This window comes from Phoenix dactylifera, chromosome 2, assembly GCF_051530095.1.
Source record: "Phoenix dactylifera cultivar Ajwa chromosome 2, Ajwa_hap1_PhDact_Kaust_v1.1, whole genome shotgun sequence".
In the NCBI taxonomy this organism is placed as follows: Eukaryota; Viridiplantae; Streptophyta; class Magnoliopsida; order Arecales; family Arecaceae; genus Phoenix; species Phoenix dactylifera.
The window spans coordinates 9,740,647-9,867,500 of NC_143191.1; the positions used below are offsets into that span (position 1 = coordinate 9,740,647).

Here is a 126,854-nt window from a genome sequence, read left to right on the forward strand (position 1 = left end):
GTTGGAGAGGAAGGGAAAATATTCACTTCTAGATTGCGAAAGTTATTGTTTGAACGTAAAATTCTTTGAGAAGGCAGCACGGAAACTAAACTATTAAAGTGTATATGGAAAGACATGATGTATTTGTAATCAAGGTAAAACTACGGAGTATCAGAAACAAATGTACTCTTGCATTATTCAACATAGTCCTCAGATAAAATTTGCTCATCTTAACATTCCATAACGGTAATTGTGGTGGTGCTCCATATTTGTTCATGCCTATTTGTGCTAGTGGTTCTGTTGATACAACACCATGTGCTATCATGCTATGAATGCTAATCAGCTGTTTGACTGTTGAGTTACAGTCTAGTTGGTGGCCTATGCATACAAATATTTAGCCAGGTAGCACCCAGTACGTTGATTCCTTGCACACTTGTTTCATGCAAGCATTTACTTAAACAGTAATGACCTTTATGTAGTTTATAATTGCATCTTTTTTTTTTTTTTTTTGGAAGTAAGTTATTTGACTTCAATTTTGTGGTTTTGATATGAAAATAGGGTGGATTTGATATGATCTGCAGTGGAAGGGACAAAATTGAAACTCCAGAACAGGTGCTTATTGTCTATATGTATCTACAAATACCTCTTGAATAAATGCAGTATCTATTGTGAGCCATTTTTACCCTGTTTATTGATTTTAAATTTTCATTCTTCTCATTTTTTAACTGACTGATGCTCTCTTATGTTCATATGCATCAGTTTAAGCAAGCTGAAGAGACAGCCTTGAAACTTGATTTGGATGGACTTGTTGTGATTGCTGATACTTCTACTCGTAGAGATGATGATGCCGTCGACCCTTGAGACCTCGTAGACTGTTTATTTAGGAATTTGCTATGTATGTTTTTAATATTTTTAAAGTACAATGTAATCAAATATGATAATATGATTAGCTTTTAATAAAAAATTTTGTTTGTGATGTGACTTTTGTGATGGGATAATATTGTGTGTTTGCTGTGCTGGAAAAATTTGTTTTATAAATTTGTATACAGGTTTCACATTTCTTTTTATGATTTTTTTTTAAAAAAAATCTCTATTGCCGACGCTTAAAAGCGTTGGCAATAACATTATCCCGGCACAGGCGCATAAGAAGATTTTAAGCCTTTACCGACGCTTTCAAGCGTCGGTAAAGGTAATCGGATATAAAGCCTTTGCCGACGCTTTAAAGCGTCGGTAAAGGTAAGGTAACGCCGACGCATAAAAGCGTCGGTAATCCCATGCACACCGACGCATAAATCCTTTGCCGACGCTTAAAATCGTCGGATATAAAGCCTTTGCCGACGCTTTAAAGCGTCGGTAAAGGTAAGGTAATGCCGACGCAGGCGAAAAGCGTCGGAACGAAAATTATCCACGCCCACCTGCCCGACAGTTTCGTGACGCTTTTGGACGCGTTGGATTAGAAAGTACTGACGCTTATAAGCGTCGGTAAAAGCTCTAGAAAGCGCCGGAAAATACTATTTCTTTTGTAGTGTAAGAACATTAATGCCAAATGTACCTCATCACTATCTACAAGAACTTGATATCACTAGTTTCATCTTTTGAGAGCATGTTTGCATCAAGTATCAATTAGTCACCAAAAGTTTAAATTTATTGCAATATGGCCTAATCATCTATCTGGACTCTAACACCGTTAATGGTGCATAAAAAAGACAAAAATACCCTTGATTCAAAGTGGTTGTCTTTTTGTCATTGATCTACATGCACAGATATTAAAGTATTCCATCCTTTATAATCCATCCACCTATATAGATCATAAAGCATTCCATTCTCTTTCATTCATCTATCTACATAAATCTCAAAGCATTCCATTATCTATCACTCATTTACCTGCATAGATTTTAAAGTGCTCCATTCTTTGTCATTCATTTGCTAGCATAGATCTTAAATTACTCCAGCCTCAATCATCCATCTACATGCACAGATCTCAAAGAACTCTATTCTTTGTTATCAATCTACCTGCACTAATCCCAAAGCACTATGACTATGTTCTATTTTTCTGCATAGATCTTAAAGAGCTCTGTTCTTTATTATCCATCTATCTACACTAATCTCAAAGTACTATGACTATGATCCAATTTTCCGTACAGATCTCAAAACTCTTTGTTTGTAAAGTATTTGCATGCACAAATCTCAAAGTGCCACATTGTAATGAATTTAAAGTTTTAGTGGCTAATTAATACATTTTAAACTTTTGAGGTCAAAGTGTAAATGGCTCAAACTTGGAGGGGTGCCCTTGATTTTTTCTAAGTTAAATTTCATAACAGTTTTGACATATTAGTAACATAATGGCTTTTCATATAAACTATCACAAGAAACGGGCTTAATGGTTCATGCAAAGGCTATTGACATCTCATGCAAATGAGCTGCTAGGAACAAAAAGAACTTTTTTTTCTTTTTTTGTAGGGATTGCCTCTTCATCCACTGCTTCAATTAACAAGCAATCTATATTTGATATATTTGTGCCAAAACATGAATTCGCATACAGCTGCATCTATGGATGCGCAAATAGAACAGAAACTATGTTTTTCCATCTTCATCGAAATATGTTCAGTATTCTCCTACTCAGTGATTAGAATGATTATTCTCCTACTCGGGATGCTGGCTTCGAAAGCTCCATTCCTAGAACAAACTATGATAAAAAACTTTTGGTCTTGGACATCAATGCACAACAAATTGGCATTGATGGAATGCACAACTTTTGGCATTGGAGGTAATGGAAAGAACCGAAAAGCACTTGGAGACATTGGAAATTTTTTCAGGAAGTTTAGTTACTTCCTAGAACGTCTAATACGTTGCTGCTAAGGAGGTATAAATGATGATCTCTATCATTTTCCCCCTCAATGAACCCATTTTCCTTGTATCATAATGTCTAGTCATGGACTGAATGTTATTATTAAATAAAGATTAATCATTAAATTTCTTGCGTGCATTGAAATTTCATTTCAGGCTGCTTGTGGGATTGTTGATGAACCAAAGGATCTGGTTCAAGATATCGATGCTTTGGATGCTGAAGATCAGTTATCCGTGGTGGGTTATGTAGAAGACAATTTACCTATCTTAGCTGACAAGTGTTTGCTCTTTCTCCATTTAGTTTCTCCATTGGGCACGATAACTGAACCAATTCAACATGTCTGGACACAGGGATTGTGCACAACATTAAGTGAGATTTCATTCCCTGGCAGCAGAGAGTGAGCTGAAGGTGGTTTATAAGAAGTATTCGAGCCCTCAATATGGAGCTGTTGCATTGCATCCTCTTGCAAAGAAACTGCTCGATGAGCCAAAGGCAGCTTCAACATGACTGGGTTGTTCAACAACTGGGTTGGATACTGAGTTATTATTTTTATTTCATTGTGGACTTTGTACCAAGTTTTTGAAGGAGGGGGATGCATAGAGGAAAGGGGGATTGGCTGAAGGCAGATCATCTTGCTGATTATAATGTTTGTTGTGTGCTTTTGGGTTCCTACTCCTTTCTTAGGAGTATTGGCCGCCCATGATATAGAGAAGCTTTGTATTTCAAATGTTTGATGTGTATGGGGAGGAAGATGCACACAATATGTGAGAATAATGGGCTGAAGCCGGCAGTCCCACGTGTATGGGGAGGAAGATGCACACAATATGCGAGAATAATGGGCTGAAGCCGGCAGGGACTGCCGTCTTCAGCCCATGGCGCAAGCCAGAACAGAGGATCACGATCCTCTGCTCCAGTTTTCTTGGGCGAGACGCGAGCGGAGGCACTGAGACCATTTCGGAGCCGCCCCACGGCCGCTTGAGCGGCTGCCGATCACGCTCAACCGCCATGGAAATCACGGCGGTGAGCCGTTCAAAAATGTTTTTCTATAAATCCCCCCTTCCTCTGCCACCGAGCCACCATCTCCAAGCACTCTCCTCCCACTCCTCCCTCCTCCTCCTTCTCAGGTGGTCGGCGTGCCACCCCGGCCAAGCTCCATCCAAAGTTCTCCACGATTGCTCTGTTCCTTTGATTGCTCCCTATTTCGAGCGTTGTCGCCACTAGTCGCCACCGGTTGAGCAGCCGCGGCCGAGGTCCTTTGCCTCCGTCGATTGCCGATGAGCTTCCCTTCCATATTCTTCTCTATTTTTCATTTTGTAAAGTTGTTCTTCTTCCTCTATTCTGGCCCCAAACTAAGACTGTCTCGGTTTTCCTTCCCGCTGGTCGTTTCCCACTTCTGCTGCCTGCCACCGCAGTATCCGCCGCCTCTGTCACCGGTTCCACCGTGCCGGACCTCCGGCCACCCAGGCCTGGCCAATGCCGGACCTTCGAACATCACCTCCCTCTCTTCCTTCTCTTCCCGCTTCGTCCTTGTTTTCTCAACGGGTTGAAGGAACACTCTTGGGCCGTGTCCACCACATTTTGGGCCAAGTGGGAAAAAAATGATGAAGATTCCCTCTATTTATCCAATTGGGCCGTCTCATCTACTTGGGCCGTGTTGGGCCATTTCATCTACTTTGGTTGAGTTTATCCAATTGGGTCGTGTTGGGCTGTTTCATCTGCTTGGGCCGTATTCATCTATTTTGGGCCCTGTTGGTTCGTGCCCATTGTCGGCCAAATTTGGGCCCAGCAGGCCATGCCCATTGTGGGCCAAATTTGGACTCGATTTAATCATTTTGGGCCTTGTTGGGTTGTGTCCATTGTGGGCCGAGTTCAGGCCCTATTCATCCTATTGGGTCGTATCTGTTGTAGGTCGTATACCTATTGGGCCTTGTTCACCCTGTTAGGCCATATCCATTATGGGCCAAGTTCAACCCTATTCACTCTGTTGGGTTGTGTCCATCATGGGCCGAGTTCGGGCCTTATTGTCCTGTTGGGCTGTCTATGGTGGACCGTATTTCTCTTGGGCCCTGTTGGGGCCTATTCATTCATTGCGGGTTGTATCCTTTTGGGCCTTGTTGGGCCCTATGCATCTATTGTGGGCCCTGTTGGGCTCTATATATCCATTGTGGGCAAGTCTGTTCAATTTGGGTCAAAAAAAGAGAGAGAGAAGGAAAACCCTCTTTGTCTCTCTTTAATTGACTTGTGGACTAGATACATTGATTTATGCAGTCGACCCAGGCCAACTTTCTCTTTTTCTATTTTGGTCAAACTGGATTGAATAAGCCAAGCCTCTAATTGGACCTAACTTAGTGGATTCAGCTCGAAACTAAATAGATCAGGCTCAAAAACACAACTTGCCTTAGATCGTCTCTCTTTCTCTCTCTATGCAAGCCCACATTCTGATTAGATCTAGACATCTCCCCAAATGGTCGACCCGAACCACTCAATCCAGGCCCGTGATTAGCATCAGATCAGGACTTGGACCAAGATTCTCTCTCTAAGCTTCTTTCTCTCTCTAAGCCAGACCTAGGAATTTTAGTTCAAATCCCTGGCTTCCTTTTTACTCGGATCTAAGTTGATCCCTAGGTGGACGCACTGCACCGTCTTGATATCCGGACGGTAGACTGGTCCATTACTTTAATCCCAACTAGTTTTGACTACTTTTTGATCTTTACCATTGAATCCTCCTTGCTCGAATTGACCTAGCCAGTCGAGCACAATCACCTGACCAACCTGATATGTTTATAACCAACTCCACTCTCTATTCTTTCAAAAGTGAATCCATACTCGCATCCCCATATAACCAATACCTCAATAGGTAGCTCATTCAACGGAAGATTGGCTTTGAGTCAGTAGCACGCTTGGAATACTTTTTTTCCTTTGTATAGAGTGTGGTCAACCTAGCTGGACTTCCTTAACAACTTCTTGGGCCTTGACTTTGCTAGAAGAACAAGTTGAGGTACAATAGGCTAGATAATAGGCTCACTTCAAGCTGGGATCCTCCGTGGTGCATGCTTTGCACCGCAGAAGACAGTGCATATTTGGAATCTCGAGAATGGATGGCTGCCAGACATCATGCTGGCATGCGAACACAATGGACAATAGCTATCCATTTCTAAGATGGGCGATTTGTCGCCCATGCAAACACATATTGTAGAGGTTTTAAACTCACCCTCTTCATGCTCCGAAATCGGAAGGAGTCAGCTGTGAAACTAGGAGGGAAGAGAGAAATGCTGATTAGACCCGATTTAGAATATGGACTGGGTTTGGATTGGCCCAGATTCCCCATCCAACCCAATCCACTTGTGGCTCCTGCCATGACTTTATTGTGATCAAAGAAATGATGAAGAGGGGTACATGAAGACAGGAATATGACGAGCTCGATCGGAGGCGCATTGTACCTTTTTGGAAGTCCTAATAAACTCCTGTCATAGAGAGACAGGAAACAGGGGCAATAGAAAAGCATGGGAACTCGTTTAACACAAATTAGTAGCTAGATTTTTTTCTGTAGTTTAATTACAATGCAAGAATATATTTATCTCTCCGTTCAGAAATTTCCTGCATGGACTGCTTAATTCAGCAAATTGAGAGTACTGCCACCATTCTAAGTTTGCCGTGGGAAGCCAATTCTTCCTATAATTCAACTTGCACAAGATCTGTCTCACCGTTTGCAAGTGATCTCCACACATAAATGAAGAATGTCACCGAGTATAAAAGGGCAGGTCCTGCTAAGAAGTTGGGTCCAGAACCCAGGGAGAAGGTCATTACCTCCGGCATTTTCCTGTCCAGCAGGAATAAAGGCGCCCGTGCCCATCTCAAGCCACTCCACCCCAGTACGTACCATAAACCTTGTGGCGTAGGCATTCTCGTCCAGGATTTCTGCCTTCGCAGTGATGCTCAGATCAAAAAAGAATGTCCTTCTAACCTCTTTGCAGGAAGCCACAAGACTTAGTAGTTGGTGGCCAAACTGGAAGTCCTCGGACTCCCTTCTGCCCAAGGAGTGAAACATATCTAGCAGCTCAGAATTAGCGAGGCTGAAGTACACTTCGCAGCGGTCGAATTCTGGGAACCAGAGCCTGTTGACTGCTATGGGCGTGCGCCTGTAACGCCGCTCAAGAAATTGGTCGCTCGACCACCACCCCCTGGGGAGTCTGCGTCTGTATGTCTCCCTGACCTTGAAAGCCAGGGCCTCGATGATAGCCCCGGATACGGATTCAGGGTAGAAGAAGTCGCATTGGAGGGCGTCTTCCAGCTTTTGGCGTGTCAGGTAAATGAAGCGGATGAGGCGTTCCAGGTGCAGTTCCTTGGCAGTGCAGTGGTCTTCTGGTTTTGGGTAGTGTGTCTGTCACGCCCCGAGCCCGAGGCGCGGCAGACGCCGCACGCCCGCACGCCCGCACGCCCGCACGGCGGGCCGCACAGGCGTGCAAGGCATCGGATCATATCAAAGCAAATACAGATATTCAAAACTGACATAATTATTTAAATTTATTCAAAAGCAGTCTTACAAAATTTCAAATAACATATGCTTACGTAAGTCAAATACTTTAATCAATCAAACTAAAGGACCAATAACTGAAGGAATCGTCGGAAAATCTAACGCACTCCTCAATCCCGTGAGATCAAGCCTCTGGATCTGAAAAAATGGAGAAAATAGAATAATGAGCTACACTAGCCCAGTAAGCAACAAAATACCCTAGAGTGGGGTCAGAGCATATCAGATCAAAATACAGGATAATGTCTGGAATAAATCATAAATAACATCGTTTTGTTGTTTTCAAAACTTATTATCATTTTTTCAAAAACTCTTATACCAGAATCTCAACATAATAGGCTACGGCCACGTAACCCAGTGGCATGGGTTGCACAAGGTGCCAAACACCACTATTATTAAGCACCGGTGGTACGGTGTCCAAATACCACTATTCTAATCACCGGTGGTACGGTGTCGAAATCGGTTCCTCACAGATACAAGTCGACAGGTCCAACGTATAATCCCCATTGGCGGGGCCAGAACAGAACAGAACAGATCATAGCCATGCTGAGAATGCATATATATATATAAAAATATATTTCATGGATTTCAGAGCATATAACATGATTTTCAAATAAAATTTAACTTGTCTGACCCATTTTACTGAATGCAAAACATATATCAAAACATAATCAGTTTATTAAATAATTCAGAAATCACACTTGAAGTATTAAGTTACTTACATCTTCTCGCTTGATTCCTACTTCAGATAGACGGATCAGGTTCACCTGTTTAAATTTAATTAATTCCTTATTAATTTCAGAGCTAAGCAAAATCCAAAAATAATACTATTGGTCACGGCCCAACAGGGTCCAGAGTTGGCCCATAATGGGCATGGCCAGATAGGGCCCATATTGGGCACGGTCCAATGGGCCCACATAGACCCAGCTAAATAGGGCCCCCAAGGTTGGCTTCTAATTGGTTTATTTATGCAATAAAATTTATTGCAGGGACTAATACTTAATTACAGGGTACTGTTCTATAATAAACTTTAGTGGAGGGACCAATCAAATATATTTGGGGAGCCTTATGTAATAATCTTTCTTATAGGGACCAAACATAAATTACAGAATATCCTTTTTGTGAAATAATATACTGGCAAGGGCTTATCTACAAAATTTCATTTATTGGCCAAATGGGTTCGGATTCCGGGTTCGGGTTTGGGTTCGAGTTTCGGGTTCGGGTTCGAGCTCCGGGTTCGAGTTCAGAGTTGAACTGGGTTTCGGGTTTGGACTGAGTTTCAGATTTGGACTGGGCCCACAAAAGGGTACGACCCAAATAGGGCCCGGACTAGGCTGAACTAGGCCCGATTTGGGCCCACAAAAGATTATGGCCCATCTGGGCCCAACACTATTGAACTGGGCCCAAGTTGGGCCCACAGTGAACCAGGCCCAAGTTGGCCCAGTTCGGCCCACGATGGGCCTTCATCTTCCCCAAACTCCCCATGGACAGGGGAGATGGGTACCAAGAGAAGGGAGAGGGGAGAGGGGAGAGGGGAGAGGGCTGGCTAGGTGGCCGAAGGCCACCCCTCGGTTGACGGCCAGCCGGCCGCGGAGGCGGCCGGCGGCCGCTGCGACGGCTAACGGGGAGGAGGGCAACCGAGATGATCTCGGTTTGTAGGGGCGAAACAGAGGAGAAATCAAAGGTAAATGGCAACGAAATGAAGAGCCAAAGAAGAGGCCTACCGGTGGACGATGGAGGCGGCGGATCCCGGCCGCAGGTGGCTCAGTTCGGCGGTCAAGTGGCGGCGATGGCGGTGGGGCTCTCCGACAGGAAGAAGATTTCAAAACAGGGGAGACTCGCGACGGGGTTTCGGACAGCGCTCGGCCGGGAGGGCACGCCGGTCACCAAGGAGAGGAGGAGGAGGGAAGGAGGGAAGAGGAGGAGGAGACGGAGGAGAGGGAGGAGGGCTCGGGTGATCTCCGAAGGAGGAGGAACGGGGGTTTTATCACCCCATTTCAACGGCTCTCCGTTGCGGGAATTGCGGCGGAGGCGAAATCAGCGGCCGTGCGTGCGGCCGCGAGGTGGACGCGGGACGACCGCGGTGCAGCCGCGGGATGCCCGCGGCGTCTCTGCGCCCGAAGAAGAAGGAGGGGATCGCAGACGCGATCCCCTGCTACGCCCCTTCCAAAAGAGGCGTTGGGCTGAAGTCGGCTAGGGCTGCCGGCTTCAGCCCAGTATCTCACATTCTCTCCTCCTTAAGAAAATTTCGTCCTCGAAATTTGAGAGATCTAGGCCTTTCAAATTTAGAAATGCTCAGCCTATTGAGTAATACAAATCCAAGTTCTCATTCTCCTCGGTCAAAATCAGTGATAGATAGCTTTAGATCAATTATCAAAACTTTCATATAAACTCGCAAGATTAACACTCGATGATAATTAACATAGATAGCTTTAGATGATAATTTCAGTCTGAGATTAACTAAAATCTCAGACTGAAATTATCATCTTGATGCATGTTCACTCGAGATCGGATCAGGATCGATTCACAATAGGATTGATTAAAATTAGTTGTGTTTGGGATAGAACTTGAAATAAAATGAATTTGATGCTCATATTATGGTAAGGAGCTGATCCCACAATAGATAATGACCAACCTTAGAGTCAAATCATTATATTGCTAAGAATATGATTCGCAAAATGAACATGTACTGATGATCATTAGGTAGCAACGATTTATCTCAAAAATGATTTGCATCAAATCACAAAAGCAAGTCTGGAAAGACAAAGTATTGATACTATGATTCAATATGCCGCAAAGCTTTTAACTTAAACTTATAAATCATAAGATGGAAGCAAATAATGCATGGTTTATTCCGATACTTAACAAATTAGACCATATTTAATCAATAATCAACCAATCTTGGTCATGATATCCTCAAATTTTTCTTAGCATACCCAAAAATAGCAAAGTCTATCCAAGAGATAACATAATCTTATCATGATTGACCTGAGAATCAATAGCATACACCTTCCCTTATTAACAAAATCTTTCATTATTGAACAACATAGTCTTTCATAATAACATGTTACCAAAACACAGTCAATATTTTTGACTAGTTTAAATTGACTCAGTCCATCATACTTTCGCTGCGCAACTCTGATCAATATTCTCCAAAATTTCTTAATGATCCCAGATCATCAACATTTTTTTCTTTTTTTTTTTTTATCCAAGCAAAATTTTATCCTTGCTTTCCAAGTACACTAGGTCATGATTAACCCTTGAGATAGTTGTCGTATTTGTCCCATCGTATAATCAAGTAATCATATTCTAGATCCAAATTTGAACTAGCCAATCCTAGTTTCCCTTGACAATTCCATTATACAAGTTAATATTTATTCTAAGCTTTGTTAATTAAAAGATTCTAGATTAACTTACTCAGGAGCTTACTCAATCATCCCGAATCTTTTCTTTTAGGCTAAACTTATTTGGGCCTCTCATAAAATCCCACTTGCATTTCTCATATGGTGATACAAAATCCACAATCAACTCACAGCCTTGATTAATAAATATTTAACTCACACAAATCTAATAATCTGGTTCAAAGATTTACAAGAAATTCCTCCAAGATATAAGCTCTATGATTTTTCATTGAGATCAATTCCTTAAATAAGTAAAATATTTTTTTATTTGCAATACTGCAAACATTTCGGAATCTTGTAAACTACTAGACTTAGAGAATCTATTCAAAACACCACAAACTCATTAACTATTTCATCCCTTTAATAATAGTTCCCATTTTTTTTTAATATATATATTGCAGATAAAAGAATCTACTAATAACACAATGATATCCATATTGATCAAAATCAGAAACACTATACTTTCCAACGAAATTTTTCATTAACAAGAAAAACCATCAAGAACTTTTCCAAATCAAAGAGGACCTATTTTCGACCAACCCAAAAATATTTTAATACTCTAATATTCTCAAGACGTACTAATTGACTTCCCATCAAAATACCAATCTTAATTGTAAAACGAAAAGATATAAAATTTCAAGTCCCAAGTAGAGCCAAAGAAGAACTCTTGAGTCTCATCCTTAAATATATTTTACTTATATATAACAATTTCATGTTTGATCCGACTACATATTTTAACCTCGAAGAATATCATAAAATCTCTCCTAGTTCAAGCATTAGACAACTTCCTATGAACGAAACTTAACTTGCCACCAAATAATTAACTTCAAACTAGAAGTAATATCCACAATACCTGATATCAAGTTGAACTTCAAAAATAATTACATTGCACGATAATATTCCATGATTAACATTCCTTCACTTAATTTAGTCAAAATCTAATTAATCATAACTTGAAATACAAATTGCTCTACCAAGAATACTCTCGGAATAGCTTATTCACACTTCGGTTACGACCATAATTAGGTTTCATTCTAATTTTAGCATTTCAAAATTATGATAAAATAACTCAAATTTATCAATAACAAAAGCAAATAAATGCCTTCGTCTAATGGCCTAATGTCTACCCATCTCTCAAACTTTCCGATGAATCCTAAAGATCCTAAAACTTAAGCTCCATCTGACTATTTCAAACACAATCCCTAGGAATCTGAAACCTGAGCTCTGATACCACCAAATCTGTCACGCCCCGAGCCCGAGGCGTGGCAGACGCCGCACGCCCGCACGGCGGGCCGCACAGGCGTGCAAGGCATCGGATCATATCAAAGCAAATACAGATATTCAAAACTGACATAATTATTTAAATTTATTCAAAAGCAGTCTTACAAAATTTCAAATAACATATGCTTACGTAAGTCAAATACTTTAATCAATCAAACTAAAGGACCAATAACTGAAGGAATCGTCGGAAAATCTAACGCACTCCTCAATCCCGTGAGATCAAGCCTCTGGATCTGAAAAAATGGAGAAAATAGAATAATGAGCTACACTAGCCCAGTAAGCAACAAAATACCCTAGAGTGGGGTCAGAGCATATCAGATCAAAATACAGGATAATGTCTGGAATAAATCATAAATAACATCGTTTTGTTGTTTTCAAAACTTATTATCATTTTTTCAAAAACTCTTATACCAGAATCTCAACATAATAGGCTACGGCCACGTAACCCAGTGGCATGGGTTGCACAAGGTGCCAAACACCACTATTATTAAGCACCGGTGGTACGGTGTCCAAATACCACTATTCTAATCACCGGTGGTACGGTGTCGAAATCGGTTCCTCACAGATACAAGTCGACAGGTCCAACGTATAATCCCCATTGGCGGGGCCAGAACAGAACAGAACAGATCATAGCCATGCTGAGAATGCATATATATATAAAAATATATTTCATGGATTTCAGAGCATATAACATGATTTTCAAATAAAATTTAACTTGTCTGACCCATTTTACTGAATGCAAAACATATATCAAAACATAATCAGTTTATTAAATAATTCAGAAATCACACTTGAAGTATTAAGTTATTTTCATCTTCTCGCTTGATTCCTACTTCAGATAGACGGATCAGGTTTACCTGTTTAAATTTAATTAATTCCTTATTAATTTCAGAGCTAAGCAAAATCCAAAAATAATACTATTGGTCACGGCCCAACAGGGTCCAGAGTTGGCCCATAATGGGCATGGCCAGATAGGGCCCATATTGGGCACGGTCCAATGGGCCCACATAGACCCAGCTAAATAGGGCCCCCAAGGTTGGCTTCTAATTGGTTTATTTATGCAATAAAATTTATTGCAGGGACTAATACTTAATTACAGGGTACTGTTCTATAATAAACTTTAGTGGAGGGACCAATCAAATATATTTGGGGAGCCTTATGTAATAATCTTTCTTATAGGGACCAAACATAAATTACAGAATATCCTTTTTGTGAAATAATATACTGGCAAGGGCTTATCTACAAAATTTCATTTATTGGCCAAATGGGTTCGGATTCCGGGTTCGGGTTTGGGTTCGGGTTTCGGGTTCGGGTTCGAGCTCCGGGTTCGAGTTCAGAGTTGAACTGGGTTTCGGGTTTGGACTGAGTTTCAGATTTGGACTGGGCCCACAAAAGGGTACGACCCAAATAGGGCCCGGACTAGGCTGAACTAGGCCCGATTTGGGCCCACAAAAGATTATGGCCCATCTGGGCCCAACACTATTGAACTGGGCCCAAGTTGGGCCCACAGTGAACCAGGCCCAAGTTGGCCCAGTTCGGCCCACGATGGGCCTTCATCTTCCCCAAACTCCCCATGGACAGGGGAGATGGGTACCAAGAGAAGGGAGAGGGGAGAGGGGAGAGGGCTGGCTAGGTGGCCGAAGGCCACCCCTCGGTTGACGGCCAGCCGGCCGCGGAGGCGGCCGGCGGCCGCTGCGACGGCTAACGGGGAGGAGGGCAACCGAGATGATCTCGGTTTGTAGGGGCGAAACAGAGGAGAAATCAAAGGTAAATGGCAACGAAATGAAGAGCCAAAGAAGAGGCCTACCGGTGGACGATGGAGGCGGCGGATCCCGGCCGCAGGTGGCTCAGTTCGGCGGTCAAGTGGCGGCGATGGCGGTGGGGCTCTCCGACAGGAAGAAGATTTCAAAACAGGGGAGACTCGCGACGGGGTTTCGGACAGCGCTCGGCCGGGAGGGCACGCCGGTCACCAAGGAGAGGAGGAGGAGGGAAGGAGGGAAGAGGAGGAGGAGACGGAGGAGAGGGAGGAGGGCTCGGGTGATCTCCGAAGGAGGAGGAACGGGGGTTTTATCACCCCATTTCAACGGCTCTCCGTTGCGGGAATTGCGGCGGAGGCGAAATCAGCGGCCGTGCGTGCGGCCGCGAGGTGGACGCGGGACGACCGCGGTGCAGCCGCGGGATGCCCGCGGCGTCTCTGCGCCCGAAGAAGAAGGAGGGGATCGCAGACGCGATCCCCTGCTACGCCCCTTCCAAAAGAGGCGTTGGGCTGAAGTCGGCTAGGGCTGCCGGCTTCAGCCCAGTATCTCACAGTGTCTGAGCCCAACACAGTACAAAATCATACACAACATCTTCTGATTCAACCTTAAGATAGTCCATGCAGAAGAGTGCCTTAATTCGAGAAAATGGTTGCCGAAGAAGTTCGTTCTTAATGCTGCTCGGTAGAATCAAAAGTTTTATTAGTCCCTTGAAAGCAAAGATTTATCCCGAACTATCAGGCGAACTGATAAGGAGTTACCTCATTATATCACTGTCAGTTTGAGTAACGTAAGTCATTGCTTCCGCAGCTAGAAACTCTCTCACATTGACCCATTGCACCTTATGACAAAGCTCGAAGCAAGAGAATGGTGAGTTCAGCTTGTACACTAGCTGGTATGTGCATTGGATAGCACATGAAAGAACCTGGAACTCGTCTGAGGTCATCAGCAGATCGACAATTTCTTCGTAAGAAGGTGGTGGCATGCTGGAAAAATATATGAACTCCAGAAGCGCGACTAAGGCATGCTCCTCTGTTCCGTCAAACCATATTCAAATTATCACTCGGATTGCAGGGTGGACTTTGTCACCTTAAAGTAAAAAAAATACTTCAGCACATACCAGATGCTTCAATTTGAATGGTTAGAGGTTCCTCTTGTGATCCTGTCTTCATTTGATTGAATAACTTCGAAAGAGAGCAATAGGCGTTTGAGTGAATTAAACAATATAATGAGGAATTAAGCTTATATCAGATTCTACCTTGAAGAAGAGATAGCTTTCCCGGGATAAAAGTTCAGAATTCACATAAATGACTTCTTCCACAGAATCATCTCCAGAAGTAGAAAAATCTACACCCCTTAACCGCCTCGAAATATAAGTACCACTCCGAGCCCCAATCCCTGCGGTAACACAGCGTGCAACAGTTATTCTATTGAGGGATGAAACTGCACATCTGCATTCTCTTTCCCACAAAGTCTACAAAAGTCTGAAATCTACAGCTAATTTAGGCATCTTAATTCATATTTGGCAATAGCATATGGATGATGACAGCATAACTTGAAGCAGGGTAGACAACAAGTATTAAGGCAGCAATCTAAAATTTGCCAAACTGTTAGACATCACAATACAGTATATGATGAAATTTAGGCATCTAAACCCGTTAGATATGGTTTTCTTTTCCTTTTGACAATAACAAGTCAGCAGTTCAAAACGCATGCTCAAACTTGGCCTTTTGCTGATGAACCAAAGTTCCAAGTTACAGCAACTATGAACATGCCGATATGATCTTATAGACATCAACTTAGAGAAGTGCCAATATCTTTGCCTAAACGTTTTTCCTCTTTTTCCTGTTACTTCAACTAACTTCTTGCTTCTTAGCTTATTTTATATTTCACAATATTTAGTCATTTAATTAGCCTTTATCCAAATATTGCCATAATCATGAAAACTGTTCAATGATCATATTGGTCCATTTGAATTATTTCTTTCGGTATTAAACAACGATATGAAATGAATTGCTTTTTATCCCAGATAAATCTTAAACAAGCAAAAAGAATACACACACACTCAAAACAATAGATTTGGCAGAATGACCATATAGCTAAAATATCTAATACTATATAATTTTCCAAAATAATTCTCAAAATTCAGGTATCATTCCTTGTTAACCTTCTGCTTCTTCTTGCTGTCTGCATAATTACCAGATCCATTTTCCTACAAATATAACTTCTTCAAACCAAGAAAGGGAAAAGGAAAGCAGCCAGTAATTTCTCAAAGAAATGACTAGTCAAGAGGATTATAGTTATACTGAATATCTTTACATAATAAAACTAATCTAGTTAATCATCCACTGCTGAAAAAGGGAAGAAAAGAAAGAATAATTGGAATGAAGGAACAAGAAACGAATGACGGAATGGTCATAAAACTGAAATATTAATTGGGTTCAAATATTGCAGATAAATCTCAAGATTAAAGCAAGCTTTCTTAAGTCTTGTTTTATTCTTTTATACTATTAACATATCTTCCACACACAATTTCCTATTGATATAGATTCCTTTCAAATGAGAAAAGAAAAAGATACTGAAGATACTGATGAAAAGGAGAATTCATCTAAGGAGAAGCAGTCCTCTATCTTCTTGGGAGCAGAGAAAAACTATAGTGCATCATGAAGATGATGTGAAAGGCGCATTTCAAACTGTTGAGAGAAAGGGAACACAATCTTTCAGGAATGCAAATCCTCATCGTATTCACGAACAGAATGAAAGAATACAGATCAAGAAAGAATGAAACATTCACCATTATTGAAATCAACCAATATCTCTGCTTCGGACTTCCGAGAATCTTCTGTGCCGATGTGCTCCCCGTCATCAGGTTGCGGCTTCGAAACAATCCACACTCTGAGGGGTTTGTCTGGAGGATGGATGACTTCCCTTTTCTTGAAATGACTCAGGGCCTTCCTTCCATCTCCTTCGATCTTCTCCTTGGGTGACTCCATAGATTCTAGGTACGAGAGAGAGAGAGAGAGAGTGGAGATCTCACTGATTTTATCTAACCCTGATTCTGAAGCAGAATCCAAGAAGTAGCTGAGAGAGTGAAGGAAGGAGAAGGGGGAAAGAAAGATGGAAAGCCTGCCAAGATGAGGGAGAAAACGGCTATTGACACCCAGGAGATGACCGTTGCAACAGCTACGAGGGGCACGGTTGTATCTTTCGCGCGAAAGAAGGATTCACCTTCCTTCGTGCGAATCTACCGTTGGATCATTTAGCCTTGGCGCTCCTCGCAATTTTTATTTGAAGAAAGCAGTCTAAAGCAGTGTACAAACTCCCCAAATAGCATCGCCAAAATTTCCATGTTGCTACCTAAGAAACTTAAATTTCCTTCTGGTTTTGACTATTTGGTAATCTTCCTTGGTGACCATATCAATTTTCCTCAAAAATTCTTTATTGTCTTTATTTTTTTAGGGAAAGGGTAGAACAGATAGCTTCCAAATTGCAAGCTTCTTATGGTAAGCCTAGTGATCATTCCTTCTCAAAAAGTTTGGATCATGATAGAAATTTCAAACTCCTTTTTCATAGTAATTCCAATTCATATTTATGATATATATTTTTTTAATTTACTGAGATTCTTCAACCTAGTTAAGCAAGAAAGTCTTGAGGTAGTAGCAATGTGAGGAACTTGAGGAAGCATGTGTGACCAATCACATCATCAAAAGGACAGGTAGCAGATATGGGAAGATATGAATGCAAAATCAGAGAGAGGAGACAGGCTATCTGGATGAGGAGCTGATTTGGTATTTGGTTCATGAATATCGGGTTCAGTTCAACTAGCAAATGAGGCTGTGTAGCTTTCTAGCATCCAATGGAAACAATTCAGCTAGGATTTGATGATGTGTGGGTTCGGCCGGATCGCCTTCTCCCAATCCGCTCCAAAATTCCTAGTCATCCTTCCATCATTGTTTCTTTCACCATTGGAGGAGGATAAGCAATCGAAATGGGAGGTTTGTTCGACAATATAGTTGATTACGATCTTCACTGAGTGTGTAAGGATCTACTATGACTTCTGCTATCTCTGGAATGTTGGAGAGGTTTTCAGAGAAGAATATTGCATCAAATCCAGTCAGATCTCACATAGAAGGCTCCTCGATCTACTAGCTCAGCTGGGGATGTCAAAACCTAAAAGGATAACAGCGACTACAACAGCTATCCAATAGAATAACGAAAGGTTGAGAATTGTAGAATAGAATATATATTTGCGGAGATGATGGAATATGCGTCCTTTTAACTAGTCCTAGTGACTGATGGTCAATAAGAATCCATCACTACGGATGTGTCATTCTATCACGAGAGATTGGAAGACTTCATGGTTCGGATAAGAGATGAAGAATTTGTTGGCAAAGAATTGCCTGGTGGTCCAAGAAGGCAAGAACCAATCTTTCTTGCCCTGTGCATCAAGGTGGCGGATATATCATCAATCTTTATTGGTCGGCCGAAGGATTCAGTGAGCGCCACCGGGCCCAAATAAGAAGAACGCCTATTATCTCCTCTGTGAATTGCTGCAAGGATTTAGTGCGAGGTTTGTGGTTGGGCATGATGATTGAGTGGGAGGATTGTTGAGTTTGCATGATTGGCAAGGGAAGGTAGTTTTAAGCTGGAAGCGAGATGAGTTGTTTGAATGGATTAGTGTAGTCTTGCATGGTTTTATAGAGTGGCCGAAGTTGAGGCACCAGAAACAAGGAATGGGATTTTAGCAGTTGGGTTTGAGATGCCTTGAGCTACCATAGCGGAAGCAGGCACCAGTTTTAAGGGCCTCGCTCGTGAAGAGGAGGGGAGGTTTCTTAGAGCAGGTAATAGGATGGTATGGAGTGTGCGAGGAGCAGCAAATGTTAGAGAAACATGGATGATTCCTTGAATGGATGTGCATTTCTTTCAGTAGATTTTCCATTTGTTTTCGGAACGAGGGGTATGGGTCAAGGGAGACCGTGCGATAGTGCTTCCACCAGGGTCGGCCACGTGACATAGCCTCATATACCTTAAGACAAGGCTCGAGAGGATATGCAAGGCCTAAGATGAATCATATCCACATAATACCAACAAATATAATCAAATTAATCCAATAAAACTACTAACCTCAAATAATCAACTAATTTAATTATAAAATTTCCGATGTCATCGATATCGGCAAAATAAAAGAGATAACTAGCTAACTAATTACTAGCTGTACAAATTCTATGTCCCTCCCATTCAAAACTATACCTTCTTTGACTCTAAAACCGCAGTAAGAATTCTAAATCGCTGCACCATAAGAATCTCAGTAAGAATCCCAAACTACTGCACTATAAGTAATAAAAAAATAATTAAATAAATAATACCAGATAAAATGAATACCATATCAATACTCGGAGAGCTTATGCACATAAGCCCATCTTATCAAATAAGCATATATACACACACACACACACACACATATATATATATATATATTTGTATATATATATCTCAAATTTAATCAATTATTCAACAATAGTTTCTTATGTCATGTCATCTATTCTCATTAACTTGATTTCTAGATTTCATAACACTATTTTTTTGACTTTGGACTAACCAACAGATTATGACCTAGAATAGGACTACTAAACAAAATCCTATGCGTAAGCTCGTTGAGGTTATCCTACGCATAAGCCTGTAGAAGTTATCTCCCGCATAAGCTCGTGGTGGCTATCTCACGCATAAGCCCGTGGAGGTTATACCATGCATAAGCTCGTTGAGGCTATCCCATGATGTAGTTAATTCAAACTATATCTTTTCTACCTGATTTATATCTTACTCTTATCAAACCATAACTTACTCTAGTGATCCTAAACCTATGCTCTAATACCACTTCTATCATGCCCTAAACCTGTCATTCGGGTCGGCCATGTGACACCTTAGGACAAGGCCCAAGAGAATATGAAAGGCGTAAGTTGAACAATATCCACATAATACTAACAAATTAAATTAAATTAATCGAATAAAACCATTAACCTTAAATAATAACCTAGTTCAATTATAAAGTTTCATATGTCCATCGATATCAGAAAAATAAAAGAGATAACTAGCTAACTAACTACTAGCTGGACAAATTCTACATCTCTTTCATTCGAAACTACACCTTCTATGACCCAGAAAAAAATATAAAGAAGAATAAGACCTTTTCAGCTCAGTAAGAATTCCAAACCGCTGCACTATACGTAATAAGAAAATAATCAAATGAATACCAGATAAAATGAATACCAATTAAATTCATTTTACCAACACATTGTACGTAAGGATTAGGGTGAGGGCCAACACATTGCGCAACAACAAGCATGATTCAAGATCCCTTTTTACCAAGGGTCAACCATAGGTCCATTAAGGAGGCTAGGTAAGACAAGGAGAGGGAGAAGAAAACAAAGAAAGAGAGAGACATAGGGAGATTAGAGAGAGAAAGAGAGGGATGGACTTTCTCTCTCCTTCTCTTCTTCTTCCTTCTATGGAGACCTGATGCCGGACTAATTTTAAAATGAGAGCAGGAGAAGAGGAGAAGAGAAGGAGGAAGAAGGAGAAGGGAGGAGAAGAGAAGAAGAGGAAACGTGGGGAAAGAAGTCTTTTAATTCTGCATTAAAAATCCTAATCAGCTTACAAGTTCCCTTTAAATAGGGCCCCATAAGAACAATTAAAATAAACCCCTTACATAAAATAATTCCCCACAAACAAGCCCTAAAATGAAAATAAGCCCAGAATAAAATAAACCACAAATAAATCCCTAAACACAAATAAACCCAGAAATAACAATAAGCAAATGTGCAAATAAAATGGGGACCTAGCTGATGTCCCCATCAACTCCTCCCGGATGAGAAAAACTCGACCCCGTCGAGTGTAAATCGGGGCGGCTGTCGTACTGCTCCAGAAGATCCGAGTCAAGGCGCTGCAACTCAGCTCGCGAAATCCACGACACATCTGATTCGGGTCGACCTTTCCACCGAACAAGGTAACGTTGGTAGCTTCCTCTCCTGGTAGAGATAACCTGCTCATCTAATATATGTTCTATGTGTTCCCTGCGTGCATGAAACTGGGGAGGTGGAGGCTCACTAGCAGGTGCTAGAGCAGGGTGATCACCAACAGTGGATGTATCAACAAAAGGGTCAGAAGGAATGAATGTTGATTTCTTGTATGGGACTAAATCTTCAATATTAAATGTTGCACTAATCCCATAGTCTTCAGGAAGATCTACAACATACGCATTCGAACTGATTTTCTTTAGGACTTTGAATGGTCCCGCACTACGAGATTGCAACTTTTTGAACGTCCCCGAAGGAAGTCGTTCAGGTCTAATTCTTACCATGACTGAATCACCTACATTTAATTCTTTATAACGGCGGTGCAAATCAGCAAAGGATTTATATTTTAAGTTATTAGAGTGAATAAGTTTGCTGATCTCCTGATGCAATGAATGCAGGTGTGAAGCAAATGATTGTGCAGACTCAGAGACTCTATGTTGATGTGACATGGGAATCAAGTCTATGGGCTGCCTAGGTTTATATTCATTCACCACTTCGAAAGGACTCACGCCTAAGGACCTATTGACCGAACTATTATATGCAAACTCGACGGTCGGTAACACTAAATCCCAGGTCCTAGTATAGGCCGACGAAAATTTTAATTTAGTGCCAATCATGTGTCCAAGAATTTTCCTAAAGGAACTCACGAATCTAACATCTCTATCAGATATAATAGGTGTTGGAAGGTCAGGAGGTCTAACGACTTCATTGAAATAAAGTTTGGCAATTCTAGAATTGTTAGAAGTCCTAGGACATAGGAGAAAAGGAGCCATATCCGAAAAATGGTCCACAACCATAAATATGGAATCGTGCTTGATATAGGTACGAGGAAGTCCCAACACGAAGCCCATATTGACATCTTGCCATGAGATCGTGGCACTCGACATAAAATCGAAGAGGTCGTTCAGCCTAGGGATGGAAAAACGATACTTAACCATAATTTTATTGGGGGTGCGGAGTGTGGGTATAGCACTGGGGCTCAAACTCTCACGAATATACCCTCGAGTGAGGAGTTTGTCAACTTTACATTTCAGTTCGGTGTGGTTGTTTGGGTTGAGCCTATGATGGGAAAGAGTTGGTACGGATGCTCCAGGAATGAGGTCAATGACGTGCTGGAGGTCACACATCGGAGGAAGTGTATCTGGAAGATCCTGAGAGAAAACAGAGTGAAACTCCTCCAACAGGGAAACTACTGCGGGTGGGTGCTCAGGATTCGACTCCACATTGATAACTCTAGCCACAAGGTTAAACACAGGTGATTGGCTGTCGATATCTTTCATTACCTCGTTCGAAGTAATGATGTGAAGTAATTTATCTTTCCGTAGGGTAGCACTCTTTTTTGTAGAGGCGGGCTCTCGGGGAGGCAATGAGTTCAGTACAATTTTCCGACCCTGGAACATAAAGCTACACGAATTCGAACGTCCATGAAGTGTGACGTCCCTATCGTATAACCAAGGTCTCCCTAAAATTACTTGACCTACGTCCATCGGAAGGCAGTCGCACCAGATCTCGTCTTTATAAGATAGGAATTGAATCGGTACAAGGCATCTTTCCGACACCGAGATGGATGTCTTATCTACCCAGGCTACCTTATATGGGTTGGGATGAGGGGTAGATTTCAGGCCGAGGCGGGAAACAACTCCAGACGCAATGGCGTTGATGCAACTCCCGCTATCAAATAGGATTTTGCATGTTTTATCATTGATCTTAAGAAACGTGTAAAATATGGAGGTTCTACGCCAATCTTGTTCGGTCTTGGTTTGAGCTAGAGTATACCGAACCACATGAAGCCTAGGATTTTGGTCATTCCGGTCAGTGGGCTCATTTTGGGGTTCAGACTGGATAAACTCTAACCCGGTCTGTTCGTCTCCAAAGTCTTCTACAAAATCCTCGATGTTTGGTTCATAGACTTCTTCGACACATCCAGTCTCCTGGGTTCCTACTTCAAGTTCAGTCATTAGATAGGTCTTGGCATTACATTGGGACGCGATATGGCCAAACTTTTGGTACCTGAAACATTGTGTTTGGCTTCTAGAACGAGGATTGGGACCTAGTATGCCCTTTTCTTTATCATTTGAAGAGTTCTGGACAGGTATCGGGGATGTCCGAATCGGTGCTTGGCTAGGGCCGGGCTGGTTAGAAGGATTGGGAAGCTGCCTGGGTTGTGGGAGGTAGTTTTGATTAGGTCGGGCTCCTGGGGCCATGGGTCGAGGGTCGGTATGCCTCACTACAGGGGCTTGTAAGAAACTATCTACATCTTGAGCCAACTGGTATGCTTGGCCAAGGGTGGTAATCTCTCGGAGGATTAATTCTTTCTGAATCTCCTGGCGGAGTCCTGCCCGGAACCTAGAAAGAGTAACAGTCTCCTCTTCGATTACACCGCACCTCATGTGAAACTCTTCAAATTGTGCAATGTAATCGGCGACGGTTAAAGTCCCTTGAGTTAGTTTCTGCCACCTATCCATAAGGCGTTGTCGGTAAGAGAATGGCAGATACTTCTCATTCAGTTTCTCTTTCATATCCTCCCAAGTGGTGATGCGTGGAAGCCTCTGGGTCTCACGCCGATGTTCAACGTTATGCCAGTACCAGTGAGCTTGCCCAATAAGCTTCATTTTGGCAAACCGTACTTTTCTATCTTCAGGCATATCGTACCACTCAAAATAGTTATCCATGGCTGCTCTCCAATCAAGGTACACGCTCGGCTCTAATTGACCAGCAAATGTGGGGGCTTCTACTCGCACGGTACGAAGTAGTCGCTCGTCAAGATCGCGCTGGTGATCAGGATGATGTTGGTTCCTAGGGGGATGGGGAAAAGCTGCCGGCGGTGTGGTCAAACCAAACTCGGGGTAAGCTGCGATTGGGGATGATGGTTCCGGAGGCCTAAGGTGTTGTATTTGAGCACGGATCTCACGTTTGAATTCGTCGTTATCAGCTCGTATTGCAGCTAATTGTTCCAGAATATCTTGTATGACTCTGGGGTCCATGGTGGATGAAGGGGTCTGAGAGTCAGTGAGGAGGTACTCTCTACCACTACGGGTGGGCATACAGGAGCTACTCTAATTGGTGATATGATATGCAATACTACTAATGAACCCTAATTGTCCAAAGGTAATGCAGGACAACCTACTGATGCAACCCACTAATGCAACCTACTATGAATTCGGAAATCAGCAATTTTTTCACAAAAATAACTTAAAATTAAATTTTACTAATTTGTACTTTGGTTATTTCAGAATTAAAGTAGAAAATTAGTCACTATAAGAAGTTAGGTTGCAAACACGTTTTACAGTCATACAAAGTCTGAAAGTAATCTGATCTATGGATGTTGATGATGTCCTGACACTAAGGTGTGCTAATTTAATATTTAGATTTAATTGGTAGGTAGGACAGGTGTGGTGAAAAATGTTCTAGGTTTTGCAGTTTGACAAGAAAATAAGTTTCAAAACAGGGCTGTCATGCAAGAGAACTAGAACATATTTAAATAAGCAAGTCCAAGGGAGGAAGAACCTATTACCTGTGGCGGATACAGCCAATCAGAATCAGGTACTCGTGGGCTGGGGCGACGGTCGGGACGCAGTGAGTCGGGTCGTCGGATGGCGTGAATCTGGTCGCGTTACAGCAACTGGGGGCCTGCTGAACCTGTCAACTTTGGGGTATACTGTATGGTGTGGCTAGCGGGCCTGTAAATGAGGAAGGCTTGTGAGTTGATCCTTGAATCAGTGGCGGGCCCTGCAGTCAGTTGGGCCGCAGGTGCTACGGTGGATCGGGAATCAGTGGCGGGCCCTGCAGTCAGTTGGGCCGCAGGTGGCTCAGTGGATCGGGCGCGATGGAGCTCGAGTGAAGGAGAAAACTGGGACCGAAAGGGGAGTGGAGAGAAAAGGGGAAAGGTGGAGGCGGTGGTCTGGTGCAGCGGCAAGCGGAGGTGGGCGTAGCGGCGGGGCGTGGTGGCGTGGCTCAGTGGAGGGAGAGACGATGACAATCGGAGGAAGCGGGCGGACTCGGGTGGTGTGTTAGCTGCCCAACGGCGTCGCAGCTGGTTCGGGCGGCATAGCGGAGGGGTTCAGGCGATGGCGGATCTCGGCGGCGGCAGGAAGCGGCACGGGCGGAGGCGGCGACGGCGCAGCGACACGAGCGGCACGGGCACAGGGGCGGCGCGGGCTCGGGTGACGGAGGAAATGGCGTCGGCGGCAGAAACGGCACGGCAGAGGCGGCGAGGAGGAAACGGCGGAACGGTCGGTGGTGGCGCTGCAGGCGGAGCTCGGCGACGGCGGCGAAGGAGGCGGTGGAAACCCTAGGGTTTCCTCTTCGGCAGAACAGAGGTTAGGTTTTTTTTTTTTTTTTAGGAACACGTGCAGGTCACGTGATCCGAAGGGATTTTTTTTTTTTTTTTTTTTTTGAACCCTAACGGGTTCGGGTTATCGGTTTCGGGTTTCGAAGGAAACCCGCTCCGATAACTGTGAAACTTAGCACGTGCGGATCACGTGCCAAAGTTTTTTTTTTTTTTTTTTTTTTAACTTACCGGATGTGAACCGGGCTATCGGGTTTGGGGTAACGGGTTTAGAACTTACCCGTTACCGTAACTCCTTCTTCAACCTCCCGATCGACTCGGGAGGGCGTTCCGGCCGCTTCGGCGGTGGTTGCGGAGCGGCCGAACTGAACGGCGACGGAGACTCCGTTGTCGGCGGCAACAGGCGGCGGCTGGTCGTGGTGGCGGCCGGAATCTTGCGCGCGGTGGTCGGCGGGTGCGTCGACAGTGCCGAGGGACAAGGTGGCAAACAGATCGACGACGCTCTTCCTCTTTCCGGCAGCGGGAGTCACACGCGGTCCTTCAACGCGCTCCGGTGTCCGTGGTCGACGTACGGCGTAATACTCGTGCGGCCACAGAAATCCCGGAATCCGGCGACGCTCGGCCATACACCGGTGGTGGCACGACGGTGAAGACGCGGCAGAGGTGGTGGTGGCGTCGGTTGCAGGCTCCGGTGGAGGGCCAGAGGTGGCGCTGCAGGGAGGCCTCCGGGGAATCTGATGGAAAGAGGTGGTTGCGGCAGGGAGGGGCACAGTGGAACTGCTCGGCCACAGGGGAGCTTCCTTTTTTTTTTTTTTCTTTTTTTGCTCTGGTGAAAACACAGACCGAGAGAGAGGAAGGTTTGGATGCGGGTGGCTGTCGATCTGGGTCTTCACAGACTCGGCAGTGACCCCTTTTTTTTTTTTTTGAACAGGCTGACAGAGGGAAGGCCCTGTTCTCCTTGAAGCACTGTGAGAACTAATGGGGAAGGAGGGCTGTTGTTGGATCGGGGCTTTGGCAGCAGGGGCAAAACCAACCTGGCTCTGATACCAAGTTGATGCCGGACTAATTTTAAAATGAGAGCAGGAGAAGAGGAGAAGAGAAGGAGGAAGAAGGAGAAGGGAGGAGAAGAGAAGAAGAGGAAACGTGGGGAAAGAAGTCTTTTAATTCTGCATTAAAAATCCTAATCAGCTTACAAGTTCCCTTTAAATAGGGCCCCATAAGAACAATTAAAATAAACCCCTTACATAAAATAATTCCCCACAAACAAGCCCTAAAATGAAAATAAGCCCAGAATAAAATAAACCACAAATAAATCCCTAAACACAAATAAACCCAGAAATAACAATAAGCAAATGTGCAAATAAAATGGGGACCTAGCTGATGTCCCCATCAAGACCTGAATTCTTAACCTCATGAATATAGGAAGAAGGAGGAGGACTCGACTGATCAGGGTGGTCCGGCTAGGCGGTAGCCAGAGGCGGTGGCAGGTGGTAGAGAACGGCTGGCAACGGCCTAGGAAAGGGCCATGCTCGGCCAAAATAGAGATAGAAAGGGAGAGGGGCAGTGCCCCTTGCTACCTCGGTGGCAACCACCATGGCCTAAGAGAGCTTCAACAGGGAAAGGGGACTCGCTAGCAAGGGGTGGAGGAGGTGCTCTTCCGTCGGCAGTGGAGATTTCCAGCGGATCTCGGAGAGAAAAGAGGAGATGGCTCTCGGAACATTGGAAGCAAGCATCTGGGATCAAAAGAGAGAAAGAGGGAGGTTTTCGGCGGTGGCGATTGACTGGGGAGGCACGCCGGCCACCAGAGATGAAGGAGCAAGAAGGGAAGAGGTGGGGATATGAGTTGTGAGGGATCAATCGAAGGGGAGGGGTTTATATAGAGCTGCGGAAGAGAGGGATAAACTCAGACAAATGGTGGCACCGGTGGGTCGTTCACTAGTTGTAACAATCCCTAGCTGCTACTGACCATTCGCATCAGCTCCGTTTCCCTCGGCTGCACCTTAACGGCGGCCGTTCGGGCCACTCGGGCAGAGGTTTGCGATCCCCTATTCCGATTATTCTTTAGTTTTTGCTTGGAGCTTGGGCTGGGCCAAGCTCGGGTCACGCTAGTCAAGTGGACAGGGCCTTGACCAGGCCATCACAGTTACGAAGCCATCTCTAGCCATTGTTGGACACATTTGGGGCGTGGATGTCAAATAGGTGAACCAATCTAGAATAGTGAAAGGCACCTTAACAAAGTGCGGTTTTGTTAGCATGATAGCCAGGGTCGGTCTTCTAGAATGGAACGAAAACATTTGAGGGGGAGATGCGTTGGTTGGCCTTTGGTTTAGGAGTTGGGTGGCAAGGCGTGCGGGAAGACCGGAGGGAGATGCATCTCCATCTACCAACACCTCAGCAGGTAGCTCATACAACCGAAGATTACTAAAGGGTTCCGAAGATGACTTCGAGTCAATAGCACACTTGGAACTCTATTTTTTTTTTTTTTGTATCAGATGTGGTCGCTTCCTTAACTTCTTGGGCCTTGATTTTGCTAGACATTCCTAGCATAGGTTGAGGTAGAATGGGTGGGGTAAACGGTCCACTTCAAGTTGGGATCATCCTTGGTGCAAGCTTTGCATTGCAGAAGGCAGTGCATGTTTGGAACCTCGTGAATGGATGGTAGCTATTGGCATCCACCCCTCAACCTGCAATTTTGACATGCCATCCATGTTTTGCATGTGAATACAACGGCCTACACTCTGGCCAATATTTAAGAACCGGCCAAGTTGGCTTCTTAAATCTCCAGAGATCATGGTATGCCATACCGAGGTATACCGATATAAAAATTGAGAAAATAAATAAGAAAGCTATTTTGGCATAGAGATATACTATACTGATAAGGTACCCGGTACCGATATTACGGATCAATCAAATCCTATTTTGCTTACTATCATCTTATTAAATTAGGTGATTGGTCTACTTGTATTTGTTTTGATTTGCGTTTGGATTATTTTTGAACTGATTTGTTCTGAAAAATCCGATGCATTGTTAATCCAATTTAATTCAAGATGAAGGAAATTGCTTTAGGTTTGGATTCCATTTATTGACCTGATTGAAAATATGGACAGGGTTTGGAATGGCCCATCCCAATTCAACCCGATCCATTTGCGGCTCTCGCCATGACTTTATTGTGCTGAAGAGGGGAACATGAAGACAGGAATACGGCGCGCTCCATTGGAGGCGCATTACACCTTTTTGGTCATAGAGAGAGAGGAAACAGGGGCGACATAAAAGCATGGGAACTCGTTTAACACAACTTAGTAGCTAGATTTCGTTCTGTGGCTTAACTACAATACAAGAATATATTTATCTCTGGGTTCATAAGTTTCCTGCATGGACTGCTTAATTCAGCAAATAGGGAGTACTGCCTCCATTCTACCTTTGCCGTGGGAAGCCATTTCTTCCAAGAATTTAACTGTCATAAGATCTGTCTTTTTCTTTTGCAAGTGATCTCCACGCGTAAGTGGAGAATTCCATCAAGTATGAAAGGGCAGGCCCCGAAAAGAAATTGCGACCAGAACCCAGGGAGCAGGTCATTACCGCCAGAATTTTCTTGTTTAGCAGGAATAAAGGTGCCCGTGCCCACCTCAACAAACTCTCCGCCGTCACCTACTTTTTTCATTGCCATAAACCTAGTGGCATGGACATTCACGTCCAAGATTTCTGCCTTCGAAGTAATGCTCAGATCAAAAGAAAATGTCTTTCCAACCTGTTTGCAGGAAGCCACGAGACTTAGTAGTTGGCGGCCAAACTGGAAGTCCTCGGACTCTCTTCTGCCCCCGGAGTGAAATATGCCAAGCAACTCAGAAATAGCCAGGCTCAAGTACACCTCGCAACGGTCAAATTCCGGGAACCAGAGCCGGTTAACTGCTATGGGCGTGCGCTTGTAACGCCGCTCAAGAAATCGGTTGCTCAAGCACCATCCCGGGGCGAGTCTGCGTCTGTACGTCTCCCAGAACTTGAAAGCCAGGGCCTCGATGACAGCCTCGGATACGGATTCACGGTAGAAGAAGTCGCATTGGAGAGCGTCTTCCAGCTTTTGGCGTGTCAGGTAAGTGAAGCGGATGAGGCGTTCGAGGTGCAGTTCCTTGGCACTGCAGTGGTCTTCCGGTTTTGGGTAGTGGGTCTGAGCCCAACACAGTATGAAATCATACACAGCATCTTCTGATTCAACCTTGAGATAGTTCATGAGGAAGAGTGCCTTAATTCGAGAAAATGGTTGCTGAAGAAGTTCATTCTTGATGCTGCTCAGTAGAATCAGAAGATTTATTAAATGATTTATCCAGAATGATCATGTATAACAATCTGTAAAAAAAAGAGAGAAAAAAAAAAAGGCGAACTGATAGGGAGTTACCTCATTATATCATGGTTTTCCTTTAGTTTTGAATTCCTCATGTCAGTACGGTCTGTTTGAGTGACATAATCCATTGCTTTGGTTTCTAGTAACTCTTTCACCTCGACCCACAGCACCTTAAAACAAAGCTCGAAGCAGGAGAGTGCTGAGTTTAGCTTGTACACTAACTGGTATGTGCATTGGTGAGCACATGAAAGAACCTGGAACTCGTCTGCGGTCATCAGCAAATCTACACATTCTTCATAAGAGGGTGGTGGCATGCTGGAATAAAAAATGAACTCCAGAAGCGCAACGAAGGCGTGTGCCTCTGTTCCATCAAGTCATATTCAAATTATCGCTTGGATTGCAGGGTGGACTTTGTCGCCTTAAAGAACAATAATTTAGCACATACCTGATGCTTCTATTTGAATAGTTAGAGGTTCCTTTAGTAATGCTGTCTTCATTTCATTGAATAACTTCCAAAACAGAGCAATAGGTGGTTGAGTGAATTAAGCAACTTTAACATAGGAACTAAGCTGAAATTTAGCTCATGTTCTACCTTGCGGAACAGATGGCTTTCCTGGGATAGAAGTTTGGAATCAACAGCGATGACTTCTTCCACAGAATCACCTTCAGAATTAGAATAATCCACACCGCTTGACCGCCTCGAAATATAAGTACCACACGGAGCCCCAATCCCTACAGTAACATAGAGTGCAGCCATTATTCGGGTGGAAGTGCAACTCTGTTTCCTCTTTCCCTCGGAATGGAAAGAAGTGCAAATTTACAGCTACTGTCAATCGTTTTAGGCCTCTTATTCATACTTAATATAACTTGAAGCTGGGTAGACAACAAGTATGAATGCAGTGATTCAAAATTTGCCAAACTATGATGCAAAGCATAAGCATGTTTTGCAATGATAAAATGTTACAGATATCACGGTACAGTAATGATGAATTTAGATACCTAAATTCATTAGACATGGTTTTCTTTTTCTCTTTGACAAAAAAATGTCAGATGTGCTTATTAGCCAACAGTTCAAAACACATGATCAAACTTAATTTACTGATGAACCAAAAGTCAATATTCAGCAACTTCAGACATGCTGATATGACTTTTGCAGACAGTAACTTAGAGTTGTCTACATGGAAGTAAGTTCCATCATCTGTGTTCAAAAAGTATTGCAGAAGTCAAGCCACTTTATCTACGCATCTAGGCACAAAGTCAAATATGATAAAAGCTCAGAGGAATCTAGGAATGGCAGCGGATAGAATACTCCCAAAATTTATCCTTCCTGTATCCAAACCGGTTTAAAATTCTACTATCCAAATCTATCCCAAACTCGATTAAAATTTTTTCCAAAAACTCCAATTCCATCCTATTAAAAAAAAGATAAATACGTCGGGTATCCATACCCGCCCGATTAATTTTTTTCAAATGCTTTCTTGAATCTTTTCTGATTCTTCCTTGCTATTAACATATCTTCCATACCCAATTTCCTACAGATACAAATTCTTTTCAAATGAGATAAGAAAAGGATACTGATGGAAATCAGGTAATTCATCCAAGTAAAAGCAGTCCGAAAACAATTTATCAGGAATTGCAAATCCTCATTGAGTTAATTAATAGAAGAAAAAAAACAGAATATATCTCAAGAAAGAATGGAATCTTCACCATTTTTGATGTCATCAAATAACTCTGCTTTGGACTTCAGAGAATCTTCTGTGCCAATGTGTTCCCTTCCATCAGGTTGTGGCTTGGAAACAATTCGCACTCTGAGGGGGTGGTCGGAGGGGTGGATAACTTCCCTTTTCATGAAGCGTCTCAGAGTCTTCCTTCCATATCCTTCGGTCGTCTTCTTGGGTGACTCCATAGATTCCGGGTATTGGGGGAGGGGGGGTGGGCGGGGGCGGGGCGCGAAGGGAGGGATGGAGGGAGGGGGGACGATAGAGAGAGATGGGGAGATCTCGCTAACCCTATCATAACCCAAAACAGAACCCAAGAAGTAGCAGAGGGAGCGAAGGAAGGAGAAGGGAGAAAGAAGGTAAGCCCGCCAAGACGAGGGAAATAACGGCCTTTCGCACGCAAAGAGACGGCCGTTGCAACCGCCGTGAAGGTCGCGGTTGCATTTTTCGCGCGAAGGATCGCGCGAATCCACCGTTGGATCATTTAGCTTTGGTGCTGCTGCCCTTTTTTTTTTTTTTTTTTGGGCTGAAAGAAAAGGGAAAGGGGGGAGAGGAAGGGACAAGCCCACCCCGCCCCCCGTAACAGCCCTCATTGAGCTCCCACCACGTCAGAAGAATATTCGATGTTGACAGAAATGACCGTGTGGCATCCCGGCCGGTTTTACTCATATCCTTCCTACCTGTGGGCCCGGCTCGTTATCCTTCTGGGCTCCGTCATGGTTATCCTCCATGTGAGTACGTCATACCTGGAACCACCGAGGCTACCAGTGGACCAATAAGCCCTCCCAGATCCCGTGTCCGAAATCTTGTTGGAAGGAGGGACTTACTGCTTGCTCCGAACGATCCAGACTGTTATGTTAGAATGTTATGTTCTAATTTTTTGAGGCGGGCTAATTTCCACGCATGGACGATTCGTAGCGGACAGTGCCATCCGGGGGGTTCGGGAGGTTGTACCCCCTGACATCAACACATTTATTTAAAAATTCTTGTCCATGTTGACGCTCGGCAAAAACATTGTAAACAGCTCAGGCATTTCTAGCTGCTCGGCTTGCTGTTGGGTTAGCTCAGGCAGCTGAAGTAGCAGCCTTTCAAAAGAGAAGAATTTTCTCTTTCCTCTAAAGTACTGCAACAGTTGAGTCTGGTTATAGGTACCATCCATTCAAGACCTTGCCATAATTTAATCGGCGCATAATACAAGAAGCATCCGGTCTCCATAATTTAATCGGCGCATGCGCGTTTCGAACTTGGAACCACTTGGTTGGAAGTAAGGTCCAATTTCACTGAGCCACCACCTCAATGGCCTGCTGCCGTTTTTTAGTTGGAAGAACTCTCACTAAAATAGTGCAAACACTCCATATCTAGCATCCCAAATAAGCTAATACCTAAGAAACTTAAATTTCCGCTAGCTTTGACTAATTGGTAATCTACCTTAGAGATAATATCTTTTTTCTTCAAGAATTTTTTATTTTGTTTATTTTCTTTTAGAAGAAAGATGATCTGAGTAAACAAGCCGAGCATGTGGCGAACGGCCGCACATCCATAGAATTTAGTCCCCTGCATATCTTCGCAGGGCCTGCCATTTTTATATATATGCCAGTTATTCCAAACTCAAGCAGTGATGGTAAAAGCAATAATTGATCTAATAATTATTCAAACGAAGTCTACAATCTCAAAAAGTAATGAAAAAAATTTATGCAAATGCTTGATCATATTTATTAATTCAAAACAACCAAAGGTGTCTTCTAGATCTTAGAATCTTCTTCCCAGTTATTCTTCTGCATCCCAAAAAAATAGAAAGAGATAGTGAATTATATAGGCTCATTAAATAACCTTTATCTTTAGCGGGATCAAACATATTATGAATATAATATCAATTTTGAAAGTACAAAATTTTTAATTAAAAAAGTTTACTGATGAATATATGTTACAAGGTATGTCTATCAATATAGATTTTAAAGTGTTTAATACATCTAATTTCCCTAGTGGAGGTCTGGAAGAAAATTTGCTTTAAAATCACATCAAAAATATGTTTCTATCAATATGTGCCAGTGATTTGCTTCGACTGGCTATGCCTGAAAAAAAACTAGATCCTGACTACAACATGTCATCAATTAGCATATATGCTCACCTCACCAGAGGCTCGGAAGAAAACTAAATTTTGAACCCATCTGATCATATAGACTAGATAGCTATCACGCCTCAAACCCAACATCCGGGTTTTGCACGCGATACAACCGCACACTCCTTAGAGTAGAGCCCTAGAGAATATGCAAGGCCTAAAAATATAATACAACCTCAATATCCGTAATTAACAATGATATTAATTAATACCAGACAATAAAGTTGATCCAATTACAAAATTTGATCATCCAACCAAGATCAGTTATGCTCTATCTAATCATTTCCTTCACCTGTGATCTCAACCATAGCCATATACTATCCAACTTGCAACTCTCAAAAAGAGAAAGAGAAAGGGGCTGTAAGCTTTATAGCGTACGACACATCCACACCAACACAATAATAATATAAGTTTGAAAACCACAAGAAATCGTTGCACACATTATAAAATCACAAACCAGCTATCAATAATGCTCAAATAATCAATATAAATATGTCCGCCCAATATCAATAGAAATCCATCCACTCAATAGTGATGTAGCATATAATATCTCATAAATCTTCATTAGTATTTTCAATACTTTTTATTACATTTCTTTTTAACTTGATATGAATCAATTATCTTTTCAATTTTGGGCTAAATCTCGGTCACATTTCCCAGCCTGTAATGGGGCCTGCCGAGGTATCACATTTTCAACCTGTGGCAGGGCTGCTATAGTTTTACATTTCAGCCTTTGATGGGGCCTGATATAGTTTCACATTTTTAGTTTGTGACGAAGCCTGCAAAAGTACCATATTTTTAGCCTATGATGGGGCCTGCCATATTAACGAGATAAGACCAAATTCCTTGTTTATTCAATCCAGTTCACATCCACACATCAATTTTTTTTTCCCAGCTTTAGGCTAACCATAATCACGTTTCCAATCTACGACGGGGCAACCAATATAACATGGTTAGTCCAAAGCACCACGTCCATTAATTCGGAGCCCTCCAGATGATTGTAGCCCTATACAAAATCAGGGTTGATTGTGAAAATAGATTCATATAGAAAGATATATGATGCCAACTAGATAACAACGCCCAATTGTTTGAATCGATCAGCACAACATAATCCAATTCATTTGATCAAGAATTATATATCAATTATGGGTCCAATGGCGGCTGACAACAATCGGGTGGACAACAATCGGGTGCAGGATGGATAGGGTCAACTAGGTAGCAGCGTCCGACGATCCGTGTCGATCCGCTCTGGCCAATCAAGCCAATCAAGTCATGAAATAAGAATCAAACTATGGTTTGGGTAACATAATAGAGATTTATAATGATAGAGTCCACTAGTACTTGACAATGGTTAGGGTAAGACTAGCGCGACAGGTGGTCGCAACGATACTAGTCTAGGACCGTCTACCAGGGTCTATCTGGGTCCATAATGAAAACATCTAGGACCCTCCAGTTGGATCCATAGAACCACATAAAGAGGAAAAAATAAGAAAGAGAAACAATCCAGGTAGAGAGGAACAAGAATGAGAAAACTAAGAGAGAGGAGAGAGAAAGAAGAGAGAGAATACCAAGATAGAGAGAGGTCAACCCAAAAATTTGAAATCCCTCATCGGCCACACAACACCGACTTGGAGCCTTTCCTATGACTACATAACGCCGACCCAACACCAACAACGGTCCGGAGCTCCAGGTTACACAACACTGATCGGGACCCCTCTAAGGGTTGGCCTGATTTTAGAAAATACCTAGTCCTGCCACTAGTCCACTAAAACCTATAGAGAGAGAAAAGTGATAAAGAGAGAGAAATAGAAAGAGAGAGGAACTAGAGAGAGGAGAGAGAAAGAAGAGAGAGAAGACTCTCTTCTTTTTCCTTCAAATAGGGAAAAGCCCGATCTCACCCTCTTCTTCTTAGATCAAGGGGGTAGCTGCCCAAGGTGGTCGAGCTCCGGCCTTCAGCTGTGGCACCAACGGCGATGGTGCTTGGTCGATATGAAGAAGGGAAGAAGCGGAAGAAGGTCATCAAAAAACCAATCAAACTCGGCATGAACCATGGCCAACTCCCTAACCGGCAACCACATGTTCTCAGGGGTTCTAGATGGCAACAAAACCCGACCGAATCTAGCAGCCGATAGTGGCGCAACTCAGAAGAAAGGGTCGCCAAAATAGAGCACTCTATTTTTGGGTGAAATTCTAACAATTTGTCGGCTAAATCCAACATGCTAGCAGCTCTAAAAAAAGAAAAAGAAAGAGGAGGCGTAGGGCAATTACCTCGGTCCGACGAGGTTTCGATGGTTGTTTCCGACGACGAATCAAGGAGGAGGAAGAGGAAGACTTCCATCGGAGTCTTCTTCTCTGCCTGTGCGTTGGGTTGGGCCAGTGGATCGGGCTAGGTCTGGCCACTCCAGGCCGGGCTACAAGCCCCAAGAATTTTTTTTCCTTTTGTTTTGTGTGTGTCTTCAGCCAAATTCCATTGGGCCAGTCGAATGGACCATGTCAATTCGCTTAAAGGGCCGGGTTTGACAATAGCAACATGATTAAATCAACATATTTATCGATGCGATAAAATTTTGTCCATCCTATGTAAATCATTTCATACTTGATCCAATATTTCAAATTATTTTTGTGTAGTGCATATGCGATACTTAATTTAAACAAATTATATGTACAGATAATATCCATAATTTAAATTGCAGATAACAATCATAAATCAGATAATGTGCATGATAAAAAAACTAGGGATAGAGGTAACTTACAATGTTTGCTCACAATTTAGAGCTTTTCTGAAGCATGGATGGTGATCCTAGATTCTTGAACCCATGAAAATCAATATATATATGTGTATATATATATATATATATATACATATATATATATATATATATATATATATATATATATATATATATATATATATATATATATATATACGTATATATATATGTATATATATGTATATATACGTATATATATATGTATATATATGTATATATATGTATATATGTATATATGTGTATATATGTATGTATATGTATATATATGTCTATATATGTATATATGTATATATATATATATATATGTATATATATGTATATGTATATATATGTATATATGTATATATATGTATATGTATATATATGTATATATATATATATATATATATATATATATATATATATATATATATATACATGTATATATATATGTATATATATGTATACATATATGTATACATGTATATATATATGTATACATATATATATATGTATATATATATATATATATACATATAGATATAGATATACATATAGATACATATATACATATATATATATATATATATATATATATATATATATATATATATATCTATATATATATATGTATATATGTATATATATATGTATATATGTATATATATATATATATGTATATATGTATATATATATATATATATATGTATATATGTATATATATATATATATATATATATATATATATATATATATATATATATATATATATATATATATATATATATATATATATTATGGTTGGTGTTTGGATTACATTTTGACCCGATTTAGATCGATATAGGCTCTGCCGGGTTATGCCCGTTCCTAATCCCACCCGATATGCTTACAACTCTAGCCAGGACTTTATTCTGATTGAAGAGGTGCCGGAGAGGGGAATATGATAACAGAAATAGGCGAGCTTCAGAGCTGGTGGCGCATTACACCTTTTTGGACTCGCAGTAAGCTCTTATTCCATTGATTGATACCAGAAATGCATGGGCACTCCTTTAACTAACACAAATCAGTAGCTAGAGGTCTTGTGAAAGCTTTTTGCCTGGAAACCAACTTATATAATCCAGATTATTCACACCCGCTCCATTGGTTGGTGATCCTCATGAATGCCATGCACTGCACTGATCTGATACACAGCCTTTTGATTTTCCCTTGCATCTGCTGGATCTCAAATTTACACCTCCATTTTTCAGGTGTATTCAGTGGTCTATGATCATATATTTATGGTCATGACTAGTCAATCAATCTTTCTTTGGTGTCTCCATGGATTAATACAATCAAAAAAACAAAATATAGTTAAAATGTATTCTAAGTTTAACGGCATATGTTTGATTCCAATTCAAACATATATATGTCTGGATAAAGAAACTTCCTGCACAATCTGATTAATTCAGCAAATTGAAAGCACTGCCACCATTCTACCTTTGCAGTGAGAAAGGCATTTCTTGCAAGTGCTTTACTGGCATAAGATCCGTCTTACCGTCTGCAAGTGATCTCCACGCATAAAAGAAGAATTCCACCGTGTATGAAAGGGCCGGTACCAGTAAGAAGTTGAGGCCAGAACCCAGGTAAGAGGTCATCACAGCCAGCTTTTTCCTCTTTAGAAGGCATAAAGGTGCCCGTTCCCATCTCAACAAAATCCACCAAGTCATCTACTTCTTTCATTGCTAGAAACCTAGTGGCATAGACATTCTTGCCCAAGATTTCTGCCTTCGCAGTAATGCATAGCTCAAAAGAAAATTCGCTTGTGCCAACTTTGCAGGAAGCCACTAGACTGAAAAGTTGGTGGCCGAACTGGAAGTCCTCGGACTCTCTACTGCCTATGGAGTGAAACATGTCCAATAAATCAGACATGGTGAGGCTACAATATACTTCGCAACGGTCGAATTCTGGGTACCAAAGCCTGTTAACTGTTACGGGCGGGCGCTTGTAACGCCGCTCACGTAAGTGGTTGCTCGAGCACCAACCCGGGCCGAGTCCGCGTGTGCATGGGTCCCTGGCCTTCAAAGCCAGGGCCTCGATGACAGCCATGGATGCGGATTCAGGGTGAAAGAAGTCACTCTGCAGGGCCTCTTCCAGCTTTTGGGGTGTCAGGTAATTGAAGCGGATGAGGCGCTCCAGGTGCAGTTCCTTGGCAGCGGAATGGTCCTCTGGTTTTGGGTAGTGGGTCTGTGCCCAATACTGGATAAAATCATAGACAGCATCTTCTGATTCAACTGGGATCCGGTCCATGCGAAAGATTGCCTCGATTCCGGAAAACGGCAGCGGAAGTAGTTCATCTTTCATGCTGGTCAGACGAATCCAAAGTTTTAATTGATTCATAACGATCATTCGGGAAAGCTATAGAAAAAGAAGAGAGTAGCTGATCAGGAGTCACCTCATTATATCACGGTCTTCTTTAAGTTTTGGAAACATCATTCTTTGAGGGTCAGTTTGAGTGACATACTTTATTGCCTCCTTTAATAGCAACTCTTTTACTTGGATCCAGCTTGCTTTATGCGAAAGCTCAAAGCAAGAGAGTGCTGAGTTTAGCGTGTGGACCAGCTGTTCTATGCATTTGTAAGCACATGAAAGAACTTGGAACTCGTCTGAGATCATCAGCAAATCCACAATTTCTTCGTAAGAGGATGCTGAGAGACTGGAAAAATAGATGAACTCCAGAAGCCCGAAGAAGGCTTTTTCCTCTGTTCCATCAAATCATATTCAAACTGTTACACCGAGAGAGAAAAAAAAAAAAACATAAGCGAAATATCACGTGCATGATAATTTAGCACATACCAGATGCTTCAATTTGAATAGTTAGAGGTTCCTCTAGTACTGCTGTCTTCATTTCATTGAATAACTTCAAAATAGAGCAATAGGAAGTTGAGTGATTTAAACAACATAATAAGGAACTAAACTGAAATCTAACTCTGGTTCTCCTACCTTGCGAAACAGATCGCTCTTCCGGGATAAAAGCTTAGAGTTGACATTGATGACTTCGTCCCCAGAACCATCTCCAGTAGTAGAAAAATCTACACCCCTTGACCGTCTAGAAATATAAGTACCTTCAATCCAAAAAGAAAGAAATATAAGTACCACATGGAGCCCAATCCCTACAGTAACAGAGAGCGCAAGCTGTATTGTATTTAGGGGTGACAAAAGTGGAGTGTAGATCTGCCCTCTCTCTCTCTCTCTCTCTGTGAAACTGAAAGAAAGAAGGTGCATATTGCATCTACTGTCCATTGTTTTGGGCTCTTTTTGAAGCAGTCATTTAAAATTTGCCAGATTGTGATAAAAAGCAGAAGCATGTTAAAAATCTAGATACTTAAGTACATTAGATATGCTATCTTTTCCATGTATATGTAAACAGTAGATGTGCTTATGAAGCAAAGTTGCATTGTTGACGAACGAATATTTCTTATTCATCGAATTGTTAAAAAGGATTAACAAAAAAGGATACTGTTCAAGGAATGGTAGACACTCTGAAAACTTTCACCATTTCTGACGTTGTCCGATCCTTCTGCTTCGGGTTTCGGAGACTCTTCTGTGGCGATGCGTTCCTCACCGTGTGGTCGCTTTGAAACTATCTGTACCCTTAGGGCATGGTCTGGGAGATAGAGAAGATCTCTTTCCTTGATGAATGAATTGAATCCTTTGAGAGCGTTGCCTTTTCCATCTGCTTCGGTCTTCTCCTCGGGTGACGCCATATGGAAAACGAATAGAGGGAGGTTTCCTGTCAAAAGAGAAAGATGAGATTTGGTAGGGCTTCGGCAGGAGGTTAGCGTGAGAGAGATCTCAAAAGTAGGAGTTTTATTTACCAAAAACAGGATTTTCCCCGACCATGGAACCTTTGGCCCGGGATATAAGCAATAAGATAAATCATGTTTAAAATTTGATTTAGTTGTCATATAAATCTAGAATTAGTTGCCCACAAAAACTCTTTTTGGTTTTTCCGATCTTATTCGATAACGTAGTTTAACTTCAACTATATCGCTATATCTCTTAGCCTAATTCTGAAGTAGCTCAAGGAGTAGCTCAAAAAAGGTGAAACCAGATTCCGGAAAAGGGGAGATATGGGAAATAACGGTTTCAAGTTTAATTTAAAAAGGAAAAAAATCTTTAAAACTCCCCAAATATGTACTATCCCACATAAGCTAAAAATCCATAATGGTGCAATGAGTCTATTGCAACTTGCAAGAGCTAAATTACTATCCTCCTACAATGCTGCCTATAAAATTTAAATATTTTTTCATGCTTTGACTATTTGGTGATCTTCCTTATTGAACATATTTTGTATTCTAGACATGCACTTCTTTTTAAAGGGCCGATCCAAGTCAAGAATTTACTATTATCTTAATCTTGAACCATCTGACCTTAAATTTCATGACTAAAGGTCTCCTGGGATTGAAAGGATAAATCAATTATCATTAAAAAGGTGGAAGATGTAGTTGATAAAACACATAATATTTTCACAAGTCTCTTTGTGATCTCTAGACCTATCCCAATGCTTAAGAAAGGAAATACGCAAGATGACACCTAACACCTTCCCTTTTTTCTTTTTGTTTGATCAGGAAAAATGATGAGATAAATAGCGGAGTTTTTTTTCAGCTAATGAGCCTGTGGCTCGGTGCTCTCCTAATTAAAGCTCTGCAAGCTCGAAAGAACCCTCACCGGCAGCTAATTTTACCCTAGCTACTAAGAAAAATAAATTAAGGGAGAACGACCCGATAAAGATTTGCATCGAGTACTACATCCCTCAAAGCTTCACCCTAGAGTTGCCTGAGACTTCTGGCTGGTGACATTACATAGGAATGATGAGCTCGTCCTTTATGAAGAAACACTAAAGAAAGGATAAAGACTTTCTATTTCGATCCTTTTTGCCAAGCTCTTATCTTTGCTCTACCATTTGGAAGTAGAGATTTTGCTATCTATAGTGATGCCTCCTTAGAGAGGCTAGGATGTGTTTTGATGCAGCATGGAAAGTTGGTAGCATATACCACCAGATAGCTAAAGTTATATAAGCAAAACTACCCTACCCATGATTCGGAGTTAACTGTAGTAGTGTTTGCCCTAAAGATTTATAGATATTATTTGTATAGTGTTCTATGTGAAATTTTTCTCAAGTACATCTTTACACAAAAAGAACTAAATTTGAAGCATAAGAGGTGGTTAGACTTGATAAAGGATTATAACTTGACCATCAATTACCTCCAAGGCAAGCAAATATAGTGGTAGATGCCTTGAGCAAAAAATTGTCAGGTGGTATAGCAGCTTTGATTATCTTATAGAAGTATATTCTACAAGACTTAAAAATACTAGAAATCGAGGTATGATTGTACAATTTAGAATCTCCTGCTTGCTACTCTAATGATGCAACCTACCTTGATTCAAAGAATCGAAGAATCCCAAGGAGATGATATAGAGCTATAGAGGATAGAAAAAGGGTACAATCTGGTATGGCATCTGAATTGGGAATTTATAAAAATAGGTCTTTAAGATTTGGCAATACCCAAATAATGCAAACTGAAGAAATAAATTTTGTCTGAGGCTAACAACGCTACCTATAAGTACATCCAACAAATACTAAAATGTTCAAGGATTTAAGAGAAAATTTATGATGAAATGGCATAAAAGGGCAAATACCTCAGGTAAAAGCGGTGCACCAATTGCCATCAGGACCATAGCAACCTCTCTTTATGCTAATTTGGAATTTGGAACATATAGCGATGGATCTCATTCCAGGTAAGCAAGGACTCTTAAAAAAATGATGCTATCTGGGTGATTATAGACCAACTGACAAAGTCAGCATATTTCTTGCCCATCAAAGTCGGTTTCTTTATGGAAAGGCTAGTCGAATTGTATATTAACAAAATTATAAGGCTTTATGGTGCTCCAATCTTTTTTATGTTTGATAGGGATACATGATGTCTCTCATTGTTGGATGAGAATGCATCAAGCTAGGAAGGGTAAATTAGAATTCATTATAACCTTTCGCCCTCAGACAAATGGACAGTCAGAAATGACGATTCAAACCTTTCAAAGATACATTGAGGTCATGTGCATTGGATTTGGAGGGATCCTAACATGAGCACTTATCTTTTGTGAATATTCTGTATAACAACAACTATCAAGCTATCATCTAAATGGCTCCCTTTGACACTCTATGTGGAAGAAGATGTTGGACTTATATATGTTGGGATCATATTGGCAAAAGAAAGATACTGAGACTAGAAATTGTTTAGCATATGGTGGGCAAGCTTCAGCCCATCAAAAATTTTAACTCAAAGTTGATAGAAGAGTTATGTTGATAACATAGTTATACTATCAAATGCATTCATAAACCATTCTTCTACCATGTAGCCATAATATAATTCAAAACATCGCTCACAGATATTCATCCTATGATCACTTTATACCTATGATAGGGTCATATTTCATAATCGATAAAGATTCTTCTTTCATATGCTAATTTTATACCCATTGGCAGGGCTGTGTTTCATATGGATGTTAGCTCTGAGTGTCGATTTTTTCAATTCTGGGGATCATACATAACTCTCTAAGAGCCTTTGAGGTATTCATATCCTTTTCTTAAAACATACATATAAATAGACAAAAAACACTAAATGACACGAACAGATTCATATTTCATAATAAAACTATTTTTTAAAAAATATTCATGCAACTATTTTCATAAATAAGAATGATTTTTATTACCTATGTTGATCCATAATTTTAAGTAAAACATGATATCTTCACAAGCAAATCTTATGCAAAGAAGACATAATAATTTAAAAAGTAAATAAGGAGTGTAAGATCTACTTACCTTTTTGTCTTAGACTTTCAAACTTTGTTAAGCGTCTTTGCTAGACCTATTTAAAATATTAACAGCAAAATTAAATTTTATTTGATGACTTTAATGAAATTATAAATAATATGAGAAGACTTGATCGGGTGTATGGTGGTTGCGAGTGGGTTAGGTCTAGACGATTCGTTCAATGAATCGGACTCAATCAGAGCTAAGGTCAATCAACAAGGTTCATCAATAAGAGTTTTAGGGACATTCAATAAAACTGGGGTGATCGGTCCGAGAAGCAGCCAGGGCACTAGGGCTGTTCACAGTCTCTATGCAGAGGTCAGCTCAGGGTCCAGTGGATGGGCAATTGGGACCCTCTTAGGGTTCATAGGTCTTTTAGAGAGAAAAAGAGGGAGATTAGAGAGAAGAGAAGAGAGAGAAAATAAGAGAGAGAAAGAGGAAGGAATGAGTTCTCTCTCTCCTCCTCCTCCTCCTCTTCTTCTTTCTTCTTCTTCTTTCTGGGCAAAATAGATGAGGAAGGAGGCGGCCGGTGATTGACCATGGTGGTGGGGCGGTGGCGGCAGCCGACAGCGGTGGCGGCTGTAGAGAGCGTCCGTCAATGACCAATGGGAACAGCCGTGCTCGGCCAAGATGGAGAAAGAAAGAAAGAGGGGCAGCGCCCCTAGCTGCTTCGGTGGCAGCCAACTCATCCAAAGGGGGCGACGATGGGGGCGTGGAACTCATCGGCGAGGGTTGGAGGCGGTGGATTTTGGCTGAGGAGATGGGTTCTGGCGGATTTTGAGAGAAGAGAGATGATGGTTCTCGCAATAGGGTACTCGGAATAAGAGGGAGATTCGGGAGGTGGCTCTCGGTCAAGGTGGCTCGCCGACCACCAGAGAAGGAGGAGGAAGCTAGGGACGTGAGTGGTGAGGGATCAATCGAAGGGAAGGAATTTATATAGAAGCCACAGGAGAGAGAGATAAACTTGGACAAATGGTGGCACCGACCGGCCATTCATTAGTTGCAATAACCCCTAATGATTGTTAGCCGTGTTAGCACCAGCTCCATAGAGTTTGTGCCAGTCGTGCCTCCCCTGCTATGCCTCTATGGTGGCCATTCCAACTGATCGAGTAGGGAATCACGATCCTCTATTTCAATCTATTTTTTTAAGTTTCAATCAAAGCCGGTTGGACCTACTGACTTTGGTCTAGATTAGGCCCGGTTGGCCTAATTCTTACATTTTTCCCTCCTAAAAAAAAATCATCCTTGAAATTTGACATACCTTAATTCTCAAACAAGTATTTGGTCTTCATATCATCTTCTCCCAAGTAGCCTCTCTCTCTGAGTGATTGCTCCATTGAATCTTTATGCATAAGGCTGCAAATGGGTCGGGTTGACCAGTAATCCAACCCAACCCGACCTGCTTAGATTCGACCCGACCCGACCCATTTTGGAGGACTCGTAGGGCTGGTCAAGTCCTAAAATTATACCCATTTTATTTTTTGAGTCGGGTTTGGGTTTACTGAATTCAAATCCAACCCGACTCGACCCGACCCATTTAAAATTTGGATAATTTTAGGTTTTCAATCCTATGACCCGACCTGATCTGAACTGAATTTGTAAAATTATTTGGGCCTATGGGCTGCTGGTACAAACCGCTTAAAATTTGCTGGCCGTTAGATTGATATCAAATGGCTGATACTGCAACCAATTTAGATAGAAGACTAGAGCAATCTCCCAAATCCAAATCCTCCACTAGCCCACCATTCCCTATTCGTTCCCAAAATACTCCTTCCTCTCCTTATATCTCTCTCCCCCAATTCTTCCCCAATCTCCGCACATAGAGGAACCCTAATCGTAACACTAGCATGGATCTGGTGTCAAGATGTGTCTAAGATCGTGCTCTCATGGTGACGTATCTTCTCCCAGATTGTCCTCGCCCTCGCCCTCATCCTCCCCTCTCCATCCTTAGCCTCGCTCACACCTACGTCTCCCACCTCCTCTTCTCCAAGATCGACCGCAACAAGAATACCCTCGACGATGCCCCCTGGCTCCCCCTCCAAATTCAGCATCCTCTCTTGCCTCTCATCCGAATGGTCCACCTTCCTCCTCTTCAAGGCTACCTACCTCTTTGCCCTCCTCATCCTTTCCATCCTTTCCAACTCCGCTGTCGTCTACTTCGTCGCCTCCATCTACACAGCCAAGGAGCTCTCCCTCCCCAAGGTCCTCTTCGTCGTCCCCAAGGTCTAGTTCCGCCTCATGGTCACCTTCATCTGGGCCTTCCTCCTCCTTGCCTACAACATCGCCTCCCTTTTCGTCATCATCCTCGTCATCCTCCTCCTTGGTCCCATTGCCCTCGACACTGCTGCTGCTATCGACGATGCTCGCCGGTCCCTCGACAGCCGCCCCGTCTACCTAGCCGACTCCACTGCCACCATCCACGGATTTGCTCGGTTTGGCAAGCTCCAAAAAGCCCTCACTTGTTTGGCAAAAATAATACCTAGGATCCAAACCTGTGGCCGACCTAGAGCCGATCCGAACCCGACTCGAACCTAAATTTTTGGGTCAAGTCCGAATTATATAAGAACCTGACCTGACCCAAATGACCCATTGGATCAAAAATTATAGATGTGGATCCGACCCAACCTAGCCCGATCTTTTATTGGGTCATGTCTGAGTCCAAAATTAAAACCCGAGCAAGAAACTGAGTTGGGTCAGGATCACTCATGATCCGACGCAACCCATTTGCATCCCTATTTATACATGTTGTAAGCATATCATGAACACATGCACGTAAATCATCACATACATGTATTCATACATAGCGGAATAATAAATAAATAAATATTTTTTACTAACCACCGGCCATCATTGATAGATCCACAGGCTATTTATAGTGCTAGGTTAGAGACTCGGATCCTTATCTTTAAGGTTTATCTCTAATTAGTTCTATCCATCACAAAAACTACCAGATAAGATAAACTCTGAATAACCTCTAATCAGATTGGATTAAGTCACTATTTAAACGAGGTTTATCTTGATGTGGGATAAGCTTGATCAAGTGGGCACATCAAGTCTCCTAAAATTTGGAGACATGCTAACATTTTCCCACTTGGCCCACGTAGCATAAAGGTGACAAAACTGTATTATGGCCATTAAATTTATCCAATCTTGTATCCTTTATCAAGAAATACCATTACATGAATCATAGCGGTTATATCTTATTATGAAGACATTTTCTTCCATGTATTACAATGTAAGGTATTTATTGATGTGTACTTTATAAGATACATCCATATCTTACTGAATGACTAAATAATAGTCCCTTAGGGTCCATTTTTTATGTATCAAAAGATACCATACATGACAAAGATAAACTTTATGTGCATAACCATAGTCATGTATCAAAGCTGTAAGCATTATTCACATTTATCAAATGAGCTAATAAGTCCCATATGATCCACATGATTAGTGTAAACTTTAGCCGGCAATGCTTTAGTCATGGGATCAGCAATCATCAGCTCAATACTGATCTTCAGATCTTACTTCATCTCTCACAACCAAATACTTTATATCTATGTGCTTATTACGGCTGCCATTTTTGTTATTCTTAGAGAAGAAAACTGTAGCCAAATTATCACAATAGATCTTTATTGGTCTTGATATAAAATCAACGATCGTTAATCCTGCTAGCCTGTGAAGTTGCTTCATAACATGCAACAAATTCTGCTTCTATGGTTGATGAAGTAGTTATAGACTTTCTTGTATCCGAACATCCAGCAAAAACTAAATTTGGATATCCGACAACCTCCAAGAAATCCGTATGTCTATAAGTAAGCTTGAAGTTCTTGGTTCCTTATAAATACCGCAGCACTTTCTTGGCAGTTTTCCAATGTTCCTGCCCTGGATTGCTTTGGTATTTTCTCAACATTCCTACTGTAAATGCAATGTCTAGACGAGTACATACTCGAGCATACATCAAGCTACCAAATACAGAAGCATAAGGTATGCTTTTAGTATGCTCCAGTTCCAAACTATTTTGTGGTGATTGTGTTAAACTGAATTTGTCTCCTTTGACAATGGGTGCTATTGAAGGTGAACAAAACTTTATATTAAATCTTTCTTAAAACTCTTTCAATGTAGGCCCTTTGAGATAATCTCAATATCCTTCGGGATCTATCTCTATGAATCTCTATGCCAATGAGATATAAGGCTTCACCCAAATCATCATCTCAAAGTGTTTGGAAAGAAAATCTTTAGTTTCACGTAGCAAACTTAAATCACTGGTTGCAATTAAAATATCATCCACATATAGGACTAGAAAGATATATTTACTCGCACTGACATTAAGGTATATATACTGATTAACAATGTTCTCCGTAAAACCATATGAAGTAACAATATTGTGAAACTTGATATACCATTGTCGGAAGGCCTGTTTAAGTCCATATATAGATTTCCTTAACTTGCAAGCCAGATGACTATCCTTACATGAAAATTTTTCAGGCTGATCCATGTATACCATTTCCTCAAGATCACCATTCAAGAAAGTCATTTTCACATCCATCTGATGTAGCTCTAAGTCAAGATGAGCTACTAATGCCATGACTATCCTAAAAGAGTCCTTCTTAAAAACTGGAGAGAAGGTCTTATGGAAATCAATTGCTTCCTTTTGAGTAAAATCTTTGGCCACAAGTCTAGCCTTATATCGCTCAACACTACCAGAGGAGTCCTGTTTGGTCTTAAAGACCTATTTACAGCCAATGACTTTTACTCTTTGTGGTAACTCGATGAGATCCCAGACTTAATTTTTAGCCATTAATTCCATCTCTTCCTTCATGGCATCATGTTATAGAGAGGAATGATCCCCTGTCATGGCTTCTAAAAATGAATTAGGATTAACTTGAGGTCCAATATCAAAATCGGATTCTTGAAGGTATACAAGGTAGTCGGTAGATATTGCTAGTCTCCTTATTATTGAGGATCGTCTTGATTCAATAAGAGGTTCTATATGAGTTTATTCCTCAAGGCGTGGTTGCTCCTAAATTAGTTGTTCTTCAATTATATTTTGAACTGGATTTTGAAAAATAACCATATTCCCAATTGATTCTCCACTTGGTTCACCAATTGGTTCATATATTTCCTCAAACGATATGGTTCGAGAAAAAATCACTCCCACTAAACTCATGATCCTCAAGAAATTTAGCATTTCTAGCTTCAACGATTTTAGGTGTGTATGCGGGACAATTGAACTTGAATTCCTTGGAGTTTACAGCATACCTAATAAAGAAACCGCTAACTGTCATGGAGTCTAATTTCTTCATGTGTGGATTATAAATCCTCACCTCAACTGGACAACCCTATATGTGTAAATGTCCTAAACTTGGTTTCCATTCTTTCCACAACTCAAAAGGAGTTTTAGGAACAAGCTTAGATGGAACTTTATTTAGTACATATACAACGGTTTTTAAAGCTTCACTCCATAGCTTGATAGGAATATTCGAATGACTAAGCATGCTCCTTACCATGTCCATCAGCATATATTCCTTCTTTCTGTCACACTATTTTGTTGTGGTGTTTCCGGCATTGAATATTGAGCAAAGGGTGTCACACTATAGAGATATATATATCGAGTATGGTCATCAATGAATGAGATAAAATATCTCTGACCATTCAGACAGGGTGGGGTAAATGGTCCACAAAGATCTGTGTGTATTATCTGTAGAGTCTCAGAACTCTTTTTGGCTCCTTTAGTGGTCTTGTTGGTTTTCTTTTCCTTTATGCCATCCACACAAGCACCAAAGTTGGTAAAATCAAGAATATCTAGTACCCCTTCATTTACTAACCTCTTTATTCTTGCCATTCAGATATGTCCCAATCGCCTATGCCATAATAACGAGGAGTTCTCTTTAATAATATTTCTCTTTATGCCAATTTTTAGGGAGAGAAAAATCCTACATGATATTGGCAATGTGAATTTTGGTACCAGAATCAATTCACCATATATTATAGAAACATTAACAAAATTAGACTCGTAACACACAAGAGATAGTAGATTACCTTTTCTTCTCGAGCCACTTCTATATTTGGTACAATCCTTCTTCATGTGTCCCGTTTTCTTGCAAAAGAAGCATGCAACCTTATTGCCTTCACGCTTGGAAGACACTTTAACATTCTTCCTTTTAAGGACACCTTTTTCTTTATGAGCCTTTCCTTTACCTTGAGATGCCAAATTAGCAACTTCAAGAGTCTCATGTTTTAATCTTTCTTCCTCTTGAAGACACATGGTTAGGAGTTCATTAATTGACCATTTTTCCTTATGTGTGTTATAGAAAATTTTAAAAGGACCATATTCCTTAGAAAGAGAGTTCAAAATGAAATGTACCAAAAATGACTTTGAAATCTCTATCTCTAAACTCTGAGTCAAGCAACAATGTCATGCATCTTCATAATGTATTGACGCACACTTTTAGAACCGTTATGCCTCATGACTGAAAGCCTTTTCATTAGGGTGCTAGCCAATGCCTTATCAGAACTGATAAACTGCTTTTCTATGGCCTTTATGAAATTCTTTGCCTTATGGCAGTCAAGGATCGAACCCCAAATGCCCTTACTGATATAAGACTTAATGAGCATCAAACTTTAGCGATTAGATCGCTCCCACTGCTCACAAGAAGCCTCATCAGTTGGCGAACTTGATTCCGTGGGGACGCGTGGTTCATCTACATGAAGCGCCAAATCAAGGTCCAAACACCCCAAAGTCAACAAAATTTTATCTTTCTAGTTAGAATAATTATCACCACTCAATAATGGAACTCTAGATGATTCAGTACTCAAAAATGTAGTAGGAATAACTGTAATAACCAAGAACATATTATGCTATGAAACATTTTCAAAATTAAAGTAAATTCAAACCTTCCTGTGGGCAAAGGTTGCATTGAATTCACTTTAAACTTTATTAATAAGACTAGTAAATATCACGCTAAAAATAAAAAATTTTCACTATCTGTGGATATAGAAAATTCTCATTTTAGTGATGAATTTACTATCTTATTCCAATTAAGTCAATAAAATAATTATTTTTCTGTGGGCATAATAATTATTTTATTAACCTGATTGTAATGTTAGATACCGTTTAATCATTTAATTTGTCTCACGATACTGAATGTGATCCAAATTACACATCATAATAATTTAGGATGTTGCGGCTACTCCCAAATTATCATGACGCTTTCTTTAAAAAACGGTATCAAAATAAAGCTTTAATTGGATATATACCTTATATGAATTATTATAATTTATCTTAATTATCCAAATAATAACTTTACATGATTTACCTCTTTATGATAAAACTAATGCATTAAGTATGATAATTAATGAATTTTAGATGTTTAGTTGAAAAATTCAGAGAATAATAGCCAGATCAGCTCTAGATCGGTGGTAGAGCACTAGGCTCACTTAAGTACCAGCCTTTCTTAGGCGTATATGCCTTTTTGATAAGCTTTTCTTAGACACTGTTATTCAATAGATAATTTTACTAGATATCAAAGAATTCAAGGCCTTTGGGCAATAAGATTCATCATAAATATCATACTAATAACATTATTTTATCCCATCATTAACCTTGTATAATGACTTTTTTTTGGGTGTGGTCATTATGTATGATACAAGTGTTTAATTTTATGAGATGGTGATAAAAGACCTTTTATTGACTAAATTAAAACATGTAAAAATTTATGGGATGCTTTGGCTCGTCACCACAAATGTGCAAAAATTTAATCATCTTTGTCTTATGTATGTATCACTCTTGACCATGAAAAATGAACAATTTAAATAATCATGATTCATCATAAGAAAGCATCTAAATTGATTATTTATGCAATACAATTCATTACAGGGAGCAATATATAATTATTAGTGTACTATTCTATAATGAAACTTGAGTACGAGGACCAAATAGAGGATCTGTATGTAATAAAACTTACTTCTGGGGATCATATGTAAGTTTCTGAAGACCCTTTTGTGAAATAACGTATGTCAGGGTCTATTAAACATATTCAAGGACCTTTATGTAATACAGATTTCCTCTGGGAATTAAGTATAAATTTAGGAAGCCGCTTTTTTTAATTAACATAGTGCAGGGGGTTAACTGTAAAACTTCCCATTTTTTTAGCCAAACGCCCGAACCCGAAACCTCTTCTCCTTCATCTTCTTCCCCAACCGATCCAAAGAGGGAGAAGAAGAGGGAGCCAAACCGGCGGCGGCGGCCGCCTCCTCCCTCCTCCTCCCATGCGGCCGGAGAGGCCTCCCACGAGCGGCCGCCGGTGTGAGCGCATAGCGCCGCGCCGCTCCCTCCGACGGTGAAGAAGACACGGTGGGAAGAAGACCCCCTTCATCTCCTTTTTTTTTTTTTTATGGTGGCGCGGCCCGTCGGAGATTCATGGCCGCGCCCGGCCAGTGGTCTTTCCGGCCACCGGGAGAGGAGGCCACGACACCTCGGCGGCGGCCGTGGCTTTCTCTCCCCTTTCCCCTTCCGCCGTCGGCCAGGGCAAGCATATCGTGAACACATGCACGTAAATCATCACATACATGTATTCATACACAGTAGAATAATAAATAAATAAATAATTTTTACTAACCTCCGGCTATCGTTGATCACCCACCCACACGAGAGAGAAGAAGAAGATATCTGCGAGAGAAAGAGAGGAGATCCTGAGCTTCCAACTTATGCAGGACTTGAGTGCCTTAGGTGATGGATCCCTAGGCTATTATTTATAGTGCTAGATTAGGGACGATAAGATAAACTCTGAATAACCTCTAATTAGGTTGGATAAAGTCACAATTTAAATGAAATTTATCTTAATATGGGATAAGCTTGATCAGGTGGGCCACATCAAATCTCCTAAAATTAGGAGACATGGTAACAGTAATAACATGTCGTCTTAGAACTTGCTCTTTCACGTCAACGATTCAGATGGCGATCCACGGTTCCAGTACGGTAGCTTTAAATTTCAAAGCCACAATTCTTGGGTTCATGAGTATTAGCAACACCCAATGCATTTTTTTATGGCATGGTTCTCGATAGTTTAGTGTCAAAGTTGATGGATATTTTGACACTTAAGAACATTAATGCCAAATGTACCTCATCGCTATTTACAAGAACTTGATATCACTAATTTCATCTTTTTTTGTTTGCATCAGGTAATCAAATTATGCATTTGCAATGCCCAGAAGATGCATTTGCACAGCTGAGAACAGAATGGACTCCAAATAGAACAAGTCCAGTTAAAATTTAACCCTATCTCTTAAATGTGCAATTCCTTGTCTGATTTGATTTCACTACAAGCATTTAATCTGTCTTGAGACCTTTCCTGCATGGCCTGCTTAATTCAACAAATTCAAAGTAGTCAACCATCATGTCTTGGGCGTGGGAAGCCATCCATTGCTGGAATTGGGCAGTCATATGACTCATCTTGCTGATGGCAAGTTATCTCTATGCATAGGTGAAGAATGCCTCCAAGCAAGAAAGGGCAGTTGCCACTAAGAAGTTGTTCCCATATCCCTGGGAGAAGATCATCGCAGCCGAAAGTTATCTGATTAGCAACAACAAGCGAGCCTCTATCCCTCTCCTGAAACTCCTCTCTATCATCTACTTTCGACATCGCCAGAAACCTAATAACATAGACAATCACATCCGAGCAGTCCCCCTTGGCAGTGACATTCAACCCAAAATAGTGTCTCTCTCTAGTCCATTTGCAGGAAGACACTAGACTGAAGACTTGGTGACCAAACATGAAGTCCTCGGACTCTCTTCTACCCACTGGGTACATCTCTAACAGTTCATTTTCTGTAAGACTAAAATAGACAACACAACGGTCAAATGCTGGTGACTGGAGCCTGCTAACCATTACGGGTGTGCGCTCGTAACACCGCTCAAAAAATTGGCTGTTAGAAAACCCTCCGACGGCAAGTCTGCGGCAGTATGGCCCCCTGACCTTGAAAGCCAGGGCTTGGTTAACAGCCTTGAGTATGGATTCTTGGTCAAAAATGTCGCACTGTAGGGCCTCTTCCAGTTTTTGCCATGTCAGGTAAGGGAAGCGAATGAGGCGTTCAAGGTGCAATTCCTTAGCAGAGCAGCGGTCCTCCGTATTTGGATAATGATTCTGGGCCCAAGCTCGTATAAAATCATAAACAACATCTTCTGATTCCACCTTGAGGGTGTCCACGCAGAAGAGTGCCTCAATTTTATCAAAGGATAGTTGAAGAAGTTCATCCTTGTGGCTAGTCATTGAAATAAATGGTTTTATGAGCTCCTTCTAAGGTAAATTTTGTTGACGATCATTTACAAACGTTAAAAGAAATGTGGAAAAGACTAGCTGATAGTAGTAAGAAGCTACCTCATTATGTCACTGCATATCTTAGATTTCTGCTCCTTTTCTACCTTAATTAGCAATTCTCTTAGATAAAGTTCATGCACTCTAGCAGAAAGCTCGCAGCAAGAAAGTGCCCATTCAATCTTCATCTCCAGCAGTCTGATGCAGACCTCAGCACATGAAAATGCCTGGAACTCATCTGAGATCATCAGCAAATTCACAATCTCTGTATAGGAGGATGGCGACATAGTGGAAAAATATATGAACTCCAGAAGTCCACTGAAGGCTTCTTCTTCTGTTACATCAAATCAAATTCAAAATATCACAACGATGATGGAGCCAACTAAGTAACGTACAAAGAAAGATTCTTTAACACATACCAGATGCTTCAATTTGAATAGTTAGAGATTGTGCTTCTGGTTCGCTCTTCATTTCATTGAAAAGCTTCACATAGAATGGATGAGTGAAGTAGACAAGGCAATACAGTACTAAGCTGAACTTGATTCAATTCTTACCTTGAAAAACATATTGCTTTTCTTGGATAAGATTTTGGAATTTACATTGATTACTTCTTCTGCAGAATCATCTCCATCAGTAGAAAAATGCACACCCTTTGATTTCCTAGAGATGTAATTAACATGTGGAGCCTGATTGCCTACAGAAACATACAATGAATATTAATGTATTTATGTGTGATAAAAATTAGTGCACCTGTCTTTTCTCTGTTTCTCTTAGTAAAAATAAAAAAGCTACTAATGTGGAACTTGTGACTACTTCATTTGTTTTTGCACTATAATTCATATATAATATAGCAGAGACCGTAGTTTAGTTCATAACAGGATGCACTGTTGATTCCAAGTAGGAAATCGGTCGTTTTAAAGTAGTCAAACTATGATATAAAGCATAAGCAAGTTAGTTGGAATGCTAAACTATTGTATAGCCATCAGAGTACATTTGAAGATGAGTTTTAGATACTCAAATATATTAGATATGTTTAATAGCCAAAGATGCTGAAAAACAAACTTCCATCTTATGCAATTTTAAATTTTCATTCATACTATTTTTTTGCTAAAGAAGAAAAGACATCTAATAGAAGGCTATTAGGAAATAAATTCGATAATACAATTTATATGGGCACTAAAACTCAATCCACTTTAGCAATAAAATACATGGCAACCAAGTCAAATGTGCTCGCAACATCACAAAGCTACATGCAATATAAAGTGAGCTCTACGAGAATAGATCCATTTAGAAGAGAAACTAATAGGGTTTTCTATCTTCAATAGACTTACAAGTAGAACTGCGATGCATAAACGAAATGTAGTCATGCAAATATGCACCAATCTAAGTAGAATGAATGCAGCATGGATAATCAGGAAGAAATGAAAGATTGGAATGATGTATGATGGCCCATATGTTTCCCAAGTTCTTCTATCTTTTTCTGAGGGAATACATTCTTCTCTCACTTCCATTACCTTCTTGTTTCATAGCATTCCAGATATTTCACAAGGTTTACTCATTTAGTCTCTCTTCCAATATTGTGATGATTATCACAAAAATTATTCAACGATCATATCCATTCCCTTCAATTATTTCTTTCTTGGTATCTGCACATATACTAGATCCATTACCTTACTGATATAATTCTTTTAAAGCAAAAGAAAGCAACTACTAAATCACTCGAAGAAATAAACACTCAGGAAGCTGACAGCATTATATCAAATGCCTCAAGATTATCCACAACCAACTGAGGAAACCAATCTAGTTAATCTATCCCAAAACAGGCAAAAGAAAGGCGTAATTGAAATAATTGAACAAGAAAAAGATCCACAGAATGGCCAGACTTAAATATTAATGGACTTAAGCTTGGAAAATAAATCACAAAACAAAAGCAAGTTTTCTTGAAAGCTTGTCACTTGTTCCTTTTTATCTGCATGTCTACCACAATCACTTCCTAACTCATACAAATTGTTTCCAATTAAGGAAATGAAAAGAAATGCATCAATCGAATCACCCAAAAAAGAATAGTAATTGAGATATAAGTACTCATCTAAAGAAGAACAGTATGTCTGCTTGGGAACAGATAAAAACTATATAGCCCACCATAAAGATCATATTAAAGGCACATTAGAATCGTTGAAAGATTACTGAAATCAGTGAAATGAAATTGTCAAATCCTCATTGATGTTGGGAGCAGAAGAAATAATCCAGCTTGCAAAGTAGTTCAGATATAAACTCTCACTGTTCTTGATGACACTTGATTCCTCTGCTTCATGCTTCAGAGTATCTCTGTCTGGGATGCCTTCTGTCTTATCAGGTTGCAGAAAATTTGTATCACTATTCTTGATGATACTCAATCTCTCTGCTTCTGACTTCAGAGAATTTTCTGCGGCATTGCCTTCTCCACCATCTGCTTTCAGAAAAATGAAAAAAAAGAAGGCAAAACCTCATTGGGTTCATGAACAAAAGAAGAAAACTATGCAAGAAATGGTAGGAAAATCAAACCATCAACGTTCTCCACAAGACCCGATCCTTCTTCTTCCAGCTTCTGAGTATCTTCTGCCAGGATGCCTTCACTGTCATCACGTTGCAGAGAATTGACATCACCATTCTTAAAGATGCTCGATCCCTCTGCTTCTGTATTCAAAGAACATTCTGCAGCAACGTCTTCTCCACCATCAGCTTGCAGAGAAATGAAAAAAAATAAATCAATAAATTGCCAAAATCTCAACGAATTGAAAAGGTTACAGCCCAAGAAATAGGATGAACACCGAACCCTCACTCACTGTTCCTGAAAACACTCGATCCCTCTGCTTCAAGCTTCACAGCAGCTTCGGCAGCAATATCTTGCCCACCGTCAGCTTTTGCAGAAAAATGATAAAATTTTCAATATATTGTCCTCAAAGAATAGCTGAGTATAAAACGATTTGGGAATAGATTGAAGAATAAAGCTCAAAAAATTGTAGAAAGACCAAATCCTCACCGTTCTTGACAATGCTCGTTTCCTCTTCTTCAGGCTTCGGTGCATCATCTCTGGCCACCCCTTCCCCACCATCAGCTTTCCAAAAAATGATAACAAATCAACGAATTGCCGAATCCTCATTGAATTCATGAATAGAAGAAAGAATGCAGCTCAAGAAATGTTAGAAAGATCAAACCCCACCACTCTTGGTGATAATTGATCCCTCTGCTTCAGGCTCTAAAGGAACATCTGCCGCAATTCTTTCGCCGAGATCAGGTAGTGGTTTCGAAACTATCCTTACAACGAGGTCGTTGTCTGGAGGATGGAGAAAGTGGCGTTTGGTGAGGAACGAATTGAAGCGTTTTAGAGCCTTTCTTGGATCTCTTTGGTTCATTTTCCAGGACAACTCCTGCTCGGATGACCCCATGGATTCCAAGAATGGAGAAAGAAAGATAGGATGTGGAGATCTCAGTAACTAATCCTAATTCTGAAGCAGAGATGGGAAAAGAAAGAAAGGAAGAAGCCCGCCAACATGAGGAAAATAACGGCTTTTTAAAGGAGCTCCCGGATATATCCCCCCAAAGGAAGAACCACTCATTTGCAAAGAACTTTTAAGAGAAGCACTTCTTCACATAATCACATGGCAATTTTCCCTCCCCTCTTTGGAGAGTACGTTAAAACCCTCGTTCATTTATTTGATTGAGGGCATGAAATGCATTTGGCACAAGATATCAAGGATCAGAACCATGCTATCCACTACAGCGGCTTTAAAATCCGTGTTACAACATTTTAAATAAGATAGAGGAGAAAATATCTACATAAAATATATGGTGATTGGGTATATTATCCATGCGTACGTGTAAAGGCCCAGTTTAAAGCGGGCTTGGGCCAGCTGCTTGGGCTGCTCAGCAAGCCCTTCCTCCCTAGTTTCGACAAGGAAAGGGGTGTTTGAGGGCACCTAGAACTCCATCAAGCCTAAGAAATTTCATCTACATAAGGCTCTTTTTCTTCTCTATTGAATCCCATCTCAAATCTCTCGACAGAAGCCGCCCATTCCAAGCTCTTCCTCTGAGTTCTTATTTTGTTTTTCGCCGAAAAGGGGTCGCCGAATCTTCACCAGATTGAGGTAAGGAGTCGAACTTTTTCTTCCTCATGGTTTCTTGGCTTGATGGCCGAGGTCGCCAATTGTTTTGGACCGATGAGCAGCTAGAAAGGCATGAAACAGGGTTGTCCCTACTTCCTTGTCTTTTTCTTGGATTGTTGACCACTGCCGGCCACGGCTCATGCTTGGGACTAATGCCATCGCCGTCGGGTGGAGGAACTGCTGCGGGCCATTGTCCCTCAGCTCTGCCATAGCGGGTTGAGAAGAAGAGGGAGAGAGATGTCTCCACTATTTTAAGTAGAAGAGAAGGCTCTCTCTCTCCTCTTTTCTCTCGCTCTCTAATGTTTTCTCTCTTTATCACTCTTTTTTCTCTCTAGATATTTTAGGACTAGTAAAGAGTCCAGATATCTAGGTAAACCCAGATTGACCAGGTGGATCCTACGAGGGGTCTCGAGCTAGCATTGTACATCCAGAGGTCCGAGTAAACAATGCTAAAAATTAATACAGTTTCATAATTTCATGCCATTAATTGTAGTTGTTGTGGTCACTCGAATGATTAGGGCTAACTTGTAGTGGGACAACCATCTAGGCAAGAAGGTGTTGAGTAGACGACTTTGTCCTCAAATTGCCAGTTACCTTATCTAAGATCTCATATGGACCCACATACCTAAAGTTAAGCTAAACATTCATATAGCAATTATTAGCATGTTGGTGCGGACACCAGTGCCAGGTCAGCCGGTCGCTAAGGATCCAGCCAGCTCAGCGGGTCCCAGCCGATTCAGCCAGCCTGATTTTATTTTAGATTGATTTATTTTAGTTAGATTTATTTTATGTTGATTGGATTTATTTGCATATTGTCATTTTAGGGCCTTTTCGGGATTGTTTTATTTGTAGGGATCTATTTGTTATTTTGTGACCCCATTTATATGGGTTCACCCTCATGTTTAGGTTTTTGATGAATGATGAAAGAAAATTAGCCTTCCTATCTTCTTCTTCCTCTTTCTTTCCCCTCCTCCTCTTCTCCCCCCCTCCTCTTCTTTTTCCTTCCCTCTCCTTCCTGCAGTTGTCCTGCATCAGCTTTGGTATCAGAGCACCTGGTTTTGCCTCTGTTGCCAAAACCCTTTTCTTTTCTGGGCTGCCGTGGGTCAGGCTACGAACGAGAGGAAAAAAAAAAAAAAGAAAAAAGAATCCATGTTCCCGTGGCCATCATCCTCCCAAGGGAAAAGCCCCTAAGACGATTCCCCCACCCCACCCCGCGCACGTCCGACACCTCCAACGCCGTCGCAACCGCTACCGAGAGCACCAACCGCGCGCCCTGCGACCCGACGAAGAGGATCTCCCTGAGCCACCGGCCAACCGTGGCCGTACCCAAGCACGGAAGAGAGGAGGACGCGCTCAGCTCCGCCCGCGTCCCCGTCGCCAGCTGCCACGCTCCATTGCATCTCGGCGTCGCCGTCCGTGGCCAGATCACTCATCGACGCTCCATCGTATCCCACTTCCACACGCTCCCGTGCGTCCCCGGTCGCCGATCTCATCCGGATCCAAGGAAAGGGGCACTGCCACTCCCGAGCGCCCATCGTCCCGATCGTCGTCGCTACCTTCCCCTCTTTGCGATTCTCGACTCCTCGCAGCGATCGCCCGCCTGTGCCCCCATCTCCTTCAACCGCCACCGCACCCCATGCACCGGTTGCTGCGGAAGCAGGTAACCACCTGCAACCTCCTCCCCTCAAAGCCCCACGATGGAGCCGAACCCGTAGTGGGTTCCCGGAGCGGGTGCGCCCGCTAACCCGAACCCAATCGGGTTAAAAAAAAAAAAGAAAAAAGAAAAAAAAAAGAAAGAAAAAAAAAGAAGAAGAAAGAAAAAGAAGAAGAAAAAAAAAAAAAAAGAAGAGTACCTTTCATCTTCCTCCTCTGATCGTCCGCAACTCCACCGCCGCCTCCGCCTCTCCTCCCCCGTTCATACGCCGCTTCCGCCTCCACCGCAGCGCTGCCTCCGACGTCGCCGCTTCCCCTCCGCCCGCACGCAGCGCCGCCCTCTTCCTCTGCCGCCCGCACGCAGCGCCGCCCCCGTGCTGCGACCGCCTCCGCCTCCACCGCAGTGCCACCCCCGTGCTGCGACCGCCTCCGCCTCCACCGCAGTGCCGCCCCCGTGCTGCAACCGCCTCCGCCTCCACCGCAGCGCCGCCCCCTTCCTACGCCACCCACACGCAGCGCCTCCCCCGTGTCACGATTCCCTTAACCCTTCCCTCCTCTTTCTTCCACTGATCGCACCCCCCCTTCCCCTCTGTGGGATCAAGGGTAACCCCATCTCTCCTCCCCTTTCTTCTTCCTTCACGGCCGAACCCACCTCACCTCCCACCCCACCTTCATTTTCTCTCTCGAGCCGATTCTCTCATCGGGCCCGCGCCCGCACCCCCAAAGAATCCACCGGGCCCGACTCTCAGGCCCTAAACACCGGGCCCAATCCGATTTCCTCCTCACAGGCCCAAGCCCGTCGGCCTGCAACGCCACTGCAGAGCCCATTTCGACCTGCCGTGTTGCTGAGATCAACCCCAACTGGAGCCGTTTGACAAGCCTACTTACTGTGCAGCATTTCTGGTCGTCACCCCAACCCAGGTCAGGTTTCTTCCCTTACTACAAATTTTATTTGTTTGTCTAAATTTAGAATTAATTAACTCTTATGTGCTCTATTGATATTGCTTCCTAAAAATTCAACACATCCACTCCAAACAACACCAAAACCCTAGTAGTGGCCTGTCTTTGTTATTAATTGTAGGGCTACCTAATCTTTGGAAGTTCTTTGAGGCTCTGTGCAACCCTGCAACACACTGAAAACTAGTACTATTTGACTGCAACTACTTATCTGAATTTGTTACGTAATTCAAAGCCAATTTCAATTGCTTGAGTTAGCTTCTGATTATATTGAGCATCTACTTTGCAATTTTGAATTCATTTCATGCATTAGGTCTACTTAGGAACCTTTATAGTTGGTCGGATCATACATTTTGTCATTCATTTTATGCATCTACATAGTGGTCGTGTCGCATCTCACCCTGAGTCCCAATTAGGCATGGATTCCAAAATCGAAGCTCTATTAAAAGCTATCCAAGACGCTAACGTTCAAATCCAAAACAACAATGCCCAAATTCATGACCTAACCACAATGTCCACCCAGGTTAATACCCGACTTGATTCAATCGAGGTTTCACTTCAGAGGGTTATTGAATTTAAGAAAACTAGTACCTCCCATTTACCAGGTCTTGAAGGGGATGACACCCTAGAACAACTCCTAGAACAATAAGACTCTGTTCGGCAGGACAATTTTGATAATAGGTCTGTTCCGGGTCACCATTATGCCTACCCTCGCCCTAGAGGACCAGGTCCCTTTCCTAATATTGATAGAGGTTACCGACATAACGTAGAACCCAGAGATCTTCGTGACCCTGATGGAGGCGTAATGAGAGGCATTAGGGTGGAAGCCCCCACTTTTGACGGTCGTCTTGACCCGAAAGTCTTCTCCGATTGGTTACACGAAATGGACCACTTCTTTGAGTGGTACAATCTGTCTGAGAACAAAAAAGTTCGATTCGCTAGAATGAAACTCCTTGGTCGAGCTAAGCTGTTTTGGCAAAACACTGAACAACTATTAGCTAGGAGACATCAACATGAAATAACTGATTGGGTAGAGATGAAAGAGAGACTTAAAGAAAAATACCTGCCTCTGAACTACCAAGACGATCTCCTTAACCGATGGAACACTAAGTCCACATTTGTAAAGCGCCCTGACACACGGAGCACTCCCACGGGTCTTAATTCCTTAGGGTCCAAACCTTCTGTCGGGTCCACTACTCATAGGCCCCCTCCTACTGCCCGTGTCCCAGGCCGAAACACTAATAGCAAGGGAATCCTTGGTGAGCCTCCCAAACCCCATTCCAAAATTCAGTGTTACAAATGTCAAGATTTTGGTCACGTTACCTCCCAATGTGCTAACAAATTTTTCGTTATTGCTCAGCAAGAGCAGGGAGGTGACATAGATGACTTAGAGGAGCAAATCTATGAACCAAACCTCGATGACATTCAGGACATTGAGGAAGAGTGTGATGACAAACCTGAAACCCTAGGATGCACCCACACTACACCTAGCTCGCTTGCACAGTCAGATGGCGAGTCTGACCAGTCTACCATGAGTGTAGTTGGATATGCCCTCGCACAACCCATCGAAACTGATGTTAGGATTTCTGAGCTTGCATATGCACTTACACAACACATTCATAAGTTGTATCAGGAAATCTATAAGGGCATTCATGCATGTACTGCTCAATATAAGATGCAAGCTGATTTTCATGCTAAAGAATTTCAAACTTGGGATTACGTAATGATCTGTTTTAAGGAATTGCAGTCTCTTAGTATTGGACCATTCAGGGTGTTGCACAAGGATGGCACTGACGCCTATGCCATTGACTTTCCATTTGATTTTGGTCATAGCCTTACTCTTAATATTAAAGATTTGGTTGCAATCCCTGATGACTCTTTTGCTGCACACTCTCCTGCGCCCGATGTTTATCCTATTATTGATTCCATGCCATCTTCGTTTCTTTTTATCCTCCATCGAGCACAAAAAGAGTATATTGATTCTATTTTAGCCGAGCAAATAGTTTTTGACAGTGATGGAGGCATCCAGCGTTCTCTGGTTCGTTGGCGTGGACGACCAAAGTCCGGTTATACTTGGATCCAGCACGAGGAGAGACCACTGATTGACCCCGACTTGTTGGAGTACTACCGGGGCTTTACCGAGCCACTTGCGTCGAGGTCGACTTCTTTCCACCCGAGGAGAGTTGGTGCGGACACCAGTGCCAGGTCAACCGGTCGCTAAGGATTCAGCCAGCTCAGCGGGTCCCAGCCGATTCAGCCAGCCTGATTTTATTTTAGATTGATTTATTTTAGTTAGATTTATTTTATGTTGATTGGATTTATTTGCATATTGTCATTTTAGGGCCTTTTCGGGATTGTTTTATTTGTAGGGATCTATTTGTTATTTTGTGACCCCATTTATATGGGTTCACCCTCATGTTTAGGTTTTTGATGAATGATGAAAGAAAATTAGCCTTCCTATCTTCTTCTTCCTCTTTCTTTCCCCTCCTCCTCTTCTCCCCCCTCCTCTTCTTTTTCCTTCCCTCTCCTTCCTGCAGTTGTCCTGCATCGCATGTATAGCAAAGAAGAATATAAGGAGTTATTTAGTACTTGCGACCATCGAGTCGGAAGCCCTAGCATCCCATTGGGTAAAGCGTAGATCCACCCATGGGTGCGAGGCTTCTACTGTGCATCTTGGGGTGCTCGATTTGCTGGGTATCCTTAAGTAGACTCAGGGGCTTGACGCTCCTGTGGGCCTGTGGCTCCTTTCTAAGGACAAACAATAACCTTATGGCCTTGCTGACCATATGTATAATAGGCTCCTCTAGGCCACGTATAATCCTTCTAATAATGAGATCTACCGCATCTATCTAATTTCACCTAAAGGCTGAGCTCTAAAACTTGCACTAGTAGTGGTAGACCTCTTTATTCTTAATTCAATGTCATTATCATGCTAGCCTTGAGAATCATTTGACCAAGCCCTATACTTCACATTTTTCTCTTTTGCAGCTTGAGTATTATTAAGTCCTTTCTCTATCACCGGAGCTTTGTTACGAACCTCTTTATAGGTGGATAGCTCAAATGCAATAACCAATTGTTAGATCCAACCTAAGTTCGTTCTCAAATTTTCTAGCCTGGTCGCCCTCCACTGCTATCAATGTTCGAGCATATGCAAACATTTCTTCGAACTTTGTTGCATCTTGGGCAACTAACATCTTCCCTACTCTAGTCGATCGAACTTCCAGAATTTCTGAAAATGGATACTTTGGAGAAAATACTTCTCATGTCTCTAAATCCTTCCCAAGTGATAGGCGCATCATCCAGTCCTTGATTTCCTTTCTTCATCTTCCAACAATCTGTTGCTCCCCTTTGTAGCACGAAAGTGGCCAAAATGACCTTATTGATACCAACAACGACCTAATACACACCTTCAGATAAATTGATACATAATTTCTAAAACATGATATTCATTAGTACACAATCTTCAACCAGATGATACAGACCTAGCAAATTAATCATCCGGTAACCCAATACACACCTCGAGAGGAAAGAAAAAAAAGCTTCTCAGACGGATGGAGAGAGACTTGATGAGGAAGAAGATGGATGGATGAACAGCCTCAACTCTCCACAATGTATCATGATTTTCTTTATTTTTTTAAAAAAAAGTTGTGAGACGAGCACAAGCTCTGTTAATAAGAAGAGTCCTAACCGAATATAGCCCTTGGGTTTCCACATTAAGATGTAAGCTACAGTAGACATGGCAAAAAAGAAAACTCGCTCTACATAATTTTGTCTGATGCATGCACCAAAAAAGTTTTGTTCCAATAATCACGAATTGCACAGCCAAGCTATTATGTCCCTTCAATTCAATCGGGTGAAGCACGTTATGGATAAAGCTTTTAGACTCATTCAAACACAAGAAACAAGCAGAGATGGATCTCTTAAAAGTGGTTTTATAATTTTGACCTAACCATTCAACTTATTTTTTTTTTTTTTTTGCTGAACCATTCAACTTATTGCAATCCAAAATAAACTATGAAAGATGTCAGCTGTAACTATGTGAAGTTTGTGGCTTTCACCAAGTCCCAACTGTAACATTTTAGTCTATGAAAAACCACATTCTAAACCTAGCACAAATATTAGCAAACAACAAGAGGTTGAGTTCACAAGCCATTTTGCATACATAATCTTTAGAGGAAATCATACATGCATGAGCTTCTGAAAAAAAAAAAAAAAAAAAAAATCGTAAGCAGATGTTACACAAGAATCACAACATTTCAGCACCTTAACCATCCCAGCCCTGCTCAACCTTGTGTGAAGCATCATCTGTTGGCACTCAGTGCATCTAAAGTTAATCAAACTGCTCCCAAAACAAGCTATTTATTATATTCATCATACTCTTACATGGAATTGTAGGCACCATTTCCTCTTTTCTAAAATTCTTTCGACGTCCACTGATGCAGTTGTATAAGAATCCAGTTTTTGGAACAACTTTTTGAAGCTTAGGTTGCTCATTGACTGAATCTGAAGATTAAGAGGTAATCAGTAAAAGCAAAGAAAAACCGTTGCCTATAAGAAATAGAGCATTGCTAAAAAGATATGTCACCTGATTTGCATTCAGTGGTCTTTCCCTTCCTGAATGAGTTTATTGTTCTCCAGCTTCAGTCTTGATATAATGGATATCATCATCACTCAATTGTCCGTCCCCAACTTCTAGCAAATCTGAGTTACCCTCCTGTCACCCTGTTCTTTTTGAGTGGAATTTTGTTTTCAAACCAGACTTTCCTCTAGAAAGGAAAAAAAGCAATTATCTTCCTCCAAATCTGAAAATTGCAATCCTGCGCAATTTTGAATGTTAGAGGATGTGTACAACTTATTGGAACACTTTCCACCCACTACCATGCAGCACCTTTCTAAACAGCATAATGAAGGAGTCGCCTTGCAGAATCTTATTTTTAAAACTGATAAATGTTACAAGTGTCAAAGTATCCAGAAGAACTGGAGATGCTAGCCTTAATAATACCTGACAAAGCATCATGTAAATAATACATTTGGAACCTTCTTTGGATACAACTGAATGAACGCAATGTATAAATTATTGTGCAAACTGTCAGAAAACTACACAATTTTAAGAATTCCTAAACCGAAATGAATTTAGGCTTGATAATAGTTTGCCAGAAGTGACAAGTTCAGACAACAAAATGTTGTCAATTGTCAATGTACAGAAGATATCTACACAAACTTCAGTTAGATTGGCACTTTAACTAGAAGTGTCAAATTGATATGGCATAGATAAGGTTCTAATGTGATGATAACAGGCAGGAGTAACAGAAGCTGTCAAGTGTAATTTATGTATGAGGCATTACGAAACCCAAAAATTTGAGATGTTCTCGTTACCCTCTCATTACTGCACCATAATGTTTTGGTTCCTAGCCATGTCTAATCACCAAATCAGAATCATCAAGAGCAATTAATAATTTGAAAAGACTGACAAAACAAACTAATATTGCAATTTGTTTTTACAAAACCAACATCTTTTCACTTGGTCACTAAATATGTAGCTTGATAAGAATTACATAAGGAAACCTAATGAGAGATCAATCTAATTCAGTTTCCTTAAAGAAGGGAAACTTCACTGGACATCTCTACTATTGAAATGAGAGAAGCTTTTGTGAATGGACTTTTGTTTGTAAATCAGTGCCTTTAAGGGCAATGGAAGCATAATAATGCAATTAAGTAAGAGAGAGAGAGAGAGAGAGAGAACAAATGAACAAGACTCCAATAAATCTATTTCTTGAGATTAAAAAAATCAAAGAAATGGAAATCCAAGAGTCATCAGCCTAGTATCTCTATCTCTAATGAGAAATCTACAAACTTTGTGCTGTCCTAAATATTTCTACAATCAGAAACTCGCAGAAACCATACGCAAATGGTATATAACTTTGGAGATAGTTATACCCCATGTGCTTTATAAGTCGACCAAAAATATCTCATAGCTTATTGCTTCCTTTTCTTTTCCTTTTCCTGTTAATCCAATAAAAACTAAGTGAGCTGTGGGGCTCTGATGATCAGACCTATTTCATGAATCAATCCGGAACTTGCATTGTCATAATTTTCCCTCATAAAGAAGATAGTGGACACAGGCAACTCAATTGTTAAGAAATCACAAATTAGGTCATTTGTCCCAACTAACATAAATCAACAAACTGTTTCTTCTTTCCTTCATTCTTTCTTTTTCGGATGCATGTACTAGAACTTGACAAATAGACTACTGACTATAACAAGTTACTAGTTATAATTCATCTGCTGACTACATAGAAACAAAATGAATAGGTATATAGATTATTGAAATCCTTACAAAAAGGCAGTCAAAACCAAGATATGAGATACGGCTTATACAAAACAGGTAGGAATAGACATACATAAATAATTGTTGTGAATCAGCTTGCCCGCTTTGCAACAGCAACACTGCATCAGTGTACCTGATGGAAGGTTCGATTTTAAAAAGACAGAAACAAAATAATAATTGTATTTCTCCACATTAACAATTGAAACCACATCAAATTGACCACCAATAACTTCAACTACAATGCTTTTAGATTACACTAGATCTAAATGATAATAATTATTGAATATTATAATTTGGTCATTGGCAATCCTTTTTCAACAATTAAGACAAAAATAAACCTTACAGAAAAATATCGGCCTTGCCCATCACCAGTGCCCACCCTCATTAGAATACCAGATTTAAGTATTAATTACACAAATCCTTCTACTCTTATGTAGCTGATCTATTTGAAATGATAATTCTTAAATATGAGTATTTCACACCAAAAGCAACTCTATGACTCTATCATGCATTAAAATCCTTGGCTCTCATTAACAAAAAGCACTTAAAACAAGGAGTTGGAATTAATTTAAATAACTAACCATAGGCTCTGAAACACACTGACCTTGGGTGGAAGCAAGCGCCAATTTCTAACTATGGCATTCCAATGAGTTCTTGTCCAATTCATCAATGTACTCGGTGTTGGGAACATACCCTTGTTATCTTGCTCAAGTTGTTATCTTGCTCTGATTTACAGTAAATCTCTCTCAAACTAAGGTGAGATCAATCACCAGCAACAAAATGATTTGTGCTTCCCTCAACCTCAATATTACTCCACCCAGGTGACAACCCCATGCCCCTATCCTTCATATTGATCCTCACCTTCTCTGCATCCTCCCATCTGCCAGCCCCAGCATACATGTTGGAAAGGAAGATGTAGCTACCTTGATGTTTAGGCTTGAGTTTGAGAAGCTTCTCTGCAGCAAATTCAGCCAATTCAACATTCTTATGAGATTGACAAGCATTAAAAAGAGCACCCCAAACAATAAAGTCTGGTTCAATGGGCATAGCCTCCATGAAAGCAAGGGCTTCATCCAGCCGCCCAGCTCTTCCTAACAGATCCACCATGCAGGTGTAATGCTTCACATTCGGCTCAATCTTGTAATCATATCTCATGCTATCAAATAGCTCAAGCCCTCGCTCCACGTTTCCAGAGTGAGAGCATGCCATTAGCATGGCCAAGTACACCCCTCCATCAGGCTTGACACATGCACATTTCATGTCCTCGAAGCACTGAAGTGCTTGCTTCCAGTTCCCATGGACAGCCCATCCCATTATCATTGCAGTACAAGTAAGAATATCCCTCTCCTCCATATGCTCAAAGACCTGGCTGGCATGGTCAATCTTCCCGCATTTTGAGTACATATCAACAAGAGCTGTTCCTATCACTCCATTTGCCCGAAACCCATTCTTTAGGACATACTCATGGATCCGAATGCCACTCTCCAGAGCCCCCATTCTTGCACAAGCAGAGAGCACCGATGCGATTGTGTAATTGTTAGGCCTCATGCCTGCTTCCAACATCTCATCAAAAGTCCGCAGAGCCCGTGCATTTTCGCCCAGCTGCGAGAAGCCTGCTACCATCGTCGTCCAAGAAACCACATTCCTCTCAGGCATCCAATTGAAAAGCTCGGCCGCCTGCTCCACATTACCTTTTTGTATATACCCATGAATCAAACTGTTCCAAGAAGCCACACTCCTCTCTGGCATTGACTCAAAGAGCTCCCGTGCACCCTCCATATTACCCAACTGGCAACATGCACTGATCGAGACATTCCATAGGAGCACATTAGCAGACTTGTGCCATTCAGGAGTATCATCAAACACCTGGAGCGCGAGGACAGACGAACCAAGCTTGACATACATATCGACGAGGGAGGTGCGGACAAAGGGATCAAGGTCGACGCCAAGCTTGGCGGCGAAGGCATGGAGGGAAGCGCCGACGCTGGGAGCAGGAAGAGAGGCAGCAGATTTGAGGGCAAAAGGGAAGGCGAGGCGGCCCGGGCGGAGGCCGGAGCGAGCCATGAGGGCGAAGTGGGAGAGAGCGGATGAAAAGAGGAAATTTTCGGAGAGGGCGCGGATGAGGGCGTCGAAGAGAGGGGGGGAGGGAGACGGGGGGGAGTGGTGGTGGTGGAAGAAGGAGAGGGCGTAGGACATTGAGCGGAGTGTGGAGCAGGCGGCGACGAGCTGGGCGGCGAGGCGGCCGGTGAGGGGGAGGCGGCGGCGGAGGAGGTGAGCGTGGATTTGTTTGAGGTGGAGAGGAGATTTGGAGGAGTGGACGAGGGAGATGAATTGGAATTCTGAGGGGAGGGGAGGGGGATTGGGCTTCAAGAGGGGAGAGAGGTGGCCCATGGTGACCGTTGGAAGGGAGAAGTGGCCAATGGTGACCTACTCTTTATAAGCACCCGGATGGACGATCTGGATTTAAGGATGTAGATTTTATAAATTATTATTTTTAAGGGTTTTTTTGCATGAATATTTTTAAAAAATTTAAATTTACATAAATATTCTCTTAAAATTTATATTTATTTTTGTACATCATAAAATACTATTTCTTACACAAATGCTCCTAACATAACGATTATTCTAACACCGTTAATAAAAACCATATTTATTTTAATTAAAAATAAAATAGAATTCTAAAATTACTTTTTGTCCATCACCGCGATTGCCACAATATCAAGTGCAATGAAGAAAAGGAAATGGAAAGGGGTTGAATTCATTTACCTCAAGATCTCAACATTCGGAGCAATCAAACTCGAGCTACAATGGCAAAAATTCAACCTTAGTAGAGGTTATTTTGTATTTCTTTTCTATCTTTCTTTTGTGTATGTGATTAAAAAATCTCGTGTGGGATTTTTGGTATAACTGATAGTGTGAAAAATCAGCTTCTTTATAAGGTTTGGTTGTACTCGAGAAATAGCTAGATTGGGGTTGATTGCCATAAAAAATTGACTAAGTTTTGCTAAATTGGAAATTCAACAAGGAATTCCTAAGTGTTGGAACTTGGCGTTAGTTTAGCTGTACTAAAAAAATAGTTTGATTTTGGTTGATTGCTAGAAAAATCAATTAGGTTTAGTTGTGAGTCGGAAAATGATTATTTTATAATTTTGTTCAGAGATTATAATGAAATTCTCAAGAAAAAAGACTTGAAAAATGGACGTAGGAGTTGAGTTTGAGTCCGAACCACTATAAAATCTTTGTGTTTGAGTTGTTTGTATTTCTTCTTATATTATGCATTCATTTATCACTTATTTTGCGGTGAATATTTAAGTTTAAATTAATTTTATTTAATCATTGTTTAAGTTTGTAGAAAATTTTGAAAAATCCAATTCACCCCTCCTTCTTAGGTTGTCATCTTTGGAAACACTTATATAAGCTATTATAAGATGATTATTATATTGATTATTATAATATAATAATTAAGATGATTGGCTTCAAAGAAAACTTTTTTTTAGTAGACCTTTGGCTCCAAAAATTCAGATTGGAGCTTTTTCTTAGTAGATTTTTTTAAGCTCTCGGAGAAATAGAATATACTGTTTAAAAAATTTACCACATACTTTTAATATCACTAAAAGGAGCTTTTGGCCCTCCAAGAAGCACTGTTTGGCCCATCACAAAAAATGCCAGATGAAGCCTAAATATAGATTACTCCTTTCTTTTCTAATAATATATTATCTGGTTCAAGTTCAAGTTATGCTTATAGTGTAATTCTTATAGAGTTGCACCATTTCTTAATTGGGTGTTAGTGTCCCAAATCAATGATTTGAGCCCTTGGATGTGATCTATTATTTTCAAGTTGTATGCGTAAGAAAAGTTATATAATTTAGAGACCTTTAGACAATTTAAATAAAACAAAATAGTTTATATTTTTGACCACTTGATATAAAAATTAGAGGTGTCCAAATTGCATAATTTTTAATGTGTAAGTAATTTAGAAATAGTAGAGCGCATCCAATGGCTTGGATCATTGATGTGGAATCCTCATCATTCAATTCAAAAAAGATGCAAATTTATGAGACTTACACCCAATGTATATGATTCTAATTTTGTAGTATTTATCTATCTATCTATTATATATATATATATATATATATATATATATATATATATATATATATATATATATATATATATATATATATAGTGGAGGCTTGGCTTGCGTTAAGTTCTCTATTTACCATGTGGACGCTAGTAATAGAATATATTACTTTGCTCAATAATCATTAAAATTTATTTGCTTAATATGGAACAGATTTAGCAACACGGTATTAATGTACTTGACTATTATTAACATTTATTGCTTAATATACTAAAAAAAAATTGGTTAGAGTTATTTTATTTGTTATAATTTATTATATTATTATACTGCATTTCAAAACCTATTGGGAAAAGGAAAAAGCTGTACTCACATGCATCCTACAGGGACGGCAATATTGATGTTAATATTAACAATAGGAAAAACTCTTGTGCAGAGTTTTTTATTTACCATGTGGACATTGATAATGATGATAGAGTTTTTTTTGGCCATCATTCAAGTTCAAAAAGAATTTAATTATTTTCGGAAGCTTTTTATGTATTATAATTTATAATTAGGAATGACAATGTATATGATACCTGTAAAATTTGCCCTGCCCATATTTGAACCTATCTAAAATTCTACTACCTGAATACATCCCAAATTCAATTAAAAATTTACTTAGAAATTCTAAGCCCATCCTACCAAAAAATGGTAAATCTATCAGATATCTGAACCCATCAATTAATCTTTATTTAGATTAGGTTATTTGGGTCAAGTTAGAATTACGAGAGGAAGAGAGAGAGAGAGAGAGAGAGAGAGAGAGAGAGAGAGAGAGAGAGAGAGAGAGAGAGAGAGAGTAATATCGAGTAAAAATGGGTATAAATAATTTGGCATCTAAATGCAAATTCATTTGATAACTTAGTGGTAAAGATTGAGGTTAGACCTCCTTGAGGTTTGGAAGTCAATTTCCCTCACAATATATATATTTATAAAATTTTATATAATATATATATATATATATGTATTATATAATCGTAAGATAGCAGGTATTCGAGGACCAAATCCATTCCAAAGCCTAATAATTTTTAATTTTAAATCTCAAACTCTATAGAGTTTTGTTAAAGGTAACTACTTAATGAACAACAAAAATTTAATTATTAAAATTTTCTATTTATTATAATCTATTATATTACTATATTATATTATAAAAATAGCTGAAAAAAAGAGCAAAAACCGTATTCCCCGTATCCCACAAGGCGGTGGCTTGATGACCATTTTTTGGAAAAATATGTAAAAATACTAATAATATTTAAAATATTTTGAAAGATGGTAAATATGAATAATTAATGACTGCCAAGAGCCTGCAAAATGCCCAATAATCCCAAGCTCGACGGCGGTCAGCTTATTCAACGAGCTTAATTTCCATGCCCGGCCCGGCCCGGCCCAGCCACTGGGTTTAACTCTGCAGCGCTTGCATGCCCAAAAAGCTTGGAGCTCGGTCGGGCCGGGCGGGCCGCCGGTCCGTGAACTTTGTCTCAGCGCAGTGAGGGTTATAAGGGTACAACCGTAATTTGCCGCAGCCATGAAAAACCCCGATTCTAACCTCCCTGCTTCGAGATCTTCTTCGCCCGCTGCTCCCATCTCTCTCTCCCCCGCGATCATGGGGACTCTTGGGAGAGCGATCTACGCAGTCGGATTTTGGATTCGAGAGACCGGCCAAGCCATCGATCGCCTCGGCTGCCGCTTCCAGGGCAACTACTACTTCCAAGAGCAGTGTAAGCCTTCTCTCCCTATCTCATTCGCCTCGGCTGCCGCCTCATTTTCATCACATTTGTCCAGGATTTTCTTTCCAATTCTATATAGATGAATTTTTTTTATTGGTTTGTTTGAAAGATCGATCTCCCTCCATAGGCGAACGTTCAAGTACTTTAAATTCTTCCATAGTTGTTCCAGTAGTAAGATTAAGCATCTTGGGACATCTTGTCGAGACTGTCTTTTTATTGTGGTATTCATTGAAATTGTTTAATTTTTCAAGATAATGTTATATAAGGTTTGTTCTATACGCGGTGATGGACATGTTAAAACAATGTATTTTTTTCATTATCTTCATGAAATGCACGATATTGTGGTCACAGCATCTGCTGACTGTACATGTCTATTTAATAGTTGTTTTAGAAATGTATTGATATAACTTTGAATTATTGAGTTGGATTAATATGAGAAATGGACATTGACTCCCACTTGTGTCCTTGTGATGGTAATAGCAAAAGCAAGGTCCAAAAACTTGGTTTCAGTTTTGGCTGGACCAAACAAATTTAAGGGTGAACGAATGTTGCGGTGTCGATAGTTCTCATTCCAACTTCTGCAGTTTTGGCCAAAGGATAATAAAGAGATAAAGAAAAAAGAAACATTTGGAAAGGAATCTGGAAATATGGAGAAGTATTAACCAAGTCATTGAATAAGTTGACATCATATTAACGCTTGCTGTGTTGTTTTACTGGTTTCATGTTGAAACAACTTAAAATCATCATTCAATAACTCAAAAAACTCATTTCATATGATCTCAGTGTTTTATATCATTTTAATATTCAATGACAAATAAATACATAATAATTTCAATTTCTACAAAATTCATGCTTTAGGATAAGCCAAACATTTTGTCAAACATTTACTTCTCTAAATTTCTCCACAACCTAGTACTATATGATTCCAAATCTCCTTAAAAATTTCAAAATTCAAGTTTAATTTTGAAAAGTGCTTTTGAAATCCATGATATAATATGTTTGTGTTTGTATAGATGCACACCTTTATGTGAAGGTGAAAGTTTAAAATTATTCCAGTCAAAATAGGTATGCTTACATATATACACACACAACTACATACATATGTACGTACACATATTTATGCATGCATAATATATATATGCACACATATATTTTAGGGTCAAACTCTAAAATTAACCCAGTTGCAAATAGGTTTTCAATGAAATTGCATTTCGGTTCCAAAGCTTTCTTTGATACTTCCACATTTCTTATTTTCTTTAATGAAATTCAAAGAATATTTTGAATGATGCTTCAACTAAGCCTCAGACCTGCTGATAAACCACTAAATGATACAATCGAGACCATAAAAATTTTCATTCAGTTAGTTGTAAACTTGTTCTAAACCTCTTTGCTAAAGTAATTTGTCAAAGGAAAAAAAAGTTATCCATTTTACCCCTATGAATGCCATCTTCATTCTTTTTATATGAAATACTCCCAAATAACCATTAAGCAGATTTATATCTTTGATCCACAATGCCCTCAAGGTCATAATTCCTGAATCAAATACTTTGCTTTTTTGGTTATTTGTTTTCCTACCTTACTATCTTTCTTCAAATTTGGCTGATTTAAAAAAAGGTGACAGATATGTTCAGCTATGTTCTTTATATCCTCCATATAAATTGATGGGCTAATGTATTAGTTAGCAGTTCATCGGAGTTGACATATTGAAATTGGAGTTTGGATTTGACCGACATTGAAGCTTTAGAGCTATTATTACCTTGTTAAATAAAGAAGTAGGCTCCTATTTTTTTCTTAATTTTGGGTAATTGCTTTCGGGCAACTACCAATTCCGATTCCTTTTTCAAAAAATAAGGTAAGAGCCATGGTAAGGGTAATTGTGTTTCAATCTGTCTTTTGGCTTCTTTTGTAAGATTGAGGTTTTCTATATCCAACCATGTCTTCTTTCCACTTTTTTAACTCTTAAACCACATGGGCAAAGCTCTGCGTATCACTTCATCCAGTAAGAGTTTATACTGCATACTGACCAACTAGACTCTAGGTTTTGTGGTGGGTTGCTATCTTGCATAAATTATCTAGGTAAGGGATTTCTCACCAGTCTATAGTGAGCTGACTTCAGATCAGCGGTCAACCCCTGAAAATTGTCAGCCCTCAATGGATCAACCTATAAATAGGATAAAACTTGCTGTTGTTAACTTGTTACTATTGTTCAAAGCCATGAAGTCAGACTTGAAGCCTTTTTTTTTTTACTTAAGTTTTCTCTGGTATAAGTGAGATGATCAACTATTAATTCAAGGAGACTCCTTAGCTTGGGGCGGTCAATGGGCCTGGCCGTGTGGACTACCCTGATGACCTGGCCCTAGAAAACTCGGGCTCGGGTTCAGATTTTATTTTTGCCTGAAAGCCCGATACGACCCAAAATTAGAGCGGCCTCAATATTTTGTGCTGGGCACAGACTGAGCTTTTAGTTTAGAGTGAATAGGGACCCAACTCGGGCCTTGCCTAGTTCTAATTATTATACACATTTGATTCTAGCCCGAGCTTGGGACTCTTGATTTTGATTTGTGCCAGTCCAGGCTTGAGCTTGAGCTCCAAAGTTTGGGCCTGCTTTGGCCTGACCCGGCCTGACGAGTCCACCGACAGCCCTACCTTGGCTAGCATTTCGGTGCTTTTCCACCATAAGCTAGGTGTTGTTCCACCAAGTAACAATTTGAGAGGGACTGGGCAAGTCCATTGTTGAATTAGCTGAAGAGCAAATCAATATTCAATCCTTTCGTTGAAATATATCATTTGAGAACTAAGAGGACTATAGCAATTAGGTTCACTGTGTACGATAACCGTGAAATGGTGCTGATGTTTCTTAATTTTTGAAGTGATGACTCCAAGTCAACACTTTAGGGTGCCCATAGCAATTAGGTTCACTGTGTACGATAACCATGAATTGGTGCTAATTTTTCTTAGTTTTTGAAGTGATGACTCCAAATCAACACTTTAGGGGTGTCACACATATTGAAATGCTGATGTATGAGCATGTCTAGAGGAGAAATTATGCTAACCATCTTTGTAAGGATGACTTGAGGAATACATATACTAATATCAGTCATTCAAACTTTGATGTTCAGGCTCTAAAAACCATATCGATAGTTTATTTAGTGGTATATCTGTTGTACCTGATTGTTATCAAGACATGTTAAATACCCAACATGGAACCCACTGCCTTTAGTGGGGATAACCAGATTGGGTGAAAACAATTGTTCAAACAGTTAAATCCAGCATTAATCTTTTATCAATTAAGTTTGATAAATTAATTGTTGAGAAAATCAAAATATTTTATATATGTTTTACTATGTCTAAATAAACCCTGTACCCTAATGAACATTATGCCTGTTAGTTATGGGTGTTAGATGTAGTTGCAGAGACCAAGTTATCATTATAATGGAGGGGCCTAAATGCAAACAATTGAATCATCATGACATGCCACATGAAATCTTGATTTCTAAGGAGTTTTTTGTCATGTCATCCTCCCAGATATTTACAACTAATGTATAGGGGTCACATGAAATGTGATTTGTCTAATTCAAATTGTTGATCAATGTGCATCAATTATACCTTGCATTGGGGCCCCAATCTGAACCTACTTGTGCTATCTCATGTGCTTATGAATTTAACTGACTTATTCTAGGACACTTAAATCGACCCGCTTGCCATTGATGTTGAAAGAGACAATCACATTGGCTGCTGACACAGGCAGATAGATGCCTGCCTTAGTATGATGCAATATGCTTAAGTTTAGAGGATGGGAACAATTTATTAAATAGTATTTGAAATTTTGAATATTGTCAGGCTGGTAATTCCTATCATTTTATAATATCCTATATGATATTTAGTGTTTCGTTTTTGGATTGTAACTTTTTTTGTCAGCTGCTTTCTCCTTATTTTTGATGGTTTTTAAGTTTTTCTTATTTGTGGGCAACCTTGACCTATAGGCATGCACCTAATGCCTAAGCAGTAGACAGCTCCCATGCTGCTTGTCTATAGCATACAAGCTTTTCCAAATGTTGATTCGAGTACTAGGTGCTATACGTAAAAACCTTGGCGATGCTTCTTACACCTGTGGAGCATCAAATAAAAGTTGCCTAGCTAAGACTAGGCCTAGTAGTCGAAGTGACAGGCTTGATTACAATGTGAGGAGGAATGAAAATGGCTGGTCACCCTTGTAGGTCAAGTAAGTAATTGAGGTCCCAGCCAAACCCTCGTACTTTATGTTTACCCAACTGCTTCCTGTTTCTTCTGGTGTGGCAAAGTTAGAAATATTAAGTCTTTTGCACATGTGGGTAAAATTAGTCTTGAGGGATTTTGCAAGTGTAATAATTGGAGATTGGATCTGCCATGTTGGGGGACAATGCGACATCACTCATTGTAGGTATAATTGGACATTCAAGGTTATTTTCTTATTTGTATATGTCTTAAAGAAAAAAATTGTGGCAAACCATCATTGCTCTATTTCTTGTTACACTTGCATATTGATGTTATTGTAGTAATGCTGCAGATGTTCCATGGCCTTATAGTTGTTCCCAAAAGACATGCTTTCGTATAGTCGGATCAAAATGCTGGCTTCCTGGATCTTTAGATTGGGAACGTTGAATGTGCTTCAATGAAGAACTATTCTTGGTTTTTGCATCTTTATCTTTCTTTTAACAATGTATTGGAAAAATTTTGTCTCCAGAGATTTATTTTTTACCGGTCTTATTTGTTTTTTTTCATCTCAAGTTTGTTAACTATGTAAATGCATGCCAAGTTGAGCTCATTGTTCTGTTTTTAATTTGCAATTATGTTTTAAGTTTCACTACCTTTCTTTTATCTCTCTTTCCAAATGGGCTATCTATTTAATTTAATATTGTTGCAGCCTGCAAGTATATATCTTATTGTAGATATGCCAATAAGCCTTTTCATTTAAGTTCATTATTATTGATGTCTAATGGATGTTCTTCTTCATAATTGCTATTCTATTCTGAGCTTGCAATCATATATTTAAAACTAATCTGGATCTTGAGTCTGACAAACAAATTGAGTTTTTAGGTCTGGGGCTTTTAACATGTAAAAAGTGTTTATCTTCATTTTATTTCAGTGTCAAGACATCGCACACTTATGAACATATTTGATAAAGTTCCAAATGTTCACAAAGATGCATTTGTAGCTCCAAGTGCATCTGTCATGGGAGATGTTCAAGTGGGACAAGGCTCCTCAATCTGGTATGGATGTGTTTTAAGAGGTATGCTTCTTGTTGAGCAAGTGAATATAATTCAATGATGCTCATCTTATTTTGTATTTTACTTAGCTAGTGTTTGGTGTGTATCCTTAAGATAACAATGTTATTTTACTTCTCTGTACTTTCCTGATGTGCAATATTTCCAAACAAAAACAAGTCTTCTTCACTGCTAGAAAAACTCGTTGATTTCACAAATCCATTTTCATTCTGACTGAACCATTTTTCAGTTTTGCAAGATTGATTCATTTATCCTAGGAAATAAATCCTGTCAGGCATGAGGGAGTTTTTGAAGGGCTGATACATGAAATGTGAGCTGTTGGTTCAGGTTATGCAGTAAAGCTTCGATCTTTCTTCCTTTAGCTTCCTCTTCTTCCCATGGTCCAAAAGCACCGTCACTGGTCGAAGAATCGACTGGAAATTGATGGAAAAGTCTCTTATTTTTGTTGTTTTTCTCTCTTTCTGACCACCATCACTGCCAGTGTTCGTCGGTGAGGGCCTCGGCCCCTTCCTTGCATCGGCTCCGAGCCGGAGCCATATACCTAGCCGCCAGCGAGCGGGCTGGGATCCGAGTACACCGAGCCAAGAAATTTCCCTTCTTGGCCCTATTTTTTTTTGTTTGATTTTGGTCGGCCAGTTGCCGCCGCTGACCGCCCTCCACCTCATGACTCCACTGCCTGTTGCCACCTCACCGGACCACAACTGCGGTAGCCACCAGCTCGTTTTCCGTTCTCTGTTGTTTTGCCAAGAAAGAAGAAGAAAGAAGAAGAAAAGGAGAAGAGAAGGAGAGAGAAAGCCACCCTTCTCTATCTCTCTCTTGTTTTCTCTCTCATTCCTCTCTCTCTACCTTCTCTCTACCTTCTCTCTCTTCTCCCTCTTTCTCTCTCTAGAAGACCTATGGATCTTAGTATAGGGTCCTGTCGACATGTTCTACAAATCAAAGTTGACCTCTTTTTCCAAGTTGACCTCTAAAAAGAGGTCCTAAACTGTCCTGGTGCTTGAAGTCGCCGAACACTGTCACTCGACCATCCGTCTCCTTTTTTTATTATTTTAATTCGATTAAAATCGTCGAATATTATTAATTGCGCGTTTAATGTTTTAAATAGGTTTAGCTGTTGCCTAGCGAAGTTTAACAATCTAAGACATGATGTAACCTTAACACTCCTTATTAGTTTTCAAATTTCTCCTTATTTTTTTGGTATTATGGAAATATGAAAATAGTATTAAATGTTAATAAAATCATATTTTCTTAAAATCAAGGATCAAACATATGATGTTATGAAACTCATGATTTATTGTGAAATAATGGTTCTATGATTATTTTACTACTAAGCACTATTTATGAACTATGAACTCTGTATTTATGAAATTTATTTTTTGTTATGAAAAAAATAATTTCATGATTATTCTACTGCTAAAGGTTTAATTATGGACTACAAAACTTTTTATAGTCTTTTAGCGATTTATTCATGTATGATTTAAGACAATATGATTTAAGAAAATATGACTTAAGAAAATTTATTTTAATAAATGACTATGGGCTCTCAGATAGCTATGTATGACCCTCGCAAACAGGTTATAGTAGCTTGGTATACGGCCCTTCGCCGTACCGGTACCGAACCCCGTACCGGTGCCGCACTAGTATAGGCGTACCGAGTGTCGGTACGGTACGGTATGCGGTACGCCAGGCGTACCGACATTGGTGTACCGATACCGGTACCCATCGATACGGTACGGTACGCTCGGTACCGACCGGTACCGATCGGTACAGCGAACCTTGGGCCCCGCCAATATGGTATAATAGTTGACATGATATTGATTACAGCCCTGTCACGGATATAAGGTGACCTTAATATTTAGTCTGAGAGAATTATTATAAATTATGATATGGCAAAATGACAAACGAATTATGACTTTGTAAAATTAGCATGATTTATGATTTTGTTTATGCATTGGAAACTATATTTATATAATTTGCATGATTTATGCATATGAGCATGATTGATTTATGATTATAATGTTATTATGAAATGTTCTTTTTTTTTATTGTAGTTATCTTCTCTGAATGATTTATTGATGCATGTAAAATTTATGCTTAATCCAGTAAGGTAGTGAAAGATTTACTTAATGAGCTATGTCACTCATATACCTCTATTTTTATTTTTCTCTCTCCAGACGAATAAAATCGATAGGAATGAAGGATGGTCTAGGCTTGCAGTTTGCGCTAGCAAGCTTAACGATTTTGTAGAAGAATTTTAGTATTTTAATTAATTATGAATTTGTAGTTAATGATTTCTGAATATTGAGAATTATGGGTTTGGTATTTATGTTTGGATTTAGATGTTCTGAACCAGTATTGGTTTTATTTAATGAATGATGAAATTGGACTTTTAACTATTATATTTTGTTTGTAATGGATTTGGAAATCTAAATGTAATGTTAGCTTCGTGTTATTGTGGGCTGTATCCCTCGGTAGCACGGCCATGTTATGCTTTAGATCTGGGGCGCGACAGAGTTAATGGTGGGAGGGAAGAATCCTTCTGATTGTGTAATCTAGAGATCATGGGATCCTCACAAAAAATCAAGATCAAGCAAAAATCACCTTTCCTGTGGAATCAGGTTTTCTTGGATTGTGGGCTTTGTGGAGTCCATGAGGCAAGCTTTCTTCCCTGAAAGTCTTCTCTCCCATTGCTGGCCCTCCCCTCCCATCCAGCCAAAGGATTAGTTCATCGAGTGATGATCTATACTCGCATTTTGACGGGCCCTTGATGGCTCAATTGGTCCATGATTTGGCATTTGTTTCTCCAAATGTGATCACCTAGAGCTTGGATTTCCATTATTGTGTTGGAGGACAAGTCTTTCACCAATGGTTTCTCAAATTGTGAAGATTTAAGTTGCAGGTTCTTCAACTCAATGGTATAGAATGCATTGGCAGCCGTGTGGAGGAAAATAGGAAATTTGAATTTGAGTTACTACAGTCTTAGTTGTTAGCCTATATTTATATGAGTATAAAAATTTCATGCAACTGCAAAATAGGTAGCCTTGACCAGAGACAGACACACACAGAGAGAGAGAGAGAGAGAGAGAGTACTTGTGCTCTTCATTTCACCTGTGATATTGATGGATATCCACATAAATTATGGAGATTTGCCATAGCTGGCCTCCTGTAGTAAGCTTGTTTCTTGATAACACCACTCCCATCTCAAATCTCAAAGTTACTGCTCAAGTACAGTGGGTAACTTGGAAAATTGATCTAAATGTGAGCATATGGATCACCTGCACTCTTCTTTCTTGAATTTCTTATTTCAAAAATCAAACATGGTCATAAAGGATTGGATTGGATGGAGAAAGCTTGTTCATTCCTCCCTTACATATGCTTTTCAACTAATGATTTCTCAAAATTGTGATTAAGGATATAATCTGCTAGTACTTGTAACTTGTATTTGGATCATGTCTACTTGGTTTCCATTGCAATTATCAACTCTTCTCTAATATTTTTTTCTTTCCAGGTGATGTTAACAGCATCCGCATTGGATCTGGAACTAATATACAAGATAATTCTCTCGTGCATGTAGCGAAATCTAATGTAAGTGGGAGGGTCTTACGAACCATTATTGGAGATAATGTTACAGTTGGTAAGTAACCTGTTGCCTATTTCCATAACTGTCTTATACCAACTGATCCATCTAAGCTTTCCTAATGTTTTGCATGTTATATCTTCATTTTTTTCTTGTTTGTTTCTTCCTCTAGTTGATATTTGTTGTATTTTTCTGCAAAAAGTTGACGGTGCATGCTCCTTGGAGCCTAAAATCTTCAAATTTGACTCTGATGCATTCATATGTAACAAGAAATAATTAGCATGATATAAATTTAGTGGATTTGAATTTTCTATATTCCAGATTTTCCCGGTGTTGAATTAACATCCAAATTGCCATACTTCATTTAACTAACTTAACTGCTCAGAAGATTCCACATTATGTTTTTGAGCATGGATGACAGGTCATAGTGCTGTCTTACATGGATGCACTGTTGAGGATGAAGCTTTCGTTGGAATTGGGGCAACCCTGCTTGATGGAGTGGTTGTGGAGAAACATGGCATGGTTGCTGCTGGGGCCCTTGTAAGGCAGAATACAAAAATCCCAGGCAGGGAGGTTGTCAACTGTTTCTTCATCAAACTTTCTCCTTTCTTCTGAATAAATTATGTCTCCCCTCTTATAAATGCTAGTGCTTTCGACAAACCATGATATCGGAGTAGCTGTTTTGAATATCATATCTCCCCAGCCTTGCACCGATCAGAAGAGCCCAACTATCAAATATTTGAACGTAGCTATCATCAAAAATATTTGTGCTTAGCTACAGTCTTAATTATTACAGTTACAAATGTAACATTGCTATTCTGATTGATATTCCTTATCAGCAAGTTAGTCCTGATTATTCTACTAGTGGAAACCTTTGGTTGGTGGTGACACATTCTCACATGCTGTTCATATTTACACAAATTTGAGAAGTATTTGATTAATCAGAAATATTTGAAATTTCCAATCTCTATTTCTAAGACCTTAAGCATTTTTTTTCCTTATTCTTAACTGTTCAAATAAACCTGATCGGCACGTAAACAGGTCTTCAAAGATTATTGTTTGTTGAGCTTAGTCTGATAGACTGCCTTCCAGTTTTACTGTAAAATTGTTGGTTAATGGAACTCTTTAAATTATATGACAGGTATGGGGAGGTAATCCAGCAAAGTTCCTGAGGAAGCTTACAGAAGAAGAAATAGCTTTCATTTCCCAATCTGCAACAAACTATTCCAATTTGGCCCAGGTGCATGCTGCAGAGAATGCTAAACCATTTGATGACATTGAGTTTAAGAAGGTATTGCATAAGAAGTTTGCTCGTCGAGATGAGGAGTATGACTCAATGCTTGGAGTGATTCATGAAGTTCCTCCCGAGTTGATTCTTCCTGATGATGTCATGCCAGACAAATCTCCCAAGCCTTCTCACTGATTTCATCCGAGTTAGTTAACCCTCTTCACGAAAATGATGAGTTTAGTAGGAATGTTAACGAGCATGGCACTTTCTTTTTCTTTCTCATTTCATTAAGTTTCTACTCAAGCTCTGTAATAAGACTGACCTTGTACTTTTTGGGTTGTCAGGGCATTTGATCCTTTTTGTGCCCTCACAAAAATTCCTAAAGTTCTCAGATGAAAGCAATATAAATTCTGTTCTCGATTACAAAGTACTTCACTACTGAAATTAGCTGAAATGGAGGAACTGCAGCAACTTACCCTTACAAACTTGGTTACCCTTTTCTCAAATAACACAAGTTTGGTTACCCAGTTAGATCACAAAGGATGAGGGTTGTTCAGCAGAAAATGGTGCAAGGGTGGGGGATGGTGGAGGGGGCTGTTGTGGAGATCTTGTGAGATTTTCCTCATCCACAAAACATCTTGCTAAAATATTGGAATGGATTTATGGAAGCAATTCTTCTTCATGAGAATTTGGAAGTTTGTGCTCATTGTAAATCTATCATGCATTAAGCAGATCTCAAGCAAAACAGAGTGTACGAAGTCTAACAGGCATTGACTTCTCATGGTGGCATTTATTAGAGGATCCACCAAGATGTAATGATCTTTCATCCATGATCTTTAGGGAAGCAACAATTATCCTTAGGACCGGGATTAGAGTTCCCAGATTTATGTCAAGTTGATGAAGAAAGCTGCCAGAAAAACAAAGTACAATATAGAGCAACTCGAGAGAAATGAGGGCCAGAAATCATGAGTGTCAGATTACTATAGTTGGGTTGTTAAAGAGAACCTTCAAAGTTCAAATAGTTCTACGGAGTGAGGGCTGTGCAGAATTACAAAACTGTTCTTAAGTAACCTTGATTTAACTTCGCTGCAGGCTCATTTACCTGTTCTTGATGATTTATCTGAATTACAAGACAGTGCAATAAGTTGGACCTGGAAGATAGCACCAGTGTCTCCTATTTCATACATATGTCTAGTTCTCTCTCATGCAATGAAGATAAATGGTATCTTTCTTTTCACTTGCCGATGTGCAGGGTGCGACTGACATCGAACAATATACAAATTCATTTTCAGATCAGATCAAAGTTAATTTACTAAATAGCATGTTACATCATATTTTTAACTGCTCGCAATTACCTCTCTAGGTATGTTGTTGGGTTAGTTGCATTAGAATCTGCTCTGCATGTGAAGGAAGGAGGGGCCAATGGGTAGAAAAAGAACTACGAAGGCGTAGAGTACCAAGGTATTGGTGTAGTTATATTGGAAATGGAGTCGGAGACCTGTGGTGGAGTTCATTTCTGAGAGTTTGAATTAGAATTGTAGGGATTATAAAAGAGAATCAAGTAGTCCAGGGGTGCTTGGATGGTAGGGGTGGAAGAGGCTATCACAAATTGAGTAAACAAGGCTCTTAGAAAGTATTGTGGAAGTATGAGAATGCTTCATTTCCCTCTTTAGATACCTAAAAAGTTTGTCTTCAGCGAGCAACCTTTTGCCGAAGACAAATCCAATGACATGTAGATTAAGAAATCAGTTACTAGAGGTGAAAATAGATCTAGAAATCAAAAAGGAAGAAGAATGATTATTTTTTTTCCTTTTGGTAGGCAAAGAATGATAAATTAAACCTAAAACAAATTGGTTACAATTTACAACCCGATCTTAAGGCAAATAAAAAGGATGCCTTGATGCTCACAGTGATAGGGATAAAAGGTAATCAAGCTGGGAAAAAAATGGACAAGATCCTAAACACAATCTATTTTCCATCACTAGATGTAATATCACATTTATATCTTCGCAAACCACCAGATTATTTAACTGGTATAAAATTTTATCAAGTTCCTGCAGAAGCCCGATCATCTGGTCCAGCAAGGGTTATCTGGCATAAAGCAAACAAACAGAAGATACAAGAGTAATGAAAAAACAAATAGCAATATATATGTAAATTGGGAATAAATGTTAAAAACATGAGATCAGATAAACTTAAACTAGAAGGAAAACTTAATATGTTGGAATGTCATAATTGTTATTTCTGAATTTTAGTATTACATGATTCAAAATTTAAAATACTTTTATATTTTCTGATTTTATGTAGGGATATCTAGAAGAGATGCATCTCTTGGTGAATAGTAGTTTTTTGACCAAGAGATGCATTCTTTCTTCTTGAGGCAACTCTTTATAAAAGGGTGCGCTCCTTCATTAAAAGAGTCGCCAATCATTCCAAGATTTTGGTCTTGATTTTTCTAAGACTTGGTTGGAGATGATAGGAGAATTTACTTGTCTTGGCTTGACCAAACCTTATCTCTATCTCTAAATGGAGAGAAGAAAATCTGAGGGTGACCAGTCTCTCCATAAATGAAATTTAAATATTCATCTTCATTTATATGGAATGATATTTAAGGGTGATCATAACTCTTTTCTTTCTTCATATTCTATGAGTGACTAAATTTTCTTGGTGGATTTTTAAACTGGCAACTATTTTTTACCCCGGCCATAGTTTCATGTTTTGTTATTTTGTTTGAACCTTGGTATGTTAAGTAAATAATTACCATCTTAACTTGATATGCTTGGTTAACGATTTTTCAGTTAGAAACTATTTATGTTTCTATTCTTCATTGAGTCATGACAATGACTTGACTTAACATTATGGTTGTGAAGTATATTGATAACAGAATGTTCATGATTAGTGTTTTATTGAGAAAATTTTGTACAAGTTATGGAGATTGCATTATTCAATATATGTCTTATCATTCTGATGTTTTAATACTGTAAATACTAAGATAAGATGGTATGTAATCTAATAAAATGTTAAGTAAATCAATGCATTTTATTATTACAAGAAGTATCCATTGATGAGCACATACAATAGCTACTAAAAAACCAAAATATCATATTCATTTTCTGTTCTATTGTAATGATAAACATTTATATTGTGACCATCTGGATTATATCTCATGTAACGAAATGTTAAACTATTAGATTACATTTCACATTTTGCTAAATGTGGAGATTATTTTTTCTCAAAAATGGGGGATTATTTAAATATAGCATGCTACTATTTTAAAGTTGCTATTTTAGAGTTCAATGAGAATGGGAGAAGTCAATACCACTATTACATGCTATTGACTTATAATCATGCAAGATGACAAAATTGAAAATTAACTTGCAAGGAAGCAAGTATAATGAAGGAGGATACTGTGATTTGAAGATATGCATCTTTTGGTGCATAGTAGTTATTCTAGGAAGAGATGCATCCTTTCTTCTTGAGACAACTCTTCATGAAAGGGTGTTTTCCTTCATTAGACGAGTTACATGAAGGGATGTTTCTTAAGCATCACTCTTAGTCAGCATCAAGATACGACTGTCTCGGACCAAACAGTACAGAGTGTACCCTACTGTACCGGTACGATGCAGTATATGATATAGAAGGCATACTAACACTCGGTATACCGTACCAGACTCCATACTAGGAATACCAATACAAAAATAGGATGACACCGATATGGGGTCTAGTACTAAGACGGCATACCTTGGTTCACACCCTTTTGAAATCTATAAATAGGGGATCATAGGGAAGCACCACTAGTGACAATCTACACAAATAGAATGTGAGAGATCTCTAGTATTTTCATCTCCCATTTTATAGTTATATTTTTTGTTATTCCCTTTTTATGTTTAGGCTTAGACTAGTTTGGATTCACCCTTAATTCTTCTTATTGGTGCACATTAAAATGATCACCAAGCAGTTCCTTGTATCTGTGGAGTATACCGCCATTAATTATTTGCACCAACATAAGGCGAAATCTACTCTAAAGAGTGTCCACTATAATGTTCCTTGACATTGTAATATTTGCCTATCTTCTTTCTTTATATTTTATACTAATTATCTTGTCTTTTGTGATCAAAAAGTGGGGTGGTAAACTTGCTCTATTGTCACCTAGATCTCGTTGGCTTAAAACATGGAAACAACCTCCATATGGGGGGTAAGGCTGTGTACATCGACTCCACAGACAAGAGCCTCATGCATTGGGATGCCCTTTGTTTTTCTCTTTTGAGATAGAAAATATGAAATTTTCCAACAAAATAATACCAATGCAATCATGGGTCTAACAATTATGATTAGTAATAATCCTATACTGAATTGGTAGCCGTGCTTAGTTTCATTGTGATTTCTTTTGAGAAATATGATTGACATTTCTCTCAAGTTGAGGGGAGAAATGTCAATCAGCAGACCCAGATCATGTTGGAAGTTTTAATGTGGATTCTAGATAATTTAGATCAATAAATGCCAACTTGCTAAGCTGGTAAAGTCTTTGGTATGTGTACAGAGTGACTTGGGATCGAATCGTGCATTTACTAGGTTTTGGGGGTTAGTGGTACCAGGGGAGGACTGCCCCTAGTTCTATAGCCCATTGTCATCTATCAGGAAAAATTAAAAAAAAAAGAAAACAATGATCTGTAAGTAACTTACATTACAATCAAAAGCAAATCTTCGAGCAAGCATCATTGCTGCATTCCTTTCTCTCTCTGATTGAAAGGCTAACGTGAAGGAAAGGCCTTTCTTAGCTTGCCAAAAAATTGCTTGGGCTGCAGCATTTCCACCACCTCTAGCCCCGCACAGCTGAAGATTAGTGATTTAAGAAGCAGTTAGAGATATCCTGTGTTTCCCTACATGCCTAAAATCATTTCTTGGTACCACAACATTACAACTCACCATTGTCAGTGACATAATAAATCACATTATTATCCTTTTATCTAGAATAATGCTCTAAACTTTTTGCACTAATATTTCAACTCTATCAGATCTGCAGTTTGTAATAAAAAAAGTCACCTATCATATATTTGATTATATGCAATACACCATGTATAATATGCGTGCACAAGCATTGGCCTTGTGAAAGAATATTTCACTCTGCCAGCATGTATGGTAACATGTCAGTCCGCAAGATGCAAATGAAGATGCCGATCCAAAGGCTAACTGAGTCACTATCCAATGAGAAGATACGTCCAAGGCTCTGTAGTCTTCAGCATGTCAGATGCTAGCAGAAGACTAGACCAAAATCAAAAGCTTCTATTTAGCAAGGACTTGATGATGCTGGATTTTGGCTGTTTCTAAGGATGATCCAGGACAACTTTTGCAAACACTTCTGGCTGATCATCCATGAGAAAGACTTGGTATGGAATTTATAAAAGGGGAAAGAATGATGTAACTTCAGAATTTTGAGAACCATTGATGAAATCCTGATTCAGTCCTCTACTTTCTTATATTTTCTTCATGTTGGAGTGTGACACATGAAATCTAAGTATTGAAAATCAAGCTAGCAAGAAAAAATAGAAAATAAAGAGGCAATTCACTTCTCAAGACACCAAACTACCCACTGTCATTAGAACAAATTACTTCCAGAGCAATGTTAAGATGTTAATGGCCTGTCTCAAGATCTAATAAAACCTCCTATCTGCAGTCCTGCCCCACTGTGCTTCTAGCAGCAAGACCAGTGGTGTGATCTCAAAGACTTGCCAAGAGGAAACAGAAAGGAAAAATACTCAAAAGGAGAAAGAACTTTAAGGAAAAACTTCTCTTTTGTATATCAGTGACATGCAAAGGCCAAACAAACAAGTCTATCAGGATAGTCATGTAAGAACTGTCTAATAGCCATGATATGTTCCCAATGCTACCAAGATCTGAAGTAGGTTTGGTGGAGATTGCATTTTGATCAATAATGCAAAAAGCTTCTCAGAACTTGGGAGAGCTTTAACAAATCAAAAAGGAGTTTGACTTCGCTTGAAAAGTTTTTAGGAGATAAAGATCATGAAATCCCAATGCAAATATAAACAAATAAATGATAAGAGTGAGTCTTGGCATGGGCCATCTCACCTAGCCAAGTCTCTCTCCCACTTTAGAAGTGGTAGGGATATTAGTTCCTTCCAATGATTTCAAATTTGAATCTCAAGTAAATAACATCCTGCAGGATATTCAAATTTGAAATAGGTAAAAAATATGAAGTAAAATTGAGCAAAAAAACATGAAGTTCATCAATAATACAATATGCATCAATTAGAGGTATCTTCATGACTTCAAGATTCACGCAGAACACATCATTAACGAGAAAGCAAACTCAAAAAATGTCTTAGGACTAAATAACAAACAGAAAACAGCTACACAATCAATAGTTTTATATGTTTCAGGCTTGTGCATATCTCAGTTTCATTAGTACTCTAAGGAACAGCCTGCAAACATGGCAGCTCCACTTTCAGACTCATACAGGTGAGTTATTTCCGGATAGGCGGATACTTTGCAAATAATACCCTGTTTAAATCAAGGTCCGCCGTACCGGTACCGGTCGGCGTACCGGTGGCGGCCCGGACCGGTATATATTAGTCCCATACCAGTTCTCCAACAATAAGCTACCGGTACCGAATTTCACGCTGATCCGGTATCGGTCCTAAACCGGACCGGTATGGACCGGTATAGCAGACCATGGTTTAAATGGCTATGGTCTCACTAAAATCAAGACATTTTCCCTCTTAACATTGCAGATTAGCACTAATTCAACATAGCTAGGTGATGAGACAAAGATTACTCTCTATATTGTTGCTCCTTCAAATCACCAAGCAATTTGTTGTTCCACAATGAACCTAGCAATCATAAAGCTGGGACTTTGTAGTAGGTGATTTAACTAGAGGCTTCAAACCTTTCCCACAATTGTTATGGCCTTATGCGTACCAAGATTAGCACAAATAAAATCTATAACCTACTAATGATGATCATAAAGAGATCAAAACCCCATAGACAACTTGGTCTATAAGGGCAAAACAAAACCATCATTTTCAGCTTTACTTCACAATATGGAATTTGCTCAATAAGCGAAAAACCATCAATTTCAGCTTACTTTGCAAAATGGACAAAATATTCATATCAGCAGTATATCTTGACACTTTTTGAATGAAAAGGGGGTTGACGTCATTGTTGACAATCTCTAGCCAAAGTGGATGTGGATAGGAGGTTCAAATATGCCTAAGCTGCCCTCACAAGGCTAAAGGGCAAAATGGTTAAATTATACCATCCAAGCTACTTGATATGATCATAAGGAGGTTATCAGTATGCTTTATCAAGAGGTTTTATGTTTCTACAAAAACGAAAATCCTAAAAAATTATATTAAAGGCTCGAGCATTATACATGGCAAACATGCCAATTTTCACATTACAGCTTTGTCCCCACTAGCCAAGACCAAAAGAAGACATCTTGTTGGGTAGCCAAATGAATTAACAGATCTTCAGATTGGGCAAACATGTATGTTTCCCTTCATATTGGTTAGAGCTTTTGAAGCAATCAGAATACTTTAGTTCTAATAGATACAGTTCAGGAGACAAAAATTGTCATCCGACAAACCCCATTTCCAGGTTGCCTTCGATGGCTCAACCCTTGTTCTCTGACTTATTGAGTGAGCTACAGTATTACGTTGTCTCAAATACAACCAGGAAGGTGAAAAGTGCTTTATCACCTCATATTTTCTTATCCAACTTTTTGGACTCTATCACTTTTATCTATCTTTTATAGTTAACATTAGATAACAATGTAAAGAATCAAGATAAATTCCAACCTTCACGATCGGCACTATGACTTTGCCCCATACACATAATCCTATCTCTTCCCTTACAAGTGATAATTTTTTTTCACATACATGCCTCTGGTACTAACAGTTTTTCAGACAATAGCTCCACTACGCAACAATTCTCTCACCCATTAAGTCTAGACATTTTAGCTTGTTAGACATGCATACAAATGAAATGGGATTTTAACATAGAAACAGATAGATTAACATTCCATATGAAATTATTCAATATCTGATACAGGTATGGTAAGTCTCTAGTTTCAGTGAGAACAATTTAAAAATAAAATTTCCCCAAGCGAGTAATCAATTTCCAATCAATAGGTTAAGTAATTGAAGATCTAAGCAATGATGTTTTGCATAAAATAATAACCATATATTTCATAATCTAGTTCATCAATTATCTTCATACTGTACAAAATAACATAGATCCAGGACTGGTCGTTACCTGCATTGAAGTGGAATAAAATTCCCTAGCCAATATTGTCTTTTCTCTACTAAGTTTGATGCTCAGCCTACCAACATGAAACACATGAATAGAGTTTGAGACATGATTTTCTCCATTCATCCGAACAACAACGACCTGCAACAAGCATCCAAAAGTTTATATTTAATTAGAGGGCCGAATGTCACTTTAGAATCCACAATTAAAAGCATAAGCTGAAAAGCCACTATCAAACTGATCATTCAATATCCTTTCTACGTTTTACAAAAATCCAAAGATTATCAAGTTGTGCCAGAAGCAATTATCACGTGCAATTAATTTGTTTGATTAAAAAAAGTTAAGGTGTGATATTTGGTTAGATCAGTAACAAATATTCAAACATCAAGAAGAGTTAGGAACAAGACCAAGGCATACTTTGAACTCGGTTTCATGTTTTCGAAGAAGTGCCTCTACGTAGCTTCCTAGTCCAGCAGCTGTTCAAGATACCAAGTCAGCATAATTTTCATTTGGATGATAAAATTTGATTATATTGGTAGTCATCAGCACACAACTGTTAACAAGTAAATAATTCACCACAAGTAAATAATCCACTGAAAACTAGCATCCTTAATCTTTAACTGAGTAGATGAAAAGTACGGTTTTTCAGATATGGTGCAGCAGAAGGAACTTCCATATTCCACGTGCACAGTACAGAAAATTTACAGAAATCTCACAATTCCACAAGCACTCTAACAATGACATTGCGCATTTGATATGAGGCATTTACAAATGTTCAGTTGTGCAATTCAAGGTTTTTGGCAATAATACCTATTGCTCATCTGCCATGAATCAATATTTATTTGCAGCAATTCTTCTTAAGAAAGAAAAGAAAAGATACTAGTACAGTTCTGGACCACCAATGTAACGAAACCACCCTCCCCACCACACCCAGTATATAAAGAAGTCAGAAAGAAGGTTGCATGCAGTTTCATGCAATAAGTGCCATCCAGTTCTTTATAACCACAGATAGTATCATTTCAATATTTAACTGGTTGCTCAAACATGTGCAGAAATCTCCAACATAGACCAAGAATCACAAAGAAGCCCACCCAAAAAAATCAGTTCCTTAAGAACATTAACATAGAATCTGACTTAATAGACACCATGGAGTATGGACTGTGCATCTAGATTTGACAGAAAGACATAACTTTTTGTATATTTTACACACTAAGATGCAAAGCCATAGAAATATGAAATGGATTTTTTTTAACATGAGGCAGTGCAGCTTTAAAATTGAGCACATAATGGCTGATATTGAGTCGTTATAAAGGAGAAAGAACCAAACCAGGATCTATTGGACCAGTTGTTGCAACTGTTATGCTTTCAGCCCCCATAACAATTTCTGCGAGCACAAAACGCCCAACATCAAAAGGCTCTGGAGCATATACTGATTTTGTTGCTCCTGCATTTTATAGAAGATAGAAATATCAAAGATCAAAATTGACATTTAGAACATGAAAACACAATTCAAAATGAATATGTTTCCCTAGCAAGTACAAATTAAAATATAAGTTGAGGAGGAAAAAAAAGGAGCTTGTGCATTGGTAACCTAAGAGCTATAAGTCTCCAAACACTAAACATGAAAATAGAACAAGAAGTGCACAGAGCAAATTATTTAATAAAGAGAATTAATAGAATAAATCATTTGGGAGGCTATCAAAGATAACATAATTCACCTATCCATGAAAGACAGCGTAGTTGATACATTTATCACGCATAGACAAGTGACAGCAAAGAAAACGTCAAGTGGATCACACAAGACATGATATTGAAAGTTGTCTTCAGTCTTATTTTACTTTGAAACCAAATGATACTGTTGTCATATCAAGATAGGGTACAATCATCATATCTGATTGTGTGTATGATCTAACATTAAACAAAAAGGAAGAGAGAATCTCAGCAACTTAAATTCCTAACAAGGGCAAGCAGTTGTCAAAAAATTGAAGGGAGAAAGAATGTCCAAGGAGGTTTTGCTTAAAACATCTACTTAATAAATTCTAGTAATATTTTCTCAGTGGCTTAAGAACAAGACCTTATTTACAAAAGTTCTTTTAAGCATCATTCAGTAAAGAATAGCAAATGTAATTCTATTTTTTTTCTTTTTTTTTTGCTAAGGATAGTTTAGATGGGAATATTACAGTCGTAATTAGTGGTCGAAATGAAGAAGGTTAAAAGCATCCAGGAGCAGGAGTAAAGGTGGTTCAATGAACCTGGCGTTATCAGGCATTATCATCATCAACATCATCATGAAAACAAATGTCATCAAACTAATTAAGGCAACATCCATCTGAAGAAATAAAACAAAGGCACAAGGAGAGGAAAAAGTGACACGTGATGCACCCCCTACCACATGAATATGCATCAAGAAGATGAAAGCATGAATGCCATTAAAAGCTAAATCATTAGAACTTAGAAGAATTTTGAGAAGAAAAGAATTATCTCATGCAATTTCTGACTAACATTAAACATAATCCTTCTTTAGTGAAACAAGTCTAGGAATTGTGGCCCTCAATTAATACCACATAATTTTTAAGAAGTCTATGAACATGATTCCATGTCTCTTAAAAGGGACGATATGCTAGCTATAGGAAAAAGGAGGAAGAAAATATCTGGGTTTTTAAGAATAAAAAATTGCAAAGAATCATGAGGTCAATGAAAGTGTGCATGTGGAGAAGATCTAATATCTTTGTTCACCATAAGGATAATACCTTACCACCATCATGCAGGCCAAGAGGTAAAATGACTTGCTGCTACAAATCAAGGGATCTATTAGGGTGTTATGATAAGGTTGGAATTATTATAGATGAAATCAAAAGCAAAAACAGTGATGAGACATTGGAGAACGGTTAATGCAATAGCTTTTGATTTTAATATTCTAGAAATTGGAAAAGGAAAAAACAAAGAAGAATAAGTAAAGTGACAATAGACTCCAGCTCAGACACTCGACAGGAATAATATAATCATCCAAAATATCTTAAATCATGATCATAAGGTTCTGCAAATTATTTAACTACAAAATTAATAGGGATATTGCATGGTTAAATTTCTGTCTTTTTTTTTTTTTTTAAAGAGGAGTTTACATACAGAAGCAAAGAAAGAATGAGATATATACCTGGAATTAATTCCTTCTTGTTTCCTTCAGGCTGTATACGATACCACTGAATTGAACAAGTTGAGATATCTGGAGCAGTATCTTCTCGAGGAATAATATGTAAAGATGAACCTAAACTTTCAAGACCTTCTAGCTCATACAATTGGTTCTTGTTTTCCTTAAGCGTTCTGCTCCTTTCCAGCTGCAGAAAGTGAAAAGGCAGTGGTCAACAACCAATAATGATCAAATTCAACACAATGATGCCTTACTGTTGCATATCAACCAATAATGGTCAACGCATGTTCAGTTATTTAAAATGAATTTTTCTTGACAGATTCACCACTAGGAATTTGTTATATTAAATTTCCACTTCAAATTTGTTGCAGTATGCAAATATTGGAATGAAAAGTTGTGACAGTTCCAAGTTATAATAAGGAGCCACTAGGATAATTTGAAGCTAAACACTAAACTCAGAAATTCAGTATATTTGACCAATTAAAGGTGGTAAAGGGGGGTTCTTCTTTCAGCAGAATGGGAAAAAGTTGTCATAAAGTCCCATGACTCCCATCCAAGATGAATTCATAAGGAAGCCAACAATTTTTATCTCAGTTTGTTGGCACCTCCCCCCTAAGGGGTTGCTCTCGAAAGAGGTCCAGAGTTCAAATCCTGGGTATTGCTCAAAAGAGATAAATTCATAAGTGGTTTGACAGCAACTTCAGAACGAAGAAATCGGTAAGTTAGCAAGATGCATGGATTTGGCATCCTGTGTAAGAAATAGATCCTAGTAAATCTGCAAGGTGGTGAATCAACATAAATTCTACAAATTGTAAAGAGGCTACTTTGGGGGTGACGGAACAGAGCTGTGGTTTCTTTTGGAGTATTGACATCAACTAACAATTATAATGACCAAAATGATATGACTAACAGAATTGATGAGAAATCATTGAAAGGGAAACATGTTTGATTCAAAACAAACAGCAATAAAAGCTCAACATATGAATTGAACTAATTCAATAATCATTGCAATGATCTGAGTTGGATTTCTAATCTTTGAACTACTTAGACGTAAAGAAAAAATTGAAAAAAATATCCAAAATATAAATAGAAAAATCATAGCAAGATAACAAATAGATAAAGAAAAATATCCAAAATCCCATACTATGTATGATAGGAACTCTTGAACAACCACTATTCATTGAATGAACCATCTCACATGATCATGCATGTGAAGGGAAAGCTTTCAGACAAATTCAGAATGCCTAGAGTTCCTTACGGTGCTGAGTTTCTTCCCCGTTCTTACCATGTCTGTTTCAATCCCGACACTTTCATGGCTTAGACATGGACCGTGGGTGAAAAAAAGGATGTCTTTTTCCTTAGAAGTTTTACTAGATATAGATACTTGCATGTATGGAAAGATAGATCTATCAAATTAAATGAGTAATAAAACTTATCCGTTATTAGTGGCTCCTAAGCATTCATCTATTGTAATGCAATTTATTTTTATGCCCAACTCTTAAGTGGTTTGACAGAAAAGGGGAGAAGAATCTTGCACAGCTAACAATCATCCATATAGTCCTCACACATACTAGTTTGTTATGAGCAATGATATGAATATATTTTAACTTTATAAACTAACAGGTGAACTGAGGCTTGTCCAAGTGGTCAAACCCCTTTCTTAGCAACCAAAGGCTCATGGTTTGATATTTGGGTGGTGTGTCCCACAAGTTTGGACCTAAGTAATTGTAGTGTGCTCTCTCTCTCTCTCTCTCTCTCTCTCTCTCTCTCTCTCTCTCTCTCTCTCTCTCTCTTCCCCATAAAAGGGAAAAATGAAATAACAAGAATACCTAAACTACCACTAGTAGGATTTTTTGGTGAATAATGTACCTCTTTCCCAAGCTGAACAGAAGACATAGACTTCTCTGCATACTGAATACGCAATGCTTGAAGTTCATGTTCCATGTCCATTACCTACAAAATGTGTTCAGTCATCTCATTAACTGCAAACACAGCACATATGGTATTCAAATACAATGCCATTAAAAAACAAGAAGCTAACCACGAAAAGGATGTTCACATAGTAAATATGTATTCAAGAGAACATCTTTGGGGAAACCAAAAATAATGGACTCTGGTGTTAGATGGTACATTTTAAGAAAAAAGGGGCTCCAGATTATAATTTGCATTAAGTTGTACATATACAAGGACATGGAAAACTTACCCTGCTGGGCTGATGTAGCATTTTGATTCTTCGTGCCTCTTGAACTTCACTCATCAATTCTTGGAAATCCTTCTGATTTTGATGAATAAAATATAAAAATATAAATAAAGACACCAAAATCATAGGATGACTAGGAAAAGCAATTAGCTGAAACAGTAGGCAAGTAAAATCTGGTCCACAGAAGCAGTTAGGCGATTGAAAGACCTACAAATAAAAATAATTCAAAGGCTACTACATCTATCTTCGCTGACTTATTCTTTTATCAATTTATGAAACAGATGAGAAAAAGGTAAATCATAATAAATAGAAATCCACAAGACTCATAGTTTCATTTTTGGCTCTCTTTTGTTAAGTTTGTGACTTCAGCACAATCATAGCTCTAAACCTGCTCAACTAACAGTAGTAAATATAGTTCATGGATGAAGTAAAGTTATTGAACTAAAATTCCTTGTACGTTTGAAGTAAATATATGAAACTTGTCATGAGTGTCTTATAAAATGGTAATTCACTGCAAAAAAAATTACGTTTTCAATTAAGGCGTCATTGTTGGGATGCTCTATGCAGTGTTATTACAGGAACCAAGCAGCTATTCTGAACTCTGACCTAATCGAGCAGCATGTCAGCAACTCAAGGAAAAGTAACACCTGGCATAATATAAGCATCAAAAATAATTACGATACAAAAATAAGAAATTTGACTTCATGAAGGTTCAAAAAATTGAGTTCTAGTTCCATCTTCGTGTCTAGCTCAATTCTCAAAATACATGAAAGCATCTATCTGCACTTGCCAATGTAACCAAGCGTCTAGGAACATAGCAGAGGACAAAACTCACAATCCACTTAAGGAGCTACAAATGCTGCTTCCTTCCACAGCCAGAAGTTCAGCGTTCAGTAACTAATCACATGGAATAAAAATTTGGAATTCACGGATGTAACAACTCAGGATCTCACCCAAAATTGCTAGCCAGAAGGTATTATTTGAGTTTCTTGATCCTGTATAGGTACCCAAGATTTATCCAGCGAATAACCGATGTGAGACTAAATAAACGTCCTCCTCGCATACTTTCCCCGTTCAAGCCTTGATGTCCTCGTCAGGCAAAGGATTCAAATCCATTCAAATCTAATCACAAACACCACGATCGGCTCGTGGTTAGGCCCAATGGATCCGTGTTGCAGTGTCCCCTAGTCCACAGGTTATGGGTCAGGTCTGCTCTGATACCATTTATAACAACCCAGGATCCACATCGGCTAGAGTCGTTTCACAGCCTGGGCATATGAGACGGGTGTCTCCAAATCTTGCAGACGCATTTTGGATGGAAAACAAAACCGGGGAGGGGTCTGAGCAGTGCATTTGCATGCGTGCAGGCTCCGAAATCGGACAATATCTAGCAGGGGAGCCTCGTGTTCTCCCCTCATGTAGCCTCCACGTGGGCACTGGGTGTCTCACGTGCCCCGCGCAGGCGGGGGCGTAACATTTGGTATTAGAGCCGAGGACGGCTCTAGTCCGAGGGTGGGTTAATGAAAAATTTTACATCGGCTAAACTCGTTTCAGAGCTTGGGCATATGAGGCGGATGTCTCCAAATCCTGCATATACATTTTGGATGGAAAACAAAACCAAGGAGAGGTCTGAGCGGTGCGTGTGCGCGCTTGCGGGCCCCGGAATCGGACAATATCTGATAAGGGAGCCTCGTGTTCCCCCTCATGTGGCCCCCACGTGGGCACTGGGTGCCTCACGTGCCCCGTGCAGGCAGGGGCGTGACAAGAAAAATCTCAAAATATTCTCAAAATCTTTTGCAATCAATTTAGCTACAGCACCTGCTGCACTAGCTAATGCCCACCCTTTCAATAAAAATAATATAGAAGCAAATAAAATTTAAACAGAGATTCGAAGATAAAAAATAACTACAAATCAAATATTCTAGCTGCAAGTATGTACAGAAATAGAAACCATGGGACATGCAATTTAAAAAAAATGACAAGTACAACATACAAAATCAGAACCATTGAGGGCCTGTTTGGCATAGGCCTGGGAGAGAGTTTGTGGGGGAAGTGAAGGAGGGAATGGGAGAGGGAGAGTGCAGGGTCAAGGGACCTGATCCCCATAGGATTAAAAGGAAAAAACCACTTAAGGTCTGCTCTTTAATCCCATAGGGATGGGGGGTCACTTCCTTTCCCTTCCTTCCCCTATAGTTGTTAAGAATATGGATAATCCTATTAGCTAACCAGCATTAAATGAGCTTTTAAAGTCAATCAAATGGGAAGATAATAACAATTTTACCCAGTTAGATGCAAGAATACCCTTATCCCTTTTCAAGTGTATGGGAATGAAGGAATAATATTAAACGAAATTGGTATAACTCTCATATTTGTATATAAAGATCAACGGATGGATAAAGAAAGACATGTATGTGATGTAGATTTTATTATATGTTGACCTTCATGCCCCCTTAGTATGGTGCTTTAGTGGAATGCATGAAAAACGAGTGTTACTCCAACTATTTGTGGTCAGTTTACATGACCCTACTCTTCCTCAATGTATGCATCCAGATTTGGTCACTATGTTGCAAGAAAGCAAGAGTACCCTTCATTCAACACAACCATAAACTTAAAAAGCCTTGTCTCATCTATCTATGATCAACTTTATGAATTCTTCTTTGTTTCATTCCAAACAAAGGCTACATCCTCTTCTCATGCAAGGCTTTTTAAATCCTTTTATCACCCCTTACAATTTCCCCAAGGTTTCCTTCAACATCTGAATTGGACATAGGGGACCCTTTTCTCAATCAGGCCTCCTTGTCTTTCTTGCACATGACAATGGCATCCCATTTCATTTCATCACCTCAATTACATCATACTTCTGTTACCCACACTATAGTCATGAAGAAAACATGGAAATAGCTAAATATATTTCCTGTGGATGTCTTGCTCTATGTCAAATTAGTGATTAATGTGAAATTTGTTGCCAACCATATCTAAGCAAGTTACTCGTAAAGTTAACAGAAACTCAGAAATCAAAGGCACCATCCCATCTATATGCTATGGGCTGAATGGATTTAAGTTCTGAGCTACAAGGTTTAAGTTAAATAGTACAACTAGCACTTTACATCAACCGATAATGAAAATTAGTTGAAATTTTGGTAGAGAGAGAGACACACTTGAAATGAAACCTAGAAGGCAAGCCAACATGGAAATCAGCCTTCTTGCTCACATAGTTCTAAACACATGCCATCACTGAGCAGCCTTAAAATAAGTTGTCATTAATAACTCAAATGCTATGTAATGATTAGTTAGAGTTTTATCTTTATCTGAAATAGTTTTCTTGTTTATCATGGAGAGTTCACATTTATGCTTCTTTTATCTTCAGGACAATAAATATAAAGTAGCTTGTTCTTACTTGCTTTATCTCAATGGAAGATATGCAAGGAGGCAAATAAATCTGGCAGAAAATTTTGTCCTTGCTCATTCTTTAGCATACTTCATTTTTCTCTTAGCCATTTTCTACTAAATGACAACGAAATAGGGTTGTCATTTGATCTTAGGTTGCTAATTCATTGATTGATTAAAGGTGAACCGAAGTTTATAAGAAGAAATGGTAGAAAATGGTAGCTTTGCTGACAAGGAAACAAAAGCTCAAGATCTAGCATGTCTAGCTTGGAATTCTACCTAGAAAACCAGATAGTGAATTGAAACAATGTAGAGATACCTATATAAGTATGAAGGAAAAGCCTTGTATAAATGAGCATTTCAGAGATGAAAGATACCAAATGAAACATAGGAGGCACATCACTCAATTCACAGGCAACTACTGCTGTTATATTATGCAATCAACAAAATAACAGGAAACTTCTTTTTTACAAATGGGGCAAGAAGGGTGGCCACCTGGCATGATACAACAGGCTGTTTTTTAAGTCATCACGGCTGCCCTCCCTTGAATGAACAGCAGTGGTTAACCTGGGAAAATATGGATGGGATGGGTTATGGGTTGCATGTGCATGCTCCTACATCATCTTCCAAATGATAGAACTGTCCATCATCAACATAAGGTACTCCTTAATGTCTCAGTAGTTAGGAAAGTTGGCACTTATCCAGTGAAATGTATTGAATAGATGAAGACCTAAATCATAATCTATGAACTCCATGTTAGATATTTATTCTTCATGGAATAGAATACAAATTTCACATATTAATCTATGAACAACTAGCCAGAGCAACTGCTTCTCCTTGAGAGGGAGGAGGACTAGGTAAATGGATAGGTTTGGCTACAGAAATGGCAATCCTGCCTGTGAATGAGAATGATTAGGTACAGATGTTGACATGCAAGCCCAAGAAAATAAAAGGACAAAAATGGAAAAAGTGATTCAGTAACTGATTTGGCAAGCCTCAAGATTTCATTGTTATCCAAATGATAACAGGTCAAAAGATTTGCTAGGTCAAACTGAAGAAGGGAAATGGACATGCTGTCCAGAAATGTAAAACACCAATGAATATGAATGGCATATACGAAAGATGCAAGTATCTGCTGCATATAATTTCATGTGATTGATATCATTATTAGATAAGAACTGCAGGAAATCGCCTTTTAACTTGTGTATAGATGACTGGCTATTTGTCTGGGTGTAAAAATATAAGGGATTAGTATGGTCATCAGAGCCGATAACCTTTTCAGCTCAGAAGGATTAAGGATGTTTTGTGAAGATCCATGTTGTGGGGATGAGGAAAGCACCTAAAAGCAAGCATCAAGTTTCTTGCTTAACAAAAATAGTGGTATCAGACAATTCATCAAAAGCCGCAGGTCAACAAGTTTTGTTTAAATCAAACAATGTGAAAGTTTCCAAGAAAGTTGGAGATCTCTGGTGAATCGATAAATTATTATGCATAGGAAGCAGATAAAGGTCATCTACATCCCAGTTAACATGAAAGAAGTACATCAATCAAGCATGACACAGCAAGAAGCTTCAGCCTTCATGCTTGTTTGTGAATTCTATGACAAGATGAAAACTATGGCAATTCAGAAACTTGTTGAGGACCTTTATATGTGGAAAAATTTGTAATACCTGCTAGCTGTTGATTTGGCAGAGGAACATATAAATTTTTTTTGTTTTTGCTCGAGAAAGAACTTTTTATTTCACCGTTCCACTCGAAACAGCCATTGAAGTTGTTTCATTCCAATACTCATGTTTCTAAAAAATAAGCATCTCAAAGCAGAACCAAGGTCTGCAACCTCAATACTGGGTACGGTACCTGTACGTTACTGGTCATGGTCTGCCGTACCGGCCGGTACGGGCCGGTACATACCAGTCCGGCCTGGGACTGGTACCGGATCAGCGTGGAATCTAGTACCGGTGGTTTATTATTGGAGAATCGGTACGGGACTGGTACGAGACCGGTACGGACCGGTACGTGACCGGTACGAAAACGGTACGAAAATGGTACGGATCTGTATGGGAATAGTTTGTACCAGTCCGGGCCGCCACCGGTACGCTGACTGGTACCGGTACAGCGGACCTTGTTACTGGTTGGTATGTTAAGGTCAGATATAGTAAAATATGCATACTATAGTAGGACCCTCTTTTCTTACTTTTTATCTCGGTACCGTGCGAAATCAAGTTGTATGGGTCAATTCAAGTCGGTATGGTATAGTATGCACCCCGCTTGGGGCAGTATGGGTTGGTTTAGTTCAGCACGAATCTGTTTGGATCGATATGAGGCTTGTATTGATTTGATAGAAATTTTCACACCGATTTTGACCCAGTATTGTATAGTATGCCCCAATCTAGGCATTTTGGGGTCGTACGGCAAACATTGAGTAGGATCTTTCTTTCATTTTTCATCAAAATATATATGGATGCATCTCTTACCAAATTAAATAAAAGCATTGAAAATATTAAACAGTACTAAGAGCATATAGAAGTCAAGACTGATCATAGAATTCGTTGCTTATTACCAAGTGTCAGATATAAATCAAGGTGGCTCTCTGCTTTTCCAAAGGCATCATCAAATTTGATTACAACATCTACCCTATTACTCAATAACAAAATGTTGTAGCAAATATGTACAATAAACATTTGATAGAGACTAGTCTTCGGTAAGAATAATTTAGATATTAGTTAGAATGTCTATGCATATTGGGGGATATGATATTCATCTTGAACAACCATGAATCTTCTGTAGGTAACCTTCTGCATGCCTAGTTGCCTTCAAGGATGAGGTCTCTAATCATGCACTTGAAAGTTTCTATACATGTTTCCTCTGTGTTGGTATCAAAGCCAATGAAGAAATAGCTTGAAGGCAGATAATCACTTCAAGGAGAAATAAAGAGGTATCACAAGATGATGCTTATCGACTGAAACAATAGATAACACGATATAGACTACAATATTTTAATACTAGATAACACATTCATCTATGAGATCAAAATTACATGCCACATATAGACTGAAACAATACAAAATCCCCTAAGAGAAACATACAATACAAAATCCCCTGAGAGAAACATACACAAATCAGATATGACATAAACTGATCAATAGTAATTTGAAAGAAGAGAAATGTCCAGTCATTGGTTAGAGTTAGCAACTTAGCTTTTCCAAATACATGACTAGGCCACAATAAGAGGAGAGGATGCATGGTTCATCATACCGGTACATACCGTCCTATACCAAGAATACCATACCATACCGGTACTAAATCGAGACCCAATAATAGGGCATTCTAAGTCTTAGTGGACCCCTGTACCGAGTATACTGACACTATACCAAGATGGTACCAGTATGGGATACGATACCACGATGGCGAACCTTGAGAGAAAGTATGTCAAAGTGGGGGAATATCTAATTAAAAAAGCAAGCCGCAAAATAGAGCCATGTATTTTGGACCATCATACTAAAAACTGTGATGTTAGCTCAGCTATACTGAATATTTGATTAAACAACAAACAATATAATCATCATCCACAAAATGAATTAAAAGTAGATAGCAAAAGTAAGACCAGATGACTACATTACAGGAGATGTTAGCCGAACCTGCTTCTCTTTGCTTCTGGATAATTTTTCATGTTCATGAAATGCTTGTAAAACTCTCTGCACTGCAGCTCTAGCACTTTCAATTTTTGCATGAGCACAAGCCCTTTCCTCTTCAACCAACTTTTTGGCATCTTCAGAAGCCTAGAAAGAAGATGAACTTCTTAAATCTAGTAGAAACTCATCACTAGAATATGATAAAGATAACTCTACTGCTAGTTATAAAATAGAAGAACTTAATGGTATTGGAACTTAAGGGTGTTGACTTGCCTTTAGTGTGATTCTATGACTTGTCCAGCAGATTTTTTTCTTTTAATAAAGAGCCATGAGTATGACGGTGTCATGCACTGTTGTAAGATGTTTTTGAATGAATTCCTTATTTCTTCTCTATTCCTCAAACTTGTATCACCAAGGATTGAAATCCTAATATTGGTACTTGTTAGGTAGGGATCCCAGGCCAGTACCATGCTAGGATGGGTCGGAATGGACTGGAATGATCATTAATAGTAAGAATGAAGAGAAACAAATTAAAAAAAGAAAAAATGTCCCATGATGTCAGACCATCCCAATTGTCTCCATCCAACCAATACCAACTGATAGTTGGGTTGTCCTGGTTCATGAGTCACTTGTTATCCTAGAGGCATTCCGGTATAGTTCACTTGTCGGAATGGTATATACAAGCACTAGACAGCAAGACAAACCATGATGTAAATCCTTGCATACCACTATCCATATTAGAACAATTATAAGAGATTTTGACCATGTATCGTAGCATTGTCCATGTATATACAACACAAGGTCACCTACTTTGCATATATTTGTGTAGATATACGACCAATAACAAGTGCATCTAATAGGCTTGGCCCCTCATTGGACAATTGCATCACAAAATTGCAAAATTTGATCCTTAAATTAGATGATACCATACAATGAGATCAGCATTCTAGGCATTTAAAATAGGAAAATTGTATAAAAATTTATTCAAGATGCCCATTATTGACAAATGTCCACTTCGGAATGTAGCTTTCAACTCTAGCTTCCATACGAGGTGAGAAGGCAATTGTACCCTTTGACTCATGAAAAACTACGAGATGGCCATACTTCTATTTCTATCCCTACTCTATAAATAGGGAAATCTCTACTTTTCTTTTTTTAGCAATTTTGATTATAGAAGAGCATATACTTTTAATGCTAGTAGTGGATGCCCACTGTTTTTTCAAGTAGCGAACAACACTGGTGCTTTAACACCAATTAAACAAATAATATGATGATGCGGAAAAGAAAAGGAGGAAACATAATTTGCCCATCTTCTCCTCCATTCTTTCCATCCAAATGCACTAAAATTGTCAATATGCCACCATGAGACTCTATCACAACATACCAACTACCACACCAGTCCAATGGGCCAACGCCCTACCATACTCCTTACTCCTTAGCATCATCAACAAAAGAAGCTCCCAAATAAGATGAACATGTGGAGTTGATGATGTTTGGTAATGGTGGGGTGAGGCGAAAATGGCATATAGAGAGAAGGTCTAAATATCTAGATGGTGGGGACCGAGGGGGTGGCAAGAGGGGCCCCAAACAAGGAGAGAGAGGGAGCAATCCTTGTCAATGACAAGTTGGTGGATTAGAGTGCAGAGGTGCACTAAGGAGGTGGCAAAGCAATGGCTTCTATCAGGGTCAAAAGCAAAATAGCCATCGGACTAGTTGTGATTGGAGATAAAGAGGATGAGGGCTAAGGTTTGGTGATGGAGCAGGGGGAGGAGGTGCTAATTGGAGCTCTATGATGGCTGCTTCCTGCCAGGGTGGTGATAGTAGCATTATCGCCTGATAGCAGAGGAGACTAAGGCTGCAAATAGGTCGGGTTGACCCATGACCCGACCCAACCCGCCCCTGTTAGACCCGACCCGGACCCGAATTGGAGGATCTGCGGGGCCGGATCGGTCCTAAAATTGGACCCGTTCTATTTTCGGGTCAAGTCTGGATTTACTGAATTCAGACTTAACCAGACCCGAGAGACCCATATATAACATATTAAAGTATTACCATAAATAATAAATAAATTGGCTAAAAATTTGTTTGCAACTTTGTACTGGTTTCCCACACGTAATGTTACATTAAATGGCCATTTGACTTATGAGGTAGATCAACTAGCCACGTAATATTACATTAAATGCCCATTTCACTTCATGAGGTAGATTAGCCAGAGCATTTATGGCTATAGGTAGAGAGACATAAAGCCAGGCCTCTCAGAGATAGCTAGCGGCTAGCTAGCTGACCCAGCCCACCATACATGGGTTCGCGTTGCAGGAGCTCGTGGCATTTTTCTTTTCCGCTGGCATCTGGAGCTCACATTCTCAGCGGCGTCACAGTCTTCAACCGATTTTCGCATCTCTTCTCCGATCTCCTCGGCCCCATACCCACCACCTCCCGATCCCATCCGACCACAATAGTGGAGAAGGAGAAAATAAAAGAAAGGAGAGCGTCCGATCTTTTTCTTTTTGTCCTTCAGTGAATCAGGACAAGATGGGGCTAGGAATTAGAGGAGGAGGATTGACGGGTCTCCACCTGGCGCTGGCCTTGGCGATGGCCTCTCTTTTTGCCTCGCCCACTCGATCCTTCCGCTTCGATCTCCAATCGGGCAAACCCAAGTGCATCTCCGAGGACATCAAGCTCCACGCCATGGCAGTTGGCAAGTACAACATCGTAAACCCCGATAACTCCAGCCCCCTTCCCGACTCCAGCGGCGGCGGCAGCCGGATCGGGCTTTGGAGAGGGTGGCAAGGAAAAGGACTGAAGCGAGGGACCCGACCCGACCCGGTCCGACCTGATTTTCTATCGGGTTGGGTCTGGGTCCAAAATTAGGATCCGAACAAAAAAACGGGTCAAATCGGGGTCACTCAGGACCAGGTCCAACGCGACCCATTTGCACCCCTAGAGGAGACTGATGGTTTTTCTCTGCCTTTTTTATTGTTATTATATTATTTTTAAGCCACCTTGGAGTTTTATCTTTCTGATCCTTCTTTCAGCGTCAGATGGCAAGACCACAACTGAATGAGCATGATCGGTAAGCATCTTTCTGATCCTTAAAGTTTTCGGCGACGCATTTCCATCTTTGTGGCCTACCTATAAGGATGATCGGTAGTTATCAACTGAATGAGCATATAGTTGTAAAAGGGTAAAAATTGGATTCATACCAGTTTACTAGTTTAAAGTTCTTTTTTAGTAAGTGTTTACCAATTAAAAATTTGTAGTATAAGTTTAACCGGTTTACCTTAAAGAACCCCATCAATATCAACATATTAAATAACAGGTGTCAAGAAAGTACAGGAAAGGATCACGGTATTTAAAATTTCTATAAAGAATCAAATCATTTCTTATGACTTTGACTTCTGGGACCCAAATTCTAACATTCACTCACCTCCAACTTTTCTTGTCAAATATCATAGTTTTTAATGCCAAGGGATAAATTGAGATAAGCATCTTTAAAAAATTTTAAAGTATTTTTCCCTCTAAAATAACGCTAGATACTTATTAGGTCAGACCATCCAAATCTTTAGTAGTTTCCAGTATCGTAATAAAGCATCAACCATCCTTTTCTTGCTTGTATTTTCCCCTGAACCAATGATGAAAGTTATCATAAGATTAGATTCAAGAGCTCCAATAGCTATCTTAGTTTGAAGGGGATAAATAGTTCAGGAATTTTGTTATTGGTTTAATTTCATTTTTAGTTTATTACTTAAGATAGAGAGTAACTTAATATAGATGGTGAGCCTTGACACAACGATAAGGCTTTTCCATAATGACCTGGATGTCATGGGTTTAAAATATGAAAACAGCTTCTCAACATGCAAGGGCAAGGCTGCATACATCTAACCCTTCCTGAATATTGCAATGGTAGGACTAGGGTCCGCCGAGCAGACCGAACCGGTGTACTGGTGGGCTCTAGTACTGGTTAGAACCGGTGCCGAACCGAAATCAAAAAAAAAAAAAAGGCGATGCGCACGCGTCCGCGTTTTAGCCACTCTGTGGCATTAAATGCCCCACGCGGCCCTGCGTGGGTTCGCGCTCGCGTGCGGTGCCGCATGGGCTCGCTGCCTTGCACGAGTCTCCTCGCGGGCGCGGAAAAACCGGGCGAGCACAGGGAACCGCGTGGGATTGATATTCCTACACATGGAATCGCGTGCGGGACGAGTGATTCCCCGCTCGCGGGCGCGCTCTCCTGCATGCAGAAATTTTTTTTTCTTTTTTTTTTTCCTTCCCTTCTTCCTCCTTCCCGAATCCTCTCCTCCTCTTCTTTCTTCCCCTCTCCTCCTTTCTTCTCCTCTCTTTCCCCCCTTCTCCCGCGAGCAAGGAAGGAACCATTGGGAGGGCTGCGCGCACGTCGGGGTGCTCAGGAGGGGGTCGGCCCGAGGTACGTCAAACCGTCTTCTTCTTCTCCTCTTTCTCTTCTTCTTCCTCCTCTTTCTCTTCTTCTTCCTCTTCTTCTTCCTCTTCTTTCTTCCTCTTTCTTCCTCTTCTCCTCTTTCTCTTCTTTCTTCTTCCCCGCTCGGTTCCGGCCCTGAACTATTTTATGTGGCTGTACCATACCGGTGAGGGTAGGGCTGGTTCAGCAGACCTTGGGTAGGACCGTCATGCACTAGCCACCCTTTTTAACTTAGGCTATATTTTCAGTAGGTTTTTATGTCCTATTTTAAGAATATTCATGTTTTCGGATCCCATTTAGGTATAGTTGAGATTGTGTTTTGAGGAAGCTTTAATAGTTTTCCCTTTGGGGTTAAGTAGAATTTGAATTTTGCAGCTGTTGGAAAGTTTTGATTTCCGTTTGTTTTAGGAAGGACTTAAGCAAATGGTTAGGAATAGGATGTTTATAAATGGGGAGGTCCACTTCTTCATGCAAACAGAATTTATTAAGAAACTGATTTAAATGTTGTTTCCTATTGTGTCTGGTTTTGCAAGGTAGGTGTGAGGCTTTCAAACCCTTGGTATGAGGCCTAAGTTTCTTAATGGTGGGAGACTACTCGATATTAACTGCTCCTTCCTTCCCCTTTCTTTTTTTTTCTTTTATTTTTAAGTCTTGACCTTTCTTTCTTCTAATCATTCTTGACATACATACATACATACATATATATATATATATATATATATATATATATATATATGCATGTATGTATGTATGTATATATATATATATACATGTATGTATGTATGTATATATGTATATATATATATATATATATATATATATATATATATATATTTCATTGTTTCCTCTAGTTTGCATCAATGTTAATTTTTGTTTTATAAGAAAATCAGATTTTTCAAGAAAATTCCATAAGGTGCTTGATTTTGGTATTTAGAAAATGGCGTGTATCACTAAAATTCAAATTTAGGTCCTAGAATCCTAAACTTAGGTTAGATAATAATCAACCGCCACCTTTCCAAAAAAATTAACTTTCTAGTTCATTTTTATATAAAACTCAGACATAAACCTGAAATTTAAGTGAATTGTCATAACAGCTCTAGTATCCCAAATAATAGGTCTCCTAATGTAGTCTGGTCTGCCCTATGTCAAGACATGGTAACCTTTTCAAGAACGTCTTTTAGAACTACATTTAATCAAGGTCTATTGAACAGTCCTGAATCGCCTAGTTTAGGGAATACTGAACCAGACTGATCGATTTCTGGCACGGTTTGGTCCATCGGTTCAAAATGGTAGGAGGAGGAGAGAAAGGAAAAGAGAGAGAGAGGGGGAGGGAGAGAGGGAGAGAGAGAGCGAGAGGGAGGGGAGAAGAGGCCAAGAGAGAGAAGGCTCAAAAGTCCACATCTTGTTGGCAGGGGGTTCCCCTATTTCGTTTCAAAATAGAGGATACCCTAAATGTTTTTTTGAAAATTTCAAAACAAGGGGTTCCCATGTTTAGTTGTCATCTATGCTTCTAGGTTTGGTGCTTAACCTTCCAAAGAACAGTAGACTATGGGAATTTAAAAGGTCGTCACAAGTATCCAACTAGGCACCTAGGCAGTCCTGCATAGGCATTTAGGCAGCCCTACCAACTAGGTGCCTGACACTTTCCAAGTTAGTAAGTGAAGTGGCTGCCCTACACCTAGGCGGGTTCCTAGCTGCCTACCGGCTACTTTCTTACCAGGAGGGCACCTATTTCTTCTTTTTATTTAGCACTGTAAATTTCAACTGTCTTTCTATATATATATATATATATATATATATATATATATATATATATATATATATATATATATATATATATATATATATATATATTATATATATATTATTATGAAGTGTATTTATCATATTTTTGAGGGTAGATCTTGACGCATTGGTAAGGATGGTCTATTATGACCACGATGTCCCAGATTCAAACATGGAAACAACTTCTTCGCAGGCAAGGGTAAGACTGTGTGAATTCGACCCTCTCCGATCCTTGTGCATTAGGACATCTTTTTTTGTTTACTATATATTAATTTGAGATTTATTAATGAGTCATGGAGTATATTTTTCAAATCGATTTAATATTGCTTTAATATCATGGTTATACATTTTGGGTCTTCTCTCATCTAAGGATGACCATCCATCAAGTTACTGCCATCCATGAAGTTTCTCCTAGTCACTTTTTACTTCTCCATCATGAATAGCAAGATGATCTTGAATAATGAACAAGAGAAAGGGGGAACCTAGAGGTTATGGTTATTATATTTGTGATAATTTAACTATACAAGACTATAATATTCAAGTTAATAAATTTGGAAAATTTTAACTTCAAAAGCCCACCTAGCCTAGGCACTTTGCCTCAGCATTTAAGGGAGTCATCACCCAGTCCTGGTTGGGCATTTTGACAACCCTTGGACTCAAAAAAATGTTTTGGGTTCCTTAAGAAATATATGAAAAATATTTTTTCAGTTAAACATCATCATTAAATCAAATTTACCCTGGGAACATACCATAGGAAGGTAATATGATCATCATTTTCTTGAAAGAACCTCTCGAAACATCTCATTTGATTGTGGAACAACATTCTCATAGTCAAATGCACTTTTCACACCTAGAGCAATCTTATTTTGTTTGAGTTGCCTAATTGTTGTGCTTGTTTTGTGCTTTCATGGAGGCCTAATTCTTTTACTTGCCTTGGGGCATTTGATCACTCTAGATAACTTCTAGTTATTTCATTTCAATGGAGATCTATATGCTTATAAGGTACAAGATTTGGATTTTATCTCTCACTTGGCACAAGCCAATCCCTGTAGCCATTCCAATGTCCTCTTGCACTATCACAATCCCCTAGAGACTTCTCGCATCTTCTTGTAGCCATCTTGCTTTACAATTGAGGACCTAAGCGATTGATCATCTCCTTTGTACATCAACATATATTATACTCATGAGCATGTTTTGATCCACAAAGATTTCTCTTTATTTAACCAACCACAATGAAGCCCTTGGACTTTTGTCTGCATCATTGATAGTGAGAACTTTGCAAAGGTCTTCACTAGAGGGCTACCTTCCAAGCAGATTGTTTTGATAGTGATACTAGACAACCACATAAAATAACTATCTCTAATAGCATGAGAAAGATGCATTACATTTCACAACATCTTGAGAAAAGAAAAATTAGAAAGGGGTGTAAAGTTAATATTTATTTTATCTTAATAAATCACCTTTATCTATTGTACATCTAAGTAAATTTATCCCTTAAAAGTAACCTCTTAATGCATTTTAAGAAATGTTTAAACGTGATATTTTCTAATTTTGTTCTCATTCTAAGAATGCCACTTGTAGCAGAAAGATTTTGTACCCTATAAAAAATATTCATTTCAAAATAAGCTGAAAGTTTGTTAAGTAGAATATATTATAATATAAAGAAATTATAAATTGTTTAGAACCACTTCAGTAGGTTTGCCTATTTACTCATACTATGGCTGAAAAAAATGATAACAACCTACAATTTCGAAGACCTCTACAATATTAGTGGAGAATATAAAAAGGGGCCTTTGTTTGAAGAAAAGCGGCACAAGTTTATAGCAATAAATAGAAGTTCAATTCATGGTTAACCAAGCCATCGCAGATAGGGTAGTTCGGGGTGGATGGAACTGAGTTGATCCTGAACCAAGATGGTTCTGGCTTTTGAAATGGGTAAGAGGCCAACTTGTATGAGCTAGACCAAACCAAGCCGAACCTGATCGGTTCCACCTAGTTCGCTCAAGCCAAATTGAGCCCCATTATAGGTGTCCCTCATCCCACAAACCATCAGCCATGATACTCAATCTATCTCCTTTTTCTCTCTCGAACTCTCTTGACTGGCCTTTGCCTTCATCGTGGCTCCTCTCTGGCATCATGCTACCTAGCATCCCACTCCCTGGCTTCCCCCACCAAGTTGCAGCCTACATCTCCCCTTTGTTGCCGCCCGAGACTTTCAAAATTAGAGTTGGGCTTGGAGGGCATCCCTCCTTGGCATCCCCTACCAAGTAAATGTCTCCATCTCACTAGATCCACCACCACTTTTAGATACCCCTATCCTTGCCTCCCTCCATCCCTCCTTCCCTCTCTCTCTAGTGAAGACTAGGGCTACCGACACCTAACCATCATGGTGTTGTGTACCATGTGTTGATATAGTACCGTACTGTATTGACCTGATACCTAGCCAAAATAGCTTATTGTACAGATACTGCTAATCTTAGTTTAAAAAGGTTTATTATACCGGCGCGTACTGTGTCATATAGGTAGTGGAAATGAGACTTGGGATAGGGGGTTTGCCGAGTCTCAGTATACTGAATCGGCACGTACCGGCATGATACCAATGCAGGTTCTAGTACTAAGATGGCAAACCATAGTTTAAATCAACTTTTTCTAATCTCCTATAATGTATCTTTGGTAGCTTAATATGCAATTGTGGCATTGTTGAAATCAGTTCACAAGTCAAACAATTTTTCCTAAGAAATTGAGAAACAAATTCTTTTTTTATTTCCATTCAAATAAAAGCAAATTTGTCTACTATTTTATCCATAAGCCTAGTGGACATAATTAAAATTGTTTATGCCCAAACTTAATTCAATATAGTTACCTAGGACACAAAAGCTTGATCTTCCAAATGCTCTTTGCCTTAAATGTGCCATACTTATTCTTCAACTTTACATCAAGGCCCTGTCTGATTCCTAGACAACTTTAACCAAAAATATGTAAATAACTTTATTCAAGAAGTTACTTATTCCTCATTAATCATGTAAAATTATTCATCCCCTCCCCACCAAATAAATTTAAGATGGTTAGAGCCAAGCATAGTTTGCTGTATCGTACCGTACCGGATGGTACTGGACGTACCATGCCATACCGGTTTGGTACCGATACTGGTACTGGTGGCATACTGACACTCAGTACGCCGAATGTACTGCATACCGTACCATACCGACACTATACTAGTGTGGCACTGGTATGGGATCTGGTACGGCAAACTTTGAAGCCAAGTAAGTACCATAAATTTGGTTTTCTGCTATTCCGAATCCCAATAGTATCTATCATTATTGGGGCTTCAGGTATGCAAAAAGGTATTTATCTGAATAAACCTGAATAGAGCCGAAAAAGTAAACTTTATTCAGGTTTATATGGGAATGAAACAGGGCCTAAGTATGATAAAGCAGAGGGCTAGAGTAGGGAATGCAATTGTAAGTAGTTTTATAAGATCCAAAGAACTATTTTTATTGGAAAGGAGGAGGAAAAGGAAAAAAAGGAGAAAATGGCTTACCTACATTTTGATGAGCAATATTAATCAGATAGAATAGTTATTAAATTTAGATAGAAAATGTTAAGATTGAGTTGCTGAATGTTACACCTTTGTGGATATAAGTGACAGAAGCATCAAATAGTACACATAAAAATTCGTGTGCGCTACCTTTTTAAGCAAGATTGCTAATTTTTTCACTTCTGATTTCTCCTGAAGCAACTCTCCTTCACTTTCAGCCAGCTGATCCACTAAAATCTCCACCTACAGGAAGTGCGCATCATAATCAAGTTGCACTCTACAGAAATGATAGCAAAAGTGGCAGCAATGACAACAGATTTCTCATGAAATTGAAACAGGTTAGGATGTACAACAATAGTGAAGTATGAATCCTCAGAAATTCACTTCTTGACATTTCTAATGAGGAATCTCCCATAACAACATAAGAATACAATGCACATAAGAAATTTGTTCAAAAGATCTACAAAAATTTAATTCTCACTTTATTTTACAAAATTCTCTTCAAGTAGTCTTGTTTAATAAAATCAACAAATTCCATAGATGTCAAAATGTTCACAAATCATGAGTGTACTGTATCAACATCTCAGTTTACATCACAAATAGAATAAATAAAATGAACCCATCAAATATTAATCTTATATCATCCTTCTGAGAATGAAAGACAACTGTCTTCTTCAGTTATATTCAAGTACTTGTAGTCAAATAAATAAATTTGAGAAACAAGGTATCAAGTAAAGGAAAAGAGTAATTCCGTTGTGTGAAAAAAATGAAAGACTGAGACCAGTTGAACATTTTGGTGTGATGCTAGGCTTCGACCTTCGTATGTTGTTTTGTTTTCGATATGATGCCTATTGTCATAAAGTATAAATGCAATGCTTGCTTATGCACAGAAAAACTGTTTATCCGGCACCAGAACTGAATGATGTCTCGTATAGCAGAAGAGGAGATTAAATTCATATACAGTGATGTAATAAGAACAGAAAATGCTATATAAAATACAAAGTTACAAACCATAGAAATTGCCTCCTCAACTTCATCTTTATTTTGGCCCACCATGCGACCCTTTAGTGATTCAAGTACAACCATCAATTTCTTCAGAAGGACACCTCCATTAGTCACTTCTCTCCACTTGGCCTAAAATCCAAGCAAGATTACATTTTAAAAACATGTGGAAGGGTAATTTGTTCACTAATAAGAACAGCACCTCAAAAGACTAAAGAGAAGGATAACAAGCAGCGAGTCACTACATGAGTACAATTTCCACATTCCAATATATATGATTATATAGAGTCGTCCAAAAGGAAAATGAGATGAAGAAGAAGAACAAGAAGAATGGTCGAGAGAAAAAGATTACATCAGTTCCAAATCAGAGAATATCAATTTAGTTACTGGTTGCATATCTTTCATGTCGCATATCTTTCATGTCAAAAGGATACAAGATTCATAATCTACAAAATTAAAAATATTACAAAGAGACAGCGAACATTCTTGGATTCAAGATTCATGGGCAAAACCTCATTAGACAACTTCGTGGCAGTGTTAAGACCCTTCTCAAATTTCTTGGCCAGGTCACGAACAGAGAGACGCTGACGCCGCTCTAGTAGCTCAGCAGTCTCTTTTGCGACAATCTCTTTCAAGGATGGTGCTTCAGGCGCTTTGTTGGGCTCGACAAGTATATTATTCGCTCTTATCTTGTAATTTGAGAATTTACTAGAAGCAAAGTTCACGTTGTATGTCACAAAACGAACTGCCTCATTCTGCATTTTCTCTCTAAAATCAAGCATCATTTCCCCTGCACCAAGCACTTTCTTTGCCATCATTAGTGAAAAAGGAAGAAAGAAAGAAAGAAAGAAAGGAAGAAAAAGAATAAGAAGAAAACAATATTGAGTCATAAGTAGCAATCAGACAAACTTTCTAGAGTTAAAGTTTAAAAAGATCATAATCAACAAGAAAAGAACAAAACTTCCAACTGAATTTCTTGAATAAATAAATCCACATTGTAGACCTCTGGGTTAAGAGTAACGAAAAACTAAATAAAAGTAATTACAAAGAGAGAAACACCAAAAAACAACTAAAAATACACACTGGTAAACTTTGTTCACATCCATGAAAAAGGTGAATTCGCACTGAAAGCACTGATCTTTTCAAACTAGAAAACCCCTTCGCTTCCCAAAAACTCAAATCCAACAATCTAAAAAATTAAAACTTGAAAGAAATGAGCTCGATCACGGTACAACTATAAAACCAAGAAAACATTGCGGGAGATTGAAATCAATAGCAAATCAAAGAAAAATCCATAACAAGCTAAACTAGAAAGCAAACCCTAGCTCGAGAATCTTCCAGCACTCGACCAAATCAGCACACTTACAGGTCTATCTATAGATTCTTGAACTGATTCTGTCTTGATTAGATTTCTTTCCCCGAAGCCTCTTTTACCTTCTTTTCTTTTCTTGGATTTCTTTCTTGCCTACTATAAAATATGGGAAGATTTTGGAGATTTTATAAGGGAAGAAAAGAAAAGGAGCTTTCAACGTTGCTTTTTCTTCTCTCTCTCCCCCCACGCTCTGACAAAGCGACCGGAGGACTGCTTTTCTGATGAAGCGAGAAATGAGCACGCAGGAAAGAAGTTTCGGCTCAAAATCCTTACCGGCTACTTTTGGCGGGGCCCACAGTGTCCAGCTCATCGTTATTCTTATTTTCCTACATGCGGGTCCCACAATCGGCGGCTTTTCTTCTCCCCGTTGTCCGGACTCGGAACTTTCAAGGCTACTGCCAATTTGATACTTGCTTGTACCTTCGTACAGTGGTATTCGCCGGCACATATAATTAGCTTGGCCGGAATAAATAGAGCTGACATGGCAATAATCCATGGATTCGAACTGAAGAACAAGGATGGGACATTCTAGGAGCAAGCTTAATATTTTGCCACGTGTCGTCCACGTTTTCATGAAATCAATTGATGGATGGCTGTTGTGGTACGAAATAATTATTTTTTATTTAAACAAATTTAATAATACATGGTTGCTTCAATATTATATACTTTATATTAAAAATAATGTAAAACTTTAGATGGCATGGCAAATAAGAGAGACTTTAGATCTAGGGGGCAGGATGCAAAAGAGTACTACTCAATTGAAGATCTGACATCAATCTTAGCCCTTTTGCACGGATCAAAATACCGCTTGATTCCCCTTTCGATGCGTGAGTAGGCATAGAAGATGTAGAAGATGTGAACTTGCATTTATCAAATTTGCAGCGATCCAAGGTATAATCTCCCTCAATTCGTAAGCAAGTGGCTCTAAGAATCTATTTATTATTAAAAATAGTGTTAATTATAAAAATCTTTCGGTGTTTTATGTTTATTATATTTATATCTAATGATTTGTAAAATATATACTTATACCCAATCAAATTAACAGTGTAAGTATATCCATTTAGCTCATATAAAAAATCAAAATTGCCTCTTTGTAGAGGAGGATACATATATTTTCTTATATCTTTAAGTGGCTGTTATGTCATATAGGGTTATTTTGGTTATTTTCATAAATTTTTCTAGCATAGCATTTGGGTCCCATTAAAAATTAAAAGTTTGACTAACATTCTGTTAAATTATGAATTAAAATATTAGATTAAAAATAAACCTTATAGGAGTAAGCATAGATTTTTCATATTATTAGGTGTAAATATCATTTTCCCCTAATCTCGGAGAGATTTTTGTAATTTACTCTAAAAAAAAAATAAAAAAATAAAAAGTAAAGAAATTACATGGTTGGTAGAGACTACACAGTAGATTCAGAGAGTCAAGATGAGCCCCACCCACGGCATATACATACATGTATATATACATATACATATACATATATTACATACATGTCCATGTATGTAGTTATATACATACATATATACATATATATATATATACATGCATACATATATATATATATATACATATATATATACACATACATATATACATATATATATACACATACATACATACATATTGTTGCTGGAAATTGGACCCGGGGGCAATCTTCGGTCGAGGGAGAGGGAGAGGGAGCGGCGAGTCACCACGGCGGGGTGGCGACCAGTCGGCGGGCGGCGTCCTCTGTCTGGTGTGATCGGGAAGAAGGAGCAGCTGGTCCTCGTGGCGAGGCGGCGATCCGTCAGCTGGCGGCGTCCTCCGTCTGGGTGCCTGCACACGAACCGGTGGCCGGGTTTTCCGGCGCCGGCCCTCCGACGCTCAAGTCAGGGAGGGGGCAAATAGTGTAAAAAGAGAGATAAACAGTGTCTGTAGAGTGCATCAATCTTCCAACCCCCTCCTGAGAGGCCAAGGCTCCCTTTTATAGGCGGGGGTCGGTTTACCTGCGATGTAACAGGGCGAAGCCGTAGTACGGCTCAGCATGTTGTTCAGGTCGGCGCACGGTCAGGCGAATTATTGCACTAATGTCGGCGGTGAGGGCGTCGTACAACCCGAACTAGCACGCTACCAGGCGAATTATTGCATTGGTGTCGGAGGTATGGCCGAGATCAGAGACTTATCATAGTCGACTAGACTCTGCTGGGCTAATTTGCCGTGGAGAGCTGAGAGTCCGTAGATGACAGGAGCCATGCGCATTAATTGTGGAGTAAGCCGGAGATCCGCATTTATTGTGGAGTAAGCCGGAGATCCGCATTAATTGTGGAGTAAGCCGGAAATCCGCATTTATTGTGGAGTAAGCCGGAGATCCGCATTAATTGTGGAGTAAGCCGGAGATCCGCATTTATTGTGGAGTAAGCCGGAGATCCGCATTAATTGTGGAGTAAGCCGGAGATCCGCATTTATTGTGGAGTAAGCCGGAGATCCGCATTAATTGTTGAGTGAGCCGGAGGGTTACAGCGGCCATGCGCAATAAATGCCAGAGGGGCGTCAGGGTATGGTCCTCGGCCGGACCTCAGAGGTGCACGGCCGTAGTAGGTGGTTGACAAGAGTAGACCTCGAACATCGGGGTTTTTCTTAGATCGAAGGTCTCGAGGTCAGTCGTCTTGAGGTCGGGCGTTCCGAGGTCGGACGCCGACTTCGGCCGTCCAGGGTCGGAGGTTGTGCGGCTTCTTAGGGGCATTTGTGTCATTTGGGGGAAAAATCTTATTCCCCCCAACACTACCCCCCGACTTCCGAGTTCGAGCGGCTTGTGGGCTCGGACGTGGGAAGTAAAGTCTATTGCTAAAGTTGGGGGGCGAGTCTCGTCCGCACCCTTGCGCTTCTCGGAGTTTTCATGGTGAAACCTGCGCCCTTTGACGTCTCGAGGCTGCTTTATTCAGCGAACTTATGATGAAGCCCGCATCATTACGCTTCTTGAAGCGGGGGTGGCGTCTCTTGGATCGCCAAGGTCGCTTTGTGCGGCGGATCCATGATGAGGGTCCTCGAGCTCGACGAGACGGCGCCTCGATCCTGTGGTCGAGGCTCCCCGTTCATTAATGAGTGTGCCGTTTTACGTTTCAAAATGGACACGCGGCATGATCTGAGGTCGGACGTTTCCGACCTCGTGCTACTGGATCATGGATCTGGTGAGTTGGAGGCTACGTCGGGGCTCCACGTGTCTCAGGGCCTTATTAAATGAGGGGAGCGGGGGTGGCGTCCGCCCGTTCCTCAAGACGATTTGATTCTGCGGACCCATGATGAGGCCCCGAGATCCGATGGGATAACGCTTCGATTTCGTACCCGATTTATTAATCCGGAGTGAATACGGTGCCTCGGCCTCCGAGGTCGACACGTGGCGCAACCCGGTCGGGGGATGGGAACCGACCCTGTTGATCTGGGCCGTCAGGGGGGTCTATATAAACCCCTCGAGGTTGCCCTAAAGGTTTTATTTGGCTGCCTCTTATTTTTGTTGTCTTTCTCCCTTACTTCCTTCCTCAACCGAACCTTGCCGTTGGTGCCCGGAGCGATTTCCGGCGATGTCCAGTAGGTTTTCACCCTGTTTTATCTAGGGTTTCCTTCCTTTCTTCCTCCCCTATCTTCAGTTCCCCTTTATTTTTCTGTAAGAATGGGTTTGGGTCCCGAGGAGGTAGGGTCGAGTCTGTCAGAGGAGGAGCTGGAGTTGATCCGCTCCCATTTTTTCTTCCAGCCCGGGTTTCGCCTTGAAACTGCGGGCCCGGAGGACAGGGTGACGCAGCCGCCCCCAGGTCGGATCGCGGTCTACCGCGAGATGCTCTGGGCTGGCCTGCGGTTTCCCGTTCACGAGTTCGTGAACAACCTGCTGGCCGAGTACCAGCTCGTCCCGGTGCAGTTGGCTCCGAACTCGTGGAGGACGATAGTCGGGTTCTTGTCCCTGTGCCTCGGGCACGGGATCCCGATCTCAGTAGGTCTTTTCCGCCGGTGTTTTCTGTTGAAGAAGAATCCGGCGGACGCAGGGTGGCTATACTTCGCCTTTCGGGGCGGTATGTCACTCTTTCAGGGCGCCCCTTCCTCGATTCATGAGTGGAAGGGGAAGTTTTTCTTCCTGGCGTCCGAGGCGCCTTGGGGGTTTGACCCGACGTGGGGGCACCCTCGGTTGAAGGCCCTCAACAAGCTCTCCGAGCCCTCAAGGAGGGAGCTGAGGACCCTGGACTTTTTGCGAGCCCTCGGGAGGGGCAACGACCTGACCGAGCTCCTGCGGGAGGACGCCCTAGCAAGCGTGGGTCTGAGCTCGGCGCGCCCCGAGGGTAAGGGTGGTTAAGTTATTTTCTTTCCTTGTCCTTTGCTTTTACTGCCATTGGTCTGACACTTAACGAAATTTTTGATTTCAGATATTCCCCATATGCCGACCAGCAACACATCGCTTTTTTTCCGCCTGAGAAGGCGAGAGGCCGAGGCCGGGGGGGCCATGCCCCAACCTCGGAAGAGGGCGAGGTTGGACGGCGCTTCGACGTCGGCCGGGACGAGTGGCCCCGAGGCGGGGGCCTCCACAACTGACCCGAGGCGGGCGCGGGTCGTCATCGAGGCGGGTCCATCGGCCCCTCCTTGTCCCGCCCCTATTGCCCAGCGGGAGGGGCCGTCTACGATCCGGCTGCAGCGCCCAGGGCCCGAGCCGACTCGGGGCCCCGAAGCGAGCGGCTCCGGGACCTCGGGCTCGGGCATGCCGGGACCTTCCCGGGTCTTCCGGGAGGAGTCAGCTGAGCCGGGCTCCCCTATTCCCGAGGGGAGCTCGGCCATCCATGATGCCGAGGTCGCACGCTCCGTGTTGCGGCGCGCGATGCTTCCAGCGGACCGGGCCGAGTTCCGGAATATTTCGCTAGAGGAGGTCGTTGACAGTGCTTACTGCAACACCGCCCGGGTAAGCTTCCTTCTTAATTTCCTTGAGTTACTAGCGAACTTGTGTGCTTTTCAACTCACGATGTCTTCGCTTCCTTCTTTTCAGCATATTCACGAACTCGACACCTTGGCGTTCATCGCCCATGGGTGTCAGGAGGAAGCCCGACAGCTCGGCCAGCAGCTGGAGCCGGCCAAGAAAAGGATCGTCGAGCTGGAGGCGGCACTGGCCGAGGCCGAGGCTCGGAGGGCGGCCACCGAGGCCGAGCGCCTCGCTATTGCGGAGGCGCTCGGGGAGGAACGAGCCGCCCACGCCTTGACCAGGTCGGCCGTGCGCGGTACGGAGGCGCGCTTGGGGGAGGTCCAGGCCGAGGTCGCGGCCCTTAAGTATGAGGACGGGATTTTCTGCCTCCGAATCGAGCAGCTTGAGGCCCGAGAGAGGAGGGCACTTGAGCGGGCTGATCACGCCGTGGAGCTCTTCAAGGGGTCGCAGGAGTTCTGCGACATGCTCGAGGAGGAGACGGTGGATGGGTTCCCCCGGGGCTTCGATAACTTCCGGCTGCAGATGCGCCGGTACTGCCCCCAGTATGACCTTTCGACGGTCCGTCCGAGGATGGACTTGGGCTACGGGTCCGATATGCAAGACCTTCCTGCCATTTTGACATCCGAGGCAGGATTGTACGAACAAGACCCTGCCGAGCCCGCGACGACGGCGGTCGAGACGGATGGCGTCCCGGAGGCGGCGACGGCGGCCGAGACGGACGGCGTCCCGGAGGTGGCACCGGCGGCCGAGACGGACGGCGCCCCGGGGGCGGCACCCGAGGCCCCTGCCCCCGACCCTGAGCTCGTACCGGCTGAAGGTCCCGAGGTCATCACTGTGCCAGACGATCCCCCGGATGTTGCTCCCGCCGCTTAGGACTTAGCGTATTTTTTTTCTTTTTCATTGTATCTGAGGTCGGCTTTTGAATGGTCGACCTCCAATTCTGTAATTGGCCTTCCGGCCCTTTGTCAATGAAGAATACTTTTATCATTCTGTGCTCGTCCTTCCCTTTCTTGTCGTGAATGTGGCTAGAGCCTTAGCTAACCGCCTTGACGACCTATAACTATGTATTTTAGTTTTCGGGCTGCTTAACGAAGTTGCCCTTTTTCCTGAGTTATGTCTTGGCCTTCTCGGATTTCAGTCATTCCGACCAAAGGGAGCCCCGAGCTTGGGTTTCTAGCAAATTTCTTTAAGTCCCATAACTCGGATCTTTGAATCGCGAAAGTCGTCGCGTTCGGCCTTCGGAGAAGTCCCAAGGCATTGAGGTCGGGCCTTAGCCCTTCAAGTAAGACCGGACTAGGTCTGTGCGTGCTGCTATTCGGGGAGTTTAGTCGGGTTTCCGAACTCAACTCCGAACCCCTCGTAGGGAGCGCGGGCTAATAAACAAGTTATTGCCGAAGGTTTTCATAGTTATCGTTCTCGGACTCTGCCGAGATTTTGGTAAGCAAGGCTGGGATTTTCAAAGATTGCCTTGGTATCTGTGTTTGGCTGGCGCACTCGTGGCCGGGACCGCTTTCTCAGCTAAACATCGGAGTTTACGTAGGGGAGCCGAGTTGGGCCCTAATTTATGAAGACTTTGTAGGTTTACGTAGGGTAGTGTTGGGCCCTAATTTATGAAGACTTTGTACAAATTGTGGAGACTTGACGGACAGAGCACGCATAATGTAGTTAGGAGGTCGGTCTTAAGCCGACCTATTGGAGAAGCCCGGCTTTGGGGCGAGATAAGACTCCCACGTTGGATGAGATTCCGCTCAGCAGTATGTAGATAAAATTTGACAAAGAGGGCGTCTAGTTAGATGTACCTCTTGCATTCTCAGAGTTATGCTTCGCATGGTGGAGTAGGTTGCCTCCCTTCCTCGCCGACCTCCGGAGTCATTCTTGACTTTAAGGGGGCTCGGGCTTCTCACGGACCCAACGGCGCCCGTCGAGGTTGAGAGGATTTGGGGAGGCTTTATTGATTTGTAGCTCTTTGCGAGGTCAAGGGAGCTTGAGACCCTATGGTCGGACCTCGGGGCGTCCCGACCTTAGTCGGGGGATCGTTCGCTTCGGGGATCGGGGATCGTCGACCGCTCCCGGGGGTCCACTTTGTGGCGCCCCTGGTGGAACCACCCTTTCCACCCCTCACGGCTTCTTTCCGAGGTCGAGGGAGTCTGGTTCTCTACGGTCGACCCTCGGGGCATCCCGACCTTAGTCGGGGGATCGTTCGTCAGGTCGGCAGGTCTGGGCACGCTCTACCGACCTGCGACGCTTTCCGAGGTCGAGGGAGTCTGGTTCTCTACGGTCGACCCTTGGGGCATCCCGACCTTAGTCGAGGGATCGCTCGCTTCGGGGATCGGGGATCGTCGACCGCTCCCGGGGGTCCACTTTGTGGCGCCCCGGGTGGAGCCACCCTTTCCACCCCTCACGGTTTCTTCCCGAGGTCGAGGGAGTCTGGTTCTCTACGGTCGACCCTCGGGGCATCCCGACCTTAGTCGGAGGATCGTTCGTCAGGTCGGCGGGTCTGGGCACGCTCTACCGACCTGCGACGCTTTCCGGGGTCGAGGGAGTCTGGTTCTCTACGGTCGACCCTCGGGGCATCCCGACCTTAGTCGAGGGATCGCTCGCTTCGGGGATCGGGGATCGTCGACCGCTCCCGGGGGTCCACTTTGTGGCGCCCCGGGTGGAGCCACCCTTTCCACCCCTCACGGCTTCTTCCCGAGGTCGAGGGAGTCTGGTTCTCTACGGTCGACCCTCGGGGCATCCCGACCTTAGTCGGGGGATCGCTCGCTTCGGGGATCGGGGATCGTCGACCGCTCCCGGGGGTCCACTTTGTGGCGCCCCGGGTGGAGCCACCCTTTCCACCCCTCACGGCTTCTTTCCGAGGTCGAGGGAGTCTGGTTCTCTACGGTCGACCCTCGGGGCATCCCGACCTTAGTCGAGGGATCTTTGCGTCATGCCGATGTTTCATCGTCCTGCGATACTTCTCGAGATCGAGGGAGTTTGGGACTCTACGGTCGAGCCTCGAGGCATCCCGATTTTGGCCGGAGAATCTGAGGATCACAGACGACCCAACATTAGAAGAGAATTACAGCCATCAAGATAAGAGAATTATTTGCGAAATGGAAGCTGAGTCCATTGTCCTGATGGTCTTGAACCCCTAGGGGTTTTACTGGTAGTACATTCGTAGATTCTCGGAGTTCCAGCTTCGCGGGATCAGGGTCCCCTCTAGGGACTTTAATTTATACGCCCCTGGTCGTTGTACCCGGGCGATCTGATACGGCCCTTCCCAATTTGGGGCGAGCTTTCCTTGCCCGGTCGGTTGAGAAGCCTCGGCTTTTCTGAGAACGAGGTCCCCCACTTTGAAGAGCTTGGGCTTGACTCTAGAGTTGTAGTATTGGGCCGTTCGCTGTTGGTATCTCGCCATGCGGACCCGGGCAACCTCTCTTGTCTCTTCGACGAGGTCCAAGTTGCTCCTGAGCTGGGAGGAATTGGTGTCGGGGTCGTAATGCTCCACCCTTGGAGAAGGCAGGCCGATCTCCAACGGGATGACGGCCTCAGTGCCGTATGCTAGGTTGAAGGGGGTCTCTCCCGTGGGCAGTCAGAACGTGGTCCGGTACGCCCAAAGGACATTGTACAAGTCCTCGACCCACTGTCCTTTGGACCGATCAAGCCTAGCTTTGAGTCCCTGCAAAATAGTGCGGTTAGTTACCTCAGTTTCCCCGTTTGTCTGGGGGTGAGCGACCGAGGTGAAACGGTGATCAATGCCGAGCTCAGAGCAAAATTTCCTGAAATGAACATTGTCAAATTGTCGACCATTGTCAGATATAAGGATACGGGGTAGTCCGAATCTGCAGATTATGGACTTCCACACGAAGTCCCGCATCTTTTGCTCGGTGATCCGGGCGACGGGTTCGGCCTCGACCCATTTGGTGAAGTAGTCGATGGAGACGACCAGGAACTTTCTCTGTCCGGTGGCCAGGGGAAAGGGTCCTAGGATGTCGATCCCCCATTGGGCAAACGGCCAGGGGGCGATGATGGAGGTCAGCAGAGCTGAAGGTCGGCGCTGGATATTGGCGTTTCGTTGGCACCGATCGCACTTCCGGACGAAATCCGTTGCATCCTTCTGGAGTGTGGGCCAGTAATATCCTTGTCGCAGGACCTTATGGGCTAATGCCCGACCCCCCAGGTGATTTCCGCAGATCCCTTCATGGACCTCTCGGAGGGCATAGTCCGCCTCGGAGGGGCGGAGGCATCTGAGAAGGGGAGAAGTAAATGATCGCCGATAGAGTCTGTTCTCGTACAAGACATACCGGGGGGCCTGGCGCTTGATTCGGCGAGCCTCCGTCTCGTCATGAGGTAGAGTTCCGTCCTGAAGGTAGCAGACGAGCCCATCGATCCAGCTTGGCTCGGAGTCGATGCACATGGTGGGCTCGGGTTCCTCCGTGCTGGGGATCTGAAGATACTCGAGCGTTGTTCCCTTGGGAAGCTCGCTCATGCGGGAGGTTGCCAATTTGGATAGCTGGTCTGCCCTGAGGTTTTCCGCTCTGGGAATATACTGAATATTGAAAGAATTCAGGGCAGATATGAGTTCCTGCACCTTTTGGAGATACTTTTGCATGGATGGCTCTTTAGCTCCAAAATCTCCTTGGATCTGGTTCACTACCAGCTGGGAGTCGCTGAAGGCCGTCAGGTCTTCCACTTTTAGTTCTTTCGCCAGCTTGAGCCCGGCAATAAGAGCCTCATACTCGGCCTCATTGTTCGAGGCCGGGAATTCGAGGCGCAAAGCTTGCTCGGCCACCACTCCGTCTGGACTGGTGAGGATAAGTCCAGCCCCGCTGCCCCCCGAGGTCGAAGACCCGTCCGAGTGCAGGACCCATGGCTGCCTCGGGGCCTCCTCCACGGATTCGGGTGGCAGCTCGGGGTCGTCCGGAAGGGTGCACTCCACGATGAAGTCGGCGAGTATCTGAGCTTTGATAGCCGGCCTGGGCCGATATTCGAGGTCGAATTCCCCGAGCTCGACCGCCCATTTGGCGATCCTCCCCGCACGATCCGACCTCTGCAATATTTGCTTCATAGGCTGGTCGGTTAATATAGCTATCGTGTGGGCTTGGAAGTAAGGCCTGAGTCTCCGAGCCGAGATGATGAGAGCGAAGATGGTCTTCTCAAGTTTAGAATATCGGGTCTCAGCATCTCTGAGAACCCGGCTGGTGTAATAGACCGGCTTTTGGAGCTTGTCCTCTTCCCGGACGAGGACTGAGCTTACTGCAGCTGGGGAGACGGCCAGATATAAGTAAAGGACCTCGCCTTTCTGGGACTTGGTGAGCAGCGGGGGAGAGGCCAGAAGGCTCCGAAGCTCTTCAAAGGCCTGCTGGCATTCTTCTGTCCACCGAAAGTCTTTCGGCCGTTTGAGGCTCTTGAAGAAGGGGAGGCAGCGCTCGGCTGACCGAGAGACGAACCTTCCCAGGGCGGCAACCCGCCCCGCGAGCCGCTGCACCTCCTTAACTGTCTTTGGAGGCGACATCTCTTGCAGTGCCCGGATTTTCTCCGGGTTGGCTTCAATTCCGCGCTGGGTCACTATGAAACCCAGGAACTTGCCCGAGGTGACCCCGAACGCGCACTTCGCCGGGTTGAGCTTCATTTGGTATCTCCTGACCTTGGCGAATGTCTCGTTGAGATCAGCTATGTGGTGTTCCGCCGCTCGGCTCTTCACCAGCATGTCGTCCACATAGACTTCCATGTTCCGGCCGATCTGGTCTTTAAAAATTTGGCTGACCAGTCTCTGATAGGTGGCCCCAGCGTTTTTCAGGCCAAAGGGCATCACCTTGTAACAGTAGGTGCCCTTGTCGGTAATGAAGGCCGTCTTCTCCTCGTCTTCTGGCGCCATTCGGATTTGATTGTACCCTGAAAAGGCGTCCATAAAAGTTAGCAGTTGGTGTCCTGAAGTGGAGTCGACGTGCTGGTCGATGCTCGGGAGGGGGAAGCTGTCTTTCGGATAGGCCTTGTTCAGGTCGGTGTAGTCCACACACATACGCCATTTTCCGTTGGCCTTCTTTACGAGGACTACATTGGCGAGCCAGTCCGAGTAGGAGACCTCTCGGATGAAGCCGGCTCCGAGGAGTTTGTCCACCTCCTCGGCCGCAGCACGTTGCCGTTCCGGGGCGGAGCCCCTTTTCTTCTGCTTTACAGGCCTGCTAGTTGGCCTCACCTGGAGCCGGTGGACCATGACCTCAGGGTCAATTCCCGGCACGTCCGCAGGCGACCAGGCGAAGACGTCAGCATTGTCCCGCAGGAAGCTGACGAGGCGATCCCTCTCGCGGGCGCCGAGGCCGGAGCCGACCTGCACGGTTAGCTCGGGAAAATTTTCTTTTAGTGGAACTTGAACAAGAAGCTCACCGGGCTCTACTTGCTTCTTCCAGAGGATGTCCCTCGCGTCGAGGGTTTCTATGGGCAATGTGGGGCCCGTTGGCTGAATTGTCGCCTCGGTCGGTTGCTTTACTCCGTGGGCCACCGTGTAGCATTGCTTGGCGACCAGCTGGTCTCCGCGGACCTCGCCTACTCCTTGGCCGGTGGGGAACCGCATGTGCAGATGGCGGGTTGAAACCACGGCTCGAAGGGCATTCAGCCCTGGCCGCCCAAGGATGGCGTTGTAGACCGAGGGCAGACGGACCACCAGGAAGTCCGTCCTCACAGTGCTCTCCCGGGGGGCGAGGCCAACCGTGACAAGGAAGCTGGTCTCACCTTCGACCGGGACCGAATCTCCGGTGAACCCGACCAGCGGGGCGTTGATCCTCCGGAGATGTCCTTCTGTCAACCCCATTTTTTGGTAGGCATGATAATACAAAATGTTGGCTGAGCTTCCATTGTCGACTAGGACACGCTTTACATCAAACTTATTTACAATCATTGAGATGACCACAGCGTCATCGTGGGGGGTCTCG

At 41.0% G+C, this 126,854-nt stretch overlaps 6 protein-coding genes across 19 annotated transcripts in view; 2 read left to right on the forward strand and 4 right to left on the reverse strand.

The window, feature by feature from the left end:
- Window positions 1–3,334, forward strand: part of LOC120112786 (pyrophosphate--fructose 6-phosphate 1-phosphotransferase subunit beta 1-like) — a 4,927-nt gene extending 1,593 nt beyond the window's left edge. Inside the window, exons 4-7 of the mRNA XM_039132673.3 lie at window positions 538–591; window positions 739–828; window positions 2,983–3,106; window positions 3,219–3,334. Coding sequence (XP_038988601.2) covers window positions 538–591; window positions 739–828; window positions 2,983–3,106; window positions 3,219–3,334 — 384 coding nt within the window. The remainder of the gene's footprint in view (window positions 1–537; window positions 592–738; window positions 829–2,982; window positions 3,107–3,218) is intronic.
- Window positions 3,335–37,279: 33,945 nt separating this feature from the next.
- On the reverse strand, window positions 37,280–52,035 carry LOC108511828 (BTB/POZ domain-containing protein At2g46260-like). The gene is made up of 6 exons (XM_017846354.4): window positions 51,550–52,035; window positions 39,614–39,850; window positions 39,061–39,182; window positions 38,914–38,977; window positions 38,513–38,819; window positions 37,280–38,422 (listed from the first exon to the last, which is right to left on the reverse strand). The coding sequence occupies exons 2-6, from the start codon at window positions 39,822–39,824 to the stop codon at window positions 37,612–37,614; spliced, it is 1,515 nt and encodes a 504-aa protein (XP_017701843.1). The 5' UTR covers window positions 39,825–39,850; window positions 51,550–52,035; the 3' UTR covers window positions 37,280–37,611.
- Window positions 52,036–52,065: 30 nt separating this feature from the next.
- LOC120112790 (BTB/POZ domain-containing protein At2g46260-like) lies at window positions 52,066–57,157 on the reverse strand. The gene is made up of 9 exons (XM_088715253.2): window positions 56,447–57,157; window positions 56,267–56,341; window positions 56,070–56,144; window positions 55,789–55,965; window positions 55,526–55,693; window positions 53,799–53,938; window positions 53,664–53,727; window positions 53,308–53,578; window positions 52,066–53,191 (listed from the first exon to the last, which is right to left on the reverse strand). Exons 1-9 carry the CDS (start codon window positions 56,670–56,672, stop codon window positions 52,318–52,320), a joined length of 2,070 nt encoding a protein of 689 aa, XP_088571379.1. The 5' UTR covers window positions 56,673–57,157; the 3' UTR covers window positions 52,066–52,317.
- Window positions 57,158–63,917: 6,760 nt separating this feature from the next.
- LOC103721856 (Tetratricopeptide repeat (TPR)-like superfamily protein) lies at window positions 63,918–68,729 on the reverse strand. Its single transcript, XM_008812219.5, has 4 exons — window positions 66,932–68,729; window positions 66,401–66,460; window positions 64,585–64,816; window positions 63,918–64,502 (listed from the first exon to the last, which is right to left on the reverse strand). Exon 1 carries the CDS (start codon window positions 68,716–68,718, stop codon window positions 67,090–67,092), a length of 1,629 nt encoding a protein of 542 aa, XP_008810441.1. The 5' UTR covers window positions 68,719–68,729; the 3' UTR covers window positions 63,918–64,502; window positions 64,585–64,816; window positions 66,401–66,460; window positions 66,932–67,089.
- A 3,246-nt stretch (window positions 68,730–71,975) lies between these two features.
- Window positions 71,976–82,667, forward strand: LOC120112708 (gamma carbonic anhydrase 1, mitochondrial-like). The gene is made up of 5 exons (XM_039132293.3): window positions 71,976–72,162; window positions 77,297–77,440; window positions 80,944–81,069; window positions 81,434–81,585; window positions 82,154–82,667. Exons 1-5 carry the CDS (start codon window positions 72,048–72,050, stop codon window positions 82,433–82,435), a joined length of 819 nt encoding a protein of 272 aa, XP_038988221.1. The 5' UTR covers window positions 71,976–72,047; the 3' UTR covers window positions 82,436–82,667.
- Window positions 82,668–84,075: 1,408 nt separating this feature from the next.
- Window positions 84,076–115,244, reverse strand: LOC103721857 (stomatal closure-related actin-binding protein 1-like). Of its 14 annotated transcripts, none has more exons than XR_015975061.1 (14): window positions 114,996–115,244; window positions 114,142–114,419; window positions 113,639–113,761; window positions 112,778–112,870; window positions 102,879–103,019; window positions 95,857–95,928; window positions 95,523–95,606; window positions 93,660–93,840; window positions 91,833–91,949; window positions 90,923–90,981; window positions 90,512–90,646; window positions 88,328–88,415; window positions 86,924–87,073; window positions 84,076–84,331 (listed from the first exon to the last, which is right to left on the reverse strand). XR_015975061.1 is itself a non-coding variant. In XM_039120278.2 (13 exons), exons 2-13 carry the CDS (start codon window positions 114,412–114,414, stop codon window positions 84,287–84,289), a joined length of 1,473 nt encoding a protein of 490 aa, XP_038976206.1. In that variant the 5' UTR covers window positions 114,415–114,419; window positions 114,996–115,244; the 3' UTR covers window positions 84,076–84,286. The 14 variants fall into 14 exon arrangements, 11 of the variants coding, with proteins under 11 accessions (XP_038976206.1, XP_038976205.1, XP_088571387.1 ...); XR_015975062.1 differs by having other exon boundaries at window positions 114,142–114,431; XR_005514320.3 differs by lacking the exon at window positions 114,996–115,244 and having other exon boundaries at window positions 114,142–114,648.
- Window positions 115,245–126,854: the final 11,610 nt, after the last annotated feature.

What these genes read in the sequence shown, in the direction of transcription:
- LOC108511828 (XM_017846354.4), bottom strand. Translation starts at nt 39,824, where the DNA reads ATGGCGTCACCCGAGGAGAAGACCGAAGCAGATGGAAAAGGCAACGCT. An exon ending in ATCGGACAACGTCAGAAATG is followed by an intron (nt 39,183 to 39,613) that starts GTGAAAGTTTTC and finishes TTTGGATTGAAG; the next exon opens with GTACTTATATTTCTAGACGG. An exon ending in GAAGACCGTGATATAATGAG is followed by an intron (nt 38,423 to 38,512) that starts GTGACTCCTGAT and finishes TCGTCTGACCAG; the next exon opens with CATGAAAGATGAACTACTTC.
- LOC120112790 (XM_088715253.2), bottom strand. Translation starts at nt 56,672, where the DNA reads ATGGGGTCATCCGAGCAGGAGTTGTCCTGGAAAATGAACCAAAGAGAT. An exon ending in TCTTGTGGAGAACGTTGATG is followed by an intron (nt 55,694 to 55,788) that starts GTTTGATTTTCC and finishes TTCTGAAAGCAG; the next exon opens with ATGGTGGAGAAGGCAATGCC. An exon ending in ATATGCAGTGACATAATGAG is followed by an intron (nt 53,192 to 53,307) that starts GTAGCTTCTTAC and finishes TTCAATGACTAG; the next exon opens with CCACAAGGATGAACTTCTTC.
- LOC103721856 (XM_008812219.5), bottom strand. Translation starts at nt 68,718, where the DNA reads ATGGGCCACCTCTCTCCCCTCTTGAAGCCCAATCCCCCTCCCCTCCCC.
- LOC120112708 (XM_039132293.3), top strand. Translation starts at nt 72,048, where the DNA reads ATGGGGACTCTTGGGAGAGCGATCTACGCAGTCGGATTTTGGATTCGA. An exon ending in CTACTACTTCCAAGAGCAGT is followed by an intron (nt 72,163 to 77,296) that starts GTAAGCCTTCTC and finishes ATTTTATTTCAG; the next exon opens with TGTCAAGACATCGCACACTT. An exon ending in GTATGGATGTGTTTTAAGAG is followed by an intron (nt 77,441 to 80,943) that starts GTATGCTTCTTG and finishes TTTTCTTTCCAG; the next exon opens with GTGATGTTAACAGCATCCGC.
- LOC103721857 (XM_039120276.3), bottom strand. Translation starts at nt 114,519, where the DNA reads ATGACTCAATATTGTTTTCTTCTTATTCTTTTTCTTCCTTTCTTTCTT. An exon ending in CTGTTCAGCTTGGGAAAGAG is followed by an intron (nt 93,841 to 95,522) that starts GTACATTATTCA and finishes CACTTTCTGCAG; the next exon opens with CTGGAAAGGAGCAGAACGCT. An exon ending in TTTATTCCACTTCAATGCAG is followed by an intron (nt 87,074 to 90,511) that starts GTAACGACCAGT and finishes ACTAATCTTCAG; the next exon opens with CTGTGCGGGGCTAGAGGTGG.